Below are 139006 nucleotides of genomic sequence, written 5' to 3'. Positions count from 1 at the left end.
CAAAGTGGCTAAGAGCACTGACTTTCTAGAGGTCCTGAGTTCAATTACCAAAAACCACATGGTAATTTAAAGCCATCTGTAATCGGGATCTAATTCTTGCTTCTGTTGTGTCTGAAGACAGCGGCCATGTACTTCTACATATAAAATGAATAATTGTTGAAGAAGAAGAAGAAGAAGAAGAAGAAGAAGAAGAAAAAGAAGAAGAAGGAGGAGGAGGAGGAGGAAGAGAAGGAGGAGGAGGAGGAGGAGGAGAAGAAGAAGAAGAAGAAGAAGAAGAAGAAGAAGAAGAAGAAGAAGAAGAAGAAGAAGAAGAAGAAGAAGAAGAAGAAGCAAGAGAACAAACCCCTGGGTATTCCTGACAAGAGAGGAATGAAAGTAATTTAGCTCCCTTGAGGGTTGCTGCAGTGGTTAAGAGCACCTGCCGCTCTTCTCCGGGTCTTCAGTTTGATTTTCTGCAGCAGTCCCAAGGCATGTGATTCACATACACATGTGTGCAATACATAGATTCCACATAAAGTAAACATTATAAAGACCAAAACCAACACCCAGAACAGCATATCTCAGAATAAATTCCCACCCAATTTCACACCATCCTCATAGTATAATGAATGTTCTTGGTTGTCAACTCAACTGTATCTGGCATTGATTAAAATTTAACTGGTTGTGTACACCTGTGAGGGATTTTTTTTCTTAAATAATTGAAATACTAAGACTCACTCTTATATAGAACTTTGAGGCAGGAAAATACACCTTAAATCTGAGACATTTCATTCCTTATTGACATTAGATTTTACTTCTTCAGTATTCTGGTGCACACTGAAGACCAGTGGGGACATCCAGCCTTGTGATCTGACTGACTACTCTATTCTTGGACTCCCCATTGGTAGACAGCCATTGTTAGCTTAGCTGAACTGCAGACTGGAAGCCATTCCAATAAATCCCTTTTCTATATAGAGAGAGTCATTGTATCATTTCTGTTCCTCTAGAGAACTCTGACTCCTATAAAGGGCTGGTGGGAACATTCCCCATTCAAGTAAATCTGGAAAAGGCCAATGCGATCCGCTCACACTGAAAATCCCTGACTCACCTGAGGTGAGGAGCTGAGGAGTCGGCCACAGAAGGAAACTGCTTCACCCTTCTGTGATACAGTGCTTCCCTGTGTTAGTGACCACAAAATCCTGTCCTCCTGTCCCTCATCCCTAGGGAGTGCTGACTTCTCCCCATTCCACAGAATGGTGGCTGGAAAGTGGCCTTGCCTCATTATCAACAAGCACCTGAGGAAAGGGCACAGAGCCTGGGGAGCTGGGCTTCACACTCCTCCTAAGACAGAGATGGAGACAAGACTAAGTGGTAGAGGCCTGCTTGCTACTGGGTAGGGTGTGTACCAGAGAGAGATTCAAGGAAGTGTGACAGCTTTGTATCGGGTGCTGTGTGTGTGTGTTTGTGTGTGTTTGTGTGTGTGTGTGTGTGTTTGTCTGTGTGTGTGTATGTGTGTCTGTGACTGTGTGGTGTGTAGCACTAGCCATCCTGGATCTTGCTCTGTATGCTGAACCTTCCTGTCATCATGTACTTTCATCATGTAACTACAGTGGTTACATACATTTCCAGATGTGACCCCGGTATGGTGGTGCATTCATTGATTCCAGCACTTAGGAAGGGAAACAAGTAGATCTCTGTGAGTTCCAGGCCAACCTAGTTGGCATGGTCTATACAGTAGGTTCCGGGACAGCCAGGGTTACACAGTGAGACCTTTCCTCAAACAAAGGAACAAACAAACACAACTCACAGAAATACAAAAAAAAGAAAGGATGTGTGTAGGGGGAAATATATGACATAAAATACAATAGAATTATAGTTTTTACCCAAGTCGTTTCCTGATGTTGGTATTTTACACAACATGTAACCATCAGCCACCACAAGAGAATGTAACCTGTGGGAGAAGCTTGGTAAATGGAGCTTGGCACTATGTGTGTACATGTGAATATATGTATGTATCTATGTGTTGTATGTGTGTTATATATAAGTGTTGTATATGGGTGTATATGTTGTATGTGTGTGTGTTGTGTATATAATTTTTTGCTAGTTTTGCCAACTTTATCCAGCCTAGAATCACAGGAAGAGCCTCGACGAGGACTGTTTCCATCAGACTAGCCTGTGGGCAGGACCATGGCAGTTCTCTTGTATTGACTGGAGGGGGAAGGCCCGCCCTAAACGTGAGTGGCACCTCTGGTAGCAGCTCAGATAAAGGGAGCTGAGAGAAGCAAGCTTTGCCTTCTACCTCCTTGCCCTTCATACTCGCTGGTCAGTTCATCTACTCTGGTGCTGCCTCTGCTGCTTCCTCAAGTGACATTAGAATTGGCTCCTGTGTCCCCCAAGGTGCTTTTTGTCAGGATGATTGTCACAGTGGTGAAGCTGGGACTGTGCACACGTGTATTCTGCATTGGGTGCCCTCTCTCTGTTACGTGTGGAGGTTGGAGGACTGCTGAGACGCCTGCTTCTCTTCCATCTACTACATGTATGTATATGGAGTCTCTGGGATCCACCCACCAGCACTGTGTTAACAATTAATTTATGTGACCATGATCTGCTTGTTACCTGGGTGCTGGGAATTCAAACTCAGGTCCCCACAGTTGTGCAGGAAGCACTTCCCCTCAGCAATCTCTGCCAGGCTCTAATTACTCCAGGCCCAGGTGCTTGACTGTGAATTTTGTCTTTTTTTATTTTGGTTTTTTTGAGACAAGATTTCTCTGTGTAGCCCTGGCTCTACTGGAACTGACTCTGTAGATTAGGCCGTCCTAGAACTCAGAAATCTGCCTGCCTCTGCCTTTGCCTCCCAAGTGCTGGAATTAAAGCATCCACCACCCAGGCCTGACTTTGACTGTGACTTCTCAATGCTGCCCCGTCAGACTGCATAGTGGAATTACAGGCATGTGAACAGTTTGTCCTGTCACCTGCTGCCTTGTTGTACAGTTTATCACTTATTGCACTACACTGAATGAAACATTAATTGATTTTTAAAATGCTCTGTTACCATTATAATAATTATTATTCCTGTGTATGGGTGTTTTAACTGCTCATATGTCTGTGCACCAAGTGCCTGGTGGCCGGGGAGGTCAGAAGACCTGGATCCCCTGGAACTAGAGTTATAGATAGTCAGGAATTGTCAAGTCACTGCTGGGAATTGAACCCTGGTCCTCTGCAGAAGCATCCAGTGCTCTTAACTCCTGAGCCATCTCTCCAAACCCTGAAAGTTTATTTTAATAACTCAGTTTTCAGCCGCTGGGCTCTAGAGCTTTTCATGGTGGCCAAAGCCATTTGAGTGGATGCAGATCTTGTTCCTCCTGGCCAGGAAGGAGCTTTATTTAAACTGTAGGAATTTCAGTGTCACAGCAAGAATTAGCTGATCTTTCACTGCAGAGATGAATGAAAGATAATGGAGTTATACTCACCCTCAGGGATGGGCATGTGACTCCCGCTCACACCAGAGAAGATTGTACGAAGGAACAGGTCAACTTCTGAGATGGTGGCACTGCACCAGTGTGGGACTGGAACACACACACACACACACACACACACACACACACACACAGAGAGAGAGAGAGAGAGAGAGGGAGAGGGAGAGAGAGAGAGAGAGAGAGAGAGAGAGAGAGAGAGAGAGAGAGAGAGAAAGAGAGAGAAAGAGAAAGAGAGAGAAAGAGACAGGGAGAGGGAGAGGGAGATGGATCTCAGATCTCAGGGCTCTGTCCCAGTCTCACCTCCTACCACGTGTGGAGCGGTCATTTCCAGTCATCCTCCCACACAGGTTACTGTCCTCCCTCTTCTAATTTGACCTTAGCTGGGGTAGGAACACATAATGGACAGCACTGTACAGAAAGTTGTGAGCCACCATGTGCTGGGAATTGAACTCAGGACTTCAGTAGCTGCTGAGTTCTACTGCTTCTGGGGATGGAACATAGCCCTCCTTCTTCTATTACCATCTCTCTGTTTCCCAGCTGTCTCTCTCTGCCTAAACTTGGCTTTCATGGAACTTGCCTGGTAGATTGACCTTGAACTCAGAGACCTGCATGCCTCTGTCTCCTGGAATGCTGGGATTAAAGGTGTGTACCCACATGCCTGAATTTAAGCTTTTCTTTACCTAAAACCTGCTTTCTCCTGGGCAGGCTTTGAACTCATAGATCTGTTTGGCTTTGTCTCCTGGGATTAAAGGTGTGTACTCTATACCTGGATCTAAATGAAGCTGGGCAGGATCTTGCTCCCAAATCCCTTAATCTGCTCTCTCCAAGAGCATAGGATTCAGCTCCATTTCACTTCCTAGGGCCCCAATAATACTTGAACCATATATTTTATATTTTTCCTTTCTTAGCATGAATACTTAACCAGAAAACAAAGTTTCTGCTGGGCTTTTTTGAGACTTCCTTTGTCAATGCAATTAATCTAAGCCTTGTCATCTTAGCCTTAGGCCAACTCTTTAGACCAGGGCAAAAAGTCACTACATTCTTCACCAATATATAACAAAAATAGTTTCTAAACCACATACTGAAAATTTTCATTGAAATGTCTTGGTCCAGGTCCTCACAATTCAAATCCTTCTCACTAACAAAGTCTTCTGCATTCCTCCTAGACTGGCCCATTAAGCCCTGCTTAAAGCATTCTTTTGCTTTCCAAATCCAAAGTCCCCAAATCCACTTTCTTTCAAACAAAAGCATGGTCAGGCCTACCACAGCAATAACCCACTCCTGGTACCCACTTCTGTCTTAGTTAGGGTTTTACTGCTATGAACAAATACCATGACCAAGGCAACATCATCGCTTGTCTTGAATTTTAAATTTTTATTTTAAAGGGTTTTTTAAAATATATATATATATATATATTGGATGGTGGAGGCAAAAACTTTTAATCCCAGACTCTGGATGCAGATGGAGGTGGATCTCTTGAGTTGAGGGCCAGTCTGGTCTACAAAGTGAGTTTCAGGACAACCAGGGCTTACACAGAGAAGCCCTGTATTGAAAAACATAAAACGGGGTTGGCCAGTGTGAGCAGAGGTCCTGAATTCAAATTCCCAGCAATTACTTGATGGCTCACAACCATCAGTACAGCTACAGTGTATTCATATACATAAAATAAATAAAAAAATGAAAATCTGAAATGATAACCAAAGATATTTTAATTATATTCATTTATTCTCTCTCTGTCTCTCTGTCTCCCCCCCCCCCAAGTCCCCATGTGTGTGTGTGTGTGTGTGTGTGTGTGTGTGTATGTGTATCAGTCAAGTGTATGGACTTTACTTTCTCCTTCTACTACATGGGTCCCAGAGATCAAATTAAGGTTTTCAAAGCTGGATGTGATGGCATAGGCCTTTAATAACTGAATTCAGGAGGCAGAGGCAGGGGGATTTCTGTGATCTGGAGGATAGCCTCATCTACAGAGTCAGTGCCAGGACAGCCAGGCTCTGTACAGAGACCCTGTGTCAGAAAACAATTCCAATAACGCAAACAAAGCAAAATTCAGGTTTTGGGCTTGGTGGTAAGCACATTCACCGAGCGACTCACCTGGCCACCCTTACTGGTTTGTTTTGTTTGAAACGTATTTGTTTCCTTTTTAAGTGTCTGAGTATTTATGGCATAGATGTATGTGCACCATATGCATGCCTGGTGTCCTCAGAGTTCTGAAGCTGGCAGCATCTAGAACTGGAGTTTCAGGTGCCTGTGAGCCACCGTGTATACAGATGCTGGAAACAGAATCCAGGTCCAAGGGACATCTGCTCTCCAACTCTGAGTCATCTTTCCAGACCTGTTCCCCCTCCCAAATCACACAGGGATTCTCTGTGTAGTCTTGGCTGACCTGAAACTTGCTCTGTAGACCAGGCTAGCCTCAGTAACCTACCTGTAACTTGTCTCTGGAATGCTGGGATTTAAAGGCTTGTGCTAACACCACCTGGCTTTTTTTTTTTTTTTTTTAAATTTAATCCTGGCTGGCCAGGATCTCACTAATTATATCCCACTAGCTTTGAACTCACAGAGATTTGCCTTCTTATCCTTGGTGGGATTAAAGGTTGGGCAACCACGCCCTGTTCTAACCGCTATTTAAGCACAGCACAGCAGAGGGACATCCACAGCGCTTTGCTCCATCCAACTTACAAAGTTGGCAAATCAATCTCTTCTAAACTCCCAATTCCTAATTCCTCAAACTCAAGCAAGGCCAGGTCTTCTCTACTTCCCTTTTCTGAGCTCTAGGTCAGCTTAAAGCCCTGGTCCTGCCCAAGACTGGTGTGGTAACTGAGCCCCTATTTTGAGGCTAGGCCCCATAGGTGGAGGGAAGTTGGGAAGGTCTTGCCCTGTCCTTATACACAGAAGCTCAGCAGCCCCCTTGCAGGGATGAAGGACGCCTGTGCTGTGGGCACACTCACCTTGATCTTTGGCCTGATTTCTACTCTCCAAGGAGTAAGCACCAATGAGGTAAGCCAGTCTTCTGTGACTTTGGGAGGACCCTATGGGCAGAGGCTTATCCCTGGACATGGCAGTTGGAGGGAGGCAGATTCTGAGACCCACTGTCTGGAACAATGTCTGAGCAGAGACTAGCCTACAGTTCGTTGTGAGACAGAGATTCCTGTTCCCAATCTGGCCTCAAACTGTCTCTGTAGCCTTGAATAGCTCTGTGTTCTCTTGAGTTCTGTCATGCTGGACAAGCACCACTGGTTTACACACACCTACCTGATTTATCTCCATGTTGGAGAAGCATTCTCACACCTTAGACCCAACTCCCAGGCTTTGAGTACTGACCTTGTCTTTTTTTCTTCCACAGGATGTAAACACATGTGACAGCTTGTAAGTATGGGACTTTGTCTAGAATTGTCAGTAAAAGGAAGGCGTGGTGGGCGTGGGGGAACTGCCTGTGCTCAGATTCTGCCCTGGATAAGGGGACAGACACCTAATTCCTATCACTTTTGCTGACACCATAGCCCCTCTCAGCTTCCCCAACCTCAGGATCTGCTGCTAATCCCAAAACTTTCACAGCTGGGGGAGGGGGAGTCACATGGGCAATGTCCCACTGCTGCCTCCCATGGAAGATCAGCACCATGACCATTCTGTTTGAACAACAATGGCATCCTGCCCTGATGAACTCTGAACTCAGGCCTTGAGGCCAGACCCCGATTCCTCCCAGTGAAACCAGGATGGAACTGTACTCCACACCCACTAGGGGTGGCTCTCAATCTGAGGGTCTAAGAGTCCAAGGAAACAGGGACCCTTTTGTTGGACCCTCTGATGCCATCAGTATCTTCCCATGTCTCTTTGTCCTGACTAGAAGCTGCCCCAAAGGATTCACATGCTGTGACAATGAATGCTGCCCAGAAAGAAAGGCCTGGGATCCTGCAAATGACCCCTTCAGGTAAGCTGGAGGTCACCACCTCTGGGCATCATTCACTGAGAGCTGAGTCCACCAGAGACAAGGTGGGGGTGGGTGATGGAAGGGGTTTGGCAAGGGAGCATGGCCTAGGAACTCATGACAATACCCTCCCCCTCCCTAGGTTCCTGTTCATCATCTTATTGATCATGGTTGCCCTCTTGTTCATCTATGGGCTACTACTGGAGTGCTTCTGTCCCAATTGTAGAAGAGATCAGGATGACATCAGAACAGGGGGTCATCTGAAAACCACAGAACCACCCTTCACTGCTCCCCTAGAGAGCATTTATGTCAGCTCCTTGGATCCCCCACCATGCTACAGTCAGGTGCATCTTTCTGTCCCAATACCTAATATGTTTCATGGCCAGCTGTTGAACATGTTGTCATAATAGGTTGGGGAAGGGGGATAATGGATAGGCAGTGGCTCTGCCAACCCTATTTGCCATTCTTTGCCTCCAGACTCTAAATAAAACAAGTATCCCTTTTCTCCTGCAGGTTGTTCTGAATCCAACTCCCACAGAACCATCTCCTCCCTACAGCCTCAGGCCTGAGGGCCTTGCTGGTCAGATGAGAGGGAATGCCTATGCAACCCTGTGACCTCCCTCACACACACAGACCTCTTGCATCAAGCCCAGGACCCTGGAATGACTGCTGATCCCATCATGTCTCTTGTACTTTGATTTAATTTAATTTAATTTTTTTTATACACCACGGCCCCCTCCCGTTCTGTCTTGAGATCTAAGCTGGGTCCAGAATCTCTGTCCCACATTCAAGGTTGTTGACAGCTTTAAGAATTGGCAATGGCTGTAGTGGTTGCAGAGAGATCATTGCTAGTGGACTGCCAACCTTGACTGGACAGCACACCCCGCCATCCTACAGAAGCACTTCCGTGCCTGGAAGAGATTGAAGACTGAACAGCACAGACTGAGCCATCTTCCAACCACACCTGGGCAGAGAGGGCCTCACTGTCCCTCTATAGCAATGTGAGAACCCAGGCACTGAGTGTCAGAAGCTGGCTGCAGAGTGGGGATAGAGAAAAGATCAGAGGCTGAGGAAACACTTCTGACTTCTTCATTGGTGACTGACTGCACTGACACCTGCTGGGAGGACTGAGCATCCAAGGTGTGATGAAGGCTTAGACCTTCAGCTTCCTGGGATTTGGGAGCAATAAAAAATGGACTGGAAACCTCCCAAGATATCCTAATCCAGTCCTGGGAGACCAGAACTCAACTAAGTATGGAACTCTCAGGGAGATACAAGTGAGAAACAGGCTTCTAGGAGAAGGTAGGGTGGGGAGAAAGCCTGGAGAAGCAGGCATGGTTAGACTCCTGTCCAGTGAGGCCAAGGAGCACTTCCTTCCACATTCCTCTCCTGGAATCCCCTGGAGGGAGAGGGGAGGCAGACCCCATCTTGCTCTTCCTCCTGCTGAGCCTGGGTTCCAGGCACTAGAACTCAGACTCCTAAAGAGAAGGTTTTGTCCTGTGGCTGAGAGACTGAGGACAGCCTGGAGTGTGAACTGTATTGAGGGGTCGATGAGTAAAGACAGTTTTGGTGCCCATGCTTTTGCACCTTACCCCTGTCTTTACTGTGTGTACTGCAGAGGGCTGAAGGCCCACGTTTCTCTTCAGACAGACCACACTACCAATGCTCACAGCTTAGGTATGCCGGCAAGTCAGGTGTGTCTCTCTTGGACTCTCAGTAAACCAGGCTGGCTTCAAATTCAGGATCCCCAATATTACTCATCTCTGAGCCACCACAGAAAATGGCAGGAAGGGGGTTCCAGCTAGATTCAGGCTCTGAGAACTGGGCTTTTCAGTGTAGGAGGAGGTCACCTCAGCCTCCTTGTTACCTATGTGATACTGAAGATGGTATATAGGATATTGAAGATGGTATAGGGTATATTGAAGATGGTATACAGGGTATTGAAGATGGTATATGGCTTTCCATTCGGTGGTATGGCCTGGAGAGAGTTGCTTCCTGCAGTTCAGTGGCTGAAAAGTTTTATTATCTTTAAAATGTGTGTCAGTGTTTTGTTAGGGTGTCAGATCCCCTGGAACTGGTGTTCTAGATGACTATGTCCTGGCTTGTGGGTATTGGGTATTGAACCCCAGTTCTGCAGAGATGCCTGTATTCTAACCATTGAGACATCTCTCCTGGCCCCTGAATGTATCTATTCCCACTCATTATAGTCCCTACTGTGGGTGAGAGTGAAGAGATGTTAGGTTTTCAGAGGTGACCTAGCACTGTCTATTCCAACAATATTTGTAAAGCCACTACTCTACTGTTCCTGTCCTGGATGTCCAGGATGAGACCAGGTGCGATGCCACTTCTAAGGATAAATCTGCAGAGAGGCCTACACCAAAGCTCACAAAGATGCAGATGCACACCTTCTGGTGCACTGGACCGGTGGGGTGTGAAACACTGGTGACATCCATGGACCTGTGGGAGCTAGTTCTGTTAGACATGCATCCACGCTGAACCCTAACCCTAACCCTAACCCTAACCCTAACCCTAACACTATTACCAAGGCAGCGCTTAATAAGACATTTAATTGGGGCTGGCTTCTAGGTTCAGAGGTTCAGTCCAGTATCATCAAGGCAGGAACATGGCTGCAACTAAGCAGGCATGATGCAGGAGAAGTTGGGAGTTCTAATCCTCATCTGAAAACCATTGGGAGAATACTGGCTTCCAGGCACCTACAATGAGGGTCTCAAAGCCCACAACCACAGTGACACTCCTACTCCAACAAGGCCACACCTTACAATAGTGGCACTCCCTGATCCAAGCACAGGCAAATCATCACATTCCACTCCCTGGCCCCCATTGGTTTACTCAAACATGGGACTCTATGGGTCCATATATAGCCATAACATAATAAAATGTATATTCAGTATAACTTCCAAAGACTCCATACTTGATAGCAGTATCAATAATGTTAAAAGTCTAAGTTCAAAGTCTCTTCTTTGATCTATCCAATCACTTACCTGTAATTCTGGAATCAAGAAAGGAAACCAGCTGGGCAGACTTCAAACTCTGCAACTCCATGTGTTTCTGATGTCAAAAGAGTCTTCAGATTCCCATTTCTTCTCTCATCTTTGTCGACTGTAACAAGCTTCTTTTCCTAGGTTGGTTCCATTCCCTGTTAAGCAGCTTTTTCTCAGTGGATATCCCATGGTTCTGATATCTCCAAAATCTTGGGGTCTCCAAGGCAGTTTCAATGTTACAGCTTCTCCTTTTAATGTCTGGAATGCACACATGATCTTCTGGGCTCCACCAAAGGACTGTTATCACTTCTCCAGCTCTGCCCTCTGTAGCATTCTAAGCTTAGGTTGATCCACTCCACTGATGCTGCTATTCTTGGTCATTATTCCATGGTACTGGCATCTCTAATATGCTGGCTCTTCTGCTGCAACTAGGTTTCCCCAAGAGACTCTCATAGGCTCTCTTCATGGTGCCAAGCTTCAATTCTATGTATGACCCCTGGGTCACCAAGTACAACTGAGGCTGCACAGTCACCAATGGCCTCCCAGGGCCTCTCACAGTGGCAAGTGTCTACTGCTCTTCATGACTCCTTCGAGACATCAAAACAACTACTACCTGGGTGACTCTTGCATATTATCAAGTATACCTGCAGCATGAGGTACAACCTTGGCTATCTGTGGAACACATGTTCTCTGTGCTCTCAGGAAACACTTTCCCTCTCCTTAGTGAGGCAGCTCTCTTCTCTTTTTTTTTTTCCAGGAGGTTTGTAGTTGTTGTTGTTGTTGCTTTTTATTGTTTTGTTTTGTTTTTGAGACAGGGTTTCTCTCTGTAGCCCTGGCTGTCTTCATTCTGTAGACCAGGTTGGCCTCAAACTCAGAAATTTGCCTGTCTCTGCCTCCCAAATGCAGGGATTAAGGACGTGTGCTACCACTGCCCGGCTTTCTCTTTTTTCTTTTCAATTTTTTTTTCAAAATAAAATTTTCAATATCTATTTATTTCACTTTCTCTGTCTTCAGACACACCAGAAGAGGGCATAAGATCCCCATTATAGATGGTGGTGAGCCACCATGTGGTTGCTGGGAATTGAACTCAGGACCTCTGGAAGAGCAGTTAGTGCTCTTCAAAGCTGAGCCATCTCTCCAGCCCAGATTTATTTTTATTTTATGTCTGTGAGTATACTGTCCATGTCTTCATACACACCAGGAGACCACATGGGAATATTTTACAGAACGTTGTGAGCCACCATGTGGGTGCTGGAAATTGCACTCAGGACCTCAGTAGCTGCCCAGTTCTACTGCTTCTGGAGATGGGACACGGCCTTCCTTATTCTATTAACAGCTCTTTGTTTCCCAACTTTCTGCCTAAACTTGGCTTTCCTGGAACTTGCTCTGCAGATTGACCTTGAACTCAGAGACCTGCATGCCTTTGTCTCCTGGAATGCTGGGATTAAAGGCATGTACCAGCATGCCTGAATTTAAGCTTTTCTTCACCTAGAACCTGCTTTATCCCAGGCAGGCCTTGAACTCTTAGATCTGTTTGGCTTTGTCTCCTGGGATTAAAGGTGTGTACTCCATACCTGGACCTAAATGAAGCTGGGCAGGATCTTGCTCCCAAATCCCTTAATCTGCTCTCTCCAAGAGCATAGGATTCAGCTCCATTTTACTTCCTGGTGCCCTGCTAATACTGGAACCATATATTTTCTATTTTTCCTTTCTTAGCATGGAGACTTATCCAGAGAACAAAGTTTCTGCTGGGCTTTTCGAGGCTTCCTTTGTCAATGCAACTAATTTAAATCTCTTCAACTTTGCCTTAGGCAGACTCTTCAGACAAGAGCAAAAGCTAGCCACATTCTGCCGCAAAAGTATACAAAAATAGTTTCTAAACTACATACTGAAAATTTTCACTTGGTCCAGGTCCTCATAATTGAAATCATTCTCACTAACAAAGTCTTCCACATTCCTATTAGGCTGGTTCATTTACCCCTACTTAAAGCATTCTTCTGGTTTTCAAATCCAAAGTCCCAAAAACTACTTTCTTACAAAGAAAAGCATGGTCAGGCCTATCACAGCAATACCCCACTTCTGGTATAAAATTCTGTCTTAGTTAGAGTTTTGCTGCTGTGAAAAGACACCATGGCCAAGGCAACATTATTGCTTGTGTTGAATTTTTAATTTTTATTTTAAAGGTTTTGTTTGTTTTGTTTTTTATAATATCTGATGGTGCAGGCATACACTTTTAATTCCAGATTCTGGATGCAGATGGAGGTAGATCTCTTGAGTTGAGGGTCAGTCTGGTCTACAGAGTGAGTTTAACGACAACCAGAGTTACACAGAGAAACCTTATCTTGAAAATATAAAACGGGCCTGACCAGAATGAGCAGAGGTGCTGAATTAAAATTCCCAGCAACTACATGAACTACATGATGGCTTACAACCATCAGTACAGCTACAGTGTATTCATATACATAAAATAAATAAAAAATTGAAATAATAAAATAATATCAAAGCATATTTTAAGTACATTCATTCATTTACTCTCTCCCTCCCCCCTCCCGTGTGTGTGTGTGTGTGTGTGTGTGTGTTTGTGTTTGTGTGTTTGCAGTCAAGTACATTTAGTTGACTTTCTCCTTTTACTACATGGGTCCCAGAGATCAAATTAAGGTTTTCAAAGCTGGATGTGATGGCACAGGCCTTTAATCACTGAATTCAGTAGGCAGAGGCACAGGGATCTCTGTGAGACAGAGGATAGCCTGGTCTACGGAATGAGTGCCAGGCCAGCCAGGGTCTGTACAGAGACCCTGTATCAGAAAACAATTCCAACAAAGAAAACAAAGCAAAGTCTGGCAGTGTTGGCACCCGCCTTTAATCCCAGCACTTGGGAGGCAGAGGCAGGCAGATTTCTGAGTTCGAAGCCAGCCTGGTCTACAGAGTGAGTTCCAGGACAGCCAGGGCTACACAGAGAAACCCTGTCTCGAAAAAAAACAAAAACAAACAAACAAATAAAGAAAATAGACCAAAATTCAGGTTTTCAGGCTTGGTGGTAAGCACATTCACCCAGCAAATCACCTGGCTGGCTTTACCAGTTTGTTTTGTTTGAAATCTTTTGCTTCCTTTTTATGGGTCTGAATATTTATTGCATAGTATGCCTGGTGCCATCAGAGTTCAGAAGCCGGCATCATCTAAAACTGGAGTTTCAGGTGCTTATGAGCCATCTTGATTACAGATGCTAGAAACAGAATCCAGGTCCAAGGACATCTGCTCTCCAACTCTGAGTCATCTTTCCCAACTGTTCCCCCTCCTAATCCACACAGAGTTTCTCTGTGTAGTCTTGGCTGACTTAGAACTTGCTCTGTAGACCAGGCTAGCCTCAGTAACCCACCTGTCTCTTGTCTCTGGAAAGCTGGGATTTAAAGACTTGTGCTACCAACACCTGGCTTTTTTTTTTTTTTAATTCAATCCTAGCTGTTGCAGATCTCACTATTTAAATCATACTAGCTTTGAACTCACAGAGATTTGCCTTCTTATCCTTGGTGGGATTAAAGGTTGGGTAACCACGCCCTGTTCTAAGCACTATTTAAGCACAGCACAGCAGAGGGACATCCAGAACGCTCTGCTCCATCCAACTTACAAAGTTGGCAAATCAATCTCTTCTAAACTCCCAATTCCTAATTCCTCAAACTCAAGCAAGGCCAGGTTTTCTCTACTTCCCTTTTCTGAGCTCTAGGTCAGCTTAAAGCCCTGGTCCTGCCCAGGTCTGGTGTGGTAACTGAGTCCCTATTTTGAGGCTGGGCCCCATAGGTGGAGGGAAGTTGGGAAGGTCTTGCCCTGTCACTCTGTCCTTACACACAGAAGCTCAGCGGCCCCCTTGCAGGGATGAAGGACGCCTGTGCTGTGGGCACACTCACCTTGATCTTTGGCCTGATTTCTACTTTCCAAGGAGTAAGCACCAATGAGGTAAGCCAGTCTTCTGTGACTTTGGGAGGACCCTATGGGCAGAGGCTTATCCCTGGACATGGCAGTTGGAAGGAGGGAGAGCCTGAGACCCACTGTCTGGAACAATTTCTGAGCAGAGACTAGCCTACAGTTCTTTGTGAGACAGAGATTCCTGTTCCCAATCTGGCCTCAAACTGTCTCTGTAGCCTTGAATAGCTCTGTGTTCTCCTGAGTTCTCTCATGCTGGACAAGCACCACTGGTTTACACACACCTACCTGATTTATCTCCATGTTGGAGAAGCATTCTCATACCTTAGACCCAACTCCCAGGCTTTGAGTACTGACCTTTTCCTTTTTTCCTCCACAGGGTGTAAACACATGTGACAGCTTGTAAGTATGGGATTTTGTCTAGAATTGTCAGTAAAAGGAAAGCAAGGTAGGGGTGGGGGAACCTGCCTGTGCTGATTCGGCCCTGGATAAGGGGACAGACACCTAATTTCTATCACTTTTGCTGAAACCATAGCTCCTCTCACCTTACCCAACCTCAGGATCTGCTGCTAATCCCCAACCTTTCACATCTGGGGGAGGGGGAGTCACATGGGCAATGTCCCACTGCTGCCTCCCATGGAAGATCAGCACCATGACCATTCTGCCTGAGGAACAATGGCATCCTGCCCTGATGAACTCTGACCTCAGGCCTCAAGTCCAGACCCTGATTCCTCCCAGTGAACCCAGGATGGAACTGTACCCCCAAACCCACTAAGAATGGCTTTCAACCTGAGTTTCTAAGAGTCTAGGGAATCAGGGACCTTTTATTTGACACTCTGATGCCATCAGTATCTCCCCATGTCTGTTTGTCCTGACTAGAAGCTGCCCCAAAGGATCCACATGCTGTGACAATGAATGCTGCCCAGAAAGAAAGGTCGGGGATCCTGCAAATGACCCCTTCATGTAATCCGGAGAGGGGGGTGTGGGGCAGTGGGGGAGTGGGGGGTGTAGCGGGATGGGGGGATGGGGAGTTTTCACCACTTCTGGTCATCATTCACTGAGGGCTGGTTCCACCAGGGACAAGGTGGGGGTGGGTGATGGAGGGGGTTTGCAAGGGAGCATGGCCTAGGTACTCATGACAACACCATCCCCTCCCTAGAGTCCTGTACACCATCTTATTGGTCTCGGTCGCCATATATGGCATCTGTGGTCTAGTGGAGTACTTCTGTTCCAATTGTAGAAGAGACCAGGATGATATCGGAACAGCGGATCAACAGACTACCCGAGAACCACCCTCCTTTGCTCTCCTAGAGAGCATTTGGGTCATCTCCTTGGATCCCCTACCTCGCTACAGTCAGGTGCGTCTTTTTGTCCCAATACCTACCATGTTTCATAGCCAGCTGTTGAACATGTTGTCATAATGGGTTGGGGAAGGGGGATAATGGATAGGCAGTGGCTCTGCCAACCCTATTTGCCATTCTTTGCCCAGACTCTAAATAAAATAAGTATCCCTTTTCTCCTGCAGGTTGTTCTGAATGCAACTCCCACAGAACCACCTCCTCCCTACAGCCTCAGGCCTGAGGGCCCTGCTGGTCATGTGAGAGGGAAAGCCTATGCCACCCTGTGAGCTCCCTCACACACAGACCTCTTAGATCAGGTGAGGACCCTGGAATGACTGCTGATCCCATCATGTCTCTTGTGCTTTGATTTAATTTATTGTTTTTGTACACTGCTGCCCCCTCCCCTCTGTCTTGAGATCTAAGCTGTGTCCAGAATCTCTGTCCCACACTCAAGGTTGTTGACAGCTTTAAGAATTGGCAGTGGCTGTAGTGGATGCAGAGAGATCACTGCTAATGGACTGCCAATCTTGACTGGACAGCTCCCTCTGCCATCCTACAGAAGCACTTCTGTGCCAGGAAGAGATTGAAGACTGAAGAGCACAGACTCTGAGCCATCTTCCAACCATACCTGGGCAGAGAGGGCCTTGCTGTCCCTCTATAGCAATGTGAGAACCCAGGTACTGAGTGTCAATGGCTGACTGCAGTGTAGGGATGGAGACAAGGTCAGAGGCTAAGGAAACACTTCCAGCTTCTCCCAGTGGTGACTGACTGCACTGACACCTGCTGGGAGGACTGAGCATCCAAGGTGTGATGAAGGCTTAGACCTTCAGCTTCCTGGGACTTGTGGGCACTAAAGAAATGAAGAGGAAAGCTCCCACAATTCGATTCCAGTCCTGTGACCTGCTTTCCTGGGAGACCAGAACTTGACTAATCATGGGACTCTTAGGGCGATACAAGCCAGAAAACAGCCTCTTAGGGGAAGGTAGGGTGGGAGGAAAGCCTGGAGAAGCAGGCATGGTTAGACTCCTGTGGAGCGAGGCACACAACGATGCAGATGAGCATCTTCTGGTGCTCTGGACCAGAAAGGCTGTGAAACCCTGGTCCACATCCGTTGAGCCATGCGAACTTGTTCTGTAAGACAGGCACACATCCCCTAATGATGAAGGATCTGTCATGCCAACCTACATTGTGTCTTTCTTATTGGGAAAAAAGAAAATTATATAGCAGTTTTGTAAAATACATGCAATTGTTACATTTTTATAAATGTGTGTTTGTGTGTTTCTTTGCATGCCTATTAAGATCTGGAAGACCCATGTGCAGTGGTGTAGTTCCAAGGTATTCAGAAATCCGAGGCAGGAGGATTACAGCTCTGAATCTAGCCAGAGTTACAATGAGTTAAGCCATAGTGAGAGGTTGTCTGACAACAGAGCTCAGTGGTAGAGAATTTGCCTAGCATGTGCAAGATCTGGAGGTAAGTCCCCAGATGCTGCTCCAACAACTCTAGCACTGTATGACAGCACTGGGAGCAGTGAGCAGGTGGCTAGCTTGGGAGGACTCTAAAGAAAAAAAAAAGACTCTCCTTCAGGGCAGTGGTAGCACATGCCTTTAAACCTAGCACTCAGGAGGCAGAGGCAAGCAGATCTCTGAGTTCAAAGCCAGCCTGGTCTACAGATTGAGTTCCAAGACAGCCAGGAATATACAGACAAACCCTTTCTTGAAAAACCAAAAAACATGCCAGACAGTGGAGGCTTATGCCTTTAATCCCAGCACTTGGGAGGCAGAGGCAGGCGAATTTCTGAGTTTGAGGCCAGCCTGGTCTACAGAGTGAGTTCCAGGGCAGCCAGGGTTACACAGAGAAACCCTGTCTTGAAAACCCCTAAAAAGAATAGCCCCTTACAAGTCACTAATGGATAGATTATACCTTCCTCCCTCCTATGCTTGTTCTGTGTGATTCTGTCTTTTACTTTTTTCTTTCTTTCATTTTTGTTTTTCTTTTTTTCTTTTTTACCCCCAAAGTTTTATTTATTTACACTGTAGCTCTCTCCTCAGACACTCCAGAATAGGGCGCCAGATCTCATTACAGAAGGTTGTGAGCTACCATGTGGTTTTGGGATTTGAACTCAGGAACTTCGGAAGAGCAGTCAGTGCTCTTAACCACTGAGCCATCTCTGCGGGCCCCCCTTTTTGTTTTCGGTTTTGTTTTTGGTTTAGTTTTCTGAGACAGGGTTTCTCTGTGTAGCCCTGGATGTCCTGGCACTCACTCTATAGACCAGGCTGGCCTCGAACTCAGAAATCTGTCTGCCTCTGCCTCCCAAGTGCTGGGATTAAAGGCTTGGGCCACCACTGCCCGGCTCCATTTTGTTTTTCAAGACAAGGTTTTCTGTATAGCCCTAACTATCCTGGTACTCTCTGTAGACCAGGATATGCTAGAATTCAGAACTCAGAGATCACTTGCTTCTGCTTCTTAAGCACAGGGATTAAAGGTGTGTCCCACCAGGCCCAGCTTGGACATACATTGCTGATTCCATTTTGAGAGCGGCTGGGGGTGATGATGTAGCAAAGTGCTTAAGCCCTGCAGCTTTTTTGCGTGCAAAACTTGACACAATCTAGAATCTTTGGAAAGAGTCTCAGGTGAGAAAATACCTCTGTAACATCTGGCTGTAGGCAAGCATACAGGCTTTAAAAAAAAATAGGTCCTGGCCATTGTGAGGGGATCCCTGGGCTGGTGGTCCTGGGTTCTATAAGAAAGCAATTTGAGCCTGGCATGCTGGCACAGGCCTTTAGTATCAGGTCGAGGGACAGAGGGAGGCTAGGGAGGCTGAGTTCAAGGCCAGCCTCAAACAAATCTACTCTACTCTATATGATCCTACTAGATTCCTTTGTACCTTTATCCTCTTGGTCACTGAACTGCATCATCCTCCTGACCTGTCCTGGTGCTCCGCCCCCCTGTCTGTCACCAACCCAATGGCTCAGAGTCACGTAGACTCTGGACTTTTCCAGATATTCCAGTCTCTGCCTATTCTCTACCATTTGTCTACAATGAACTTCCTCCTCCATCATACCTAGCAGAGGTCATGTCCTTTCTCTTTTATTTGTTTAATGGAGAGAGAGAGAGAGAGAGAGAGAGAGAGAGAGAGAGAGAGAGAGAGCAATCTGAGAAAGCCATGAGGAGCAAGCCAGTATGCTACACCCCTCATGGCCTCTGCATCAACTCCTGCCTCCACACCCTGTTCACACCCTGTCTTGAGTTCCTTTCCTGACTTCCTTCTGTTATAGATTATAGAGTGGAGGAGATGTAAATCAATAAAACCTTTTTTTCTCAACTAGCCTTGGTCATGGTGTTTGGTCATAGCAATAGTAACCCTAACTAGGACATCATCCTAGCATCCCACCTCCCATTGTAAGCACCATCTGCTGCTCTGGTCCAGGTGTGTCAGCCTCTATACAGGTTGTTCTCCAAGCACTCCCCACCCTTACTTTCATGCCTTCAGACCCAGCTTCCTGACTTCAGTGTAACTCCAACCTTCTCACATCAAATGTCTACCTGACTCTCCCTCCATCCTGCTCATCAAGGAAGAAGCCAAACCAAGGGGGAATTGGGTTTTTTTCCCCAAGAATCATCACACCTGTGTGAGTGGTCTCACTTTCATACATACCAGAAGAGGGCATCAGATCCCATGACAGATGGTTGTGAGCCACCTTGTGGTTGTTGGGAATTGAACTCGGGACCTCTGGAAGAGCAGTCAGGGCTCTTATGGGCTGAACCATCTCTACAGCCTGGCATTTCTAATTAATGTTTAGGTAAATAATGCTTGTGAAGATTTGAGCATCTTAAAACACTAGGCAAGTGTATATCTTCCTACAATTTCATTTATTTATTTATTTCAACACCAAACAAAGTTTGGTAAGCAAGCACAAGCTAAAGGACAGATGGATTTGTAAGGCTTACCCTACAGAGTTTATCTGAAGCTTAAAGGACTGAGTGCCCTGCATGGTCTTGAGAATATATAGGTGGTTCCCCTTCTTCTTAACCTTGATAGTACAGCTATGACAGAATTTTACAACCCCTAGCTAGCTGGGAGTGATTGGATATCCAGATCCCAACTCCTCCAAAACACTCCAGAGTCTCTCAAGGCAACTCATGCAGACCTGCCTTCTTAGGCCTCTCAAATCACACCCTCAACTTCCTTTGAGGAACAAGACAGAAGCCATCATAGCATGATTGCACATTGAAGGCATGATTCCCACTCCTTTAGTCCCAGCAGTTAGGAGGCAGGGGTAAGCCGTTCTGTGATTTTGACGCCAGCCTGTTTTAAGTATTGAGTGCAAGGCCACACAGGGCTTTATATAGAGGAGAACCCACCCTGTCTCAAACCAAACCAAACCAAACCAGAGATGAAGGACCTATGTGGAGTGCTGGGATTAAAGGCATGCATCACCACCGCCCGGCAAAAGTTTGTTTTTAATAACTCAGTTTTCAGCTGCTGGGCTCTTTCCCAGTCTCACCTCCTGCGTGAGGGAGGGGTCATTAGGCCCTTACAGCCAGACCCTATGAGGAACCACAGACGATCAACTCCTTCTTCAGCAAAGAGACTGGATATCAAGAATGCGTGGGGACTTTGTCGGTGTTGGAAACCCAGGCTGAAATTTGGTGTGGAATCCAGAGTGCCACAAAGACTTCAGAAGTTCTCTGGGTCTTCCTGCCTCTGCTTCCCAGCATGCAAGAGGATATCCATGCGTGCACGCACATGCCACCCTCTCAGGGCTAGCTCACTGGGTACCGTGGGGGATGCAGTCCTAGAGTGGGCCCCTTGTGTCTCTGAACAACAGCAGATCCTCTGCCAGGCACTGGTGGCACACACCTTTGATCCCAACACCCAGGAGGCAAAGGCAGGTGGATCTCTGATTGCAAGGCCAACCTGGCCTCAAAGCCAGTTCTAGGACAGCCCAGGCTAGAAGGGGGAAAGAACAGCCCTCCCACGGAGCTCCACACCTGACTCCCCTGCAGCTCTGCTGAGCCTCTGTCTTGATGGATGCTGGCAAGGGCCTTGGGCTCTTGTTCTATGCAGGAATCTTCAGCTTCCAGTCTTATCCCCACCCTGTGTGCAGATAGGGACACAGAGGGACAATCTGGTATCATGGAAAAAAACCTAGGAGCTCAGAGGCAACCTCTAGGGACCCTTTGGACTCTGAGGAGTCACATGTAGAGCCCACACTTTCTTCTCTTAGAAATTGTACAACAAAGGATGGAGCAGCTGTTGTCCAGTGCCCATTCCAGTGACGTTTTAAATGTGAGCAGAGCCAAGTACACCAAGGAGATCCTGAGACACTTTGAATTTCACTTAACATATTTTAGTGTTTATTTATTGTGTTGGTTTTATTTAGTGGCGAGGTAATTCTAGTATTCAGGAAACAGAGGCAGGCAGAGTTTAAGGCCAGCCTGGTCTACTGAGTGAGTTCCAGGATGCCAGAGCTACACAGAGAAACCCAGTCTCAAAAGAAAGGTGATTTTGAATTTCAATAAAGAGTTGTCTTAGGGGCTGGATATATGGCTCAGTGGATAAACAGCACTGACTGCTCTTCTGAAGATCCTGAGTTCAAATTCCAGCAACTACATGGTAGCTCACAACTAACTGTAATGAGATCTGACACCTTCTTCTGGAGTGTGTGAACACAGCAACAGTAGACCCACATATAATAAATAAATAAATACATACATACATACATACATACATAAATCTTTTTTTAAAAAATTGTCTTAGGGTTTTACTGCTGTAAATAGACACTATTACCAAGGCAGCTCTTTTTTTTTTTTTAATTGAGTATCTTCTTCATTTACATTGCCAATTGTAAAACCTTTCCCAATTTCCCCCTTTCAAAAGCCCCCCTCCCCAACAATTCCCTAACCTCCTCCCTCCCCCTGCCTCCATGTATGTGCCCCTCTACCCAACACAGTCCCACCTTCCCCCCACCTTCCCCCCACATCTGTTTCCCTTTGTTGTGGCCTCTATTGAGCCTTTACCTGACCAAAGACCACTCCTCCCACTGATGCCCAAAAAGGCATTCCTCAAGGCAGCTCTTATAAAGACATTTAATTGCAGCTGGCTTCTAGGTTCAGAGGTTCAGTCCAGTATCATCAAGGCAGGAACATGGGAGCATCTAGGCAGGCATGATGCAGGAGAAGCTGAGTGCTCTAATATTCGTCTGATGAACACTAGGAGAATACTGGCTTCCAGGCAGCTACAATGAGGGTCTCAAAGCCCACATCCACAGTGACACTCCTACTCCAACAAAGCCACACCTTACAATAGTGTTACTCCCTGATCCAAGCAGAGACAAATCATCACATTCCACTCCCTGGCCCCCATTGGCTTACTCAATCATGTGACTCTATGGGTCCATATATAGCCTTAACATAATAAAATGTATATTCAGTATAACTTCCAAAGACTCCATACTTTATAGCCGTATCAACAATGTTAAAAGTCCTAAGTTCAAAGTCTCTTCTGAGATCCATCCAATCACTTACCTGTAATTCTGGAATCAAGACAGGAAACCAGCTGGGCAGACTTCAAACTCTGCAACTCCATGTGTGTCTGATGTAGACGTGGTCTTCAGATCTCTAACTCTTCTCTCATCTTTGTTGACTGTAACAAGCTTCTTTTCCTAGGCTGGTTCCATTCCCTGTTAGCAGCTTTTTCTCCGTGGATATCCCATGGTTCTGATATCTTGAAAATTTCGGGGTTTCCAAGGCAGCTTCAATGTTACAGCTTTTCCTTTTAATGTCTGGAATCCACATATGATCTTCTGGGCTCCACCAAAGGACTGTCATCACTTCTCCAGCTCTGTCCTCTGTAGCATTCTAAACTTGGGTTGATCCACTCCACTGATGCTGCTGTTCTTGGTCATTATTCCATGGTACTGGCATCTCTTATATGCTGGATCTTCTGCTGCAACTAGGTTTCCCCAACAGATTCTTACAGGCTTTCTTCAAGGTGCCCAGCCTCAATACATTGTATGATCCCTGGACCATCAACTATATCTCAGACTACACCGTCACCAATGGCCTCCCATGGCCTCTCACAGTGCCAAGCATCAGCTGCTCTTCATGACCCCTTCCTGCCTTCGAAACAAGTACTACCTGGGTGACTCTTGCACATTATCAAGTACAGCTGCATCATGAGGTACAATCTTAGCTATCTGTGGAACACATGTTCTCTGTGCTCTCAGTAAACACTTTCCCTCACCTTAGTGAGGCAGCTCTCTTCTCTCTTTTTTTTTTTTTTCAAGGAAGTTTTTTTGTTGTTGTTGCTTCTTTTTATTGTTCTGTTTTGTTTTGTTTTGTTTTTTGACACAGGGTTTCTCTGTGTAGCCCTGGCTGTCTTTACTCTGTAGACCAGGCTGGACTCAAATGTAGAAATCTGCCTGCCTATGCCTCCCAATTGTTGGGATTAAGGGCGTGTGCCACCACTGCCTGGCTTTCTCCTTTTTTTTTAAAAAAATTTTTCCAAAATACGTTCTTTAATATCTATTTATTTCACTCTCTCTCTTGAGACACACCAGAAGAGGGCATAAGATCCCCATTATAGATGGTGGTGAGCCACCATGTCGTTGCTGGGAATTGAACTAAGGACTTCTGGAAGAGCAGTCAGTGCTCTTCACAGCTGAGCCATCTCTCCAGCCCAAAGATTTATTTTTATTTTATGTCTGGGAGTACACTGTCCATGTCTTCATACACACCAGAAGAGGGCATGGGACACAGGGTCTCTGTACATAGCCTGGCTGTCCTGGTACTCATTCCATAGACCAGGCTATCCTCCTACTCACAGATATCCCCATGCCTCTGCCTCCTAAATTCTGTGATTAAAGGCCTGTGCCACCACATCCAGCTTTGAAAACCTTAATTTGATCTCTGGGACCCATGTAGTAGAAGGCAAAAGTCAACTAAATTCACTTGAGTGCAAACACACACATATACACAGGTGGAGGGAGGGAGGGAGGGAGGAAGGGAGGGAGGGAGGAAAAGAGAGAAAGAGATAGAGATAGAGAGAGAGAGAGAGAGAAAGAGAGAGAGAGACAGACAGAGAGAGACAGAGAGAGAGAGAGAGAATGAATGTACAGAAGGTTGTGAGCCACCATGTGGTGCTGGGAATTGAAATCAGGACCTCAGTAGCTGCTGAGTTCTATTGCTTCTGGAGATGGGACACGGCCTTCCTTGTTCTTTGTTTTCTAACTTTTTGCCTAAATTTGGCTTTCCTGGAACTTGCTCTGCAGATTGACCTTGAACTCAGAGACCTGCATGCCTCTGTCTCCTGGAATGCTGGGATTAAAGGCATGTACCAGCATGCCTGAATTTAAGTTTTTCTTCACCTAGAACCTGCTTTGTCCCAGGCAGGCCTTGAACTCATAGATCTGTGTGGCTTTGTCTCCTGGGATTAAAGGTGTGTACTCTATACCTGGACCTAAATGAAGCTGGGCAGGATCTCGCTCCCAACTCCCTTAATCTGCTCTCTCTCCAAGAGCATAGGATTCAGCTCCATTTTACTTCCTGGTGCCCTGCCAATCCTGGAACCATATATTTTCTATTTTTCCTTTCTTAGCATGGAGACTTAACCAGAGAACAAAGTTTCTGCTGGGCTTTTTGAGACTTCCTTTGTCAATGCAATTCATCTAAGTCTTGTCACCTTAGCCTTAGACCAACTCTTTAGACCAGAGCAAAAAGTCACTACATTCTTCACCAAAATATAACAAAAATAGTTTCTAGACCACATACTGAAAATTTTCATTGAAATGTCTTAGTCCAGGTCCTCACAATTCAAATCCTTCTCACTAACAAAGTCTTCTGCATTCCTTCTAGACTGGCCCATTAAGCCCTACTTAAAGCATGCTTTTGCTTTCCAAATCCAAAGTCCCCAAATCCACTTTCTTTCAAACAAAAGCATGGTCAGGCCTACCACAGCAATAATCCACTCCTGGTACCAACTTCTGTCTTAATTAGGGTTTTACTGCTGTTAACAGATACCATGACCAAGGCAACATCATCCCTTGTCTTGAATTTTAAATTTTTATTTTAAAGTTGTTTTTTTTTTTTAATATATATATTGGGTAAAGGCAAAAACTTTTAATCCCAGACTCTGGATGCACATGGGGTGGATCTCTTGAGTTGAGGGCCAGTCTGGTCTACACATTGAGTTTCAGGACAACCAGAGTTACATGAGAAACCCTGTATTGTAAAAAATAAAACGGGGTTGACCAGAGTGAGCAGAGGTCCTGAATTCAAATTCCCAGCAATTACTTGATGGCTCACAACCATCAGTACAGCTACAGTGTATTCATATACATAAAACAAATAAAATAATGAAAATCTAAAATGATAACAAAAGATATTTTATTTACATTTATTCATTTACTCTCTCTCGGTCTATCTCTCTCTCCCAACCCAAACGCTCTCCCCCCCTCCGTGTGTGTGTGTGTGTGTGTGTGTGTGTGTTTGTGTGTGTGTGTGTGTGTGTGTGTGTGTGTTTTCAGTCAAGAGTATGGACTTTACTTTCTCCTTCTACTACATGGGTAGTAGATGGAAATCAAATTAAGGTTTTCAAAGCTGGATGTGATGGCACAGGCCTTTAATAACTGAATTCAGGAGGCAGAGGCAGGGTGATCTCTGTGATCTGGAGGATAGCCTCATCTACAAAGTGAGTGCTAGGACAGCCAGGCTCTATACAGAGACCCTGTGTCAGAAAACAATTCCAACAAAGAAAACAAAGCAAAATTCAGGTTTTCGGGCTTGGTGGTAAGCACAGTCACCTAGCAACTCACCTGGCTGGCATTACTGGTTGGTTTTGTTTGAAATTTATTTCATTTTTATGTGTCTGAGTATTTACTGCATAGATGTATGTGCACCTTATGCATGCCTGGTGCCCTCAGAGTTCAGAAGCCAGCATCATCTAGAACTGGAGTTTCAGGTGCCTTTGAGCCACTTTGTATACAGATGCTGGAAACAGAATCCAGGTCCAAGGACATCTGCTCTCCAACTCTGAGTCATCTTTCCAGACTGTTCTCCCTCCCAACTCACACAGGGTTTCTCTGTGTAGTCTTGGCTGACCTGGAACTTGCTCTGTAGACCAGGCTAGCCTCAGTAACCCACCTGGCTCTTGTCTCTGGAATGCTGGGATTTAAAGGCTTGTGTTGCTAACACCACCTGGCTTTTTTTCTTCTTTTAATTCAATCCTAGCTGCAACCAGATCTCATTAATTAAATCATACTAGCGTTGAACTCACCGAAATTTGCCTTTTTATCCTTGGTGGGATTAAAGGTTGGGCAACCACGCCCTGTTCTAACCACTATTTAAGCACAGCACAGCAGAGGGACAGCCATAGCGCTCTGCTCCATCCAACTTACAAGTTAGCAAATCAATCTCTTCTAAACTCCCAATTCCTAATTCCTCAAATTCAAGCAAGGCTAGGACTTCTCCACTTCCCTTTTCTGAGCTCTAGGTCAGCTTAAAGCCTGGTTGAGCCAAACTCTGGTGTGGTAACTGAGCCCCTATTTTGAGGCTAGGCCCCATAGCTGGAGGGAAGATGGGAAGGTCTTGCCCTGTTACTCTGTCCTTACACACAGAACCTCAGTGTCCCCCTTGTAAAGATGAAGGACTCCTGTGTTGTTGGCACACTCACCTTGATATTTGGCCTGCTTTCTACTTTCCAAGGAGTAAGCACCAATGAGGTAAGCCAGTCTTCTGTGAATTTGGGAGGACCCTATGGGCAGAGGCTTATCCCTGGACATGGCTGTTGGAGGGAGGGAGAGTCTGAGACCCACTGTCTGGAACAATGTCTGAGCAGAGACTAGCCTACAGTTCTTTGTGAGACAGAGAGTCCTGTTCCCAATCAGGCCTCAAACTGTCTCTGTAGCCTTGAACAGTTCTGCTCTCTCTTGAGTTCTGTCATGCTGGACAGGCACCACTGGTTTATACACACCTACCTGATTTATCACCTTGTTGGAGAAGCATTCCCATACCTGAGGCCCAACTCCCAGGCTATGAGCACTGACCTCTGTCTTTTTTCTTCCACAGGATGTAAACACATGTGACAGTTTGTAAGTATGGGACTTTGTCTATAATTATCAGTAAAAGGAAGGCAGGGTGGGGGAACCTGCCTGTGCTCAGATTCTGCCCTGGATAAGGGGACAGACACCTAATTCTTATCATTTTTGCTGACACCATAGCCCCTCTCAGCTTACCCAACCTCAGGATCTGCTGCTAATCCCCAACCTTTCACAGCTGGGGGAGGGGGAGTCACATGGGCAATGTCCCACTGCTGCCTCCCATGGAAGATCAGCACCATGACCATTCTGCCTGAGAAACAATGGCATCCTGCCCTGATGAACTCTGAACTCAGGCCTCAAGTCCAGACCCTGATTCCTCCCAGTGAACCCAGGATGGAACTGTACCCCAAAACCACTAAGAGTGGCTTGCAATCTTAGGGTCTAAGAGTCCAAGGAAACAAGGAACCTTTGGTTGGAACCCTCTGATGCCAACAGTATCTCCCCATGTCTGTTTGTCCTGACTAGAAGCTGCCCCAAAGGATTCACATGCTCTGACAATGAATGCTGCCCAGAAAGAAAGGTCAGGGATTCTGCAAACAACCGCTTCAGGTAAGCCGGGGGTCACCACCTCTGGGCATCATTTTCTGAGGGCTGGGTCCACCAGAGACGAGGTGGGGGTGGGTGATGGAGGGGGTTTGGCAAGGGAGCATAGTCTACGTACTCATGACATCACCATCCCCCTCCCTAGGGTCCTGTTCGTCATCTTATTGGTCATCATCGAGCTCTTGTACATCTGTGTACCAGTGGAGTGCTTCTGTCTCCACTATAGAAGAGAGCAGCATGATGTCAGAACAGGGGATCCACAGACTACCCGAGAACCGCCCTCCATTGCTCCCCTAGAGAGCATTTGTGTCAGCTCCTTGGATCCCCCACCACCCTACAGTCAGGTGTGTTTTTCTGTCCCAATGCCTAATGTGTTTCATAGTCATTCTTTGCCCAGACTCTAAATAAAACAAGTACCCCTTTTCTCCTGCAGGTTGTTCTGAATTCAACTCCCACAGAACCACATCATCCCTACAGCCTCAAGCCTGAGGGCCATGCTGGTCAGATGAGAGGGAATGCCTATGCAACCCTGTGAGCTCCCTCACACAGAGACCTCTTGGAACAAGCCCAGGACCCTGGAATGACTGCTGATCCCATCATGTCTCTTGTACTTTGATTTAATTTATAGTTTTTATACAATGCTGCCCCCTCCCCTTCTGTCATGAGAGCTAAGCTGGGTGCAGAATCTCTGTCCCATTCTCCAGGTTGTTGACAGTTGTCAGAATTGGCAGTACATGCAGAGAGATCATTGCTAGTGGACTGCCAACCTTGACCAGACAGCTCCATCTGCCATCCTACAGAAGCACTTCTGTGCCTGGATGAGATTGAAGACTGAACAGCACAGACTCTGAGCCATCTTCCAACCATACCTGGGCAGAGAGGGCCTCGCTGTCCCTCTATAGCAATGTGAGAACCCAGGGACTGAGTGTCAATGGCTGACTGCAGTGTAGTGATGGAGACAAGGTCAGAAGAGGAGGAAACACTTCTGACATCTTCCATTGGTGACTGACTGCACTGACACCTGCTGGGAGGACTGAGCATCCAAGATGTGATGAAGGCTTAGACTTTTAATTTCCTGGGATCTTGTGGGCACTAAAAAAATGAACAGGAAAGTTCCCACAATTCTATTCCAGTCCTGTGACCTGCTTTCCTGGGAGACCAGGCACACATCCCGAATGATGAAGGATCTGTCATGCCAACCTATATAGTGTCTGTCTTATTGGGAGAAAAGAAAATTACTTAGCAGGTTTGTAAAATACATGTAATTGCTACATTTTCATTAATGTGTGTTTGTCTGTTTCTTTGCATGCTTATTAAGATCTGGAAGAGCCAGGTGCTATGGTGTAGTTCCAAGTTAGTCAGAAATCTGAGGCAGGACGATTACAGCTCTGAGTCTAGTCAGAGTTACAATGAGTTAAGCCCTGGTAGGAGGTTGTCTGAGAACATAGCTCAGTGAAAGAGAATTTGCCTAGCATGCGCAAGATCTGGAGGTAAGTCCCCAGCTGCTTGTCCAATAACTCTAGTACTGTATGACAGCTACTAGGAGCAGTGAGCAGGTGGCTAGCTTGGAAGGACACTTAAAAAATTAAATAAAAAATAAAATTACTCTCCTGCTGGGCAGTGGTTGAGCACCCCTTTAATCCCAGCACTTGGGAGTCAGAGGAAGGTGGATTTCTGAGTTCCAGGACATCCAGGTCTACACAGAAATCCTGTCTTGAAAAACCAAAAAAAGATTAGCCATTTACAGTCACTAATGGATAGATTATACCTCCCTCCCCTCCTCGGCTTGCGGTATCTGTGTGATTCTCTCTTTTACTTTTTTCTTTCTTTTTCTTTCTTTCCTTTTTGTTTTTTAATTTTGTTCTCCCAAAGATTTATTTATTTATACTGTAGTTGTCTTCAGACACTCCAGAAGAGTGCAAGAGATCTCATTACAGATGGTTGTGAGCCACAATGTGGTTGCTGGGATTTGAACTCAGGACCTTCAGAAGAGCAGTCAGTGCTCTTAACCACTGAGCCATCTCTTAAGTGCCCCTTTTTGTTTTTCAAGACAAGGTTCTCTGTATAGCCCTAACTATCCTGGCACTCTCTGTAGACCAGGATAGCCTAGAATTCAAAACTCAGAGATCACTTGCTTCTCCTTCTTAAGCACAGTGATTAAAGGTGTGTCCCACCAGGCCCAGCTTGGACATACTTTGCTGATTCCATTTTGAGAAGAGCTGGGAGGGAGGATGTAGCAATCTGCTTAAGCCCTGCAGCCTTTCGTGTACAAAACTTGACACAATCTAGAATCTTTGGAAAGAATCTCAGTTGAGAAAATGCCTCTGTAACATCTGGCTGTAGGCAAGCCTATAAGGCATTAAAAATAAAAAAAGAGGGCCTGGCCATTGTGAGGCCATCCCTGAGCTGGTGGTCCTTGGTTTGATAAGAAAACAATTTGAGCCTAGCATGCTAGCACATGCCTTTAATATCAGGTTGGGGAAGCTGGGCGTGGTATCACACACCTGTAATCCCAGCACTTGGGAAGGAGAGGCAGATGGATTTCTGAGTTCTAGGCCAGCCTGGTCTACAGAGTGAGTTCTAGGACAGCCAGGTCTACACAGAGAAACCCTGTCTCTAAAAACCAATATATATATATATATATGTATATGTATATATATACATATACATATACATATACATATACATATATATATATATATATGTATATCAGGTTGGGGGACAGAGGGAACCTGTGAATCTGTGAGTTCAAGGCCAGCCTCAAACAAATCAAGTACTCTAGGAAAGTCAGAGGAAACCCAGTTTGGAGGGGAAGGGGGTTGAGAAAGTGTTAAGTTTCACACCTGGGACGGAGGGCTGAGGGGCCTATTTTATATTAAAGTGGAGCTGAGCTGCAGGCTCTCCCAGCATCCCTCAGTCCCTGTCTGTCACAGGGCATAGCTGGTACCCAGCCCTCTGCCCTGAACTCTGCAGCACCGAACTGGGCCTCCCTTCCTCCAGATGCTCTTCTGTATATGATCCTACTAGATTCTTTTGTACCTTTTATCCTCTTGGTCACTGAACTGCATCATACTCTTGACCTCTCCTGGTGCTCTCCCCCCCTGTCTGTCACCAACCCCAATGGCTTAGGGTCACGTAGACTCTGGACTTTCACAGATATTCCATTCTCTGCCTTTTGTCTACAATGAACTTCCTTCTCCATCATACCTAGCAGAAGTCATGTCTTTTCCTTTCTATTTGTTTAATGCAGAGAGAGAGAGAGAGAGAGACGGAGAAACAGTCCCTTAAATCCTCTGCATCAGCTCCTGCCTCCACATTCACTTCCTGTCTGATTTCCTGTCCTGATATCTTCTGTTTTAGATTTTAACTTATAGGAGATGTAAATTAAAAAAAATGTTTTTCCTCAGCTTGCCTTGGTCATGGTGTTTTGTCATAGCAATAGTAACCCTAACTAGGACATCCTCCTTGTCTCCCATTCCCATTGTCAGCACCATCTGCTGCTCTGGTCCAGATGTGTCAACCTCCAATCTGGCCGTTCTCCCAACTTTCCTAACGCCCACATTCATGCCTTCAGACCCATCTTCCTGACTTCAGTGTAACTCCAATCTTCTCACATCAAATGTCTACCTGACTCTCCCTCCATCCTGCTCCTCAAGGAAGAATCCAGACTCAGGGTGAATTGGGTTTTTTCCTAAGAACCAGCACTGTGTGAGTGGTCTCACTTTCAGACACCAGAAGAGGGCATCAGATCCCATGACAGATGGTTGTGAGCCACCGTGTGGTTTTGGGGAATTGAACTCAGGACCTCTGGAAGAGCAGTCAGGGCTCTTATGGGCTGAACCATCTCTATAGCCTGGCATTTCTAATTAATGTTCAGGTAAATAAACCTTGTGAAGATTTGAGCATCTTAAAACACTAGGCAAGTGTATCTCCTCCTCCAATTTCATTTATTTATTTATTTATTTATTTATTTATTTATTTATTTATTTATTTCAACACCAAACAAAGTTTGGGTCTTAAGGAAGTAAGCAAGCACAAGCTACAGGACAGATGGATTTGTAAGGCTTACCCTACAGAGTTTACCTGAGGCTTGAAGGACTGAGTGCCCTGCATGGTCTTGAGAATGTATAGGTGGTTCCCCTTCTTCTTAACCTTGATAGGACAACTGTGACCGAATTGTACAACCCCTAGCTATCTGGGAGTGATTGGATATCCAGACCCCAACTCCTCCAAAACACTCCAGAGTCTCTCAAGGCAACTAATGCCGACCTGCCTTCTCAGGCCTCTCAAATCCCATTGTCTTAGTCAGGGTTTCTATTCCTGCACAAACATCATGACCAAGAAGCAAGTTGGGGAGGAAAGGGTTTATTGAGCTTACACTTCCATGTTGCAGTTCATCACTAAAGGAAGTCAGGACTGGAACTCAAGCAGGTCAGGAAGCAGGAGCTGATGCAGAGTCCATGGAGGGATGTTTTTTACTGGCTTGCTTCCCCTGGCTTGCTCAGCCTGCTCTCTTATAGAACCCAAGAGCACCAGCCCAAAGGTGGTACCACCCACAAGGGGCCCTCCCCCTTGATCACTAATTGAGAAAATGCCCCACAGCTGGATCTCATGGAGGCACTTCCCCAACTAAAGCTCCTTTCTCTGTGATAACTCCAGCCTGTGTCAAGTTGACACACAAAACTAGCCAGTACACACATCTTCAACTTCCTTTGAGGAAAAAGACAGAAGTCATCATGGCATGATTGCACATTGAAGGCATGATGGCCCACTCCTTTAGTCCTAGCAGTTAGGAGGCAGGGGTAAGCTGTTCTGTGAGTTTGAAGCCAGCCTGTTCTAAGTATTGAGTGCAAGGCCAGACAGGGGTTTATAGAGAGGAAACCCCACCCTGTCTCAAACCAAACCAAAACAAACCAAACCAAAGGTAACTATCTCAGGAAGTCCACCTAATTTCTGCCCCACCTGCACAGTTATCATGCACAGAATTACCATCCCAGAACTCCCCTGGTCCCTGTGTGGAGGTTTGGTCATTTTATAAGCTGCCCTGACACCAACCTCTCTGAAAAACTCAGTTCCCTGTCCTGCTGACCAATCTCCCTTCTCCATCTTTTCTCCCCTCTATTCCCACTCTTCTAGGATATCAATTCCATCGGGGTCATTTGACCTCAGTTCTGCTGCAGCAATGTCTGTTTCCTGATCTCACCTCTCATTAGCATCTGACCCACATGGCCAGTGTTCTAGCTCCAAGGACTTCCCCAAACCTGTCTGCTTCCTCTCTGCCTAGCTTTCCTCTGCAGCACTGACTGCATCTTCCACCTCCTCTGTCACCTCTGAGTGACAGAGGACCTGAGGCTCTATCTTTGTCCTAATCTGTGCTCACTCCCACAGTGCCTGTCATACCTCCTGTGACTTTGTTACAGGACCAATACACCTTCCCAGTGAGAAATCACTCAGAGTGCTTAGAGATAATGAGAGATAATAAAGGAAAACTGTTGTACCAGGTGACTACTTCTGCTAATACTCAAAGGGAAGCCAGCTCTGAACAGAAATTTTTGGGTAATAGGCTCTGGTTATGAAGAATTGAGTCAGACTATACCAGGTAATAGACCCTAGCTATACAAAATTCTCTAACCTCAGCCTGGGGTATGAAAAATAACCTACACTGTTCCCAGTCAAACCATAAAACCATAGCTGTGTCTTCCTAGTAGCTGCCAATGTATATATACATGTCCCCTCCCACAGCTCCTCTAGATAAGGTTTCTCTCTTTGTGTAGCCCTGGCTGTCCTGGATGACCAGGCTGGCCTCAAACTCACGGGATCCACCTGCCTCTGCTTCCTGAGTGCTGGGATTAAGCATGTGCACCCTCACTGCCTGGCTCTCCCTCCTTCCCCGGCACCTAAGTACTCATCCTTCATCCCAAGGAAAGGTTGGAGCCCTGCCTGTTGAGATGCAGTCTATCAGCTTCTCTGCCTCCCTTTTCTCTCTGAAATGGCCATTGGCTTATAGTTTCACTCAAGACTGAACTTCCTATGTTAGACACACACATTCCTTGTCCCTGTGCTTTATAAGGACCTGGTAACTATACAGCCCATCTGCGTGCTCCTGAGTCAAATTCTACTTCTATTTCCCTGCAAGTTGAGTAGATCTAACATCGGCTTATACCTCTCAGTTCCTCCTCCATCAGCAACACAGACTGTGTTTCATTTGTTGAATCAACCAAAATCTGGGATCTTTCTCTGTTGCCAAGACCTCCCTTTTGAACTCTAGACATTCTTAACCACACTGCTCTGTCCCTTGGAGTTTCTAGCTCTCTTAGGCCATTCCCCTTTCACTGCATGTGCCTGCACACCTTCTCCTCCTTTCTTCCTCCTTCCTTTCTTCAGTCAGTTTTCAGTGAGCCCCTACAAATATACCAGACACTGTAGGGGAGCCATGGTGGTGGAGAATAGGAGGTACCTCAAGTAGATACCATTCCTATCACTGTGAAAGACACACACAACCCAACAAGGGAGTCTGTTTCTAGTGCATGCTGAGGGCTGGGACAAAAACCCCCCAAACAGGTGACTCTAGAGAGCTCTGTCCCAAGAGGGGGTGAGACTGAGACTGCTCAAATAAGGAGGCCAGGCCTGTTCTCTTAGAGGAAGGCACACTGAGCTACTTGTAGAAGAGGAGAAGTAGAATGTGGCATGCAAAGAGCAGGGGTCAAGGGTCATGGTTTGCAGAGATCTGGAGGAGACCGGCCTCAGAACCCCAGAATCCTTATCAAAGGACATGCTTTCTCAGTTCTGAGCACCAGAGGTGTGACATGAAGGTATTGGCCAGGCTGCCCTTTTCAGAGATTCTGGGAGTGCTGGCCAGCAGTCCTTAGCATCCCTGAGCTGGGAACTGTCCTCAAATCACTACCTTTGGCTTTGCAAAATCTGTCTTCATGGACCAATGACTCAACCCTAACCAGATCCTCCTATTAATTAGTTAAAACAAGGACAGTGATGTGTGGCAATTTCTGTTAAGGTAAACTTCTGTTTTGGAAGCTCCTTAAGATAGAGAAATTTCTATGCAGGGAAGTAAACAACTCAAAGGCTTCAGGAAGTACCTGAAACTGACAAGATTCACTGCTCTCTTCCTCCTTAAGCATACATAAGCAGTAAGGACAGCTGAAAGTTGCTTTCTGACTAGCAAAGCTACCTCAAGAGGCTCAGTCCAGCAGCTGAACTCCCTGACAGAGACACTCTCCAACCTGTTGAGCTGCATACATGATGTGCCCTGGGCTACAGGTTTACAGCCTTTGTGAGCTGTTCCAGTGTTGGAGTGAACTTTTGGTAATATACCTATCTTTGATCCATTTCTGCTCCTATAAATCATCCCTCACCCATTCTTCTGTAAGTAACCACAATAAAACTTACTGCCTCACCAGTTTGACCTTTGGTGGTCTCCTTACTTTGATTTTCTATCTCAGAAAAGACCATGTTTGTTCATGGATTCCCAAGAGCAGTGTCACATAACATAACTTATCACAACTAAGATCTCATCCTAGAGATGGCAAAGTGGCTAAGAGCACTGACCTCGAGGTCCTGAGTTCAATTACCAAAAACCACATGGTAATTTAAAGCCATCTGTAATTGGGATCCAATTCTTGCTTCTACTGTGTCTGAAGACAGTGGCCATGTACTCCTATACATAAAATGAATAATTGTTGAAGAAGAAGAAGAAGAAGAAGAAGAAGAAGAAGAAGAAGAAGAAGAAGAAGAAGAAGGAGGAGGAGGAGGAGGAGGAGGAGGAGGAGGAGGAGGAGGAGGAAGAGGAGGAAGAGGAGGAAGAGGAGGAAGAGGAAGAAGAGGAAGAAAGAAGAGGAACAAGAACAAGAAGAACAAGAGCAAGAAGAAGAAGAAGAAGAAGAAGAAGAAGAAGAAGAAGAAGAAGAAGAAGAAGAAGAAGAAGAAAACAAGAACAAGAACAAGAACAAGAAACAGCGAAAGAACAAACCAAACCCCTGGATATTCCTGACAAGAGAGGAATGAAACCAATTTAGCTCCCTTGAGGGATGCTGCAGTGGTTAAGAGCACCTGCTGCTCTTCTCTGGGTCTTCAGTTTGATCCTCTGCACCAGTCCCAAGGCATGTGATGCACATACACATTTGGGCAAAACATAGATTCCACACAAAGTTAACATTATACGGACCAAAGCCAACCCCCAGAACAGCTTATCTCAAAATAAATTCCCACCCCACCTCACACCACCCCCACAGTCTGATGGTTATTCTTGGTTGTCAACTCAACTGCATCTGGCATTGATTAAATTCCAAATGACTGGGTTCACCTATGAGGGATTTTTTTCTTAAACAATTGATGCAGTAAGACCCACCCTTAACAGAGATCTTTTGAGGCAGGAAGATATAACTTAAATCTGAAAAAAATCCATTCCTTATTAATTCTAATTATTGTCATTAGATTTTAGATTTTACTTCTTCAGGGTTTTGGTGCACACTGAAGACCAGTGGAGTCATCCAGCCTTGTGATCTGACTGACTACTCAATTCTTGGACTCCCCATTGGTAGACAGCCATTGATAGCTTAGCTGAAATCCAGCCTGGAAGCCATTCCAATAAATCCCTTTTCTATATAGAGAGTCATTGTATCATTTCTGTTCCTCTAGAGAACTCTGACTCCTATAAAGGGCTGGTGGAAACATTCCCCATTCAAGTAAATCTGGAAAAGGCCAATGTGATCCGCTCACACTGAAAATCCCTGACTCACCTGAGGTGAGGAGCTGAGGAGTTGGCCACAGAAGGAAACTGCTTCACCCTTCTGTGATACAGTGCTTCCCTGTGTTAGTGACCACAAAATCCTGTCCTCCTGTCCCTCATCCCTAGGGAGTGCTGACTTCTCCCCATTCCACAGAATGGTGGCTGGAAAGTGGCCTTGCCTCATTATCAACAAGCACCTGAGGAAAGGGCACAGAGCCTGGGGAGCTGGGCTTCACACTCCTCCTAAGACAGAGATGGAGACAAGACTAAGAGGTGGAGGCCTGCTTGCTACTGGGTAGGGTGTGTACCAGAGAGAGATTCAAGGAAGTGTGACTGCTTTGTATTGGGTGCAGTGTGTGTGTGTGTGTGTGTGTGTCTGTGACTGTGTGGTGTGTAGCACTGGCCATCCTGGAACTTGCTCTGTATGCTGAACCTTCCTGTTATCATGCATTTTAATTGCTGCAGTGGTTACATACGTTTCCACATGTGACCCTGGCATGGTGGTGCATGCATTGATTCTAGCACTTATTAAGGGGAGGCAGGTGGATCTCTGTGAGTTCCAGGCCAACCTGGTTGGCACGGTCTACACGTTAGGTTCCAGGACAGCCAGGGTTACACAGTGAGACCCTTCCTCAAACAAAGGAACAAGCAAACACAACTCACACAAATACAAAAAGGGAAAGGATGTGTGTAGGGGAAAATATATGACATAAAATAAGGTGAATTATACATAGTTTGTACCCAGATTGTTTCAGAGGCAACCTCTAGGGACTCTTTGGACTCTGAGGAGTTGATTGTAGGTACCACACTTTCTTCTTTCAACAGTTATAGAGCAAAGGATGGAGTTGCTGTTGTCCAGTGTCCATTCTTGTGACATTTTTAAAAGATGTATTTATTTATTTTATGTATATGAATACACTATAGCTGTACAGATGATTGTGAGCCATTAAGTGGTTGATGGGAATTGAACTCAGGACCTTTGGAAGAGCAGTATGTGCTCTTAATTGCTGAGCCATATCTTCAGCCCCTCCTGTGAAATATTAAATGTGAGCAGAGCCAAGCACACCAAGGGAATCCTGAGACACTTTGAATTTCACTTAACATGTTTTAGCATTTGTTATGTTGGTTTTATTTAGTGGCAAGTTAGTGGCCTTTAATCCTAGTATTCAGGAGACAGAAGCAGGCAGATCTACGAGTTCAAGGCCAGCCTGGTATTCTGAGTGAGTTCCAGGGTGCCAGGGCTATACAGAGAAACCCTGTCTCAAAATAAAAAAAAAAGAGAGATGATTTTGAATTTACATAAAAAGTTGTCTTAGGAGCTGGAGAGATTGTTCAGCAGTTAAGAGCACTGACTGCTCTTCTGAAGATCCTAAGTTCAAATCTCAGTAACCACATGGTGGACTTTCTAAAGACAACTACAGTGTACTCACATATAATAAATAAATAAATAAATAAATAAATAAATAAATACATGAATAAATGAATAAATAAATAAATCAATTTTTTAAAAAAGTTATCGTCGTTAGGGTTTTACTGCTATGAATAGTCACTATTACCAAGGCAGCCCTTTCTTTTCTTTTCTTTTCTTTTTTTTTTTTGGATTTTTTTTTTTTTTGAGACAGGGTTTCTCTGTATAGGCCTGGCTGTACTGGAATTCACTCTGTAGACCAAGTTGGCCTACAACTCAGAAATCTGCCTGCCTATGCCTCCCAGTTTTCTGGGATTATAGGCGTATACAACCACCACCCGGCTCAAAGCAGCTCTTATAAAGACATTTCATTTGGGTTGGCTTCAAGGTTCAGAGGTTCTGTCCAGTATCATCAAGGCAGGAACATGGGAGCATCTAGGCAGGCATGGTGAAAGAGAAGTTGAGAGTTCTAATCCTCATCTGAATACCACTAGGAGAATACTGGCTTCCAGGCAGCTACAATGAGGGTCTCAAAGCCAACAAGCAAAGTGACACTCCTACTCCAACGAGGCCACACCTTACACTAGTGCCACTCCCTGACCCAAGCACAGACAAATCATCACATTCCACTCCCTGGCCCCCATTGGCTTACTCAAACATGTGACTCTATGGGTCCATATATAGCCATAACATAAGAAAAATGTGTATTCAATATAACTTCCAAAGACTCCATACTTTATACTAGAATCAACAATATTAAAAGTCCTAAGTTGAAAGTCTCTTCTGTGATCCATCCAATCACTTACCTGTAATTCTGGAATCAAGAAAGGAAATCAGCTGGGCAAACTTCAAATGCTGCCACTCCATGTGTGTCTGATGTTTAAGTGGTCTTCAGATCTCCAACTCCTTTTTCATCTTTCTTGACTGTAACAAGTTTCTTTTCCTGGGCTGGTTCCACTTCCTATTAGCAGCTTTTTCTCAGTAGATATCCCATGGTCCTGGCATCTCAAAAATCTTGGGGTCTCCAAGGCAGATTCAGCGTTACAGCTTCTCATTCCAAAGTCTGGGACCCACACATGATCTTGTGTGCTCCACCAAAGGTCTGCCATCACTTCTCCAAACCTCAATTCCTTGTCTGATCCCTGGGTCATCATGTACAACTGAGGCTGCACTGTCACCAATGGCCTTCAATGGCCTCTCACAGTGCCACGGCTCAGCTGCTCTTCATGACCCCTTCATGCCTTCAAAACTAGTACCACCTGGGTGACTCTTGTACATTATCAAGTACAGCTGCAGCATGAGGTACAACCTTGGCTATCTGTGGAACACAGCTTCTTTGTGCTCTCAGATAACACTTTCCCTCACCTTAGTGAGGCAGGTCTGTTTATTTTTTTTTAAGGATTTTTATTTTGTTTTTATTGTATTCTTTTGGTTCTTTTTCCAAGAGAAGATTGTTCAGTGTAGCCCAGTTTGTCTTCACTCTGTAGACCAAACTGGCCTCGAACTCAGAAATGTGCCCGACACTGCCTCCCAAGTGTTGGAATTAAGGGTGTACACCACTACTGCCTGGCTTTTTCTTTTTTCTTTTCAATTTTTAAAAATTTTTTAAAAATATTCATTTATTTCATTGTTGCTGTCTTCAGACACACCAGAAGAGGGCATAAGATCCTCATTAGAGATGGTTGTGAGCTACCATATGGTTTCTGGGAATTGAACTCAGGACCTCTTGAAGAGCTCGGTGCTTTTAACAGCTGAGCCATCTCTCCAGCCCAAAGATATTTTTTTTATTTTATGTCTGTGAGTACACTGTCACTGTCTTCATACACACCAGAAGAGGGCATGGGATCTCTGTACAGAAAGTTGTGAGCCACCATGTGGGTACAGGGAATTGAACTCAGGACCTCAGTAGCTGCTGAGTTCTACTGCTTCTGGAGATGGAACATGGCCCTCCTTATTCTATTTCCAACTCCCTGTTTCCCAACTTTCTGCCTAAACTTGGCTATCCAGGAACTTGCTCTGTAGATTGACCTTGAACTCAGAGACCTGCATGCCTCTGTCTCCCGGAATGCTGGGATTAAAGGCATGTACCAGCATGCCTGAATTTAAGCTTTTCTTTACCTAAAACCTGCTTTCTCCCAGGCAGGCCTTGAACTCTATAGATCTGTTTGACTTTGTCTCCTGGGATTAAAGGTGTGTACTCTATACCTGGACCTAAATTAAGTTGGGCAGGATCTCACTCCCAAATCCCTTAATCTGCTCTCTCCAAGAGCATAGGATTCAGCTCCATTTCAATGCCTGGTGCCCCGTTAACACTTGATCCATATATTTTATATTTTTCTTTTCTTAGCATGGAGACTTAACCTGAGAACAAAGTTTCTGCTGGGCTTTTTGAGACTTCTTTGTTAATGCAATTAAGTCTCTTCACCTTAGCCTTAGGCAGACTCTTCAGACCATAGTCTTGGCTGACCTGGAACTTGCTCTGTAGACCAGGCTAGCCTCAGTAACCCACCTGTCTCTTGTCTCTGGAATGCTGGGATTTAAAGGCTTGTGCTAACAACACCTGGCTTTTTTTTTTTAATTCAATCCTAGCTGCTCCAGATCTCATACTTAAATCATACTAACTTTGAACTCACAGAGATTTGCCTTCTTATCCTTGGTAGGATTAAAGGTTGGGCAACCACACCCTGTTCTAACCACTATTTAAGCACAGCACAGCAGAGGGACATCCACAGCACTCTGCTCCATCCAACTCACAAAGTTGGCATATCAAATTCTTCTAAACTCCCAATTCCCAATTCCTCAAACTCAAGCAAGGCCAGGTCTTCTCTACTTCCCTTTTCTGAGCTCTAGGTCAAGTTAAAGCCCTGGTCCTGCCCAGGTCTGGTGTGGTAACTGAGCCCCTATTTTGAGGCTGGGAGCCATAGGTGAAGGGAAGTTGAGAAGGTCTTGCCCTGTCACTCTGTCCTTACACAAAGAAGCTCAGTGGCCCCCTTGCAGGGATGAAGGACTCCTGTGTTCTGGGCACACTCACCTTGATCTTTGGCCTGCTTTCCAGTCTCCAAGGAGTAAGCACCAATGAGGTAAACCAGTCTTCTGTGACTTTGGGAGGACCCTATGAGCAGAGGCTGATACCTGGACATGGTTGTTGGAGGGAGGGAGAGTCTGAGACCCACAGTCTGGAACAATTTCTGAGCAGAGACTAGCCTACAGTTCTTTGTGAGACAGAATTTCTTGTTCCCAATCTGGCCTCAAACTAGCTATGTAGCCTCAAATTGCTCTGTGTTCTTTTTAATTCTGTCATGATGGACAAACACCACTGGTTTACACACACTTAACTGATTTATCTCCATGTTGGAGAAGCATTCTCAGTCCTGAGACCCATCTCCCAGGCTTTGAACACTGACCTCTGTCTTTTTTTTTCTTCCACAGGGGGCAAACACATGTGACAGCTTGTAAGTATGGGACTTTGTCTAGAATTGTCAATAAAAGGAGGGCCGGGTGAGATTGGGGGAACCTGCCTGTGCTCAGATTCGGCCCTGGATAAGGGGACAGACACCTAATTCCTATCACTTTTGCTGAAACCATAGCCCCTCTCAGTTTACCCAACCTCAGGATCTGCAGTCTGGAACTGCTGCTAATCCCCAACCTTTCACAGCTGGGGGAGGGGAGTCACATGGGCAATGTCCCACTGCTGCCTCCCATGGAAGATCAGCACCATGACCATTCTGCCTGAGGAACAATGGCATCCTGCCCTGATGAACTCTGACCTCAGGCCTCAAGTCCAGACCCCAATTCCTCCCAGTGAACCCAGGATGGAACTGTACCACAAAACCACTAAGAGTAGCTTACAACCTGAGGGTCTAAGAGTCTAAGGAAACAGGGACCCTTTGGTTGGACACTCTGATGCCATCAGCATCTCCCCATGCCTCTTTGTCCTGACTAGAAGCTGCCCCAAAGGATTCACATGCTGTGACAATGAATGCTGCCCAGAAAGAAAGGCCTGGGATCCTGCAAATGACCCCTTCAGGTAAGCTGGGGCTCACTACCTCTGGGCATCATTTTCTGAGGGCTGGGTCCACCAGAGACAAGGTGGGGGTGGGTGATGAAAGGGGTTTGGCAAGGGAGCATAGTCTAGGTACTCATGACATCACCATCCCCCTCCCTAGGGTCCTGTTCTTCGTCTTATTGGTCATGGTCGAGCTCTTATACATCTGCGTACCAGTGGAGTGCTTCTGTCTCCACTATCGAGGAGAGCAGCATGATGTCAGAACAGGGGATCAACAGACTACCCGAGAACCGCCCTCCATTGCTCCCCTAGAGAGCATTTGTGTCAGCTCCTTGGATCCCCCACCACCCTACAGTCAGGTGTGTTTTTCTGTCCCAATACCTAATGTGTTTCATAGTCATTCTTTGCCCAGACTCTAAGTAAAACAAGTACCCCTTTTCTCCAGCAGGTTGTTCTGAATTCAACTCCCACAGAGCCATATCCTCCCTATAGCCTCAGGCCTGAGGGCCATGCTGGTCAGATGAGAGGGAATGCCTATGCAACCCTGTGAGCTCCCTGACACACGGACCTCTTGGATCAAGCCCAGGACCTTGGAATGACTGCTGATCCCATCATGTCTCTTGTACTTTGATTTAATTTATAATTTTTATACAATGCTGCCCTCTCCCTTTCTGTCATGAGATCTAAGCTGGGTGCAGAATCTCTGTCCCACACTCAAGGTTGTTGACAGTTGTCAGAATTGGCAGTACCTGTAATAGATGCAGAGAGATCATTGCTAGTGGACTGCCAACCTTGACCGGACAGCTCCGTCTGCCATCCTACAGAAGCACTTCTGTGCCTGGAAGAGATTGAAGACTGAACAGCACAGACTCTGAGCCATCTTCCAACCATACCTGGGCAGAGAGGGCCTCGCTGTCCCTCTATAGCAATGTGAGAACCCAGGGACTGAGTGTCAGAAGCTGGCTGCAGAGTGGGGATAGAGAAAAGATCAGAGGCTGAGGAAACACTTCCAGCTTCTTCCATTGGTGACTGACTGCACTGACACCTGCTGGGAGGACTGAGCATCCAAGGTGTGATGAAGGCTTAGACCTTCAGCTTCCTGGGATTTGGGAGCAATAAAGAAATGAACTGGAAAACTCCCAAGATTTCCTAATCCAGTCCTGTAACGTGCTTTCCTGGGAGACCAGAACGCAACTAAGTATGGAATTCTCAGGGAGATACAAGTGAGAAAAAGTCTTCTGGGAGAAGGTAGGGTGGGGAGAAAGCCTGGAGAAGCAGGCATGGTTAGACTCCTGTCCAGTGAGGCCAAGGAACACTTCCTTCCACATTCCTCACCTGGAATCCCCTGGAGGGAGAGGGGAGGCAGACCCCACCTTGCTCCTCCTCCTGCTGAGCCTGGGTTCCAGGCACTAGAACTCAGACTCCTAAAGAGAAGGTTTTGTCCTGTAGCTGAGAGACTGAGGACAGCCTGGTGTTTTGACTGTATTGAGCGGTTGATGAGTAAAGACAGTTTTGGTGCCCATGCTTTTGCACCTTACCCCTGTCTTTACTGTGTGTACTGCAGAGGGCCGAAGGCCCCTGTTTCTCTTCAGACAGACCACACTACCAAAGCTCACAGCTTAGGCATGCAGGCAAGTCAGGTGTGTCTGTCTGGGACTCTCAGTAATCCAGGCTGGCTTCAAATTCAGGATCCTCAATATTACTCATCCCTGAGCCACCACAGAAAATGGCAGGACGGGGGGTTCCAGCTACTTTCAGGCTCTGAGAACTGGGCTTTTCCCTGTAGGAAGAGGTCACCTCAGCCTGCTTGTTACCTACGAGATATTGAAGATGGTATATGGGATATTGAAGATGGTATACAGCTTTTAATTCAGTGGTATGGCCTGGAGAGAGTTGCTTTCTGCAGTTCAGTGGCTGAAAAGTTTTATTATCTTTAAAATGTGTGTCAGTGTTTTGTTAGGGTGTCAGATCCCCTGGAACTGGTGTTCTAGATGATTATGACCTGGCATGTGGGTATTTGGTATTGAACCCCAGTTCTGCAGAGCTGCCTGTATTCTAACCATTGAGACATCTCTTCAGGCCCCTGAATGCATCTATTCCCACTCATTATAGTCTCTACCGTGGGTGAGAGTGAAGAGATGTTAGGTTTTCAGAGGTGACCTAGCACTGTCCATTCCACCAATATTTGCAAAGTCACTACTCTACTGTTCCTGTCCTGGATGTCCAGGATGAGACCAGGTGCAATGCCACTTCTAAGGATAAATCTGCAGAGAGGCCCACACCAAAGCTCACAAAGATGCAGATGCACACCTTCTGGTGCACTGGACCGGGTGGGGTGTGAAGCACTGTTGACATCCATGGACCTGTGGGAGCTAGTTCTGTTAGACATGCATCCATGGTGAACCCCCATGCCCTCAGGATGAAGGATCTGTCATGCCAACCTGCACTGTGTCTGTCTTATTGGGTGAAATGATAAGTTCATAGAAGCTTTGTAAAATAAACTCAAATATTTCATTTTTATAAATGTATGTTTGTGTGTTTCTCTGCACCTGTATTAAGATCTAGAAGAACCAGGTGCTGTGGTGAAGTTCCAGGTTAGTCAGGATTTTAAAGCAGGCGGTTACAGACCCTATTGGACTCTGATGGGTCAAGTGTAGGTACCACATTTCTTTCTCTCAGAAGTTATAGAGCAAAGGATGGAGTTGCTGTTGTCCAGTGTCATTGCTGCGACGTTTAAAATGTGAGCAGAGCCAAATGCACCAAGTAAATCCTGAGACACTTTGAATTTCACTTAACGTATTTTAGCATTTATATGTGATGTTGGTTTTATTTAGTAGCAAGGTAGTGGCCTTTAATTCTAGTATTAAGGCGGCAGAGGCAAGCAAATCTCTGAGTTTAAGGCCAGCCAAGTTTACTGAGTGAGTTCCAGGATGCCAGGAGTACACAGAGAAACCCTGTCTCAAAAGTAAGGTGATTTTGAATTTCACATAAAAAGTTCTCTTAGGGGCTGGAGTTAAATGCTCAGTAGTTAAGAGCACTGACTGCTCTTATGAACATCCTGAGTTCAAATCTGAGCAACCACATGGTGGCTCACAATCAACTGTAAGGAGATCTGACATCTTCTTCTGGAGTGTCTGAATAAAGCAACAGTAGATTCACATATAATAAATAAATCTTTTTTAAAAAAAGTATCTTAGTTAGAGTTTTACTGCTATGAATAGACACTATTACCAAGGCAGCTCTTAATAAGACATTTAATTGGGGCTAGCTTATAGGTTCAGAGGTTCAGTCCAGTATCATCAAGGCAGGAACATGGCTGCAACTAAGCAGGCATGATGCAGGAGAAGTTGAGAGTTCTAATCCTCATCTGAAGACCACTAGGAGAATACTGGCTTCCAGGCAGCTACAATGAGGGTCTCAAAGCCAACAACCAAAGTGACACTCCTACTCCAACGAGGCCACACCTTACAATAGTGCCACTCCCTGATCCAAGCACAGACAAATCATCACATTCCACTCCCTGGCCCCCATTGGCTTACTCAATCATGTGACTCTATGGGTCCATATATAGCCATAACATAATAAAACGTATATTCAGTATAACTTCCAAAGACTCCATACTTTATAGGAGTATCAACAATGTTACAAGTCTTAAGTTCAAAGTCTCTTCTGTGATCTATCCAATCGCTTACCTGTAATTCTGGAATCAAGAAAGGAAACCAGTGGGAAACTTGAAACTCTGAAACTCTGAAACTCCATGTGTGTCAGGGAATGAGGGATGCTGGGAGAGCCTGCAGGTCAGCTCCACTTTAATATAAAATAGGCCCCTCAGGCCTCTGTCCCAGGTGTGAAACTTAACACTTCCTCTACCCCCTTCCTCTCCAGACTGGGTTTGTTTGGCTATCCTAGAACACTGAATTTGTTTGAGGCTGGCCTTGAACTCACAGAGTCGCTAGCCTGCCTCTGTCCCCCGGCCTGATATTAAAGACACGTGCCAGCATGCCAGGCTCAAATTGCTTTCTTATCGAACCCAGGACCACCGGGGATGGCCTCACAATGGCCAGGCCCTCATTCTTTTTTTTTTTTTTTTAAATGCCTTGTAGGCTTGCCTACAGCCAGATGTTAGAGGTATTTTCTCAACTGAGATTCTTTCCAATGATTCTAGGTTGTGTCAAGTTTTGCACATGAAAAGCTGCAGGGCTTAAGAAGATAGCTACATCCTCCCTCCCAGCTCTTCTCAAAATGGAATCAGCAATGTATGTCCAAGCTGGGCCTGGTGGGACACACCTTTAATCCCTGATCTTAAGGAGCAGAAGCAAGTGATCTCTGAGTTCTGAATTCTAGGCTATCCTGGTCTACAGAGAGAGTGCCAGGATAGTTAGGGCTATACAGAGAACCTTGTCTTGAAAAACAAAAGGGGGGGGGGGAGCTGGAGAGATGGCTCAGCGGTTAAGAGCACAGACTGTTCTTCCGATGGTCCGGAGTTCAAATCCCAGCAACTATGTGGTGGCTCACAACCATCTGTAATGAGATCTGACACCCTCATCTGGAGTGTCTGAAGACAGCTACAGTGTAAATAAATAAATCTTTGGCAAAAAGAAAAAAACAAAAAAAAAAAAGGAAAGAAATAAAAAGAAAGAAAAAAGTAAAAGAGAATCACAGATAGAACAAGCAGAGGAGGGAGGGAGATATTCTATCCATTAGTGACTTGTAAAGGGCTAATCTCTTTTTGGTTTTTCAAGACAGGGTTTCTCTGTGTAGACCTGGCTCTCTTGGAACTCACTTTGTAGACCAGGCTGGCCTCAAACTCAGAAATCCTCCTGTGTCAGTCTTCCAAGTGCTGGGATTAAAGGTGTGTGCCACCACTGCCCGGCATGTTTTTCTGTTTGTCAAGACAGGGTTTGTCTGTATAGTCTTGGCTGTCTTGGAACTCAATCTGTAGACCAGGCTGGCCTTGAACTCAGATATATGCCTGCCTCTGCCTCCTAAGTGCTGTGATTAAAGGCATGTACCACCACTGCCTTCAGGAGTTTTTTTTTTTTTCTTTTTTTTCTTTTTTTTTTTTTAAGAGTCCTCCCAAGCTAGCCACCTGCTCACTGCTCCTAGTAGCTGTCATACAGTGCTAGAGTTATTGGACAAGCAGCTGGGGACTTACCTCCAGATCTTGCACATGCTAGGCAAATTCTCTACCACTGAGCTATGTTCTCAGACACCCTCCCACCATGACTTAACTCATTAAATAACTCTGGCTAGATTCAGAGCTGTAATCCTCCTGCCTCAGATTTCTGACCAGCTTAGAACTACACCATAGCACCTGGCTCTTCCAGATCTTATCAAGCATGCAAAGAAACATACAAACACACATTTATAAAAAAATGTAACAATTACATGTATTTTACAAACCTGCTATGTAATTTTCTTTTCTCCCAATAAGACAGACACAATGTAGGTTGACATGACAAATCTTTCATCATTAGGGGATGTGTGCCTGTCTTACAGAACAAGTTCCCACGGGTCAATGGATGTGGACCAGTGTTTCACAGCCTTTTTGGTCCAGAGCACCAGAAGATGTGCCTGAATCGTTGTGTGTCTCAATCCACAGTAGTCTAACCATGCCAGCATCTCCAGGCTTTCTCCCCACCCTACCTTCTCCTAAGAGGCTGTTTTCTGGCTTGTATCGCCCTAAGAGTCCCATGATGTGTCAAGTTCTGGTCTCCCAGGAAAGCAGGTCACAGGACTGGAATAGAATTGTGGGAGCTTTCCTCTTCATTTCTTTAGTGCCCCCAAGTCCCAGGAAGCTGAAGGTCGAAGCCTTCATCACATCTTGGATGCTCAGTCCTCCCAGCAGGTGTCAGTGCAGTCAGTCACCACTGGGAGAAGCTGGAAGTGTTTCCTCAGCCTCTGACCTTGTCTCCATCCCTACACTGCAGTCAGCCATTGGCACTCAGTCCCTGGGTTCTCACATTGCTATAGAGGGACAGCAAGGCCCTCTCTGCCCAGGTGTGGTTGGAAGATGGCTCAGAGTCTGTGCTGTTCAGTCTTCAATCTCTTCCAGGCACAGAAGTGCTTCTGTAGGATGGCAGAGTGAGCTGTCTAGTCAAGGTTGGCAGTCCACTAGCAATGATCTCTCTGCAACCACTTCAGCCACTGCCAATTCTTAAAACTCTCAACAGCCTTGAGTGTGGGACAGAGATTCTGGACCCAACTTAGCTCTCAAGACAGAAGGGGAGGGGGCAGCGGTGTATAAAAACAATAAATTAAATCAAAGTACAAGAGACATGATGGGATCAGCAGTCATTCCAGGGTCCTGGGCTTGATCCAAGAGGTCTGTGTGTGAGGGAGCTCACAGGGTTGCATAGGCATTCCCTCTCATCTGACCAGCAGGGCCCTTAGGCCTGAGGCTGTAGGGAGAAGGTGGTTCTGTGGGAGTTGGATTCAGAACAACCTGCAGGAGAAAAGGGATACTTGTTTTATTTAGAGTCTGGGGGCAAAGAATGGCAAATAGGGTTGGCAGAGCCCCTGCCTATCCATTATCCCCCTTCCCCAATCCATTATGACAACATGTTCAACAGCCGGCTATGAAACATGTTAGGTATTGGGACAAAAAGACACACCTACCTGACTGTAGCGTGGTAGGGGATCCAAGGAGGTGACCCAAATGCTCTCTAGGAGAGCAATGGAGGGTGGTTCTTGGGTAGTCTGATGATCCCCTGTTCTGATATCATCCTGCTCTCTTCTACAATTGGGACAGAAGTACTCCACTAGCCCACAGATGCAAAATATGGCGACTGTGACCAATAAGATGATGAACAAGACTCTAGGGAGGGGGATGGTATTGTCATGAGTACCTAGGCCATGCTCCCTTGCCAAACCCCCTCCATCACCCACCCCCACCTTGTCTCTGGTGGACCCAGCCCTCAGTGAATGATGCCCAGAAGTGGTGAGCCCCGGCTTACAGGAAGGGGTTGTTTGCAGGATCCCAGGCCTTTCTTTCTGGGCAGCATTCATTGTCACAGCATGTGAATCCTTTGGGGCAGCTTCTAGTCAGGACAAACAGACATGGGGAGATACTGATGGCATCAGAGTGTCAAACCAAAGGGTCCTGTTTCCCTAGACTCTTAGACCCTCAGGTTGCAAGTCACCCTTAGTGGGTGTGAACTACAGATCCATCCTGGGTTCACTGGGAGGAATCAGTGTCTTTCCTCCAGGCCTGAGGTCAGAGTTCATCAGGGCAGGATGCCATTGTTCCTTAGGCAGAATGGTCATGGTGCTGATCTTCCATGGGAGGCAGCAGTGGGACATTGCCCATGTGACTCCCCCTCCCCCAGCTGTGAAAGGTTGGGGATTAGTAGCAGTTCCAGACTGCAGATCCTGAGGTTGGGTAAGGTGAGAGGGGCTATGTTTTCAACAAAAGTGATAGGAATTAGGCGTCTGTCCTCTTATTTAGGGCAGAATCTGAGCACAGGCAGGTTCCCCCACCCCCACCCCGCCTTCCTTTTACTGATAATTCTAGACAAAGTCCCATACTTACAAGCTGTCACATGTGTTTACACCCTGTGGAAGAAAAAAGACAGGTCAGTTCTCAAAGCCTGGGAGTTGGATTTCAGGAGTGAGAATGCTTCTCCAACATGGCGGTAAATCAGGGAGGTGTGTGTAAACCAGTGGTGCTTGTCCATCATGACAGAATGCAAGAGAAGCAGAACTATTCAAGGCTACAGAATGAGTTTGAGGCCAGATTGGGAACAAGAAACTCTGTCTTACAAAGAACTGTAGGCTAGTCTCTGCTCAGAAATTTTTCCAGACAGTGGGTCTCAGAATCTCCCTCCCTCCAACTGACATGTCCAGGGATAAGCCTCTGCCCATAGGGTCCTCCCAAAGTCACAGAAGACTGGCTTACCTCATTGGTGCTTACTCCTTGGAGACTGGAAAGCAGGCCAAAGATCAAGGTGAGTGTGCCCACAACACAGGCGTCCTTCATCTCTGCAAGGGGCCACTGAGCTTCTGTGTGTAAAGACAGAGTGACAGGGCAAGACCTTCCCAACTTCCCTCTACCTATGGGGCCCAGCCTCAGGATAGGGGCTCAGTTAACACACCGGAGTTATTCACAACCAGGGCCTTGAGCTGACCTAGAGCTCAGAAAAGGGAAGTAGAGAAGACCTGGCCTTGCTTGAGTTTGAGGAATTGGGAATTGGGAGTTTAGAAGAGATTGACTTACCAACTTTGTAAGTTGGATGGAGCAGAGCGCTGTGGATGTCCCTGTGCTCTGCTGTGCTTAAATAGTGGTTAGAACAGGGCGTGGTTACCCAACCTTTAATCCCACCAAGGATAAGAAGCCAAATTTCTGTGAGTTCACAGCTAGTGGGATTTAAGTAGTGAGATCTGGAGCAGCTAGGATTGAATTTAAAAAAAAAAAAAAGCCAGATGGTGGTAGCACAAGCCTTTAAATCCCAGCATTCCAGAGACAAGAGACAGGTGGGTTACTGAGGCTAGCCTGGTCTACAGAGCAAGTTCCAGGTCAGCCAAGACTACACAGAGAATCCCTGTATAGGATGGGAGGGGCAACATTTGGGAAAGATGACTAACTTTGAGAGCAGACATCTGTGGACCTGGATTCTGCTTCCAGCATCTGTATACAAGATGGCGCATAAGCACCTGAAACTCCAGTTCTAGATGATGCCGGCTTCTGAACTCTGAGAGCACCAGGCATGCATACAGTGCACATACATCTACGTAATAAATTCTCAGACACATAAAAATGAAACAAATTTCCAACAAAACAAGCCAGTAAAGCCAGCTAGGTGATTCCCTGAGTGTATGTGCTTACCACCAAGTCTGAAAACCTGAATTTTGCTTTGTTTTCTTTTGTTTTTTATTTATTTATTTGTTTGTTTGTTTTTTGTTTTTGTCTCCCCCCCCCCCCCCAAACAGACAGGGTTTCTCTGTGTAGCCCTGGCTGTCCTGGAACTTACTCTACAGACCAGGCTGGCCTTGAACTCAGAAATCTGCCTGCCTCTGCCTCCCAAGTGCTGGGATTAAAGGCATGCTCCACCACTGCTGGCTTTGCTTTGTATTCTTTGTTGGAATTGTTTTCTGATAAAGGGTCTCTGTACAGAGCCTGGCTTTCCTGGCACTCATTCTGTAGACCAGGCTATCCTCCTGCTCACAGAGATCCCAGTGCCTCTGCCTCCTGAATTCAGTGATGAAAGGCCTCTGCCACCACATCCAGCTTTGAAAACCTTAATTTGATCTCTGGGACCCATGTGGTAGAAGGAGAAAGTCAACTAAATGCACTTTACTTCACACACACACACACACACACACACACACACACACACACAAGGGGGGAGAGATAGAGAGTAATGAATGAATGTAATTAAAATATCTTTCGATATTATTTTAGTTTTTCAATTTTTTATTTATTTTATGTATATGAATACACTGTAGCTGTACTGATGGTTGTGAGCCATCATGTAGTTGCTGGGAATTTGAATTCAGGACCTCTGCTCATTCTGGCCAGCACCATTTTATTTTTTCAAGATAGGGTTTCTCTGTGTAACTCTGGTTGTCCTGAAACTCACTCTGTAGACCAGACTGGCCCTCAACTCAAGAGATCCACCTCCATCTGCATCCAGAGTCTGGGATTAAAAGTATGTGCCTGCACCATCAGATATCAGAAAAAAAAAAAACAACTTTAAAATAAAAATTTAAAAGCAGTAATGTTCCCTTGGCCATGGTGTCTTTTCACAGCAGTAAAACCCTAACTAAGACAGAATTTTGTACGAGAAATGGGGTATTGCTGTGTTAGGCCTGACCATGCTTTTGTTTGTTAGAAAGTAGTTTTTGGGACTTTGGATTTGGAAAGTAGAAGAATGCTTTAAGTAGGGCTAAATGGGCCAGCCTAATAGGAATGTGGAAGACTTTGCTAGTGAGAATGATTTCAATTATGAGGACCTGGACCAAGCCATTTCAGTGAAAAATTTCAGTATGTTGTTTAGAAACTATTTTTGTATTATTTTGCTGCAGAATGTGGTGATTTTTTGCCCTGGTCTGAAGAGTCTGCCTAAGGCTAATGTAAAAAGACTTAGATTAATTGCATTGACAAAGGAAGTCTCAAAAAGCCCAGCAGAAACTTTGTTCTCTGGTTAAGTACTCATGCTAAGAAAGGAAAAATATAAAATATGTGGTTCAAGTATTAGCAGGGCCCCAGGAAGTGAAATGGATCTAAATCCTATGCTCTTGGAGAGAGCAGATTAAGGGAGTTGGGAGCGAGATCCTGCCCAGCTTCATTTAGGTCCAGGTATAGAGTACACACCTTTAATCCCAGGAGACAAAGCCAAACAGATCTATGAGTTCAAAGCCTGCCTGGGAAAAAGTAGGTTCTAGGTGAGGAAAAGCCTAAATTCAGGCATGCTGGTACATGCCTTTAATCCCAGCATTCTAGGAGACAGAGGCAAACAGGTCTCTGAGTTCAAGGTCAATCTGCAGAGCAAGTTCCAGGAAAGCCAAGTTTAGGCAGAAAGTTGGGAAACAAAGAACTGGTAATAGAATAAGGAGGGCCATGTTCCATCTCCAGAAGCAGTAGAACTCGGCAGCTACTGAGGTCCTGAGTTCAATTCCCAGCACCCACACGGTGGCTCACAACTTTCTGTACAGTGATCCCATGCCCTCTTCCGGTGTGTATGAAGACAGTGACAGTGTACTCACAGACGTAAAATAAAAATATATCTTTGGGCTGGAGAGATGGCCCAGCTGTTAAGAGCCCTGAGTGCTCTTCCAGAGGTCCTGAGTTCAATTCCCAGCAACCACATGGTGGCTCACCACCAACTATAATGGGGATCTTATGCCCTCTTCTGGTGTATCTGAAGAGAGAAACAATGAAATAAAGAAATATTTAAAAAAATATTTTTAAAAAAATTGAAAAAAGAAAATGCTGGGCAGTAGTTGTGCATGCCCTTAATTTCAACACTTGGGAGGCAGTGGCAGGCACATTTCTGAGTTCAAGGCCAGTTTGGTCTACAGAGTGAAGACAAACAGGGCTACACTGAGGAAAAAAACAAAACAAAAGAATACAATAAAAACAAAATAAAAATTCTTAAATAAACAGACCTGCCTCACTAAGGTGAGGCAAAGTGTTATCTGAGAGCACAAAGAAGCTGTGTTCCACAGATAGCCAAGGTTGTACCTCATGCTGCAGCTGTACTTGATAATGTGCAAGATTCATCCAGGTGGTACTAGTTTTCAAGGCATGAAGGGGTCATGAATAGCAGCTGAGCCGTGGCACTGTGAGAGGCCATGGAAGGCCATTGGTGACAGTGCAGACTCAGTTGTACCTGATGACCCAGGGATCAGACAAGGAATTGAGGCTTGGAGAAGTGATAGCAGACCTTTGGTGGAGCACACAAGATCATGTGTGGATCCCAGACATTGGAATGTGAAGCTGCAACATTGAATCTGCCTTGGAGACCCCAAGATTTTTGAGATGCCAGAACCATGGGATATCTGCTGAGAAAAAGCTGCTAATAGGAAGTGGAACCAGCCCAGGAAAAGAAACTTGTCAGTCAACAAAGATGAAAAAGGAATTGGAGATCTGAAGACCACTTAAACATCAGACAGACATGGATTTGCAGAGTTTGAATTTTACCCAGCTGGTTTCCTGTCTTGATTCCAGAATTACAGGTAAGTGATTGGATGGATCTCAGAAGAGACTTTGTACTTAGGACTTTTAACGTTGTTGATACTGGTATAAAGTATGGAGTCTTTGGACGTTATACTGAATATACATTTTTATTATATTATGGTCATATGTGGCCCCCATAGAGTCACATGTTTGAGTAAGCCAACGGGGGCCAGGGAGTGGAATGTGATGATTTGTCTGTGCTTGGATCAGGGAGTGGCACTAGTGTAAGGTGCTGCCCTGTTGGAGTAGGAGTGTCACTGTGGTTTGAGACCCTCATTGTAGCTGCCTGGAAGCCAGTATTCTCCTAGTGGTCTCCAGATGAGGATTAGAACTCAACTTCTCTTTCACCATGCCTGTCTAGATGCTACCATGTTCCTGCCTTGATGATACGGGACCGACCGTCTGAACCTTGAAGCCAACCCCAATTAAATGTCTTTATAAGAGCTGCCTTGAGAAGGGCGGTGGTGACACATGTCTATAATCCCAGCACTCTGGGAGGCAGAGGCAGGCAGATTTCTGAATTCTAGGCCAGCCTGGTCTACAGAATGAGTACCAGGACAGCCAGGGCTATACAGAGAAATCATGTCTTGAAAAAACCAAATCCAAAAAAAAGGCCTGCCTTGGTAAAGTGTCTATTCATAGCAGTAAAATCCTAACCAAGATAACTTATTTAAAAAAAGATTTATTTATGGCACCAACAGCACAGGGCTGTGGCCTCTTCCAAGGAGGGTGAACACTTGGCTGTAGCGGGGTTCCGCCTACAGGGGCAGTACTGAGTCATTTCAGCAGCTATGCCACTTCTGGCTGGCTGGCTGTGTGACCATAAGCCATGCAGGCCTCTAACTGTCTCTGAATTCATTTGTAAAAGGAGGACGGATGAGTCAGGAACAAATGAAATGACACACACAGACTCTGAAGGGATGACGTGAATTGCTTCGTGATACAAAACCGAGAACCTTTCTCTCCTTCCTCCCCAGGGTCAGCTGTGCAGTTCTCATCCCCATTCCCAGTTACCCAGCGTCCGGCATACAGCAATAGCAAATAAACACGAGCTGGTTTTGTTTGTGGCAGAATGAAGTAGCCAGGAATGAAGGGTCTTGCCTCTTTCCAAAGCAGCTATCACTCTGTCCCTCTATATAAATGCAGCAGACATGCTGGAGAGATGGCCCCAGTCCTTAAGAGCACTGATTGTTCTATCAAAAGTCCTGAGTTCAATTCCCTGCAACCACATGGTATGCACAACCATTTGTAATGAGATCTGATGCCCTCTTCTGGTGTATCTGAAGACAGCTACGGTGTATATTAAATAAATGATACAGTTAGGTTTTTTGTTTTTATTGTTGTTTGTTTGTTTGTTTGTTTGTTTAAACTTTTGGGCAGTGGTGCAGCATACGTTTAATCTCAGAACTTGGGAAGCAGAGACAGGCAGATTTCTCAGTTCGAGGTTAGCCTGGTCTACAGAGTAAGTTTCATGACAGCCAGGGCTACACAGAGAAACCCTGTCTCAGCAAAAAGAAAGAAAGAAAGAAAGAAAGAAAGAAAGAAAGAAAGAAAGAAAGAAAGAAAGAAAGAAAGAAAGAAGAAAGAAAGAAAGAAAGAAGAAGGAAGGAAGGAAAGAAAGAAAGAAAGAAAGAAAGAAAGAAAGAAAGAAAGAAAGAAAGAAAAACTCAGCAGACAAGCACTTTTGCCCCTGAATGGCTCCGCAGCCCCCTCTGCTGTCCATTAAGTGTTCCTCACCCCAGCTAAGGTCAAATTAGAAGAGGGAGGACAGTCACCTGCTTGGGAGGATGACTGGAAATGACCCTTCCACATGGCAGGAGGGGAGACTGAGAAAGAGCCCTGAGATACATATATCTCCCCGCATCTCTCTTTCTCTCTCTCTGTCTCTCTCTCATAAACACACACATATACAGAGAGAGAGAGAGAGAGAGAGAGAGAGAGAGAGAGAGGAGAGAGAACTGGGTATAGTGGCAAATCCCTGTGATCTCAGCCATCAGGAGGCTAAGACAAGAGGGCAATGAGTTTAAGGGTGGCTTGTGCTACATAGTGGAATATGTTTGTGTGTGTGTGTGTGTATGTATGTTCCAGCCCCACACTGGTGCAGTGCCACCACCTCAGAAGTTGACCTGTTCCTTCCTACAATCTTCTCTGGTGTGAGCGGGAGTCATATGCCCATCCCTGAGGGTGAGTATAACTCCAGTATCTTTCATTCATCTCTGCAGTGAAAGATCAGCTAATTCTTGCTGTGACACTGAAATTCCTACAGTTTAAATAAAGCTCCTTCCTGGCCAGGAGGAACAAGATCTGCATCCACTCAAATGGCTTTGACCAGCATGAAAAGCTCTAGAGCCCAGGGGCTGAAAACTGAGTTATTAAAATAAACTTTCAGGGTTTGGAGAGACGGCTCAGGAGTTAAGAGCACTGGATGCTCCTGCAGAGGACCAGGGTTCAATTCCCGGCAGTGACTTGACAATTCCTGACTATCTATAACTCCAGTTCCAGGGATCCAGATCTTCTGGCCTCCCTGGCCATCAGGCACTTGGTGCACAGATATATGAGCAGTCAAAACACCCATACACAGAAATAATAAATACTATAATGGTAACAGAGCACTTTAAAAATCTATCAATGTTTCATTCAGTATAGTGCAATAAGTCATAAACTGTACAACAAGCCAGCAGGTGACAGGACACACTGTTCACATGCCTGTAATTCCACTATGCAGTCTGACAGGGCAGGATGGAGAATTCTCGGTCAAGTACCTGGGCCTGGAGTAATCACAGCCTGGCAGGGATGGCTGAGGGGAAGTGATTCCTGCACAACTATGGGAACCTGAGTTTGGATTCCCAGTACACAGGCAACAAGCTGATCACGGTAACATAAATTTCTTATTAACCCAGTGCTGGTGGGTGGATGCCAGAGATTCTCTGTCCAGCCAGCTTCCCTGAAATGGTAAATTCTGGGTTCAATAAGAGACAGAGGCCTTGTCTCAAAATACATACATACATACATACATACATACATACATACCTTTCTTCATACATACATACATACATACATACATACATGTAGCAAATGGAAGAGAAGCGGGTGACTCAGCAGCCCTCCAACCTCCACATGTAACCATGAGAGGGTGCGCACATGCAGAACACACGTGCCCATGGTCCCAGCTTCACTGCAGTGACAATCATGCTGACTAAAAGCACCTTGGGGGACACAGGAGTTGATACTGCTCACAGCCCCAGCTGACAGCTCACTCTGCAGGGAGGTTACAGTAGCTGGAGCTTTGAATCAGCCGCTCCCATCCCAGCCAAGAGCACAGAGAAAAGACTGCAGGTTAGGTAGGGAACAGAACTTTCACAGGCTTGCTAGCTCAGTCTGTGGGGCTGGGTGTCTGAGCATCCCCATCCTGGGCCTGGAGCAATCCTGGACAGCTGCTGGCCTTCAGTCAACCTGTGAAGCCAGAAGAAGCCGGTTCTGCTGTCACTGGAGGAAGCAGCAGAGGCAGCACCAGGGTAGATGAACTGACCAGCGAGAGTGAAGGGCAAGGAGGTAGAAGGCAAAGCTTGCTTCTCTCAGCTCCCTTTATCTGAGCTGCTACCAGAGGTGCCACTCACGTTTAGGGCGGGCCTTCACCCTCCAGTCAATACAAGAGAACTGCCATGGTCCTGCCCACAGGCTAGTCTGATGGAAACAGTCCTCATCGAGGCTCTTCCCTGTGATTCTAGGCTTGATAAAGTTGACAAAACTAACAAAAAATTATATATACAATGCCCACACATATAACATACACACACATATACAACACATATATAACACACATACATCCCATAAATATATACATACATACATACACACACACACACACACATATATATATACAGGGTACATACAAATACATATGAAATACACAAATATACAAACATTGTCCCAAGCTTAATTTGCCCAGCTTCTCCCACAGGTTACATTCTCTTGTGTTCACTGATGGTTACATGTTGTGAAAAATACCAAGATCAGGAAATGACTTGGGTACAAACTATAATTCTACCATATTTTATGTCATATATTTTCCCCTACACACATCCTTTCTCTTTTTGTATTTGTGTGAGTTGTATTTGTTTGTTCCTTTGTTTGAGGAAGGGTCTCACTGTGTAACCCTGGCTGTCCTGGAACCTAACGTGTAGACCATGCCAACCAGGTTGGCCTGGAACTCACAGAGATCCACTTGCTTCCCCTTCCTAAGTGCTAGAATCAATGCATGCATCACCATGCCAGGGTCACTTGTGGAAACGTATGTAACCACTGCAGCAATTAAAATGCATGATAACAGGAAGGTTCAGCATACAGAGCGAGTTCCAGAATGGCCAGTGCTACACATGATACACACAACACGCACGCGCGTGTGCGCACACACACACACACACACACACTGCACCCAATACAAAGCAGTCACACTTCCTTGAATCTCTCTCTGGTACACACCCTACCCAGTAGCAAGCAGGCCTCCACCTCTTAGTCTTGTCTCCATCTCTGTCTTAGGAGGAGTGTGAAGCCCAGCTCCCCAGGCTCTGTGCCCTTTCCTCAGGTGCTTGTTGATAATGAGGCAAGGCCACTTTCCAGCCACCATTCTGTGGAATGGGGAGAAGTCAGCACTCCCTAGGGATGAGGGACAGGAGGACAGGATTTTGTGGTCACTAACACAGGGAAGCACTGTATCAGAGAAGGGTGAAGCAGTTTCCTTCTGTGGCCGACTCCTCAGCTCCTCACCTCAGGTGAGTCAGGGATTTTCAGTGTGAGCGGATCACATTGGCCTTTTCCAGATTTACTTGAGTGGGGAATGTTCCCACCAGCCCTTTATAGGAGTCAGAGTTCTCTAGAGGAACCGAAATGATACAATGACTCTCTCTATAGAAAAGGGATTTATTGGAATGGCTTCCAGGCTGGAGTTCAGCTAAGCTTACAATGGCTGTCTACCAATGGGGAGTCCAAGAATAGAGTACTCAGTCAGATCACAAGGACGGATGTCTCCACTGGTCTTCAGTGTGCACCAAAACCCTGAAGAAGTAAAATCTAATGACAATAAGGAATGGATTTTCTCAGATTCAAGGTGTATCTTCCTGCCTCAAAAGATCTCTGTTAATGGTGGGTCTTACTGCATCAATTGTTTATGAAAAAAAATCCCTCATAGGTGAACCCAGTCAGTTGGATTTTAATCAATGCCAGATGCATTGAGTTGACAACCAAGAGTAAGCATCATATTATGGGAATGGGGTGGGGTGGGGTGGGAATGTATTTTGAAATATGCTGTTTGGGGTATTGACTTTGGTCCTTATAATGTTTACTTTATGTTGAATCTATGTTTTGCACACATGTGTATGTGTATCACATGCCTTGGGACTGGTGCAGAGAATCAAACTGAAGACCCGGAGAAGAGCAGCAGGTGCTCTTAACCACTTCAGCATCCCTCAAGGGAGCTAAATTACTTTCATTCTTTTCTTGTCAGGATTATTCCAGAGGTTTGTTCTCTGGTGCTCTCCCTCTCTCTCTCCCTCTCCCTCCCCATTTCTCTCCCCCTCCCTCCCCCTCTCCTCCTCCCTCTACTACTTCCCTTTTCTGAGCACTAGGTCAGCTCAAAGCCCTGGTCCTACCCAACTCTGGTGTGTTAACTGAGCCCCTATTTTGAGGCTGGGCCCCATAGGTGGAGGGAAGTTGGGAAGGTCTTGCCCTGTCACTCTGTCCTTACACACAGAAGCTCAGTGGCCCCTTGCAGGGATGAAGGACACCTGTGTTGTGGGCACACTCACCTTGAACTTTGGCCTATTACTCTCCAAGGAGTAAGCGCCAATGAGGTAAGCCAGTCTTCTGTGACTGTGGGAGGACCCTATGGGCAGAGGCTTATCCCTGGACATGGTGGTTGGAGGGAGGGAGATTCTGAGACCCACTGTCTAGAACAATTTCTGAGCAGAGACAAGCCTACAGTTCTTTGTGAGACAGAGATTCCTGTTCCCAATCTGGCCTCAAACTGGCTCTGTAGCCTTCAATATTTCTGGCCTCTCTTGAGTTCTGTCATGCTGGATAAGCACCACTGGTTTACACACACCTACCTGATTTATGGCCATGTTGGAGAAGCATTCTCATACCTGAGACCCAACTCCCAGGCTTTGAGCCCTGACCTCTGACCTCTGTCTTTTTTCTTCCACAGGGTGTAAACACATTCGACAGTTTGTAAGTATGGGACTTTGTCAACAATTGTCAATAAGGCAGGGGAATGGGTATGAGCTCAGATTCTGCCCTGGATAAGGGGACAGACACCTAATTCCTATCACTTTTGTTGAAAACATAGCCCCTCTCACCTTACCTAACCTCAGGATCTGCAGTCTGGAACTGCTGCTAATCCCCAACCTTTCACAGCTGGGGGAGGGGAGTCACATGGGCAATGTCCCACTGCTGCCTCCCATGGAAGATCAGCACCATGACCATTCTGCCTGAGGAACCATGGCATCCTGCCCTGATGAACTCTGACCTCAGGCCTCAAGTCCAGACCCAGATTCTTCCCAGTGAACCCAGAATGGAACTGTACCCCAAAACCACTAAGAGTGGCTTGCAACCTGAGGGTCTAAGAGTCTAAGGAAGCAAGGACCCTTTGGTTGGACCCTCTGATGCCAACAGTATCTTCCCATGTCTCTTCATCCTGACTAGAAGCTGCCCCAAAGAATTCACATGCTGTGACAATGAATGCTGCCCAGAAAGAAACTTCTGGGATCCTGCAAATGACCTCTTCAGGTAACCTGGGAGTCACCACCTCTGGGCATCATTTTCTGAAGGCTGGGTCCACCAGAGACAAGGTGGGAGTGGGTGATGGAGGGAGTTTGGCAAGGGAACATGTCCTAGTTACTCATGACAACCCCCTCCCCCTCCCTAGTGTCCTGTTCATCATCCTATTGGTCACGGTTGAGCTCTTGTTCATCTGTGGGGTAGTGGAGTGCTTCTGTCCCAATTGTGGAATAGAGCAGCATGACGACAGAACAGGGGATCAACAGACTACCTGAGAATCTCCATCCATTGCTCCCCTAGAGAGCATTTGGGTTACCTCCTTGGATCCCCCACCACGCTACAGTCAGGTGCATCTTTCTGTCCCAATACCTAATGTGCTTCATAGCCAGCTGTTGAACATGTTGTCATAATGGGTTGGGGAAGGGGGATAATGGATAGGCAGTGACTCTGCCAACCCTATTTGCCATTCTTTGGCTCCAGATTCTAAATAAAACAAGTATCCCTTTACCCCTGCAGGTTGTTCTGAATCCAGTTCCCACAGAACCACCTCCTCCGTACTGCCTCAGGCCTGAGGGCCCTGCTGGTCAGATGAGAAGGAATGCCTATGCAACCCTGTGAGCTCCCTCATACACAGACCTCTTAGAGCAAGTGAGGACCCTGGAATGACTGCTGATCCCATCATGTCTCTTGTGCTTTCGTTTATTGTTACTATACACCCCTGGCCCAACCCCTTCCATCATGAGAGCTAATCTGGGTCCAGAATCTCTGTCCCACACTCAAGGTGTTGACAATTGTCAGAATTGGCAGCACATGTAGGGGATGCAGAGAGATCATTGCTAGTGGACTGCCAACCTTGACTGGAGAGCTCCCTCCACCATCATACAGAATCACTTCTATGCCTGGAAGAGATTGAAGACTGAACAGCACAGACTCCGAGCCATCTTCCAACCATACCTGGGCAGAGAGGGCCTTGCTGTCCCTCTATAGCAATGTGAGAACCCAGGGACTGAGTGTCAGCAGCTGACTGCAGTGTAGGGATGGAGACAAGGTCAGAGGCTGAAGAAACACTTCCAGCTTCTTCCATTGGTGACTGACTGCACTGACACCTGCTGCGGGGACTGAGCATCCAAGATGTGATGAAGGCTTCGACCTTCAGCTTCCTGGGACTTGGGGGCACTAAAGAAATGAACAGGAAAGCTCCCACAATTCTATTCCAGTCCTGTGACCTGCTTTCCTGGGAGACCAGAACTTGACTAACCATGGGACTCTTAGGGAAATACAAGCCAGAAAACAGCCTCTTACGAGAAGGTAGGGGAGGGAGAAAGCCTGGATAAGCAGGCATGGTTAGACTCCTGTGGAGTGAGGCACACAACGATGCAGATGAGCATCTTCTGGTGCTCTGGACCAGAAAGGCTGTGAAACCCTGGTCCACATCCATTGACTTTGGGAACTTGTTCTGTAAGACAGGCACACATCCCCTAATGATGAAGAATCTGTCATGCCAACGTACATTGTGTCTGTCTTATTGGGAGAAAAAAAATTACATAGCAGGTTTGTAAAGTACATGCAATTGTTACATTTTTATAAATGTGTCTTTGTATGTTTCTTTGCCTGTCTATTAAGATCTGGAAGAGCCAGGTGCTGTGGTGTAGTTCCAAGTTAGTCAGAAATCTGAGGCAGGAGGATTACAGGTCTGAATCTAGCCAGAGTTACAATGAGTTAAGCCATAGTGAGAGGGTGTCTGAGAACATAGCTCAGTGGTAGAGAATTTGCCTAGCATGTGCAAGATCTGGAAGTAAGTCCCCAGCTGCTGCTCCAACAACTCTAGTACTGTATGACAGCTACTGGGAGCAGTGAGCCGGTGGCTAGCTTGAGAGGACTCTAAAGAAAAAAAAAAACTCTCCTGCAGGGCAGTGGTGGCTCACACCTGTAATCCCAGCACTCTGGGAGGCAGAGACAGGTGGATTTCTGAGTTCAAGGCCAGCCTGGTTTATAGAGTAAGTTCCAGGACAGCCAGGGCTACAGAGAGAAACCCTGTCTGGAAAAAACCAAATCCAAAAAAACCAAAAAAAAAAAAAAAAAAATTCTCCTACCTGGAGGTAGTGGCATATGCCTTTAATTCCCAGCACTCAGGAGCAGAGGCAGGCAGATCTCTGAGTTCAAGGCCATCCTGGTCTACAGATTGAGTTCCAAGACGGCCAGGGCTATACAGAAACCCTGTCCTGAAAAACAGAAAATCATGCCAGGCAGTGGTGGGACATGCCTTTAATCCCAGCATTTGGGAGGCAGACGCAGGAGGATTTATGAGTTTTAGGCCAGCCTGATCTACAAAGTGAGTTCCAAGACAGCCAGGTCTACACAGAGAAACCCTGTCTTGAAAAACAAACAAACAAAAAAAGATTAGACCTTTACAAGCCAAGAATGTATAGACTATCCCCTCCTCTGCTTGTTCTGTGTGATTTTCTTTTACTTTTTTCTTTTTCTTTCTTTCCTTTTTGTTTTTGTTATTTTCTTTTTTCAGAAGATTTATTTATTTACACTCTAGCTGTCTTCAGACACTCCAGATGAGGTCCTCAGATCTCATTATAGATGGTTGTGAGCCACCATGTGGTTGCTGGGATTGAACCCCTGACCATCAGGAGAGCAGTCAGTGCTCTTAACCACTGAGCCATCTCTCCAGGCCCCCATTTTGTTTTTCAAGACAAGGTTCTCTGTATGGCCCGAACTATCCTGGCACTCGACTCTGTAGACCAGGATCACTTGCTTCTGCTTCTTAATTGCAGTGATTAAGGGTGTGTCCCACCAGGCCCAGCTTGGACATACATTGCTGATTCCATTTTGAGAAGAGCTGGGAGGGAGGATGTAGCAATCTGCTTAAGCCCTGCAGCTTTTTGTGTGCAAAACTTGACAAAGCCTCAGTAACATCTGTAGGCAAGCCTACAAGGCATTAAAAAAAAAAAAGGTTGGTTGAGGGCCTGGCCATTGTGAGTGAGGCCATCCCTGGGCTGGTGGTCCTGGGTTCTATAAGAGAGCAATTTGAGCCTGGCATACTGGCACATGCCTTTAATATCAGGTCTGGGACAGAGGGAGGCTGGTGACTGTGTGAGTTTAAGGCCAGCCTCAAACAAATGGAATGTTCTAGGACAGCCAGAGAAACCCCCTCAGAAGACAAAGGGGGTAGAGAAAGTGTTAAGTTTCTCTGCCCCCCTGTCTGTCACCAACCCCAATGGCTCAGGGTCAGGTAGACTCTGGACTTTCACAGATATTCCAGTCTCTGCCTGTGAACTACAGTGAACTTGTGTCTACAGTGAACTTCCCCCTTCATCATACCTAGCAGAGGTCATGTGCTTTCTCTTTTATTTGTTTAATGCAGAGAGAGAGAGAGAGAGAGAGAGAGAGAGAGAGAGAGAGAGAGAGAGAGAGAGAATGAACAGTCCCTCATGACCTCTGCATCAGATGCTGCATCCACTTCACAACCTGTCTGATTTCCTGTCCTGATTCCTTCTGTTATAGATTATAACGTGGAGGAGATGTAAATCAAATAAACCTTTTTTGCTCCACTTGCCTTGGTCATGGTGTTTTGTCCTAGCAATAGTAATCCTAACCAGGACATCCTCCTAGCCTCCCACCTCCCATTGTGAGCACCATCTGCTGCTCTGGTCCAGGTGTGTCAGCCTCCATACTGGCCGTTCTCTAAGCCTTCCCGACCCCCGACATTCATGCCTTCAGACCCAACTTCCTGACTTCAGTGTAACTCCAACCTTCTCACATCAAATGTCTACCTGACTCTCCCTCCATCCTGCTCATCAAGGAAGAATCCAGACTCAGGGTGATTTGGGTTTTTCCCCAAGAACCAGCACTGTGTGAGTGGTCTCACTTTCAGACACACCAGAAGAGGGCATCAGATCCCATGACAGATGGTTGTGAGCCACCGTGTGGTTGTTGGGAATTAAACTCAGGACCTCTAAAGAGCAGTCAGGGCTCTTATGGGCTGAACCATTTCTACAGCCTGGCATTTCTAATTAATGTTTAGGTAAATAAAGCGTGTGAAGATTTGAGCATCTTAAAACCCTAGCCAAGTGTATCTCCTCCTATTTCATTTATTTATTTGTTTATTTATTTATTTATTTATTTGTTTATTTATTTATTTATTTATTTATTTCAACACCAAACAACGTTTGGGTCTTAAGGAAGTAAGCAAGCACAAGCTACAGGACAGATGGATTTGTAAGGCTTACCCTACAGAGTTTACCTAAGGCTTAAAGGAGTGAGTGTCCTGGATGGTCTTGAGAATATATATATATATATATATATATATATATATATATATATAAATACCAGGTATTATATATATATGAAAGTCTACCTGGTATTTATGGATGCTGATGTCACATACCTGTATAGGTGTTTTCCCTTTTTCTTAACCTTTATAGCACAACATGACAGAATTCCATACTCCCTAACTAGCTGGGAGTGATTTAGTGCCTTAGTGAGGCAGGTCTGTTTTGTAGCCCTGTTTGTCTTCACTCTGTACACCAGGCTGACGGTGAGCTCAGAAATCTGCCTGCCTCTGCCTCCCAAGTGTTGGGACTAAGGGAGTGCACCACCAACTGCCTGGCTTTTTCCTTTTTCTTTTCAATGTTTTTTAAAAAAAATATTTAAAATATTTATTTATTTCATTGCTGCTGTCTTCAGATACACCAGAAGAGGGTATAAGATCACCATTAGAGATGGTGGTGAGGTACCATGTGGTTGCTGGGAATTGAACTCAGGACCTTTAGAAGAGCAGTCAGTGCTCTTCACAGCTGAGCCATCTCTCCAGCCCAAAGATATATTTTTATTTTATGTCTGTGAGTACACTGTCAGTGTCTTCATACACACCGGAAGAGGGCATGGGATCACTGTACAGAAAGTTGTGAGCCACCATGTGGTGCTGGGAATTGAACTCAGGACCTCAGTAGCTGCTGAGTTCTACTGCTTCTGGAGATGGAACATGGCCTTCCTTATTCTATTTACAGCTCTTTGTTTCCCAACTTTCTGCCTAAACTTGGCTGTCCTGGAACTTGCTCTGCAGATCAACCCTGAACTCAGAGACCTGCATGCCTCTGTCTCCTGTAATTAAAGGCGTGTACCAGCATGCCTGAAATTAAGCTTTTCTTCACTTAGAACCTGCTTTGCTCAGGCAGGCCTTGAACTCATAGATCTGTGTGGCTTTGTCTCCTGGGATTAAAGGTGTGTACTCTATACCTGGACCTAAATTAAGCTGGGCAGGATCTCGCTCCCAAATCCCTTAATCTGCTCTCTCCAAGAGCATAGGATTCAGCTCCATTTCACTTCCTGATGCCCTGCTAATACTGGAACCATATATTTTATATTTTTCCTTTCTTAGCATGAATACTTAACCAGAGAACAAAGTTTCTGCTGGGCTTTTTGAGACTTCCTTTGTCAATGCAACTAATTTAAATCTCATCACCTTCACCTTAGGCAGACTCTTCAGACCAGGGCAAAAAGTCACCACATTCTTCACCACAATAATACAAAAGTAGTTTCTAAACTACATACTGAAATTTTTCACTGAAATGGCTTGGTCTAGTTTCTCACAATTGAAATCATTCTCACTAACAAAGTCTTCCACATTCCTACTAGGCTGGCCCATTAAGCGCTACATAAAACATTCTTTTGCTTTCCAAATCCAAAGTCCCAAAATCTACTTTCTTTCAAACAAAACCATGGTCAGGCCTATCACAGCAATACCCCAATTCTAGTACAAGTTTTTGTCTTAGTTAGGGTTTTACTGCTGCTAGCAGACACCATGTCCAAGACAACATCATTGCTTGTGTTGAATCAATTGTCACCATATTTTCAATTTTTATCTTAAAGGGTTTTTTTTTGTTTTTTGTTTTATATTTTTTTGTTTTTTTATATTGGGTGGTGCAGGCACACACCTTTAATCCCAGACTTTGGATGCAGATGGAGGTGGATCTCTTAAATTGAAGGTCACAGACTGACTTTCAGGACAACCAGAGTTACACTGAGAAACCCTGACTTGAAAAAATAAAACTGACCAGAGTGAGCAGAGATCCTGAATTCAAACTCCCAGAAACCAAATGAAGTCTCACAACCATCAGTTCAACTACAGTATTTTCATTTACATAAAATAAATAAAAAAAGAAAATCTAAAATGATAACAAAAGATATTTTAATTATATTTATTCATTTATTCTCTCTCTGTCTCTCTCTTCCTCCTCCCCCCATGTGTGTGTATGTGTGTGTGTGTGTGTGTGTGTGTGTGTGTGTGTGTGTGTTTGCAGGCAAGTGCATGGAGTTGACTTTCTCCTTCTACTACATGGGTCCCAGAGATCAAATTAAGGTTTTCATAGCTGTATGTGGTGGCACAGGCCTTTTATCACTGAATTCAGGATGCAGAGGTAGGGGGATCTCTGTGAGCGGGTGGATAATCTGGTCTACAGAATGAGTGCCAGGAAAGCCAGGCTATATACAGAGACCATGTGTCAGAAAACAATTCCAACAAAGAAAACAAAGCAAAATTCTGGTTTTCATGATTGTTGGTAAGCACATTCACACAGCCAATCACCTGGCTGGCCTACTGGTTTGTTTTGTTTGAAATGTATTTGTTTCCTTTTTATGTGTCTGAGTATTTATGGAATAGATGTATGTGCACCCTATGCATGCCTTGTGTCTTCAGAGTTCAGAAGCCGGCAGCATCTAGAACTGGAGTTTCAGGTGCCTTTGATCCACCTTGTATACAGATGCTGGAAACAGAATCCAGGGCCAAGGACATCTGCTCTCCAACTCTGAGTCATCTTTCCAGACTGTTCCCCCTCCCAACTCACACAGGGTTTCTTTGTGTAGTCTTGGCTGAACTTGCTCTGTAGACCAGGCTAGCCTCAGTAAACCACCTGGCTCTTGTCTCTGGAATGCTGGGATTTAAAGGCTTGTGCTACCAACAGCTGGATTTTTTTTTTTTAATTCAATCCTGGCTGGCCAGGATCTTGCTAATTATATCCTACTAACTTTGAACTCACAGAGATTTGCCTTCTTATCCTTGGTGGGATTAAAGGTTGGGCAACCACACCCTACTCTAACCATTATTTAAGCACAGCACAGCAGAGGGACATATAGAGAGTTCTGCTCCATCCAACCTACAACGTTGGCAAATCAATCTCTTCTAAACTCCCAATTCCCAATTCCTCAAACTCAAGCAAGGCCAGATTTTCTCCACTTCCCTTTTCTGAGCTCTAGGTCAGCTCAAAGCCCTGGTCCTGCCCAGCTCTGGTGTGTTAACTCAGTCCCCATCTTGAGGCTGGGCCCCTTAGGTGAAGGGAAGTTGGGAAGGTCTTGCCCTGTCACTCTGTCCTTCCACACAGAAGCTCAGTGGCCCCCTTGCAGGGATGAAGGTCTCCTGTGTTGTGGGCACACTCACCTTGATCTTTGGCCTACTTTCTACTCTCCAAGGAGTAAGTACCAATGAGGTAAGCCAGTCTTCTGTGACTTTGGGAGGACCCTATGGGGTAGTGGCTTCCCTGGACATGGTGGTTCAAGGTAGGGAAAGTTTGAGACCCACTGTCTGGAACAATTTCTGAGCAGAGACTAGCCTACAGTTCTTTGTGAGACAGAATTTCTTGCTCCCAATCTGGCCTCAAACTGTCTCTGTAGCCTTGAATAGCTCTGTGTTCTGTTGAGTTCTGTCATGATGGACAAGCACCACTAGTTTACACACACCTACATGATTTATCTCTATGTTGGAGAAGCATTCTTATACCTGAGACCCAACTCCCAGACTTTGAGCACTGACCTCTGCCTTTTTTTTTCCTTCCACAGCATGTAAACACATGTGACAGCTTGTAAGTATGGGACTTTGTCTAGAATTGTCAGTAAAAGGAAAGCAGGGTGGGGGTGGGGGAACCTGCCTGTGCTCAGATTCGGCCCTGGATAAGGGGTCTGACACCTAATTCCTATCACTTTTGCTGAAACCATAGCCTCTTTCAGCTTACCCAACCTCAGGATCTGCAGTCTGGAACTGCTGCTAATCCCCAACCTTTCACATCTGGGGGAGGGGGAGTCACATGGGCAATGTCCCACTGCTGCCTCCCATGGAAGATCAGCACCATGACCATTCTGCCTGAGGAACAATGGCATCCTGCCCTGATGAACTCTGACCTCAGGCCTCAATCCAGACCCCAATTCCTCCCAGTGAACCCAGGCTGAAACTGTACTCCCATTAAGGGTGGTTTGCAACCTGAGGGTCTAAGAGTCTAAGGAAGCAAGGACCCTTTGGTTGGACCCTCTGATGCCAACAGTATCTTCCCATGTCTCTTCATCCTGACTAGAAGCTGCCCCAAAGGATTCACATGCTGTGACAACGAATGCTGCCCAGAAAGAAATGTCTGGGATCCTGTCAATTACCCCTTCAGGTAAGCCGGGCGTCATCACTTCTGGGCATCATTCACTGAGGGCTGGGTCCACCAGAGACAAGGTGGAAGTGGGTGATGGAGGGGGTTTGGCAAGGGAGTATGGCCTAGGTACTCATGACAATACCTTCTCCCTCCCTAGGTTCATGTTCATCATCTTATTGATTATGGTTGCCCTCTTGTGCATCTGTGGGCTACTACTGGAGTGCTTCTGTCCCAATTGTAGAATAGAACAGCATGACATCAGAACAGGGGATCATCAGGCCACCACAGAACCACCCTTCACTGCTCCCCTAGAAAGCATTTGTGTCAGCTCCTTGGATCGCCCCCCAGGCTACAGTCAGGTGCGTCTTTCTGTCCTAATACCTAATGTGTTTCATGGCCAGCTGTTGACCATGTTGTCATACTGGGTTGGGGAAGGGGGATAATGAATAGGCAGTAGCTCTGCCAACCCTATTTGCCATTCTTTGCCTCCAGACTCTAAATAAAACAAGTGTCCCTTTTCTCCTGCAGGTTGTTCTGAATCCAACTCCCACAGAACCACCTCCTCCCTACAGCCTCAGGCCTGAGAGCCCTGCTGGTCAGATGAGAGGGAATGCCTATGCAACCCTGTGAGCTCTCTCACACACAGACCTCTTGGATCAAGCCCAGGGATCTTGGAATGACTGCTGGGCCCCATCATGTGTCTTGTACTTTGATTTAATTTATTGTTTTTATACACCGCTGCCCACTCCCCTTTTGTCTTGAGAGCTAAGCTGGGTCTAGAATCTCTGTCCCACACTCAAAAGGTTGTTGACAGCTTTAAGAATTGGAAGTGCCTGTAGTGGATGCAGAGAGATCATTGCTAGTGGACTGCCAACCTTGACCTGACAGCTCACCCCGCCATCCTACAGAAGCACTTCTGTGCCTGGAAGAGATTGAAGACTGAACAGCACAGACTCTGAGCCATCTTCCAACCACACCTGGGCAGAGAGGGCCTCGCTTTCCCTCCCCCTCCCTAGGTTCCTGTTCATCATATTATTTATCATGTTTGCCCTCTTGTTCATCTATGGGCTACTACTGGAGTGCTTCTGTCCCAATTGTAGAAGAGATCAGCATGACATCAGAACAGGGGATCATCAGAAAACCACAGAACCACCCTTCACTGCTCCCCTAGAGAGCATTTGTGTCAGCTCCTTGGATCCTCCACCACGCTACAGTCAGGTGCATCTTTCTGTCCCAATACCTAATATGTTTCATGGCCAGCTGTTGACCATGTTGTCATACTGGGTTGGGGAAGGGGGATAATGAATAGGCAGTGGTTCTGCCAACCCTATTTGCTATTCTTTGCCTCTAGACTCTAAATAAAACAAGTATCCCTTTTCTCCTGCAGGTTGTTCTGAATCCAACTCCCATAGAACCACCTCCTCCCTACAACCTCATGCCTGAGGGCCCTGCTGGTCAGATGAGAGGGAATGCCTATGCAAGCCTGTGAGCTCCCTCACACAGAGACCTCTTGGATCAAGCCCAGGACCCTGGAATGACTGCTGATCCCATCATGTCTCTTGTACTTTGATTTAATTTAATTTATTATTTTTTTTATACACCACGGCCCCCTCCCCTTCTGTATTGAGATCTAAGCTGGGCCCAGAATCTCTGTCCCACATTCAAGGTTGTTGACAGCTTTAAGAATTGGCAGTGGCTGTAGTTGTTGCAGAGAGATCATTGCTAGTAGACTGCCAACCTTGACTGGACAGCTCACCCTGCCATCCTACAGAAGCACTTCCGTGCCTGGAAGAGATTGAAGACTGAACAGCACAGACTCTGAGCCATCTTCCAACCATACCTGGGCAGAGAGGGCCTCGCTGTCCCTCTATAGCAATGTGAGAACCCAGGGACTGAGTGTCAGAAGCTGGCTGCAGAGTGGGGATACAGAAAAGTTCAGAGGCTAAGGAAACACTTCTGACTTCTTCCATTGGTGACTGACTGCACTGACACCTGCTGGGAGGACTGAGCATCCAAGGTGTGATGAAGGCTTAGACCTTCAGCTTCTTGGGACTTGGGGCACTAAAGAAATGAACTGGAAAACTCCCAAGATTTCCTATTCCAGTCCTGGGACCTGCTTTCCTGGGAGATCAGAACTCGACTAAGTATGGAACTCTCAGGGAGATACAAGTGAGAAACAGGCTTCTGGGAGAAGGTAGGGTGGGGAGAAAGCCTGGAGAAGCAGGCATGGTTAGACTCCTATGCAGTGAGGCCAAGGAACACTTCCTTCCACTCCTCTCCTGGAATCCCCTGGAGGAAGAGGGGAGGCAGACCCCACCTTGCTCCTCCTCCTGCTGAGCCTGGGTTCCAGGTACTAGAGCTCAGACTCCTGAAGAGAAGATTTTGTCCTGTGGCTGAGGGACTGAGGACAGCCTGGAGTTTGCACTGTCTTGCGGGGTCGATGAGTAAAGGCAGTTTTGGTGCCCATGCTTTTGCACCTTACCCCTGTCTTTACTGTGTGTGCTGCAGAGGGCTGAAGGCTGAGGTCCCCGTTTCTTTTCAGACAGACCACACTACCAAAGCTTATGGCTTAGGTATGCAGGCAGGGCAGGTGTGTCTGTCTTGGACTCTCTCAGTAAACCAGGCTGGCTTCAAATTCAGGATCCCCAATAATATTCATCCCTGAGCCACCACAGAAGATAGCAGGGTGGGGGTTCCAGCTATATTCGGGCTCTAAGAACTGGGCTTTTCCCTGTAGGATGAGGTCACCTCAGCCTGTTTGTTACCTGTGTGATAATAAAAATGATATACAGGATATTGAAGATGGTATACGGTTTTCCATTCAGTAGTATGGCCTGGAGAGAGTTGCTTTCTGCAGTTCAGTGGCTGAAACGTTTTATTTTCTTTAAAATGTATGTCATTGTTTTGTTAGGGTGTCAGATTCCCTGGAACTGGTGTTCTAGATGACTATGACCTGGCATGTGGGTATTTGGTATTGAACCCCAGTTCTGCAGAGCTGCCTGTATTCTAACCATTGAGACATCTCTCCAGGCCCCTGAATGCATCTATTCCCACTCATTATAGTTCCTACTGTGGGTGAGAGTGAAGAGATGTTAGGTTTTCAGAGGTGGCCTAGCACTGTCCATTCCACCAATATTTGCAAAGCCACTACTCTACTGTTCTGTCCTGGATGTCCAGGATGATACCAGGTGCAATGCCACTTCTAAGGATAAATCTGCAGAGAGGCCCACACCAAAGCTCACAAAGATGCAGATGCACACCTCTGGCACACTGGACTGGGGGTGTGTGAAACACTGGTCCACATCCATTGACTTGTGGGAGCTAGTTCTGTTAGACATGCATCCACGCTGAACCCCCATGCCCTCAGGATGAAGGATCTATCATGCCAACATGCACTGTGTCTGTCTTATTGGGAGAAAAGATAAGTTCATAGAAGCTTTGTAAAATAAACTTAATCATTACATTTTTATAACTGGGTGTTTGTGTGTTTCTCTCCATGTGTATTAAGATCTAGAAGAGCCAGGTGCTATGGTGAAGTTCCAGGTTAGTCAGGAATTTGAGGCAGGGGGATTACAGATCTGAGTCTAGCCTGAGTTACAATGAGTTGAAATCATGGTTGTGAGGGTGACTGAGAATTTAGCTCAGTGGGAGAGAATTTGCCTAGCATGTGCAAGACCTGGAGTTAATTCCCCAGCTGCTGCTCCCACAACTCTAGTACTGTATGAGATCCTCTGGGAGCAGTAAGGAGGGGATGGACTGAGAGGATTTAAAAAAAAAGCAAAACTCTCCTCAAGACAGGGCTTCTCTATGTAGCCCTGGCTGTCCCTGACTCTGTAGTCCAGGATGGTTTCAAACACAGTGATCCACCTGCCTGTGACTCCCAATTGCTGAGATTAAAGGTGTGCACCACCACTGCCCAGTTTAAGATTTTATTTTTACTCTATATTAGTGTTTTGCCTGCATGTGTATCTGGGTACCAATGTGCATGCAGGACCCTAGGAGGCTGGAGTGGGCTTCAGATCCACGGGAACTTGGACTCCAGACAGTTAAGAGCCACTTTGTGGGTGCTGAGAGTTGATCCTGGGTCCTGTGAAAGAGTGGCCAATGTTCTAGATGCTAAACCTGTTGGTATTCTGTCTAAGCTCCACCCCACACCTACTTGGCAGTTGCCAGGTATGCCCCGCCCCATAGATCTGGCTCACTATAAAAGGGGCTACTTGCCCCTCCTCTCCCTCTTTGCTCTCTCTCTGCTCTCCCACACACTCTCACCTCTCTGCCCCTTAGGCTCTCCTCCCCCCTCTCTCCACGTGGTCATGGCCGGCCTCCACTCCACTTCTCTACTCTCTACTCTCTACCTTTCTCTACCACTAACTCCCATCCTCTACCCTGAAAAACTCTATTCTATACCATGCCTGTGTGTGTGTGGTCCCTCAGGGAGAAGAATTCCCTGGACAAGGGCCTGCCTGGGCACCCCCTTCCCCCATACCGCTGTGCCATACTCCCTTAACCCCCAATCCTCTCTTTTTAAGCCCCTTTATGCAGATGTGGTTTTATGAAGGGCTGGGGATGAAGCTCAGTGCTAGGGTGTCTGACATGTTCAAGGCTCCGGCTTCAAACATTAGCACTGGAAAAAACGTACTGAGTGAAATTTGATCAATGAGGACTGGTACACTTTTCAGCCCTGTTATGAGGATAGACAAGTGAGACTGACGGGTGGCACATGTGGCATGGGTACCATCCTGAGAAAAGCAGTGTTGACGGAAAGGCCTGGGTATCTATGGACATAGGAGCAAGACTTTTGCCTCCTGAGACTCCTGATGAGTGTGTGTGTAGAGCCCATGAGAAGCGGAGCTGCAGCCTGCTAAGCTGGGCTGGATGAGCTGTTGGCCTCTGACTGAGAAGTCATCCTTTGTGGAGAGTGAGCGACTCACACTCAGGAGTGAAAGATGAAAGACAGTGGGGGAAGGAAGGAAGGAAGGAAGGAAGGAAGGAGGAAGTGAGGGGAGGGGAGTGGTGCTGAATGAGATCTGACTCCAGGGTTTGTGCAGACACTCGCAGCTTGGTCGGCACCTAGGAGCAGCTCTTTGAGCTGGGACCTGGATCTTCTTAATAAGAGTTCCCCAAGGATGTCGGGGAGACATGGAAGGAGAGCTAAGGGAGCACAGGGACAGAGGGAGGAGGAGCAGCAGAAGCTGGATGAGGGGTGTCTTAGTCAGGGTTTCTATTCCTGTACAAACATCATGACCAAGAAGCAAGTTGGGGAAGAAAGGGTTTATTCAGACACACCAGAAGGGGGCATCAGATCTTGTTACAGATGGTTGTAAGCCACCATGTGGTTGCTGGGATTTGAACTCAGGACCTTAGGAAGAGCAGTCCGTGCTCTTAACCGCTGAGCCATCTCCAGCCCCCACCAAGGCAGCTCTTAATAAGACATTTAATTGGGGGCTGGCTTATAGGTTCAGAGGTTCAGTCCAGTGTCATCAAGACAGGAACATGGTAGTATCTAAGCAGGCATGATACAGGAGAAGCTGAGAGCTCTAATCCTCATCTGAAGACCACTAGGAGAATACTGGCTTTCAGGCAGCTACAATGACGGTCTCAAAGCCCATATCCACAGTGTCTAACTTCCAAAGACTCCATATTTTATAGCAGTATCAACAATGTTAAAAGTCTTAAGTACAAAGTCTCTTCTGAGATCCATCCAATCACTTACCTGTAATTCTGGAATCAAGACAGGAAACCAGCTGGGCCAACTTGAAACTCTGCAACTCCATGTGTGTCTGATGTAGAAGAAATCTTCAGATCTCCATCTCCTTTTTCATCTTTGTTAACTGTAACAAGTTTTTTTTCCTGGGCTGGTTCCACTTCCTATTAGCAGCTTTTTCTCAGCAGATATCCCATGGTTCTGGCATCTCGAAAATCTTGGGGTCTCCAAGGCAGATTCAGCATTACAGCTTCTCATTCCAATGTCTGGGATCCACACATGATCTTGTGTGCTCCACCAAAGGTCTGCTATCACTTCTCTAAGCCCCAATACTTTTTATGATCCCTGGGTCATCAAGTACAACTGAGGCTGCACCATCACAAATGGCCTTCCAAGGCCTTCCACAGTGCCAAGCCTCAACTGCACTTCACGACCCCTTCATTTCTTCAAAACCAGCATCACCTGGATGAAACTTGCACATTATCAAGTACAGCTGCAACATGAGGTACAACTTTGGCTATCTCTGAAACACAGCTTGTGTTCTCAGATAACACTTTGCCTCACCTTAGTGAGGCAGGTCTGTTTATTTAGTTTTTTTTAAGGATTTTTATTTTGTTTTTATTGTATTCTTTTGTTTTGTTTTTTTTTTTTCCAAGACAGGATTGTTCAGTGTAGCCCTGTTTGACTTCACTCTGTAGTAGACCAAACTGGCTTCGAAATCAGAAATGTGTCTGACACTGCCTCCCAAGTGTTGGGATTAAGGTTGTATACCACTACTGCCTGGCTTTTTCTTTTTTCTTTTCAATTTTTAAAATTTTTTGAAAAATATTTATTTATTTCATTGTTGCTGTGTTCAGACACACCAGAAGAGGGCATAAGATCCCCATTAGAGATGGTTGTGAGCCACCATGTGGTTGCTGGGAATTGAACTCAGGACCTCTGGAAGAGCTCAGTGCTCTGAACAGCTGAGCCATCTCTCCAGCCCAAAGATATATTTTTATTTTATGTCTGTAAATACACTGTCAGTGTCTTCATACACACCGGAAGAGGGCCTGGGATCACTGTACAGAAAGTTGTGAGCCACTATGTGGGTGCTGGGAATTGAACTCAGGACCTCAGTAGCTGCTGAGTTCTATTGCTTCTGGAGATGGAACATGGCCCTCCTTATTCTATTTCCAACTCCCTGTTTCCCAACTTTCTGCCTAAACTTGGCTATCCAGGAACTTGCTCTGTAGATTGACCTTGAACTCAGAGACCTGCATGCCTTTGTCTTCTGTAATGCTGGGATTAAAGGCGTGTACCAGCATGCCTGGATTTAAGCTTTTCTTCACCTAGAACCTGCTTTGTCCCAGGCAGGCCTTGAACTCATAGATCTGTTTGGCTTTGTCTCCTGGGATTGAAGGTGTGTATCGCTATACCTGGACCTAAATTAAGCTGGGTAGGATCTCATTCCCAAATCCCTTAATCTGCTTTCTCCAAGAGCATAGGATTCAGCTCCATTTCAATGCCTGGTGCCCTGTTAACACTTGATCCATATATTTTCTATTTTTCCTTTCTTAGTATGGAGACTTAACCAGAGAACAAAGTTTCTGCTGGGCTTTTTGAGACTTCCTTTGTCAATGCAATTAATCTAAGTCTCTTCACCTTAACCTTAGGCAGACTCTTCAGATCTTAGTCTTGGCTGACCTGGAACTTGCTCTGTAGACCAGGCTAGCCTCAGTAACCCACCTGTCTCTTGTCTCTGGAATGCTGGGATGTAAAGGCTTGTGCTACCAACACCTGGCTTTTTTTTTTTTTTTTAATTCAATCCTAGCTGCTCCAGATCTCACTATTTAAATCATATTAGCTTTGAACTCACAGAGATTTGCCTTCTTATCCTTGGTGGGATTAAAGGTTGGGCAACCACGCCCTGTTCTAAGCACTATTTAAGCACAGCACAGCAGAGGGACATCCACAGCGCTCTGCTCCATCCAACTTACAAAGTTGGCAAATCAATCTCTTCTAAACTCCCAGTTCCTAATTCCTCAAACTCAAGCAAGGCCAGGTCTTCTCTACTTCCCTTTTCTGAGCTCTAGATCAGTTCAATACCCTGGTCCTGCCCAGCTCTGTTGTGTTAACTGAGTCCCTATTTTGAGGCTGGGTCCCATAGGTGGAGGGAAGTTGGGAAAGTCTTGCCCTGTCACTCTGTCCTTACACACAGAAGCTCAGCAGCCCCCTTGCAGGGATGAAGGACTCCTGTGTTCTGGGCACACTCACCTTGATCTTTGGCCTGCTTTCCAGTCTCCAAGGAGCAACCACCAATGAGGTAAGCCAGTCTTCTGTGACTTTGGGAGGACCCTATGGGGCAGAGGCTTATCCCTGGACATGGCTGTTGGAGGGAGGGAGAGTCTGAGACCCACTGTCTGGAACAATTTCTGAGCAGAGACTAGCCTACAGTTCTTTGTGAGACAGAGATTCCTGTTCCCAATCTGGCCTCAAACTCTCTCTGTAGCCTTGAATAGTTCTGTATTCTCTTGAGTTCTGTCATGCTGGATAAGCACCACTGGTTTACATACACCTACCTGATTTATCTCCATGTTGGAAAAGCATTCTTACAACTGAGACCCAACACCCAGGCTTTGAGCACTGACCTCTGTCTTTTTTCTTCCACAGGGTGTAAACACATGTGACAGCTTGTAAGTATGGGACTTTGTCTATAATTATCAGTAAAAGGAAGGTGGGGTGGCAGTGAGGGAACCTGTGTGTGCTCAGATTCTGCCCTGGATAAGGGGACAGACACCTAATTCCTATCACTTTTGCTGAAACCATAGCCCCTCTCAGCTTACCCAACCTCAGGATCTGCAATCTGGAACTGCTGCTAATCCCCAACCTTTCACAGCTGGGGGAGGGGGAGTCGCATGGGCAATGTCCCACTGCTGCCTCCCATGGAATATCAGCACCATGACCATTCTGCCTGAGGCACAATGGCATCCTGCCCTGATGAACTCTGAACTCAGGCCTCAAGTCCAGACCCTGATTCCTCTCAGTGAACCCAGGATGGAACTGTACCCCAAAACCACTAAGAGTGGCTTACAACATAAGGGTCTAAGAGTCTAAGGAAACAAGGATCCTTTGGTTGGACCCTCTGATGCCATCAGTATCTCCCCATGCCTCTTTGTTCTGACTAGAAGCTGCCCCAAAGGATTCACATGCTGTGACAATGAATGCTGCCCAGAAAGAAAGGTCGGGGATCCTGCAAATAACCCCTTCAGGTAAGCTGGGGCTCACTACCTCTGGGCATCATTTTCTGAGGGCTGGGTCCACCAGAGACGAGGTGGGGGTGGTTGATGGAGGGGGTTTGGCAAGGGAGCATAGTCTACGTACTCATGACATCACCATCCCCCTCCCTAGGGTCCTGTTCATCGTCTTATTGGTCATCATCGAGCTCTTGTACATCTGTGTGCTAGTGGAGTGCTTCTGTCTCCACTATAGAAGCGAGCAGCATGATGTCAGAACAGGGGATCCACAGACTACCCGAGAACCGCCCTCCATTGCTCCCCTAGAGAGCATTTGTGTCAGCTCCTTGGATCCCCCATCACCTTACAGTCAGGTGTGTTTTTCTGTCCCAATGCCTAATGTGTGTCATAGTCATTGTTTGCCCAGACTCTAAATAAAACAAGTATCCCTTTTCTTCAGCAGGTTGTTCTAAATCCAAGTCCCACAGAACCACATCCTCTCTACAGCCTCATGCCTGAGGGCCCTGCTGTCAGATGAGAGGGAATGCCTATGCAACCCTGTGAGCTCCCTCACACAGAGACCTCTTGGAACAAGCCCAGGACCTTGGAATGACTGCTGATCCCATCATGTCTCTTGTACTTTGATTTATTTTATGTTTTTTATACAATGCTGCCCCCTCCCCTTCTGTCATGAGAGCTAATCTGGGTGCAGAATCTCTGTCCCACACTCAAGGTTGTTGACAGTTGTCAGAATTGGCAGTACATGTAGTGGATGCAGAGAGATCATTGCTAGTGGACTGCCAGCCTTGACTGGACAGCTCTGTCTGCCATCCTAGAGAAGCACTTCTGTGCCTGGAAGAGATTGAAGACTGAACAGCACAGTCTCTGAGCCATCTTCCAACCATACCTGGGCAGAGAGGGCCATGCTGTACCTCTATAGCAATATGAAAACCTAGGGACTGAGTGTCAGAAGCTGGCTGCAGTGTAGTGATGGAGACAAGGTCAGAGGCTGAGGAAACACTTCCAGCTTCTTCCATTGGTGACTGACTGCACTGACACCTGCTGGGAGGACTGAGCATCCAAGGTGTGATGAAGGCTTAGACCTTCAGCTTCCTGGGATTTGGGAGCAATAAAAAATGGACTGGAAAAGTCCCAAGATTTCCTAATCCAGTCCTGGGACCTGCTTTCCTGGGAGACAACTAAGTATGGAACTCTCAGGGAGATACAAGTGAGAACCAGGCTTCTGGGAGAAGGTAGGGTGGGGAGAAAGCCTGGAGAAGCAGGCATGGTTAGACTCCTGTCCAGTGAGGCCAAGGAGCACTTCCTTCCACATTCCTCTCCTGGAATCCCCTGGAGGGAGAGGGGAGGCAGACCCCACCTTGCTCCTCCTGCTGAGCCTGGGTTCCAGGCACTAGAGCTCAGACTCCTAAAGAGAAGGTTTTGTCCTGTGGCTGAGAGACTGAGGACAGCCTGGAGTGTGGACTGTATTGAGGGGTCGATGAGTAAAGACAGTTTTGGTGCCCATGCTTTTGCACCTTACCCCTGTCTTTACTGTGTGTACTGCAGAGGGCTGAAGGCCCATGTTTCTCTTCAGACAGATCACACTATCATAGCTCACAGCTTAGGTGTGCAGGCAAGTCAGGTGTGTCTCTCTTGGACACTCAGTAAACCAGGCTGGCTTCAAATTCAGGATCCCCAATATTACTTATCTCTGAGCCACCACAGAAAATGGCAGGAAGGGGGTTCCAGCTAGATTCAGGCTCTGAGAACTGGGCTTTTCAGTGTAGGAGGAGGTCACCTCAGTCTCCTTATTACCTATGTGATATTGAAGATGGTATACCGGATATTGAAGATGGTATACCGGATATTGAAGATGATATACAGGATATTGAAGATGGTATATGGCTTTCCATTCGGTGGTATGGCCTGGAGAGAGTTGCTTTCTGCAGTTCAGTGGCTGTAAAATTTTATTATCTTTAAATTGTGTCTCACTGTTTTGTTAGGGTGTCAGATCCCCTGGAACTGGTGTTCTAGATGACTATGTCCTGGCTTGTGGGTATTGGGTATTGAACCCCCATTTCTGCAGAGCTGCCTGTATTCTAACCATTGAGACATCTCTTCAGGCCCCTGAATGCATCTATTCCCACTCATTATAGTCTCTACTGTGGGTGAGAGTGAAGAGATGTTAGGTTTTCAGAGGTGACCTAGCACTGTCCATTCCACCAATATTTGCAAAGCCACTGCCCTAGTGTTCCTGTCCTGGATGTCCAGGATGAGACCAGGTGCGATGCCACTTCTAAGGATAAATCTGCAGAGAGGCCCACACCAAAGCTCACAAAGATGCAGATGCGCACCTTCTGGTGCTCTGGACCGGGTGGGGTGTGAAACATTGGTGACATCCATGGACCTGTGGGAGCTAGTTCTGTTAGACATGCATCCACGCTGAACCCCCATGCCCTCAGGATGAAGGATCTGTCATGCCAACCTGTACTGTGTCTGTCTTAGTGGGAGAAAAGATAAGTTCATAGAAGCTTTGTAAAATAAACTTAAATATTTCATTTTTATAAGTGTGTGTTTGTGTGTTTCTCTGCACCTGTATTAATATCTAGAAGAACCAGGTACTGTGGTGAAGGTCAGGTTAGTCAGGATTTTGAGTCAGGGGATTCCAGACCCTTTTGGACTCTGAGGAGTCCAGTGTAGGTACCACACTTTCTTCTCTCAGGATGGAGCAGCTGTTGTCCAGTGTCATTGCTGTGACGTTTAAAATGTGAGCAGAGCCAAATGCACCAAGTAAATCCTGAGACACTTTGAATTTCACTTAACGTATTTTAGCATTTATATGTGATGTTGGTTTTATTTAGTAGCAAGGTAGTGGCCTTTAATTCTAGTATTAAGGAGGCAGAGGCAAGCAGATCTCTGAGTTTAATGCCAGCCAAGTCTACTGAGTGAGTTCCAGGATGCCAGGAGTACACAGAGAAACCCTGTCTCAAAAGTAAGGTGATTTTGAATTTCACATAAAAAGTTCTCTTAGGGGCTGGAGAAATGGCTCAGTTGTTAAGAGCCCTGACTGCTCTTCTGAAGATCCTGAGTTCAAATCTGGGCAACCACATGGTGGCTCACAATCAACTGTAAGGAGATCTGACATCTTCTTCTGGAGTGTCTGAATAAAGCAACAGTAGATTCACATATAATAAATGAATAAATCTTGTTTTAAAGAAGTATCTTAGTTAGAGTTTTACTGCTATGAATAGACACTATTACCAAGGCAGCGCTTAATAAGACATTTAATTGGGGCTAGCTTATAGGTTCAGAGTTTCAGTCCAGTATCATCAAGGCAGGAACATACTAGCATCTAGGCAGGCATGATGCAGGAGAAGTTGAGAGTTCTAATCCTCATCTGAAGACCACTAGGAGAATACTGGCTTCCAGGCAGCTACAATGAAGCTTTCAAAGCCCACATCCACAGTGACACTCCTACTCCAACAAGGCCACACCTTACAATAGTGCCACTCCCTGATCCAAGCACAGACAAATCATCACATTCCACTCCCTGGCCCCCATTGGTTTACTCTATGGGTCCATATATAGCCATAACATAATAAAACGTATATTCAGTATAACTTCCAAAGACTCCATACTTGATAGCAGTATCAACAATGTTACAAGTCTTAAGTTCAAAATCTCTTCTGAGATCCATCCAATCGCTTACCTGTAATTCTGGAATCAAGAAAGGAAACCAGCTGGGAAACTGGAAACTCTGCAACTCTATGTGTGTCTGATGTAGAAGTGGTCTTCAGAACTCCAACTCCTTTCTAATCTTTGTTGACTGTAACAAGCTTCTTTTCCTAGGTTGGTTCCATTCCCTGTTAGCAGCTTTTTCTCAGTGGATATCCCATGGTTCTGACATATCGAAAATCTTGGGGTCTCCAAGGCAGCTTCAATGTTACAGCTTCTCCTTTTAATGTCTGGAATGCACACATGATCTTCTGGGCTCCACCAAAGGACTGTCATCACTTCTCCAGCTCTGCCCTCTGTAGCATTCTAAGCTTAGGTTGATCCACTCCACTGATGCTGCTGTTGTTGGTCATGATTCCATGGTACTGGCATCTTGAACATGCTGGATCTTCTGCTGCAACTAGGTTTCCCCAACAGACTCTCATAGGCTCTCTTCAAGGTGCCAAGGTTCAATTCTATGTATGACCCCTGGGTCACCAAGTACAACTGAGGCTGCACAGTCACCAATAACCTCCCATGGCCTCTCACAGTGGCAAGTGTCTACTGTTCTTCATGACCCCTTCGAGACATCAAAACAAGTACTACCTGGGTGACTCTTGCAAATTATCAAGTACAGCTGCAGCATGAGGTACAACCTTGGCTATCTGTGGAACACATGTTCTCTGTGCTCTCAGGAAACACTTTCCCTCTCCTTAGTGAGGCAGCTCTCTTCTTTCTTTATTTTTCAGGAGGTTTGTTGTTGTTGTTGTTGTTGTTACTTTTTATTGTTTTGTTTTGTTTTTGAGACAGGGTTTCTCTCTGTAGCCCTGGCTGTCTTCACAATGTAGACCAGGCTGGCCTCAAACTCAGAAATTTGCCTGCCTCTGCCTCCCAAATGCTGGGATTAAGGGCGTGTGCTACCACTGCCCGACTTTCTCTTTTTTCTTTTCAATTTCTTTCAAAATAAAAATTTCAATATATATTTATTTCACTCTCTCTGTCTTCAGACACACCAGAAGAGGGCATAAGATCCCCATTATAGATGGTGGTGAGCCACCATGTGGGTGCTGGGAATTGAACTCAGGACATCTGGAAGAGCAGTTAGTGCTCTTCACAGCTGAGCCATCTCTCCAGCCCAAAGATTTATTTTTATTTTATGTCTGTGAGTACACTGTCCATGCCTTCATACACACCAGGAGACCACATGGGAATATTTTACAGAAAGTTGTGAGCCACCATATGGTTGCTTGGAATTGCATTCAGGACCTCAGTAGCTGCCGAATTCTACTGCTTCTGGAGATGGGACCTGGCCTTCCTTATTCTATTTCCAGTTCTCTGTTTCCCAACTTTCTGCCTAAACTTGGCTATCCTGGAACTTGCTCTGCAGATTGACCCTGAACACAGAGACCTGCATGCCTCTGTCTTGTGTAATGATGGGATTAAAGGCATGTACCAGCATGCCTGAATTTAAGCTTTTCTTCACCTAGAACCTGCTTTGTCCCAGGCAGGCCTTGAACTCTTAGATCTGTTTGGCTTTGTCTCCTGGGATTAAAGGTGTGTACTCCATACCTGGACCTAAATGAAGCTGGGCAGGATCTCGCTCCCAAATCCCTTAATCTGCTCTCTCCAAGAGCATAGGATTCAGCTCCATTTCACTTCCTGGTGCCCCGCTAATACTGGAACCATACATTTTATATTTTTCCTTTCTTAGCATGAGTACTTAACCAGAGAGCAAATTTTCTGCTGGGTTTTTTGAGACTTCCTTTGTAAATGCAATTAATCTAAATCTCTTCACCCTCGCCTTAGGCAGACTCTTCAGACAAGAGCAAAAACAAGCCACATTCTGCCGCAAAATAATACAAAAGTAGTTTCTAAACTACATACTGAAATTTTTCACTGAAATGGCTTGGTCCAGGTCCTCATAATTGAAATCATTCTCACTAACAAAATCTTCCACATTCCTACTAGGCTGGTTCATTTAGCCCTACTTAAAGCATTCTTCTGCTTTCCAAATCCAAAGTCCCAAAAACTACTTTCTTACAAAGAAAAGCATGGTCAGGCCTATCACAGCAATACCCCATTTCTCGTACAAAATTCTGTCTTAGTTAGGGTTTTACTGCTGTGAAAAGACACCATGGCCAAGGCAACATTATTGCTTGTCTTGAATTTAAAATTTTTATTTTAAAGGTTTTGTTTTGTTTTGTTTTTTATAATATCTGATGGGGCAGGCACACACTTTTCATCCCAGACTGGATACAGATGGAGGTGGAATCACTTGAGTTGAAGGCCAGTCTGGTCTACAGAGTGAGTTTCAGGACAACCAGAGTTACACAGAGAAGCCCTCTCTTGAAAATATAAAACAGGGCTGACCAGAATGAGCAGAGGTCCTGAATTCAAATTCCCAGCAACTACATGATGGCTCACAACCATCAGTACAGCTACAGTGTATTCATATTCATAAAATAAATAAAAAATTGAAATACTAAAATGATATTGAAAGATATTTTAATTACATCCATTCATTTGCTCTCTCTCTCTTTATCTCTCCCCCCTTGTGTTTATGTTTGTTTGTGTGTGTGTTTGCAGTCAAGTACATTTAGTTGACTTTCTCCTTCTACTACATGGGTCCCAGAGATCAAATTAAGGTTTTCAAAGCTGGATGTGATGGTACAGGCCTTTAATCACTGAATTCAGTAGGCAGAGGCACGGGGATCTCTGTGAGACAGAGGATAGCCTGGTCTAGGGAATGGGTGCCAGGACAGCCAAGCTCTGTACAGAGATCCTGTATCAGAAAACAATTCCAATAAAGAAAACAAAGCAAAGTCTGGCAGTGGTGGCACATGCCTTTAATCCCAGAACTTGGGAGGCAGAGGCAGGCAGATTTCTGAGTTCAAGGCCAGCCTAGTCTACAGAGTGAGTTCCAGGACAGCCAGGGCTACACAGAGAAACCCTGTCTTGGGAAAAAAAAACAAAACCCAAAACAAACAAACAAACAAACAAAAAAAAGCAAAGAAACCAAAATTCAGGTTTTTATGCTTGTTGGTAAGCACATTCACCCAGCAAATCACCCAGCTGGCCTTACTAGTTTGTTTTGTTTTAAATTTTTTTGTTTCCTTTTTATGTGTCTGAATATTTATTGCATAGATGTTTATGCCCCATATGTATGCCTGGTGCCCTCAGAGTTCAGAAGCCGGCATCATCTAGAACTGGAGTTTCAGGTGCTTATGAGCCATCTTGATTACAGATTCTGGAAACAGAATCCAGGTCCAAGGACATCTGCTCTCTAACTCTGAGTCATATTTCCAGACTGTTCTCCCTCCCAACCCACAAAGGGTTACTCTGTGTAGTCTTGGCTGACCTGGAACTTGCTCTGTAGACCAGGCTAGCTTCAGTAACCCACCTGTCTCTTGTCTCTGGAATGCTGGGATTTAAAGGCTTGTGCTACCAACACCTGGCTTTTTTTTTTTTTTTTTTTAAATTCAATCCTAGCTGCTCCAGATCTCACTATTTAAATCATATTAGCTTTGAACTCACAGAGATTTGCTTTCTTATCCTTGGTGGGATTAAAGGTTGGGCAACCACGCCCTGCTCTAACCACTATTTAAGCACAACACAGCAGAGGGACATCCACAGCGCTCTGCTCCATCCAACTTTCAAAGTTGGCAAATCAATCTCTTCTAAACTCCCAGTTCCTAATTCCTCAAACTCAAGCAAGGCCAGGTCTTCTCTACTTCCCTTTTCTGAGCTCTAGGTCAGCTCAAGGCCCTGGCTGTACCCAACTCTGGTGTGGTAACTGAGCCCCTATCCTGAGGCTGGGCCCCATAGGTGGAGGGAAGTTGGGAAGGTCTTGCCCTGTCACTCTGTCCTTACACACAGAAGCTCAGTGGCCCCCTTGCAGGGATGAAGGACTCCTGTGTTCTGGGCACACTCACCTTGATCTTTGGCCTGCTTTCCAGACTCCAAGGAGTAAGCACCAATGAGGTAAGCCAGTCTTCTGTGACTTTGGGAGGACTCTATGGGGCAGAGCCTTATCCCTGGACATGGCTGTTGGAGGGAGGGAGAGTCTGAGACCCACTGTCTGGAACAATTTCTGAGCAGAGACTAGCCTACAGTTCTTTGTGAGACAGAGATTCCTGTTCCCAATCTGGCCTCAAACTGTCTCTGTAGCCTTGAATAGCTCTGTGTTCTCTTGAGTTCTGTCATGCTGGATAAGCACCACTGGTTTACACACACCTACCTGATTTATCTCCATGTTGGAAAAGCATTCTTACAACTGAGACCCAACACCCAGGCTTTGAGCACTGACCTCTGTCTTTTTTCTTCCACAGGGGGCAAACACATGTGACAGCTTGTAAGTATGGGACTTTGTCTAGAATTATCAGTAAAAGGAAGGTGGGGTGGGGGTGGGGGAACCTGCATGTGCCCCGATTCTGCCCTGCATAAGGGGTCAGACTCCTAATTCCTATCACATTTGCTGAATCCATAGTCCATCTCACCTTACCCAACCTCAGGATCTGCAGTCTGGAACTGCTGCTAATCCCCAACCTTTCACAGCTGGGGGAGGGGGGGGCACATGGGCAATGTCCCACTGCTGCCTCCCATGGAAGATCAACACCATGACCATTCTGCCTGAGGAACAGTGGCATCCTGCCCTGATGAACTCTGAACTCAGGCCTTGAGGCCAGACCCTGATTCTTCCCAGTGAACCCAGGATGGAACTGTACCCCAAAACCACTAACTGTGGCTTGCAACCTGAGGCTCTAAGAGTCTAGGGAATCAGGGACCTTTTAATTGACACTCTGATGCCATCAGTATCTCCACATGTCTGTTTGTCCTGACTAGAAGCTGCCCCAAAGGATTCACATGCTGTGACAATGAATGCTGCCCAGAAAGAAAGGCCTGGGATCCTGCAAATGACCCCTTCCTGTAAGTCGGGGTCACCACTTCTGGTCATCATTCACTGAGAGCTGGGTCCACCAGAGACAAGGTGGGGGTGGGTGATGGAGGGGGTTTGGCAAGGGAGAATGGCCTAGGTACTCATGACAGTTGTCTCCCCCACCCTAGGGTCTTGTTCATCATTTTGTTGGTCACGGTCACCATCTTTTGCATCTGTGGGCTAGTGGACTACTTCTGTCCCAATTGTAGAAGAGAGGAGCAAGATGACAGAACTGGGAATCATCAGAATTCCCGTGAACCGACCTCCATTGCTCCCCTAGAGAGCATTTGGATCACCTCCTTGGATCCCCCACAGTCGGGTGCATCTTTTTGTCCAAATACCTAATGTTTCATAGCCAACTGTTAAACATGTTGCCAGAATGGATTGGGGAAGGGGGATAATGGATAGGCAATGGCTATGCGAACCCTAATTGTCATTCTTTGCCCCCAGACTCTAAATAAAACAAGTATCTCTTTTCTCCTGCAGGTTGTTCTGAATCCAAGTCCCACAGAACCACTTCCTCCCTACAGCCTCATGCCTGAGGGCCCTGCTGGTCAGATGAGAGGGAATGCCTATGCCACCCTGTGAGCTCCCTCACACACAGACCTCTTGGATCAAGCCCAGGACCCTGGAATGAATGCTGAACACATCATGTCTCTTGTTCTTTGATTTAATTTATTGTTTTTATACAATGCTTAACCCTCCACTTCTGTCTTGAGCTAAGTTGGGTCCAGAATCTTTGTCCCACACTCAAGTGTGTTGAGAGTTTTAAGAATTGGCAGTGGCTGTAGTGGTTGCAGAGAGATCATTGCTAGTGGACTGCCAACCTTGACTGGACAGCTCACCCTGCCATCCTACAGAAGCACTTCTGTGCCTGGCAGAGATTGAAGACTGAACAGCACAGACTCTGAGCCATCTTCCAACCATACCTGGGCAGAGAGGGCCTCGCTTTCCCTCTACAGCAATGTGAGAACCCAGGGACTGAGTGTCAATGGCTGGCTGCAGTGTAGGGATGGAGACAAGGTCAGAGGCTGAGGAAACACTTCCAGCTTCTTCCATTGGTGACTGACTGCACTGACACCTGCTGGGAGGACTGAGCAGCCAAGGTGTGATGAAGGCTTAGACCTTCAGCTTCCTGGGACTTGGGGGCACTAAAGAATGAACAGGAAAGCTTTCCCAATTCTATTCCAGTCCTGTGACCTGCTTTCCTGGGAGACCAGAACTTAACTAACCATGGGACTCTTAGGGAAATACAAGCCAGAAAACAGCCTCTTAGGAGAAGGTAGGGTGGGGAGAAACCCTGGAGAAGCAGGCATGGTTAGACTCCTGTGGAGCGAGGCACACAACGATGCAGATGAGCATCTTCTGGTGCTCTGGACCAGAAAGGCTGTGAAACCCTGGTCCACATCCATTGACCTGTGGGAACTTGTTCTGTAAGACAGGCACACATCCCCTAATGATGAAGGATCTGTCATGCAAACCTACATTGTGTCTGTCTTATTGGGAAAAAAGGAAATTACATAGCAGGTTTGTAAAATACATGTAATGGTTACATTTTTATAAATGTGTGTTTGTATGTTTCTTTGCGTGTCTATTAATATCTGGAAGACACAGGTGCTGTGGTGTAGTTCCAAGTTGGTCAGAAATCTGAGGCAGGAGGATTACCCCTCTGAATCTAGCCAGAGTTACAATGAGTTAAGCCATGGTGGGGGGGTTACTGACAACATAGTTCAGTAGTAAAGAATTTGCCTAGTATGTGCAAGATCTGGAGTTAAGTCCCCAGCTGCTGCTCCAACAATCTTGTACTATATTACAGCTACTGGGAGCAGTGAGCAGGTGGCTAGCTTGGGAGAGCTCTAAAGAAAAAAACTCTCCTGCTGGGCAGTGGTGGTACATGGCTTTGATCAGAGAACTAGGGAGGCAGAGGCAGGTAGATTTCTGAGTTCCTCAGCATGAGTTCCAGGACAGCCATGGAACAGTTTCGAAAATCATAAACGTAAACATAAACAAAGAAACAAAACTCTTCTCAAGACTGTTTATCTGTGTAGCCTTGGCTGTCCCTGACTCATTCTGTAGTGCAGGCTGCCTTCAAACACAGTGATCTACCTGCCTCTCTCTCCCAATTGCTGAGATTAAAGGTGTGCACCACCGCTGCCCAATTTAAGATTTTTTTTGTCTATATTAGTGTTTTGCCTGCATGTGTATTTGTGTACCAATGTGCATTCAAGACCGTAGGAGGCTGGAGTGGGCTTCAGATCCCCTGGAACTTGGATTCCACACTGTTAAGAGCCAAAGTGTGGGTGCTGGGAGTTGATCAAGGTATAAGAAAGGACGTTAGCTGGCTGGAAAAATGACCCAGTGGTAAAGAGCATCTGTGGAACAGCCAAGGCTACACAGGGAAAGAACAGCCCTCCCAGGGAGCTCCACACCTGACTGCCCTGCAGCACTGCTGAGCCTCTGTCTTGCCGGATTCTGGCAAGGGCCTTGGGCTCTTGTTCTATGCAGGAATCTTCAGCTTCCAGTCTTATCCCCACCCTGTGTGCAGATAGGGACACAGAGGGACAATTTGGTATCATGGAAAAACCCTGGGAGCTCAGAGTCAACCTCTAGGGACCCTTTGGACTCTGAGGAGTCAAGTGTAGGTACCACACTTCCTTCTCTCAAAAGTTATAGAGCAAAGGATGGAGCAGCTGTTGTCCAGTGTCGTTCCTGTGACGTTTTAAATGTGAGCAGAGCCAAGCACACCAAGTAAATCCTGAGACACTTTGAATTTCACTTAACCTATCGGTAACACTTATTTGTTATGTTGGTTATATTTAGTGGCAAGGTAGTGGCCTTTGATCCTAGTATTCAGGAGGCAGAGACAGGCAGATCTCTGTGTTCAAGGCCAGCCTGGTCTACTGAGTGAGTTCCAGGATGCCAGGAGTACACAGAGAAACCCTGTCTCAAAATTAAGGTGATTTTGAATTTCACAGAAAAAGTTGTCTTAGGAGCTGGAGAGATGGCTCAGTGGTTAAGAGCACTGTCTGCTCTTCTGATGATCCTGAGTTCAAATCCCAGCAACCACATGGTGGCTTACTACCAACTGTTAGGTGATCTGACAACTTCTTCTGGAGTGTCTGAACACAGTAAACTCACATATAATAAATAAATAAATAAATAAATACATACATACATACATACATACATACATAGTTTTTTAAAAAATTGTCTTAGTTAAGGTTTTACTGCTGTGAAAAGACACTAGTAGCAAGGCAGCTATTATAAAGACATTTAATTGAGGCTGGCTTCTAGGTTCAGAGGTTCAGTCCAGTATCAAGGCAGGAACATGGTAGCATCTAGGCAGGCATGGTGCAGGAGAAGCTGAGAGCTCTAATCCTCATCTGGAGACCACTAGGAGAATACTGGCTTCCAGGGACCAACTGTTCAAACTTGAAACTCTGCAACTCCATGTGTGTGTGATGTAGAAGCGGTCTTCAGATATCCTACTCCTTTTTCATCTTTGTTGACTGCAACAAGTTTCTTTTCCTGGGCTGGTTCCACTTCCTATTAGCAGCTTATTCTCAGCAGTTATCCCATGGTTCTGGCATCTCGAAAATCTTGGGGTCTCCAAGGCAGATTCAGTGTTGCAGCTTCTCATTCCAATGTCTGGGATCCACACATGATCTTGTGTGCTCCACCAAAGGTCTGCCATCGCTTCTCCAAGCCTCAATTCCTTGTATGATCCCTGGGTCATCAAGTACAACTGAGGCTGCACTGTCACCAATGTCCTTCCATGGCCTCTCACAGTGCCAAGGCTCAGCTGCTCTTCATGACCCCTTCATGCCTTCAAAACCAGCACCACCTGGATGAAACTTGCAAGGTACAACCTTTGCTATCTGTGGAACACAGCTTCTTTGTGCTCTCAGATAACACTTTGCTTCACGTTAAATGAGATAGGTTTTTTTTTTTAAAGGAGTTTTTATTATTGTTTTGTTTGTTTTGTTTTGTTTTGTTTGAGATAGGGCTTCTCTGTGTAGCCCTGTTTGTCTTCACTCTGTACACCAAACTGGTCTCAAACTCAGAAATGTGCCTGCCACTGCCTCCCAAGTGTTGAGATTAAGGGCGTGCACAACTACTGCCCGGCTTTTTCTTTTTCCTTTTCATTTTTTTTTTTAAAATCTGTTAAATAATTCTTTATTTCATAGTTGCTGTATTCAGATACACCAGAAGAGGGCACAAGATCCCCATTAGAGATGGTTGTGAGCCACCATGTGGGTGCTGGGAATTGAACTCAGGACCTCTGGAAGAGCAGTCAGTGCTCTTAACAGCTGGGCCATCTCTCCAGCCCAAAGATATATTTTTATTTTATGTCTGTGAGTACACTGTCAGTGTCTTCATACACACCAGAAGAGGGCATGGGATCTCTGTACAGAAAGTTGTGAGCCACCATGTGGTGCTGGGAATTGAACTCAGGACCTCAGTAGCTGCTGAGTTCTACTGCTTCTGGAGATGGAACATGGCCTTCCTTATTCTATTACCAGTTCTTTGTTCCCCTACTTTCTGCCTAAACTTGGCTGTCCTGGAACTTGCTCTGCAGAGTGACCTTGAACTCAGAGACCTGCATGCCTCTGTGTCCTGTAATGCTGGAATTAAAGGCATGTACCAGCATGCCTGGATTTAAGCTTTTCTTCACCTAGAACCTGCTTTGTCCCAGGCAGGCCTTGAACTCACAGATCTGTTTGGCTTTGTCTTCTGGGTTTAAAGGTGTGTACTCTATACCTGAACCTAAATGAAGCTGGGCAGGATCTCATTCCCAAATCCCTTAATCTGCTCTCTCCAAGAGCATAGGATTCAGCTCCATTTCACTTCCTGCCCCCCCCCCCCCCCCCCCCCCCGCTAATACTTGATTCATATATTTTCTATTTTTCCTTTCTTAGCATTGAGACTTAACCAGAGAACAAAGTTTCTGCTGGGCTTTTTGAGACTTCCTTTGTCAATGCAATTAATCTAAGTCTCTTTACCTTAGCCTTAGGCAGACTCATCAGACAAGAGCAAATCTAGCCACATTCTGCTGCAAAATAATACAAAAATAGATTCTAAATCACATACTGAAATTTTTCACTGAAATGTCTTGGTCAAGGTCCTCACAATTCAAATCCTTCTAACTATCGCCATCTTCAACATTCCTACTAGGCTGGCCTATTAAGCCCTACATAAAGCATTCTTTTGCTTTCCAAAGTCAAAGTCCCAAAATCCATTTTCTTTCAAACAAAACCATGGTCAAGCCTATCACAGCAATACCCCAATTCTGGTACAAATTTCTGTCTTATTTAGGGTTTTACTGCTATGAAAAGACACCATGACCAAGGCAACATCATCACTTGTCTTGGATCGATTGTCACCATATTTTCAATTTTTATTTTAAAGGGTTTTTTTTTGTTGTTGTTGTTTTTTGCTTTTTATTTTTTTATTTATTTTTATTATTATTTTTTTATATTGGATGGTGCAGGCACACACCTTTAATCCAAGACTCTGGATGCAGATGGAGGTAGATCTCTTGAGTTTAAGGGCAGCCTGGTCTACAGAGTGAGTTTCAGGACAACCAGAGTTAAACTGAGAAACCCTGTCTTAAAAATATAAAACAGGAGTGAGCAGAGTTCCTGAATTCAAATTCCTAGAAACCACATGATGGCTCACAACCACCAGTACAGCTACAGTGTATTCATATACATAAAATAAATAAAAAAGAAAATCTAAAATGATAACAAATGATATTTTAATTACATTTATTCATTTACTCTCTGTCTCTCTCCCCCCACCATGCCTCCACCCCGTTTGTGTGTGTTTGTGTGTGTCTGTGTATATTTGCAGTAAAGTGCATGGAGTTGACTTTCTCCTTCTACTACATGGGTCCCAGAGATCAAATTAAGGTTTTCAAAGCTGGATGTGGTGGCACAGGCCTTTAATCACCGAATTCAGGAGGCAGAAGCTGAGGCAGAGGCAGAGGGATCTCTGTGAGCTGGAGGATAGCCACATCTACGGAGTGAGTGCAAGGACAGCCTGGCTCTGTACAGAGATCCTTTCATAAAACAATTCCAACCAAGTAAACAAAGCAAATTCAGGTTTTCAGGATTGTTGGTAAGCACATTCACACAGCCAATCACCTGGCCGGTCTTACTGGTTTGTTTTGTTTGAAATTGATTTGTTTCATTTTTATGTGTCTGAATATTTATTGCATAGATTTATGAGTACCGTATGCATGCCTGGTGCTCTCAGAGTTCAGAAGCCAGCATCATCTAGAACTGGAGTTTCTAGGTGCTTATGAAGCCGTCTTGTATACAGATGCTGGAAACAGAATCCAGGTCCAAGGACATCTGCTCTCCAACTCTCAGTCATCTGCCCAGACTGTTCCCACTCCCAACTCACACAGGGTTTCTCTGTGTAGTCTTGGCTGACCTGGAACTTGCTCTGTAGACCAGGCTAACCTCAGTAACCCACCTGTCTCTTGTCTCTGGAAAGCTGGGATTTAAAGGCTTGTGCTACCAACATCTGGCTTTTTTTTTTTTTAATTCAATCCTGGCTATCTAGGCTCTCACTAATTATATCCTACTAACTTTGAACTCACAGAGATTTGCCTTCTTATCCTTGGTGGGATTAAAGGTTGGGCAACCACGCCCTGTTCTAACCACTATTTAAGCACAGCACAGCAGAGGGACAGCCAGAGCGCTCTGCTCCATCCAACTTACAGAGTTGGCAAATCAATCTCTTCTAAACTCCCAATTCCCAATTCCTCAAACTCAAGCAAGGCCAGTTCTTTTCTGCTTCGCTTTTCTAAGCTCTAGGTCAGCTCAAAGCCCTGGTTGTGCCCAGGTCTGGTGTGTTAACTGAGCCCATACCTTGCAGCTGGGCCCCATAGGTGGAGGGAAGTTGGGAAGATCTTACCCAGTCACTCTGTCCTTACACACAGAAGCTCAGCGGACCCCTTGCAGGGATGAAGGACGCCTATGCTGTGGGCACACTCATCTTGATCTTTGGCCTACTTTCTACTCTCCAAGGAGTAAGCACCAATGAGGTAAGCCAGTCTTCTGTGACTTTGGGAGGACCCTATGGGCAGAGGCTTATCCCTGGACATGGCAGTTGGAGGGAGGGAGAGTCTGAGACCCACTGTCTGGAACAATTTCTGAGCAGAGACTAGACTACAGTTCTTTGTGACACAGAGTTTCTTGTTCCCAATCTGGCCTCAAACTGGCTTTGTAGCCTTGAATAGTTCTGTGTTCTCCTGAGTTCTGTCATGCTGGACAAGCACCACTGGTTTACATACACCTACCTGATTTACTGCCATGTTGGAGAAGCATTCTCACACCTGAGACCCAACTTCCAGGCTTTGAGCACTGACCTTGTCTTTTTTTCTTCCACAGGATGTAAACACATGTGACAGCTTGTAAGTATGGGACTTTGTCTAGAATTGTCAGTAAAAGGAAGGCATGGTAGGGTGGGGGAACCTGCCTGTGCTCAGATTCTGCCCTGGATAAGGGGACAGACACCTAATTCCTATCACTTTTGCTGAAACCATAGCCCCTCTCACCTTACCCAACCTCAGGATCTGCAGTCTGGAACTGCTGCTAATCCCCAACCTTTCACAGCTGGGGGAGGGGGGGTCACATGGGCAATGTCCCACTGCTGCCTCCCATGGGAGATCAGCACCATGACCATTCTGCCTGAGGCACAATGGCATCCTGCCCTGATGAACTCTGACCTCAGGCCTAAAGTCCAGACCCTGATTCCTCTCAGTGAACCCAGGATGGAACTGTACCCCAAAACCACTAAGAGTGGCTTGCAATCTTAGGGTCTAAGAGTCTAAGGAAACAAGGACCCTTTGGTTGGACCCTCTGATGCCAACAGTATCTCCCCATGTCTGTTTGTCCTGACTAGAAGCTGCCCCAAAGGATTCACATGCTGTGACAATGAATGCTGCCCAGAAAGAAAGGTCGGGGATCCTGCAAATAACCCCTTCAGGTAAACCTGGGCTCACCACCTCTGGGCATCATTTTCTGAGGGCTGGGGCCACCAGAGACGAGGTGGGGGTGGGTGATGGAAGGGGTTTGGCAAGGGAGCATGGCCTAGGTACTCATGACATCACCATCCCCCTCCCTAGGGTCCTGTTCATCGTCTTATTGGTCATCATCGAGCTCTTGTACATCTGTGTGCTAGTGGAGTGCTTCTGTCTCCACTATCGAAGAGAGCAGCATGATGTCAGAACAGGGGATCCACAGACTACCCGAGAACCGCCCTCCATTGCTCCCCTAGAGAGCATTTGTGTCAGCTCCTTGGATCCCCCACCACGCTATAGTCAGGTGTGTTTTTCTGTCCCAATACCTAATGTGTTTCATAGTCATTGTTTGCTCAAACTCTAAATAAAACAAGTACCCCTTTTCTCCAGCAGGTTGTTCTGAATCCAACTCCCACAGAACCACATCCTCCCTACAGCCTCAGGCCTGAGGGCCCTGCTGTCAGATGAGAGGGAATGCCTATGCAACCCTGTGAGCTCCCTCACACAGAGACCTCTTGGATCAAGCCCAGGACCTTGGAATGACTGCTGATCCCATCAAGTCTCTTGTACTTTCATTTAATTTATTGTTACTATATACCCCTGCCCCCCCTTTTGTGATGAGAGCTAAGCTGTGTCCAGAATCTCTTTCCCACACTCAAGGTTGTTGACAGTTGTTAGAATTGGCAGTACCTGAAGTGGATGCAGAGAGATCATTGCTAGTGGACTGCCAACCTTGACCAGACAGCTCCCTCTGCCACCCTACAGAAGCATCTCTGTGCCTGGAAGAGATTGAAGACTGAACAGCACAGTCTCTGAGCCATCTTCCAACCATACCTGGGCAGAGAGGGCCTCGATGTCCCTCTATAGCAATGTGAGAACCCAGGGACTGAGTGTTAACGGCTGACTTCAGTGTAGTGATGGAGACAAGGTTAGAGGAGGAGGAAACACTTCTGACATCTTCCATTGGTGACTGACTGCACTGACACCTGCTGGGAGGACTGAGCATCCAAGATGTGATGAAGGCTTAGACTTCCAGTTTCCTGGGGTCTTGTGGGCACTAAAAAATGAACAGGAAAGCTCCAACAATTCTATTCCAGTCCCGTGACCTGCTTTCCTTGGAGACCAGGCACACATCCCCGAATGATGAAGGATCTGTCATGCCAACCTATATAGTGTCTGTCTTGTTGGGAGAAAAGAAAATTACATAGCAGGTTTGTAAAATACATGTAATTGCTACATTTTTATAAATGTGTGTTTGTCTGTTTCTTTGCATGTCTATTAAGATGTGGAAAAGCCAGGTGCTATGGTATAGTTCCAAGTTAGTCAGAAACTTGAGGCAGGAGGATTATAGCTCTGAGTCTAGCCAGAGTTACAATGAGTTAAGTCCTGGTGGGAGGGTGTCTGAGAACATAGCTCAGTGGTAGAGTATTTGCCTAGCACGTGCAAGATCTGGAGGTAAGTCCCCAGCTGCTGCTCCAACAACTCTAGTACTGTATGACAGCTACTGGGAGCAGTGAGCAGGTGGCTAGCTTGGAAGGACTCTTAAAAAAATAAAATAAAAAATAAAAAAAACCTCTCCTGCTGGGCAGTGGTTGAGCACCCCTTTAATCCCAGCACTTGGGAGGCAGAGGCAGGTGGATTTCTGAGTTCCAAGGCCAGCCTGGTCTACAGAGTGAGTTCCAGGACAGTCAGGTCTACACAGAGAAACCCTGTCTTGGAAAACCAACAGAAGATTAGCCATTTACAAGTCACTAATGGATAGATTATACCTCCCTACCCTCCTCTGCTTGTTTTGTGTGATTCTCTTTTACTTTTTTCTTTCTTTTTCTTTCTTTCCTTTTTGTTTTTTTCCTTTGTTCTCCCAAAGATTTATTTCTTTATACTGTAGCTGTCTTCAGACATTCCAGAAAAGTGCAAGAGATCTCATTATAGATGGCTGTGGGCCACAATGTGGTTGCTGGGATTTGAACTCAGGACCTTCAGAAGAGCAGTCAGTACTCTTTAACTGCTGAGCCATGTCTTAAACGCCCCTTTTTGTTTTTCAAGACAAGGTTCTCTCTATAGTCCTAACTATCCTGGCCCTCTCTCTGTAGACCAGGATAGCCTAGAATTCAAAACTCAGAGATCACTTGCTTCTCCTTCTTAAGCACAGTGATTAAAGGTGTGTCCCACCAGGCCCAGCTTGGACATACATTGCTGATTCCATTTTGAGAAGAGCTGGGAGAGAGGATGTAGCAATCTGCTTAAGCCCTGCAGCCTTTCGTGTACAAAACTTGACACAATCTAGAATCATTGGAAAGAATCTCAGTTGGGAAAATGCCTCTGTAACATCTGGCTGTAGGCAAGCCTACAAGGCATTAAAAATAAAAAAGAGGGCCTGGCCATTGTGAGGCCATCCCTGGGCTGGTGGTCCTGGGTTTGATAAGAAAGCAATTTGAGCCCAGCATGCTAGCACATGCCTTTAATATCATGTTGGGGAAGCTTGACATGGTGGCACACACCTGTAATCCCAGTACTTGGGAAGCACAGGCAGGTGGATTTCTGAGTTCAAGGCCAGCCTGGTCTACAGAGTGAGTTCTAGGACAGCCAGGTCTACACAGAGAAACCCTGTCTCCAAAAACCAATATATGTATGTATGTATGTATGTATGTATGTATGTATGTATGTATATCAGGTTGGGGGACAGAGGGAATCTGCAAATCTGTGAGTTCAAAGCCAGCCTCAAACAAATCAAGTGTTCTAGGAAAGCCAGAGGAAACCCAGTCTGGAGAGGAAGGGTTGTGAGCCACCATGTAGTTTTTGGGAATTGAACTCAGGACCTCTGGAAGAGCAGTCAGGGCTCTTATGGGCTGAACCATCTCTATAGCCTGGCATTTCTAATTAATGCTCAGGTAAATAAAGTTTGTGAAAATTTGATCCTCTTAAAACACTACGCAAGTGTATCTCCTCCTCCAATTTCATTTATTTATTTATTTATTTATTTATTTATTTATTTCAACACCAAACAAAGTTTGGGTCTTAAGGAAGTAAGCAAGCACAAGCTACAGGACAGATGGATTTGTATGGCTTACCCTACAGAGTTTACCTGAGGCTTGAAGGACTGAGTGCCCTGCATGGTCTTGAGAATGTATAGGTGGTTCCCCTTCTTCTTAACCTTGATAGTACAACTGTGACAGAATTGCACAAACCCTAGCTAGCTGGGAGTGATTGGATATCCAGATCCCAACTCCTCCAAAATACTCCAGAGTCTCTCAAGGCAACTCATGCAGACCTGCCTTCTCAGACCTCTCAAATCACATCCTCAACTTCCTTTGAGGAAAAAGACAGAAGTCATCATGGCATGATTGCACATTGAAGGCATGATGGCCCACTCCTTTAGTCCCAGCAATCAGGAGGCAGGGGTAAGCCCTTCTGTGAGTTTGAATGCACCATGGTCTAAGTATTGAGTCCAAGGCCAGACAGGGCTTTATATATACAGGAAAACCCACCCTGTCTCAAACCAAACCAAACCAAACCAAAGGTAACTATCTCAGGAAGTCTATCTAATTTCTGCCCCACCTGCAGAGATATCATGCACAGAATTACCATCCCAGAACTCCCCTGGTCCCTGCGTGGCCCCTCCCATTCCCAACTCCCTCCCAGGAGTCACTCCAGAGATTTCATTGCCACTTTGGAGGTTTGGTCTTTTTATAACCTGCCCTGCTACCAACCTCTCTGAAAAATTCAGTTCCCCATCCTGCCGATCAAATTCCCTTCTTCATAATTTCTCCCCTCTATTCCCACTCTTCTAGGATATCAATTACATCCCGGTCATTTGATCTAAGTTCTGCTGCAGCCAATGTCTGTTTCCTGATCTCACCTCTCATTAGCATCTGACCCACATGGCCAGTGTTCTTGCTCCAACAATTTCCCCATACCTGTCTGCATCCTCTCTGCCTAGCTTTCCTCTCCAGCACTGGCTGCATCTTCCACCCCCTCTGTCACCACTGAGTGACAGGGGTCCTGAGGCTCTATCTTTGTCCTAATCTGTGCTCACTCCCACAGTGCCTGTCATACCTCCTGTGACTTTGTTACAGGACCAATACACCTTCCCAGTGAGAAATCACTCAGAGTGCTTAGAGATAATGAGAGATGATAAAGGAAAACTGTTGTACCAGGTGACTACTTCTGCTAATACTCAAAGGGAAGCCAGCTCTGAACAGAAATTGTTGGGTAATAGGCTCTGGTCATGAGGAATTGAGTCAGGCTATACCAGGTAATAGACCCTAGCTATACAAAATTCTTTGGCCTCAGCCTGGGTTATGGAAAATAACCCACCCTGATCCCAGTCAAACCATAAAAAAAATCTGTGTCTTCCTAGTAGCTGCCTATGTATACATACATGTCCCCTCCCACAGCTCCTGTAGATAGGGTTTGGCTCTTTGTGTAGCTCTGGCTGTCCTGGATGACCAGGCTGCCTCAGACTCAAGAGACCCACCTGCCTCTGCTTCCTGAGTGCTGGGATTAAGGGCGTGAACCACAACTGTCTGGCTCTGCCTCCTTTCCTGGCACCTAAATTCTCATCCTTCATCCCAAGGAAAGGTTGGAGCCCTGCCTGTTGAGATGCAGTCTATCAGCTTCTCTGCCTCCCTTTTCTCTCTGCAATCGCCATTGGCTTATAGTTTCACTCAGAGACTGAACTTCCTATGTTAGACACACACATTCCTTGTCCATGTGCTTTCTAAGGACCTGGTAACTGTAGTAAGCCACCCTTTGTTCATCTCTATTACAAGGTGGTGCTGGCCTCATGTAGCTCCCTGGTAGTAAATTACTTTAGTACATGCGCAGTGTGCTGTATTCCTTACCACATTTACATGCTAATGAAGAACTCACTTAGTTCACCAATGAGGAAAAGGCTGGCTATCTCCCTTGGCAGATGGGGCTGAGTAGGCTATATAAGGTCAGGCTAGGAGAGAGCCTGGCACCGCCAAAAGAAGAAATAAGCTTAATTCAAGGTTTCCTGAATAAACCATAATAAGGAAGAAACTCCCTGGTGTTGCGTCCTCTTTGCTGGTGAGGGTGGACGTGACAGTCCCTCCGTGTGCTCCTGAGTCAAATTCTACTTCTATTTCCTTGAAAGTTGAGTAGATCTAACATCAGTTTATATCTCTCAGTTCCTCCTCCATCAGCTTCACAGACTGTGTTTCATTTGTTGAACCAACCAAAATCTGGGATCTTTATCTGTGGCCAAGACCTCCCTGTTGAACTCTAGACATTCTTCACCACACTGCTCTGTCCCTTGGAGCCTGTGGAGGACCTCAAGGCCAAAAGCGAGCTCTGGCTTCTTCTTCTTGCCCTTCCTCAGTGGGTCCTTCCTGGTGTTCACTCACAGGCAGGTGACCACCAAAAACATAGCTATTATGGTTAAAAACAAACAAAACCAGAGGTGTTTTCTGGTTTCTCTTTCCTTGCTCTCCTGCCCTGCTTAGTGGCACCCAAAACAGACCCACATCTACCTCTCCCTATTTCGGGGTCACAGTCCAGAGCAGGCCACTCCAGGCTGTGCAGAGGACTGTTCCTAGGCTGTGCTTAGGACTCTGCAGACTTCTGCCTCTGCTGTAATCTCCATCCTGCCCCCTGCAGGTCATGCTGTGCAGTACACTGCTGGTGGTCTTCCCTTTCTAAAAAATTGAGACAGGATCTCAACACTGTTAGCACACACACACTGGCCTAGACCTCACTGAATAGCCCAGGATAGCACTGAACTCATAGAGACTCTCCTGCCTCAGCTTACTGAGTTTTGCAATTACAAGTATGACCCAACAAGCATGGTTAGCACTCCCCATCTGACCACCCCCCCACCCCCACACACACCCACTCCTGGGGCCTCTGACCTCACATGTGCTAGGCAAGCACACCTGAGCTGATTGCTTGCCCCCCCTGGCTATAGCAATCCTTCTGTAGCATAGATACAGTGCTTATTCCATTGGTGCGCCCCACTCCCAACATGGGGACACAGGACACACCTCTGCCACTGGCCAGCAGGACTGAAGATGAGATCTCTCCTTTCCAGCCTCAGTCTTGCATCTTTCTCAACCTTAAGTGTCCCTGGTCAGAGCCTGCCTCAGGGGATTTAATCTTTCTAGGAAACTTAAACTCACTTCCTATCACCAATGGGCCTACCCATAGGGCTTTTCTCCACCATCCAGGCTCCAGTTTCTCCCTGCCTGAGAGACCTCTCTGATAGTGCAGAGAGAGGAGCCCCATCCTGTCTTTAAAGTCCCTTGCTTTGTGTTGTCATGTGTGTTCATGGACTGTGTCGGCCCTGCACCTAAGCTCCCTCAAGGAAGGACAGGCCACTGTCACAAAACAGTCCAGAGTTGTTACTAGGTAGGCCCAGTACACAGTGGGTATCACATCCTGGTGATTGACTTCCTGTGGACCACAACAGGTATGGGCAGCTCAAAAGAAAAGCAAGAAATGTCCTGTGGGGGAAATGGCTCTGGAGACACCTGGTACCCACTGTAACCTTGGTCCCCAGGGGAGAGGAGGGGATTGATGGAAGCAGCATGGTAATAAAAGAAAGGGGGTGGACCCCGTCCTTTATTAGGAGCATATGGTCATTGATCAGAACATGAAGGGCAGCAGCTTCCCTCCAGGAGGGGAGACTCAGTGCAGAGGCACAAGGGGCTTGAAGGTTTCACAAGGCAGAAAAGAAAGAAACTTTGGGATAGAAAAAAGGCATCTGCAGATCAGTTTCCTGCAGTTTCTGGGTCCTAAAATACGAGTGAAGGTCTTTATCAAGTGTGGACTTTTTTTCTCAGGGCTCCCCCAAGCCCTCTCCCCCGACCCAGTGCCTCAGGTCTTATCTCTTTGTTGCTATTCTTGTCAGACTGGTGTTCAGATCCTTCCTACTGAGTGAGGAGTTTCTAGCAAGCCTGGGTCTCTCTTAGGCCATTCCCCTTTCACTGCAGGTGCCTGAGCACTTCCTCCTCCTCCTCCTCCTCCTCCTCCTCCTCCTCCTCCTCCTCCACCTCCTCCTCCTCTTCCTCTTCCTCCTTGTTCTTCTTCCATCTTCCTTCCTTCTTCAGTCAGTTCTCAGCCCCTCAAAAAATACCTGATACTGTAGGGGAGCCGTGGTGGTTGGAGGGTAGGAAGTACCTCACCAGACACCATTCCTGTCCCTGTGAAAGACACACACAGTCCAACAAGGGAGTCTGTTCTACTGCATGCTGAGTGCTGGGACAAAAACCCCAAACAGGGGACTTTAGAGAGTTCTGTCCCAGGAGGGTGTGGGCTGAGTCTTCTCACATAAGGAGGCCAGGCCTGTTCTCTTTAAGGAAGGCACACTGAGCTAATTGTGGAAGAGGAGAAGTAGAATGTGGCAGGCAAAGGGTCAAGATTTTGGTCAAGGGTCAGGGTTTGCAAGGTCCTGGAGGAGACTGGCCTCAGAACCACAGAATCCTTATCAAAGGGCATGGTTTCTCAGTTCTGAGCACCAGAGGTATGACATGAAGGTATTGGCCAGATTGCTCCTTTCAGAGACTCTGGGAGTGGGGGCCAGCAGTTCTTAGCATCCCTGAGCTGAGATCTATCCTCAAATCACTACCTGTGACTTTGCAAAATCTGTCTGATATGGACATTCTTCAACACCAAAGACTCAACCCCAAACAGATCCTCATGTTAATTACTTAAAACAAGGACATTGATGTGTGGAAATTTCCGTCAAGGTAAACCTTTGTTTTGGAAGCTCCTTAAGATAGAGAAATTTCTATGCAGGGAAGTAAACAACTCAAAGACTTCAGGAAGTACCTGAAACTGACAAGATTCACTGCTCTCTTCCTCCTTAAGCATACATAAGCAGTAAGGACAGCTGAAAGTTGCTTTCTGATCAGCAAAGCTACCTCAAGAAGCTCAGTCCAGCAGCTGAGCTCCCTGACAGAGACACTCTCCAACCTGTTGAGCTGCACACATGCTGTCTACTAGGCTACAGGTTTCCAGCCTTGTGAGCCGTTACAATGTTGGGGTAGACTTTTGGTAATACACCTATCTTTGATCCATTTCTGCTCCTATAAATCATCCCTCACCCATTCTTTTGTAAGTAACCACAATAAAACTTACTGCCTCACCAGTTTGGCCTTTGGTGGTCTCCTTACTTTGATTTTCTATCTCAGAAAAGACCATGTTTGTTCATGGATTTCCAAGAGCAGTGTCACACAACAGACCTTATCACAAATAAGGCCTCTTCCTGAGCTTCCAGGGAACAATTTAGGGAGCTAAAGAAGTAAGAAAATGAGGCTGGAGAGATGGCAAAGTGGCTAAGAGCACTGACTTTCTAGAGGTCCTGAGTTCAATTACCAAAAACCACATGGTAATTTAAAGCCATCTGTAATCGGGATCTAATTCTTGCTTCTGTTGTGTCTGAAGACAGCGGCCATGTACTTCTACATATAAAATGAATAATTGTTGAAGAAGAAGAAGAAGAAGAAGAAGAAAAAGAAGAAGAAGGAGGAGGAGGAGGAGGAAGAGAAGGAGGAGGAGGAGGAGGAGAAGAAGAAGAAGAAGAAGAAGAAGAAGAAGAAGAAGAAGAAGAAGAAGAAGAAGAAGAAGAAGAAGAAGAAGAAGAAGAAGAAGAAGCAAGAGAACAAACCCCTGGGTATTCCTGACAAGAGAGGAATGAAAGTAATTTAGCTCCCTTGAGGGTTGCTGCAGTGGTTAAGAGCACCTGCCGCTCTTCTCCGGGTCTTCAGTTTGATTTTCTGCAGCAGTCCCAAGGCATGTGATTCACATACACATGTGTGCAATACATAGATTCCACATAAAGTAAACATTATAAAGACCAAAACCAACACCCAGAACAGCATATCTCAGAATAAATTCCCACCCAATTTCACACCATCCTCATAGTATAATGAATGTTCTTGGTTGTCAACTCAACTGTATCTGGCATTGATTAAAATTTAACTGGTTGTGTACACCTGTGAGGGATTTTTTTTCTTAAATAATTGAAATACTAAGACTCACTCTTATATAGAACTTTGAGGCAGGAAAATACACCTTAAATCTGAGACATTTCATTCCTTATTGACATTAGATTTTACTTCTTCAGTATTCTGGTGCACACTGAAGACCAGTGGGGACATCCAGCCTTGTGATCTGACTGACTACTCTATTCTTGGACTCCCCATTGGTAGACAGCCATTGTTAGCTTAGCTGAACTGCAGACTGGAAGCCATTCCAATAAATCCCTTTTCTATATAGAGAGAGTCATTGTATCATTTCTGTTCCTCTAGAGAACTCTGACTCCTATAAAGGGCTGGTGGGAACATTCCCCATTCAAGTAAATCTGGAAAAGGCCAATGCGATCCGCTCACACTGAAAATCCCTGACTCACCTGAGGTGAGGAGCTGAGGAGTCGGCCACAGAAGGAAACTGCTTCACCCTTCTGTGATACAGTGCTTCCCTGTGTTAGTGACCACAAAATCCTGTCCTCCTGTCCCTCATCCCTAGGGAGTGCTGACTTCTCCCCATTCCACAGAATGGTGGCTGGAAAGTGGCCTTGCCTCATTATCAACAAGCACCTGAGGAAAGGGCACAGAGCCTGGGGAGCTGGGCTTCACACTCCTCCTAAGACAGAGATGGAGACAAGACTAAGTGGTAGAGGCCTGCTTGCTACTGGGTAGGGTGTGTACCAGAGAGAGATTCAAGGAAGTGTGACAGCTTTGTATCGGGTGCTGTGTGTGTGTGTTTGTGTGTGTTTGTGTGTGTGTGTGTGTGTTTGTCTGTGTGTGTGTATGTGTGTCTGTGACTGTGTGGTGTGTAGCACTAGCCATCCTGGATCTTGCTCTGTATGCTGAACCTTCCTGTCATCATGTACTTTCATCATGTAACTACAGTGGTTACATACATTTCCAGATGTGACCCCGGTATGGTGGTGCATTCATTGATTCCAGCACTTAGGAAGGGAAACAAGTAGATCTCTGTGAGTTCCAGGCCAACCTAGTTGGCATGGTCTATACAGTAGGTTCCGGGACAGCCAGGGTTACACAGTGAGACCTTTCCTCAAACAAAGGAACAAACAAACACAACTCACAGAAATACAAAAAAAAGAAAGGATGTGTGTAGGGGGAAATATATGACATAAAATACAATAGAATTATAGTTTTTACCCAAGTCGTTTCCTGATGTTGGTATTTTACACAACATGTAACCATCAGCCACCACAAGAGAATGTAACCTGTGGGAGAAGCTTGGTAAATGGAGCTTGGCACTATGTGTGTACATGTGAATATATGTATGTATCTATGTGTTGTATGTGTGTTATATATAAGTGTTGTATATGGGTGTATATGTTGTATGTGTGTGTGTTGTGTATATAATTTTTTGCTAGTTTTGCCAACTTTATCCAGCCTAGAATCACAGGAAGAGCCTCGACGAGGACTGTTTCCATCAGACTAGCCTGTGGGCAGGACCATGGCAGTTCTCTTGTATTGACTGGAGGGGGAAGGCCCGCCCTAAACGTGAGTGGCACCTCTGGTAGCAGCTCAGATAAAGGGAGCTGAGAGAAGCAAGCTTTGCCTTCTACCTCCTTGCCCTTCATACTCGCTGGTCAGTTCATCTACTCTGGTGCTGCCTCTGCTGCTTCCTCAAGTGACATTAGAATTGGCTCCTGTGTCCCCCAAGGTGCTTTTTGTCAGGATGATTGTCACAGTGGTGAAGCTGGGACTGTGCACACGTGTATTCTGCATTGGGTGCCCTCTCTCTGTTACGTGTGGAGGTTGGAGGACTGCTGAGACGCCTGCTTCTCTTCCATCTACTACATGTATGTATATGGAGTCTCTGGGATCCACCCACCAGCACTGTGTTAACAATTAATTTATGTGACCATGATCTGCTTGTTACCTGGGTGCTGGGAATTCAAACTCAGGTCCCCACAGTTGTGCAGGAAGCACTTCCCCTCAGCAATCTCTGCCAGGCTCTAATTACTCCAGGCCCAGGTGCTTGACTGTGAATTTTGTCTTTTTTTATTTTGGTTTTTTTGAGACAAGATTTCTCTGTGTAGCCCTGGCTCTACTGGAACTGACTCTGTAGATTAGGCCGTCCTAGAACTCAGAAATCTGCCTGCCTCTGCCTTTGCCTCCCAAGTGCTGAATTAAAGCATCCACCACCCAGGCCTGACTTTGACTGTGACTTCTCAATGCTGCCCCGTCAGACTGCATAGTGGAATTACAGGCATGTGAACAGTTTGTCCTGTCACCTGCTGCCTTGTTGTACAGTTTATCACTTATTGCACTACACTGAATGAAACATTAATTGATTTTTAAAATGCTCTGTTACCATTATAATAATTATTATTCCTGTGTATGGGTGTTTTAACTGCTCATATGTCTGTGCACCAAGTGCCTGGTGGCCGGGGAGGTCAGAAGACCTGGATCCCCTGGAACTAGAGTTATAGATAGTCAGGAATTGTCAAGTCACTGCTGGGAATTGAACCCTGGTCCTCTGCAGAAGCATCCAGTGCTCTTAACTCCTGAGCCATCTCTCCAAACCCTGAAAGTTTATTTTAATAACTCAGTTTTCAGCCGCTGGGCTCTAGAGCTTTTCATGGTGGCCAAAGCCATTTGAGTGGATGCAGATCTTGTTCCTCCTGGCCAGGAAGGAGCTTTATTTAAACTGTAGGAATTTCAGTGTCACAGCAAGAATTAGCTGATCTTTCACTGCAGAGATGAATGAAAGATAATGGAGTTATACTCACCCTCAGGGATGGGCATGTGACTCCCGCTCACACCAGAGAAGATTGTACGAAGGAACAGGTCAACTTCTGAGATGGTGGCACTGCACCAGTGTGGGACTGGAACACACACACACACACACACACACACACACACACACACACACAGAGAGAGAGAGAGAGAGAGGGAGAGGGAGAGAGAGAGAGAGAGAGAGAGAGAGAGAGAGAGAGAGAGAGAGAGAGAGAGAGAAAGAGAGAGAAAGAGAAAGAGAGAGAAAGAGACAGGGAGAGGGAGAGGGAGATGGATCTCAGATCTCAGGGCTCTGTCCCAGTCTCACCTCCTACCACGTGTGGAGCGGTCATTTCCAGTCATCCTCCCACACAGGTTACTGTCCTCCCTCTTCTAATTTGACCTTAGCTGGGGTAGGAACACATAATGGACAGCACTGTACAGAAAGTTGTGAGCCACCATGTGCTGGGAATTGAACTCAGGACTTCAGTAGCTGCTGAGTTCTACTGCTTCTGGGGATGGAACATAGCCCTCCTTCTTCTATTACCATCTCTCTGTTTCCCAGCTGTCTCTCTCTGCCTAAACTTGGCTTTCATGGAACTTGCCTGGTAGATTGACCTTGAACTCAGAGACCTGCATGCCTCTGTCTCCTGGAATGCTGGGATTAAAGGTGTGTACCCACATGCCTGAATTTAAGCTTTTCTTTACCTAAAACCTGCTTTCTCCTGGGCAGGCTTTGAACTCATAGATCTGTTTGGCTTTGTCTCCTGGGATTAAAGGTGTGTACTCTATACCTGGATCTAAATGAAGCTGGGCAGGATCTTGCTCCCAAATCCCTTAATCTGCTCTCTCCAAGAGCATAGGATTCAGCTCCATTTCACTTCCTAGGGCCCCAATAATACTTGAACCATATATTTTATATTTTTCCTTTCTTAGCATGAATACTTAACCAGAAAACAAAGTTTCTGCTGGGCTTTTTTGAGACTTCCTTTGTCAATGCAATTAATCTAAGCCTTGTCATCTTAGCCTTAGGCCAACTCTTTAGACCAGGGCAAAAAGTCACTACATTCTTCACCAATATATAACAAAAATAGTTTCTAAACCACATACTGAAAATTTTCATTGAAATGTCTTGGTCCAGGTCCTCACAATTCAAATCCTTCTCACTAACAAAGTCTTCTGCATTCCTCCTAGACTGGCCCATTAAGCCCTGCTTAAAGCATTCTTTTGCTTTCCAAATCCAAAGTCCCCAAATCCACTTTCTTTCAAACAAAAGCATGGTCAGGCCTACCACAGCAATAACCCACTCCTGGTACCCACTTCTGTCTTAGTTAGGGTTTTACTGCTATGAACAAATACCATGACCAAGGCAACATCATCGCTTGTCTTGAATTTTAAATTTTTATTTTAAAGGGTTTTTTAAAATATATATATATATATATATTGGATGGTGGAGGCAAAAACTTTTAATCCCAGACTCTGGATGCAGATGGAGGTGGATCTCTTGAGTTGAGGGCCAGTCTGGTCTACAAAGTGAGTTTCAGGACAACCAGGGCTTACACAGAGAAGCCCTGTATTGAAAAACATAAAACGGGGTTGGCCAGTGTGAGCAGAGGTCCTGAATTCAAATTCCCAGCAATTACTTGATGGCTCACAACCATCAGTACAGCTACAGTGTATTCATATACATAAAATAAATAAAAAAATGAAAATCTGAAATGATAACCAAAGATATTTTAATTATATTCATTTATTCTCTCTCTGTCTCTCTGTCTCCCCCCCCCCAAGTCCCCATGTGTGTGTGTGTGTGTGTGTGTGTGTGTGTGTGTATGTGTATCAGTCAAGTGTATGGACTTTACTTTCTCCTTCTACTACATGGGTCCCAGAGATCAAATTAAGGTTTTCAAAGCTGGATGTGATGGCATAGGCCTTTAATAACTGAATTCAGGAGGCAGAGGCAGGGGGATTTCTGTGATCTGGAGGATAGCCTCATCTACAGAGTCAGTGCCAGGACAGCCAGGCTCTGTACAGAGACCCTGTGTCAGAAAACAATTCCAATAACGCAAACAAAGCAAAATTCAGGTTTTGGGCTTGGTGGTAAGCACATTCACCGAGCGACTCACCTGGCCACCCTTACTGGTTTGTTTTGTTTGAAACGTATTTGTTTCCTTTTTAAGTGTCTGAGTATTTATGGCATAGATGTATGTGCACCATATGCATGCCTGGTGTCCTCAGAGTTCTGAAGCTGGCAGCATCTAGAACTGGAGTTTCAGGTGCCTGTGAGCCACCGTGTATACAGATGCTGGAAACAGAATCCAGGTCCAAGGGACATCTGCTCTCCAACTCTGAGTCATCTTTCCAGACCTGTTCCCCCTCCCAAATCACACAGGGATTCTCTGTGTAGTCTTGGCTGACCTGAAACTTGCTCTGTAGACCAGGCTAGCCTCAGTAACCTACCTGTAACTTGTCTCTGGAATGCTGGGATTTAAAGGCTTGTGCTAACACCACCTGGCTTTTTTTTTTTTTTTTAAATTTAATCCTGGCTGGCCAGGATCTCACTAATTATATCCCACTAGCTTTGAACTCACAGAGATTTGCCTTCTTATCCTTGGTGGGATTAAAGGTTGGGCAACCACGCCCTGTTCTAACCGCTATTTAAGCACAGCACAGCAGAGGGACATCCACAGCGCTTTGCTCCATCCAACTTACAAAGTTGGCAAATCAATCTCTTCTAAACTCCCAATTCCTAATTCCTCAAACTCAAGCAAGGCCAGGTCTTCTCTACTTCCCTTTTCTGAGCTCTAGGTCAGCTTAAAGCCCTGGTCCTGCCCAAGACTGGTGTGGTAACTGAGCCCCTATTTTGAGGCTAGGCCCCATAGGTGGAGGGAAGTTGGGAAGGTCTTGCCCTGTCCTTATACACAGAAGCTCAGCAGCCCCCTTGCAGGGATGAAGGACGCCTGTGCTGTGGGCACACTCACCTTGATCTTTGGCCTGATTTCTACTCTCCAAGGAGTAAGCACCAATGAGGTAAGCCAGTCTTCTGTGACTTTGGGAGGACCCTATGGGCAGAGGCTTATCCCTGGACATGGCAGTTGGAGGGAGGCAGATTCTGAGACCCACTGTCTGGAACAATGTCTGAGCAGAGACTAGCCTACAGTTCGTTGTGAGACAGAGATTCCTGTTCCCAATCTGGCCTCAAACTGTCTCTGTAGCCTTGAATAGCTCTGTGTTCTCTTGAGTTCTGTCATGCTGGACAAGCACCACTGGTTTACACACACCTACCTGATTTATCTCCATGTTGGAGAAGCATTCTCACACCTTAGACCCAACTCCCAGGCTTTGAGTACTGACCTTGTCTTTTTTTCTTCCACAGGATGTAAACACATGTGACAGCTTGTAAGTATGGGACTTTGTCTAGAATTGTCAGTAAAAGGAAGGCGTGGTGGGCGTGGGGGAACTGCCTGTGCTCAGATTCTGCCCTGGATAAGGGGACAGACACCTAATTCCTATCACTTTTGCTGACACCATAGCCCCTCTCAGCTTCCCCAACCTCAGGATCTGCTGCTAATCCCAAAACTTTCACAGCTGGGGGAGGGGGAGTCACATGGGCAATGTCCCACTGCTGCCTCCCATGGAAGATCAGCACCATGACCATTCTGTTTGAACAACAATGGCATCCTGCCCTGATGAACTCTGAACTCAGGCCTTGAGGCCAGACCCCGATTCCTCCCAGTGAAACCAGGATGGAACTGTACTCCACACCCACTAGGGGTGGCTCTCAATCTGAGGGTCTAAGAGTCCAAGGAAACAGGGACCCTTTTGTTGGACCCTCTGATGCCATCAGTATCTTCCCATGTCTCTTTGTCCTGACTAGAAGCTGCCCCAAAGGATTCACATGCTGTGACAATGAATGCTGCCCAGAAAGAAAGGCCTGGGATCCTGCAAATGACCCCTTCAGGTAAGCTGGAGGTCACCACCTCTGGGCATCATTCACTGAGGGCTGAGTCCACCAGAGACAAGGTGGGGGTGGGTGATGGAAGGGGTTTGGCAAGGGAGCATGGCCTAGGCACTCATGACAATACCCTCCCCCTCCCTAGGTTCCTGTTCATCATCTTATTGATCATGGTTGCCCTCTTGTTCATCTATGGGCTACTACTGGAGTGCTTCTGTCCCAATTGTAGAAGAGATGAGTATGACATCAGAACAGGGGATCATCTGAAAACCACAGAACCACCCTTCACTGCTCCCCTAGAGAGCATTTATGTCAGATCCTTGGATTCCCCACCACCCTACAGTCAGGTGCGTCTTTCTGTCCCAATACCTAATGTGTTTCATAGCCAGCTGTTGAACATGTTGTCAGAATGGATTGGGGAAGGGGGATAATGGATAGGCAGTGGCTCTGCCAACCCTATTTGCCATTCTTTGCCTCCAGACTCTAAATAAAACAAGTATCCCTTTTCTCCTTCAGATTGTTCTGAATCCAACTCCCACAGAACTATCTCCTCCCTACAGCCTCAGGCCTGAGGGCCTTGCTGGTCAGATGAGAGGGAATGCCTATGCAACCCTGTGAGTTGCCTCACACACAGACCTCTTGGATCAAGCCCAGGACCCTGGAATGACTGCTGATCCCATCATGTCTCTTGTACTTTGATTTAATTTAATTTAATTTTTTTTATACACCACGGCCCCCTCCCGTTCTGTCTTGAGATCTAAGCTGGGTCCAGAATCTCTGTCCCACATTCAAGGTTGTTGACAGCTTTAAGAATTGGCAGTGGCTGTAGTGGTTGCAGAGAGATCATTGCTAGTGACTGCCAACCTTGACTGGACAGCTCACCCCGCCATCTACAGAAGCACTTCCGTGCCTGGAAGAGATTGAAGACTGAACAGCACAGACTCTGAGCCATCTTCCAACCATACCTGGGCAGAGAGGGCCTCGCTGTCCCTCTATAGCAATGTGAGAACCCAGGCACTGAGTGTCAGAAGCTGGCTGCAGAGTGGGGATACAGAAAAGATCAGAGGCTGAGGAAACACTTCTGACTTCTTCCATTGGTGACTGACTGCACTGACACCTGCTGGGAGGACTGAGCATCCAAGGTGTGATGAAGGCTTAGACCTTCAGCTTCCCGAGATTTGGGAGCAATAAAGAAATGAACTGGAAACCTCCGAAGATATCCTAATCCAGTCCTGGGAGACCAGAACTCAACTAAGTATGGAACTCTCAGGGAGATACAAGTGAGAAACAGGCTTCTGGGAGAAGGTAGGGTGGGGAGAAAGCTTGGAGAAGCAGGCATGGTTAGACTCCTGTCCAGTGAGGCCAAGGAGCACTTCCTTCCACATTCCTCTCCTGGAATCCCCTGGAGGGAGAGGGGAGGCAGACCCCACCTTGCTCCTCCTGCTGCTGAGCCTGGGTTCCAGGCACCAGAACTCAGACTCCTAAAGAGAAGGTTTTGTCCTGTAGCTGAGAGACTGAGGACAGCCTGGAGTGTGGACTGTATTGAGGGGTCGATGAGTAAAGACAGTTTTGGTGCCCATGCTTTTGCACCTTACCCCTGTCTTTACTGTGTGTACTGCAGAGGGCTGAAGGCCCCTGTTTCTCTTCAGACAGACCACACTACCAAAGCTCACAGCTTAGGTGTGCAGGCAAATCAGGTGTGTCTCTCTTGGACTCTCAGTAAACCAGGCCGGCTATTGAAGATGGTATAGGGCTTTCCATTCAGTGGTATGGCCTGGAGAGAGTTGCTTTCTGCAGTTTAGTGGCTGAAAAGTTTTATCATCTTTAAAATGTGTGTCAGTGTTTTGTTAGGGTGTCAGATCCCCTGGAATTGGTGTTCTAGATGACTATGTCCTGGCTTGTGGGTATTGGGTATTGAACCCCAGTTCTGCAGAGCTGCCTGTATTCTAACCATGGAGACATCTCTCCAGGCCCCTGAATGCATCTATTCCCACTCATTATAGTCCCTACTGTGGGTGAGAGTCAAGAGATGTTAGGTTTTCAGAGGTGACCTAGCACTGTCCATTCCACCAATATTTGTAAAGCCTCTGCTCTACTGTTCGTATTCTCGATGTCCAGGATGAGACCAGGTGCGATGCCACTTCTCAGGATAAATCTGCAGAGAGGCCCACACCAAAGCTCACAAAGATGCAGATGTGCACATTCTGGTGCACTGGACTGGGGGTGTGTGAAACACTGGTCCACATCCATTGACCTGTGGGAGCTAGTTCTGTTAGACATGCATCCACTATGAACCCCCATGCCCTCAGGATGAAGGATCTGTCATGCCAACCTGCACTGTGTCTGTCTTATTGGGAGAAATGATAAGTTCATAGAAGCTTTGTAAAATAAACTCAAATATTTTATTTTTATAAATGTGTGTTTATGTGTTTCTCTGCACCTGTATTAAGATCTAGAAGAACCAGGTGCTGTGGTGAAGTTCCAGGTTAGTCAGGATTTTGAAGCAGGGAATTACAGACCCTTTTGGACTCTGATGGGTCAAGTGTAGGTAACACACTTCCTTCTTTCAGAAGTTATAGAGCAAAGGATGGAGTTGCTATTGTCCAGTGTCATTGCTGTGACGTTTACAATGTGAACAGAGCCAAATGCGCCAAGTAAATCCTGAGACACTTTGAATTTCACTTAACGTATTTTAGCATTTATATGTGATGTTGGTTTTATTTAGTAGCAAGGTAGTGGCCTTTAATTCTAGTATTAAGGAGGCAGAGGCAAGCAGATCTCTGAGTTTAATGCCAGCCAAGTCTACTGAGTGAGTTCCAGGATGCCAGGAGTACACAGAGAAACCCTGTCTCAAAAGTAAGGTGACTTTGAATTTCACATAAAAAGTTGTCTTAGGGGCTGGAGAAATGGCTCAGTAGTTAAGAGCACTGACTGCTCTTCTGAAGATCCTGAGTTCAAATCTGAGCAACCACATTGTGGCTCACAATCAACTGTAAGGAGATCTGACATCTTCTTCTGGAGTGTCTGCATAAACCAACAGTAGATTCACATATAATAAATAAATAAATCTTTTTTTAAAAAAGTAACTTAGTTAGAGTTTTACTGCTATGAATAGACACTATTACCAAGGCAGCTCTTATAAGACATTTAATTGGGGCTAGCTTATAGGTTCAGAGTTTCAGTCCAGTATCATCAAGGCAGGAACATACTAGCATCTAAGCAGGCATGATGCAGGAGAAGTTGAGAGTTCTAATCCTCATCTGAAGACCACTAGGAGAATACTGGCTTCCAGGCAGCTACAATGAGGGTCTCAAAGCCCACATCCACAGTGACACTCCTACTCCAACAAGGCCACACCTTACAATAGTGCCACTCCCTGATCCAAGCACAGACAAATCATCACAATCCACTCCCTGACCCCCCCATTGGCTTACTCAATCATGTGACTCTATGGGTCCATATATAGCCGTAACATAATAAAACGTATATTCAGTATAACTTCCAAAGACTCCATACTTGATAGCAGTATCAACAATGTTACAAGTCTTAACTTCAAAGTCTCTTCTGAGATCCATCCAATTGCTTACCTGTAATTCTGGAATCAAGAAAGGAAAGCATCTGGGAAACTTGAAACTCTGAAACTCCATGTGTGTAGGATGTAGAAGTGGTCTTCAGAACTCCAACTCATTTCTAATCTTTGTTGACTGTAACAAGCTTCTTTTCCTAGGTTGGTTCCATTCCCTGTTAGCAGCTTTTTCTCAGTGGATATCCCATGGTTCTGATATTTCGAAAATCTTGGGGTCTCCAAGGCAGCTTCAATGTTACAGCTTCTCCTTTTAGTGTCTGGAATCCACACATGATTTTCTGGGCTCCACCAAATCACTTCTCCAGCTCTGTCCTCTGTAGCATTCTAAGCTTAGGTTGATCCACTCCACTGATGCTGCTGTTGTTGGTCATTATTCCATGGTACTGGCATCTGGAACATGCTGGCTCTTCTGCTGCAACTAGGTTTCCCCAACAGACTCTCATAGGCTCTCTTCAAGGTGCCCAGCTTCAATTCTATGTTTGACCCCTGGGTCATCAAGTACAACTGAGGCTGCACAATCACCAATGGCCTCCCATGGCCTCTCACAGTGGCAAGTGTCTACTGCTCTTCATGACACCTTCGAGACATCAAAACAAGTACTACCTGGGTGACTCTTGCACATTATCAAGTACAACTGCAGCATGAGGTACAACCTTGGCTATCTGTGGAACACATGTTCTCTGTGCTCTCAGGAAACACTTTCCCTCACCTTAATGAGGCAGCTCTCTTCTCTCTTTTTTTTTCCAGGAGGTTTGTAGTTGTTGTTGTTGTTGCTTTTTATTGTTTTGTTTGTTTTTGTTTTGTTTTTGAGACAGGAGTTCTCTCTGTAGCCCTGGCTGTCTTCATTCTGTAGACCAGGCTGACCTCAAACTCAGAAATTTGCCTGCCTCTGCCTCCCAACTGTTGGGATTAAGGGCGTGTGCTACCACTGCCCTGCTTTCTCTTTTTTCTTTTCAATTTCTTTCAAAATAAAACTTTCAATATCTATTTATTTCACTCTCTCTGTCTTCAGAAACCCCAGAAGAAGGCATAAGATCCCCATTATAGATCGTGGTGAGCCACCATGTGGTTTCTGGGAATTGAACTCAGGACTTCTAAAAGAGCAGTTAGTGCTCTTCACAGCTGAGCCATCTCTCCAGCCCAAAGATTTATTTTTATTTTTATTTTTTTCTGAGTACACTGACAGTGTCTTTATACACACCAGAAGAGGGCATGGGAGCACTGTACAGAAAGTTGTGAGCCACCATGTGGTGCTGGGAATTGAACTCAGGACCTCAGTAGCTGCTGAGTTCTACTGCTTCTGGAGATGGGACATGGTACTCCTTCTTCTATTTCCAACTCTCTGTTTCCCAACTTTCTGCCTAAACTTGACTATCCTGGAACTTGCTCTGCAGATTGACCTTGAACACAGAGACCTGCATTTCTCTGTCTTCTGGAATGCTGGGAATAAAGGCATGTACCAGCATGCCTGAATTTAAGCTTTTCTTCACCTAGAACCTGCTATGTCCCAGGCAGGCCTTGAACTCTTAGATCTGTGTGGCTTTGTCTCCTGGGATTAAAGGTGTGTACTCCATACCTGGAACTAAATGAAGCTGGGCAGGATCTTGCTCCCAAATCCCTTGATCTGCTCTCTCCAAGAGCATAGGATTCAGCTCCATTTCACTTCCTGGTGCCCCGGTAATACTGGAACCATATATTTTATATTTTTCCTTTCTTAGCATGAGTACTTAACCAGAGAACAAATTTTCTGCTGGGTTTTTTAAGACTTCCTTTGTCAATGCAATTAATCTAAATCTCTTCTCCCTCGCCTTAGGCAGACTCTTCAGACAAGAGCAAAAACTAGCTACATTCTGCCGCAAAATAATACATAAGTAGTTTCTAAACTACATACTGAAATTTTTCACTGAAATGGCTTGGTCCAGGTCTTCATAATTGAAATCATTCTCACTAACTTAGTCTTCCACATTCCTACTAGGCTGGTTCATTTAGCCCTACTTAAAGCATTCTTCTGCTTTCCAAATCCAAAGTCCCAAAAACTACTTTCTTACAAACAAAAGCATGTTCAGGCCTATCACAGCAATACCCCACTTCTGGTACAAAATTCTGTCTTAGGGTTTTACTGCTGTGAAAAGACACCATGGCCAAGACAACATTATTGCTTGTGTTGAATTTAAAATTTTTATTTTAAAGGTTTTGTTTTGTTTTTATAATATCTGATGGTGCAGGCACACACTTTTCATCGCAGACTGGATACAGATGGAGGTGGAATCACTTGAGTTGAAGGCCAGTCTGGTCTACAGAGTGAGTTTCAGGACAACCAGAGTTACACAGAGAAGCCCTCTCTTGAAAATATAAAACAGGGCTGACCAGAATGAGCAGAGGTCCTGAATTCAAATTCCCAGCAACTACATGATGGCTCACAACCATCAGTACAGCTACAGTGTATTCATATACATAAAATAAATAAAAAATTGAAATACTAAAATGATATTGAAAGATATTTTAATTACATCCATTCATTTGCTCTCTCTCTCTATCTTCCCCCCTTGTGTTTATGTGTGTTTGTGTGTGTGTGTGTGTGTTTGCAGTCAAGTACATTTAGTTGACTTTCTCCTTGTACTACATGTGTCCCAGAGATCAAATTAAGGTTTTCAAAGGTGGATGTGATAGTACAGGCCTTTAATCACTGAATTCAGTAGGCAGAGGCACAGGGATCTCTGTGAGACAGAGGATAGCCTGGTCAACGGAATGGGTGCCAGGACAGCCAAGCTCTGTACAGAGATCCTGTATCAGAAAACAATTCCAATAAAGAAAAGAAAGCAAAGTCTGGCAGTGGTGGCACACGCCTTTAATCCCAGAACTTGGGAGGCACAGGCAGGCATATTTCTGAGTTCAAGGCCAGCCTGGTCTACAGAGTGAGTTCCAGGACAGCCAGGGCTACACAGAGAAACCCTGTCTGGGAAAAAAAAAAACCAAACCAAACAAACAAACAAAAAAAAAAGCAAAGAAACCAAAATTCAGGTTTTCAGGCTTGTTGGTAAGCACATTCACCCAGCAAATCACCTGGCTGGCCTTACAGGTTTGTTTTGTTTTAAATTTTTTTGTTTCCTTTTTATGGGTCTGAGTATTTATTGCATAGATGTTTATGCCCCATATGCATGCCTGGTGCCCTCAGAGTTCAGAAGCCGGCAGCATCTAGAACTGGAGTTTCAGGTGCTTATGAGCCATCTTGATTACAGATTCTGGAAACAGAATCCAGGTCCAAGGACATCTGCTCTCCAACTCTGAGTCATCTTTCCAGACTGTTCTCCCTCCCAACCCACACAGGGTTACTCTGTGTAGTCTTGGCTGACCTGGAACTTGCTCTGTAGACCAGGCTAGCTTCAGTAACCCACCTGTCTCTTGTCTCTGGAATGCTGGGATTTAAAGGCTTTTGCTACCAACACCTGGCTTTTTTTTTTTAATTCAATCCTAGCTGCTCCAGATCTCACTATTTAAATCATAATACCTTTGAACTCACAGAGATTTGCCTTCTTATCCGTGGGATTAAAGGTTGGGCAACCACGCCCTGCTCTAACCACTATTTAAGCACAGCACAGCAGAGGGACATCCACAGCGCTCTGTTCCATCCGACTTTCAAAGTTGGCAAATCAATCTCTTCTAAACTCCCAATTCCTAATTGCTCAAACTCAAGCAAGGCCAGGTCTTCTCTACTTCCCTTTTCTGAGCTCTAGGTCAGCTCAGTGCCCTGGTTGTGCCCAACTCTGGTGTGTTAACTGAGCCCCTATCCTGAGGCTGGGCCCCATAGGTAGAAGGAAGTTGGGAAAGTCTTGCCCTGTCACTCTGTCCTTACACACAGAAGCTCAGTGGCCCCCTTGCAGGGATGAAGGACTCCTGTGTTCTGGGCATACTCACCTTGACCTTTGGCCTGCTTTCCAGACTCCAAGGAGTAAGCACCAATGAGGTAAGCCATTCTTCTGTGAATTTGGGAGGACTCTATGGGGCAGAGCCTTATCCCTGGACATGGCTGTTGGAGGGAGGGAGAGTCTGAGACCCACTGTCTGGAACAATCTCTGAGCAGAGACTAGCCTACAGTTCTTTGTGAGACAGAGAGTCCTGTTCCCAGTCCGGCCTCAAACTGTCTCTGTAGCCTTGAATAGCGATGTGTTCTCTTGAGTTCTGTCATAATGGATAAGTACCACTGGTTTACACACACCTACCTGATTTATCTCCATGTTGGAAAAGCATTCCCATACCTGAGACCCAACTCCCAGGCTTTGAGCATTGACCTCTGTCTTTTTTCTTCCACAGGGGGCAAACACATGTGACAGCTTGTAAGTATGGGACTTTGTCTAGAATTATCAGTAAAAGAAAGGTGGGGTGGGGGAACCTGCATGTGCCCAGATTCTGCCCTGCATAAGGGGACAGACTCCTAATTCCTATCACTTTTGCTGAATCCATAGCCCATCTCACCTTACCCAACCTCAGAATCTGCAGTCTGGAACTGCTGCTAATCCCCAACCTTTCACAGCTGGGTGAGGGGAAGTCACATGGGCAATGTCCCACTGCTGCCTCCCATGGAAGATCAGCACCGTGACCATTCTGCCTGAGGAACAATGGCATCCTGCCCTGATGAACTCTGACCTCAGGCCTCAAGTCCAGACCCTGAATCCTCCCAGTGAACCCAGGATGGAACTGTACCCCAAACCCACTAAGAGTGGCTTGCAACCTGAGCTTCACAGAGTCTAGGGAATCAGGGACCTTTTATTTGACACTCTGATGCCATCAGTATCTCCCCATGTCTGTTTGTCCTGATTAGAAGCTGCCCCAAAGGATTCACCTGCTGTGACAATGAATGCTGCCCAGAAAGAAAGGCCTGGGATCCTGCAAATGACCCCTTCCTGTAAGCCTGGGTCACCACTTCTGGTCATCATTCACTGAGGGCTGGGTCCACCAGAGACAAGGTGGGGGTGGGTGATGGAGGGGGTTTGGCAACGGAGCATGGCCTAGGTACTCATGACAACACTATCCACCACCCTAGGGTCTTATTCATCATCTTGTTGGTCACGGTCACCATCTTTTGCATCTGTGGGCTAGTGGACTACTTCTGTCCCAATTGTGGAAGAGAGGAGCAAGATGACAGAACAGGGGATCATCAGAATTCCCAAAAACCGACCTCCATTGCTCCCCTAGAGAGCATTTGGATCACCTCCTTGGATCCCCCACCTCGCTACAGTCGGGTGCGTCTTTTTGTCCAAATACCTAATGTTTTATAGCCAGCTGTTGAACATGTTGTTAGAATGGATTGGGGAGAGGAATAATGGATAGGCAGTGGCTCTGCCAACCCTAATTGTCATTCTTTGCCCCCAGACTCTAAATAAAACAAGTATCTCTTTTCTCTTGCAGGTTGTTCTGAATCCAACTCCCACAGAACCACTTCCTTTCTCCAGCCTCATGCCTGAGGGCCCTGCTGGTCAGATGAGAGGGAATGCCTATGCAACCCTGTGAGCTCCCTTACACATAGACCTCTTGGATTAAGCCCAGGACCCTGGAATGAATGCTGAACACATCATGTCTCTTGTACTTTGATTTAATTTATTGTTTTTATACAATGCTGAACCCTCCCCTTCTGTCTTGAGAGCTAAGTTGGGTTCAGAATCTCTGTCCCACACTCAAGTGTGTTGAGAGTTTTAAGAATTGGCAGTAGCTGTAGTGGTTGCAGAGAGATCATTGTTAGCGGACTGCCAACCTTTACTGAACAGCTCTCTCCGCCATCCTACAGAAGCACTTCTGTGCCTGGAAGAGATTGAAGACTGAACAGCACAGACTCTCAGCCATCTTCCTACCATACCTGGTCAGAGAAGGCCTTGCTGTCCCTCTATAGCAATGTGAGAACCCAGGGACTAAGTGCCATTGGCTGAATGCAGTGTAGGGATGGAGACAAGGTCAGAGGCTGAGGAAACACTTCCAGCTTCTTCCATTGGTGACTGAGTGCACTGACACCTGCTGGGAGGACTGAGCATCCAAGGTGTGATGAAGGCTTAGACCTTCAGCTTCCTGGGATTTGGAAGCAATAAAGAAATGAACTTGGAAACTCCCAAGATATCCGAATCCAGTCCTGGGAGACCAGAACTCAATTAAGTATGGAACTCTAAAGGAGATACAAGTGAGAAACAGGCTTCTGGGACAAGGTTGGGTGGGGAGAAAGCCTGGAGAAGCAGGCATGGTTAGACTCCTGTGCAGTGAGGCCTATGGGACACTTCCTTCCACATTCCTCTCCTGGAATCCCCTGGAGGGAGAGGGGAGGCAGACCCCATCTTGCTCTTCCTCCTGCTGAGCCTGGGTTCCAGGCACCAGAACTCAGACTCCTAAAGAGAAGGTTTTGTCCAGTGGCTGAGAGACTGAGGACAGCCTGGTGTTTGGACTGTATTGAGGGGTCGATGAGTAAAGACAGTTTTGTTGCCCATGCTTTTGCACCTTACCTCTGTCTTTACTGTGTGTACTGCAGAGGGCTGAAGGCCCCTGTTTCTCTTCAGACAGACCACACTACCAATGCTCACAGCTTAGGTATGCAGGCAAGTCAGGTGTGTCTGTCTTGGACTCTCAGTAAACCAGGCTGGCTTCAAATTCAGGAACCCCAATATTACTCATCTCTGAGCCACCACAGAAAATGGCAGGACGGGGGTTCCAGGTAGATTCAGGCTCTGAGAACTGGGATTTTCAGTGTAGGAGGAGGTCCCCTCAGCCTGCTTGTTACGTATGTGATATTGAAGATGGTATACCGGATATTGAAGATGGTATATTGGATATTGAAGATGGTATATGGCTTTCGATTCAGTGGTATGGCCTGGAGAGATTTGCTTTCTGCAGTTCAGTGGCTGAAAAATTTTATTATCTTTAAAATGTATGTCAGTGTTTTCTTAGGGTGTCAGATCCCCTGAACTGGTATTCTAGATGACTATGTCCTGGCTTGTGGGTATTGGGTATTGAACCCCAGTTCTGCAGAGCTGACTGTATTCTAACCATTGAGATATCTCTCCAGGCCCCTGAATGCATCTATTCCCACTCATTATAATTCCTACTGTGGGTGAGAGTGAAGAGATGTTATGTTTTCAGAGGTGACCTAGCACTGTCCATTCCACCAATATTTGCAAAGCCACTGCCCTAGTGTTCCTGTCCTGGATGTCCAGGATGAGACCAGGTGCAATGCCACTTCTAAGGATAAATCTGCAGAGAGGCCTACACCAAAGCTCACAAAGATGCAGATGCGCACCTTCTGGTGCACTGGACCGGGTGGGGTGTGAAACATTGGTGACATCCATGGACCTGTGGGAGCTAGTTCTGTTAGACATGCATCCACGCTGAACCCCCATGCCCTCAGGATGAAGGATCTGTCATGCCAACCTGTACTGTGTCTGTCTTAGTGGGAGAAAAGAGAAGTTCATAGAAGCTTTGTAAAATAAACTTAAATATTTCATGTTTATAAATGTGTGTTTGTGTGTTTCTCTGCATCTGTATTAAGATCTAGAAGAACCAGGTGCTGTGGTGAAGGTCCAGGTTAGTCAGGATTTTGAGGCAGGGGATTACAGACCCTTTTGGACTCTGAGGAGTCCAGTGTAGGTACCACACTTTCTTCTCTCAGAAGTTATAGAGCAAAGGATGGAGCAGCTGCTCTTCATGACCCCTTGGAGACATCAAAACAAGTACTACCTTGGTGACTCTTGCACATTATCAAGTACAGCTGCAGCATGAGGTACAACCTTGGCTATCTATGGAACACATGTTCTCTGTGCTCTCAGGAAGCACTTTCCCTCACCTTAGTGAGGCAGCTCTCTTCTCTCTCTTTTTTTTTCAAGGAAGTTTTTTTTGTTGTTGTTGCTTCTTTTTATTGTTTTGTTTTGTTTTGTTTTTTGACACAGGGTTTCTTTGTGTAGCTCTGGCTGTCTTTACTCTGTAGACCAGGCTGGACTCAAATGCAGAAATCTGCCTGCCTATGCCTCCCAATTGTTGGGATTAAGGGCCTGTGCCACCACTACCCGGCTTTCTCCTTTTTTTTTTTTTTCAATTTTTTTCAAAATAAGTTTTTTAATATTTATTTCACTCTCTCTCTTGAGACACACCAGAAGAGGGCATAAGATCCCCATTATAGATGGTGGTGAGCCACCATGTGGTTGCTGGGAATTGAACTCAGGACCTCTGGAAGCATAGTCAGTGCTCTTCACAGCTGAGCCATCTCTCCAGCCCAAAGATTTATTTTTATTTTATGTCTGTGAGTACACTGTCCATGTCTTCATACACACCAGAAGAGGGCATGGGACACAGGGTTTCTGTACATAGCCTGGCTGTCCTGGCACTCATTCCATAGACCCGGCTATCCTCCCACTCACAGATATCCCCATGCCTCTGCCTCCTAAATTCTGTGATTAAAGGCCTGTGCCACCACATCCAGCTTTGAAAACCTTAATTTGATCTCTGGGACCCATGTAGTAGAAGGCAAAAGTCAACTAAATTCACTTGAGTGCAAACACACACACATACACAGGTGGAGGTAGGGAGGGAGGGAGAATGGGAGGGAGGGGGAGAGATAGAGAGAGAGAGAGAGAATGAATGTACAGAAGGTTGTGAGCCACCATGTGGTGCTGGGAATTGAACTCAGAACCTCAGTAGCTGCTGAGTTCTACTGCTTCTGGAGACACGGCCTTCCTTGTTCTTTGTTTCCCAACTTTTTGCCTAAACTTGGCTATCCTGGAACTTGCTCTGCAGATTGACCTTGAACTTAGAGACCTGCATGCCTCTGTCTCCTGGAATGCTGGGATTAAAGGCAGGTACCAGCATGCCTGAATATAAGTTTTTCTTCACCTAGAACCTGCTTTGTCCCAGGCAGGCCTTGAACTCATAGATCTGTTTGGCTTTGTCTCCTGGGATTAAAGGTATGTACTCTATACCTGGACCTAAATGAAGCTGGGCAGGATCTTGCTCCCAAATCCCTTAATCTGCTCTCTCCAAGAGCATAGGATTCAGATCCATTTCACTTCCTGGTGCCCCGCTAATACTGGAACCATATATTTTATATTTTTCCTTTCTTAGCATGGAGACTTAACCAGAGAACAGTTTCTGCTGGGCTTTTTGAGACTTCCTTTGTCAATGCAATTCATTTAAGTCTTGTCATCTTAGCCTTAGGCCAACTCTTTAGACCAGGGCAAAAAGTCACTACATTCTTCACCAAAATATAACAAAAATACTTTCTAAACCACATACTGAAATTTTTTATTGAAATGTCTTATTCCAGGTCCTCACAATTCAAATCCTTCTCACTAACAAAGTCTTCTGCATTCCTCCTAGACTGGCCAATTAAGCCCTACTTAAAGCATTCTTTTGCTTTCCAAATCCAAAGTCCCCAAATCCACTTTCTTTCAAACAAAAGCATGGTCAGGCCTAACACAGCAATAACCCACCCCTGGTACCAACTTCTGTCTTAGTTAGGGTTTTACTGCTATGAACAGATACCATGACCAAGGCAACATCATCGCTTTTCTTGAATTTAAAATTTTTATTTTAAAATTTTTTTTATATATATATATTGGATGGTGGAGGCAAAACTTTTAATCCCAGACTCTGGGATGGGGTGGATCTCTTGAGTTGAGGGCCAGTCTGGTCTACAGAGTGAGTTTCAGGACAACCAGAGTTACATGAGAAACCCTGTATTGTAAAAAATAAAACAGGGTTGACCAGAGTGAGCAGAGGTCCTGAGTTCAAATTCCCAGCAATTACTTGATGCCTCACAACCATCAGTACAGCTACAGTGTATTCATATACATAAAACAAATAAAAAATGAAATCTAAAATGATAACCAAAGATATTTTATTTACATTTATTCATTTACTCTCTCTCGGTCTCTCTCTCTCCCACCCCAAACGCTCTCCCCTCTCCGTGTGTGTGTGTGTGTGTGTGTGTGTGTGTGTGTGTGTATGTGAGAGAGAGTGTGTGTGTGTTTTCAGTCAAGTTTACTTTCTCCTTCTACTACATGGGTAGTAGATGGAGATCAAATTAAGGTTTTCAAAGCTGGATGTGATGGCACAGGCCTTTAATTACTGAATTCAGGAGGCAGAGGCAGGGGGATCTCTGTGATCTGGAGGATAGCCTCATCTACAAAGTGAGTGCCAGGACAGCCAGGCTCTGTACAGAGACCCTGGGTCAGAAAACAATTCCAACAAAGAAAACAAAGCAAAATTCAGGTTTTCGGGCTTGGTGGTAAGCACATTCACCGAGCGACTCACCTGGCCAGCCTTACTGGTTTGTTTTGTTTGAAATTTATTTCATTTTTATGTGTCTGAGTATTTATGGCATAGATGTATGTGCACCGTATGCATGCCTGGTGCCCTCAGAGTTCAGAAGCCGGCATCATCTAGAACTGGAGTTTCAGGCGCCTTTGAGCCACTTTGTATACAGATGCTGGAAACAGAATCCAGGTCCAAGGACATCTGCTCTCCAACTCTGAGTCATCTTTCCAGACTGTTCCCCCTCCCAACTCACACAGGGATTCTCTGTGTTGTCTTGGCTGACCTAGAACTTGCTCTGTAGACCAGGCTAGCTTCAGTAACCCACCTAGCTCTTGTCTATGGAATGCTGGGATTTAAAGGCTTGTGCTAACAACACCTGGCTTTTTTTTTTAATTCAGTCCTAGCTGCTCCAGATCTCACTAATTAAATCATACTAGCTTTGAACTCACAGAAATTTGCCTTTTATCCTTGGTGGGATTAAAGGTTGGGCAACCACGCCCTGTTCTAACCACTATTTAAGCACAGCACAGCAGAGGGACATCCACAGCGCTCTGCTCCATCCAACTTACAAAGTTGGCAAATCAATCTCTTCTAAACTCCGAATTCCAAATTCCTCAAACTCAAGCAAGGCCAGGTCTTCTCTACTTCCCTTTTGTGAGCTCTAGGTCAGCTTAAAGCCCTGGTCCTGCCTGGTCTGGTATGCTAACTGAGTCCCTATTTTGAGGCTAGGCCTCATAGGTGGAGGGAAGTTGGGAAGGTCTTGACCTGTTACTCTGTCCTTACACACAGAACCTCAGTGTCCCCCTTGCAGAGATGAAGGACTCCTGAGTTATGGGCACACTCACCTTGATATTTGTCCTGCTTTCTACTTTTCAAGGAGTAAGCACCAATAAGGTAAGCCAGTCTTCTGTGACTTTGGGAGGACCCTATGGGGCAGAGGCTATCCCTGGACATGGTGGTTGGAGGGATAGAGATTCTGAGACCCACTGTCAGAATTGTCTGACAATTTCTGAGCAGAGACTAGCCTACAGTTCTTTGTGAGACAGAGATTCCTGTTCCCAACCTGGCCTCAAACTGTCTCTGTAGCCTTGAACAGTTCTGCTTCTCTTGAGTTCTGTCATGCTGGACAAGCACCACTGGTTTACATACACCTACCTGATTTACTGCCATGTTGGAGAAGCATTCTCACATCTGAGACCCAACTCCCAGGCTTTGAGCACTGACCTTGTCTTTTTTCTTCCACAGGATGTAAACACATGTGACAGCTTGTAAGTATGGGACTTTGTCTATAATTATCATTAAAAGGAAGGTGGGGTGTGGGAACCTGCCTGTGCTCAGATTCTGCCCTGGATAAGGGGACAGACACTTAATTCTTATCATCTTTGCTGAAACCATAGCCCCTCTCAGCTTACCCAACCTCAGGATCTGCTGCTAATCCCCAACCTTTCACAGCTGGGGAAGGGGAGTCACATGGGCAATGTCCCACTGCTGCCTCCCATGGAAGATCAGCACCATGACCATTCTGCCTGAGGAACAATGGCATCCTGCCCTGATGAACTCTGAACTCAGGCCTCAAGTCCATACCCTGATTCCTCCCAGTGAACCCAGGATGGAACTGTACCCCAAAACCACTAAGAGTGGCTTACAACCTGAGGGTCTAAGAGTCTAGGGAAACAGGGATCCTTTGGTTGGACCCTCTGATGCCATCAGTATCTTCCCATGTCTGTTTGTCCTGACTAGAAGCTGCCCCAAAGGATTCACATGCTGTGACAATGAATGCTGCCCAGAAAGAAAGGCCTGGGATCCTGCAAATGACCCCTTCCTGTAAGCCGGGGGTCACCACTTCAGGGCATCATTCACTGAGGGCTGGGTCCACCAGAGACAAGGTGGGGGTTGGTGATGGAGGGGGCTTGGCAAGGGACCTTGTCCTAGGCACTCATGACAACACTATCCCCCCCCTATGTTCCTATTCATCTTCTCATTGGTCATGGTTGCTCTCTTCTGCATCTGTGGGCTAGTGAGGCACGTCTGTTCCAACTGTAGAAGACAACAGCATGATATCAGAACAGGGAATCATCTGACTCCTCTAGAACCACCCTCCATTGCTCCCCTAGAGAGCATTTGGGTCACCTCCTTGGATCCCCAACCACGCTACAGTCAGGTGTGTCTTTTTGTCCCAATACCTAATGTGTTTCATAGCCAGCTGTTGAACATGTTGTCATAATGGGTTGGGGAAGGGGGATAATGGATAGGCAGTGGCTCTGCCAACCCTATTTGCCATTCTTTGCCTCCAGACTCTAAATAAAACAAGTATCCCTTTTCTCCTGCAGGTTGTTCTGAATCCAACTCCCACAGAACCACATCCTCCCTACAGCCTCAGGCCTGAGGGCCCTGCTGGTCAGATGAGAGGGAATGCCTATGCAACCCTGTGAGCTCCCTCACACAGAGACCTCTTGGAACAATCCCAGGACCCTGGAATGACTGCTGATCCCATCATGTCTCTTGTACTATTATTTAATTTATTTTTATTTTGTACATGCTCCTCCCTCCCCTTCTATCTTGAGAGCCAAGCTGGGTCCTGAATCTTTGTCCCACACTCAAAGTTCTTGACACCTTTAAGAATTGGCAGTGGCTGAAGTGGTTGCAGAGAGATCATTGCTATTGGAGTGCCAACCTTGACTAGACAGCTCACTCTGCCATCCTACAGAAGCACTTCTGTGCCTGGAAGAGATTGAAGACTGAACAGCACACACTCTGAGCCATCTTCCAACCATACCTGAGCGGAGAGGGCCTTGCTGTCCCTCTATAGCAATGTGAGAACCCAGGGACTGAGTGCCATTGGCTGACTGCAGTGTAGGGATGGAGACAAGGTCAGAGGCTAAGGAAACACTTCCAGCTAATGGAAACTTCTTCCAGCTAATGGAAACTTCTTCCATTGGTGACTGACTGCACTGACACCTGCTGGGAGGACTGAGCATCCAAGATGTGATGAAGGCTTCGACCTTCAGCTTCCTGGGACTTGGGGGCACTAAAGAAATGAACAGGAAAGCTCCCACAATTCTCTTCCAGCCCTGTGACCTGCTTTCCTGGGAGACCAGAACATGACTAATCATGGGACTCTTAGGGCAATAAAAGGCAGAAAACAGCCTCTTAGGAGAAGGTAGTGTGGGGAGAAAGCCTGGAGAAGCAGGCATGGTTAGACTACTGTGGAGCGAGGCACACAACAATGCAGATGTGTGTCTCCTGATGCACTGCACCAGAAAGGCTGTGAAACCCTGGTCCACATCCATTGACCTGTGGGAACTTGTTCTGTAAGACAGGCACACATCCCCTAATGATGAAGAATCTGTCATGCAAACATACATTGTGTCTGTCTTATTGGGAAAAAAGAAAATTACATAGCAGGTTTGAAAAATACATGTAATTGTTACATTTTTATAAATGTGTGTTTGTATGTTTCTTTGCCTGTCTATTAAGATCTGGAAGACCCAGGTGCAGTGGTGTACTTCCAAGTTAGTCAGAAATCTGAGGCAGGAGGATTAAAGCTCTGAATCTAGCCAGAGTTACAATGAGTTAAGCCCTGGTGGGAGGTTGTCTGAGAACATAGCTCAGTGGTAGAGAATTTGCCTAGCATGCGAGGTAAGTCCCCAGCTTGTTTCAACAACTCTAGTACTGTATGACAGCTACTGGGAGCAGTGAGCAGGTGGCTAGCTTGGGAGGACTCTTAAAAAATAAATAAATAAAATAAAATAAAATAAAATAAAATAAAATAAAATAAAATAAACTGTCCTGCTGGCCAGTGGTCGAGAATGCCTTTAATCCCAGCACTTGGGAGGCTTATGCACGTGGATTTCTGAGTTCCGAGGCTAGCCTGCTCTGCAGAGTGAGTCCCAGGACATCCAGGTCTACACAGAGAAATACTGTTTTGAAAAACCAAAAAAAGATTAGCCCTTTACAAGTCACTAATGGATAGATTATACCTCCCTACCCTCCTCTGCTTGTGCTATCTGTGTGATTCTCTCTTTTGATTTTTTCTTTTTTTTCTTTCCTTTTTGTTTTTCTTTTTTCTTTTTCCCCCAAAGATTTATTTATTTATACTGTAGTTGTCTTCATACACTCCAGAAGAGTGCAAGAGATCTCATTACAGATGGTTGTAAGCCACAATGTGGTTGCTGGGATTTGAACTCAGGACCTTTGGAAGAGCAGTCAGTGCTCTTAACTGCTGAGCCATCTTTGAAGTGCCCCTTTTTTGTTTTTCAAGACAAGGTTCTCTGTATAGCCCTAACTATCCTGGCATTCTCTGTAGACCAGGATAGCCTAGAATTCAGAACTCAGAGATCACTTGTTTCTCCTTCTTAAGCGCAGGGATTAAAGGTGTGTCCCACCAGGCCCAGCTTGGACATACTTTGCTGATTCCACAGAACTATCTCCTCCCTACAGCCTCAGGCCTGAGGGCCTTGCTGGTCAGATGAGAGGGAATGCCTATGCAACCCTGTGAGCTGCCTCACACACACAGACCTCTTGGATCAAGCCCAGGACCCTGGAATGACTGCTGATCCCATCATGTCTCTTGTACTTTGATTTAATTTAATTTAATTTTTTTTATACACCACGGCCCCCTCCCCTTCTGTCTTGAGATCTAAGCTGGGTCCAGAATCTCTGTCCCACATTCAAGGTTGTCGACAACTTTAAGAATTGGCAGTGGCTGTAGTGGTTGCAGAGAGATCATTGCTAGTGGACTGCCAACCTTGACTGGATAGCTCACCCCGCCATCCTACAGAAGCACTTCTGTGCCTGGAAGAGATTGAAGACTGAACAGCACAGACTCTGAGCCATCTTCCAACCATACCTGAGCAGATAGGGCCTCGCTGTCCCTCTATAGCAATGTGAGAACCCAGGGACTGAGTGTCAGAAGCTGGCTGCAGAGTGGGGATACAGAAAAGATCAGAGGCTAAGGAAACACTTCTGACTTCTTCATTGGTGACTGACTGCACTGACACCTGCTGGGAGGACTGAGCATCCAAGGTGTGATGAAGGCTTAGACCTTCAGCTTCCTGGGATTTGGAAGCAATAAAGAAATGAACTTGGAAACTCCCAAGATATCCGAATCCAGTCCTGGGAGACCAGAACTCAATTAAGTATGGAACTCTCAGGGAGATACAAGTGAGAAACAGGCTTCTGGGAGAAGGTAGGGTGGGGAGAAAGCCTGGAGAAGCAGGCATGGGTAGACTCCTATGCAGTGAGGCCAATGGGACACTTCCTTCCACATTCCTCTCCTGGAATCCCCTGGAGGGAGAGGGGAGGCAGACCCCACCTTGCTCCTCCTCCTGCTGAGCCTGGGTTCCAGGCACTAGAACTCAGACTCCTAAAGAGAAGGTTTTGTCCTGTAGCTGAGAGACTGAGGACAGCCTGGAGTGTGGACTGTATTGAGGGGTTGATGAGTAAAGACAGTTTTGGTGCCCATGCTTTTGCACCTTACCCCTGTCTTTACTGTGTGTACTGCAGAGGGCTAAAGGCCCCTGTTTCTCTTCAGACAGACCACACTACCAATGCTCACAGCTTAGGTGTGCAGGCAAATCAGGTGTGTCTATCTTGGACTCTCAGTAAACCAGGCTGGCTATTGAAGATGGTATAGGGCTTTCCATTCAGTGGTATGGCCTGGAGAGAGTTGCTTTCTGCAGTTTAGTGGCTGAAAAGTTTTATCATCTTTAAAATGTGTGTCAGTGTTTTGTTAGGGTATCAGATCCCCTGGAACTGGTGTTCTAGAGGACTATGTCCTGGCTTGTGGGTATTGGGTATTGAACCCCAGTTCTGCAGAGCTGCCTGTATTCTAACCATTGAGACATCTCTCCAAGCCCCTGAATGCATCTATTCCCACTCATTATAGTCCCTACTGTGGGTGAGAGTGAAGAGATGTTAGGTTTTCAGATGTGACCTAGCACTGTCCATTCCACCAATATTTGTAAAGCCACTGCCTGACTGTTCCTGTCCTGGATGTCCAGGATGAGACCAGGTGTGATGCCACTTCTAAGGATAAATCTGCAGAGAGGCCCACACCAAAGCTCACAAAGATGCAGATGCGCACCTTCTGGTGCACGGGACTGGGGGTGTGTGAAACACTGGTCCACATCCATTGACCTGTGGGAGCTAGTTCTGTTAGACATGCATCCACGCTGAACCCCCATTCCCTCAGGATGAAGGATCTGTCATGCCAACCTGCACTGTGTCTGTCTTATTGGGAGAAATGATAAGTTCATAGAAGCTTTGTAAAATAAACTCAAATATTTTATTTTTATAAATGTGTGTTTATGTGTTTCTCTGCACCTGTATTAAGATCTAGAAGAACCAGGTGCTGTGGTGAAGTTCCAGGTTAGTCAGGATTTTGAAGCAGGGAATTACAGACCCTTTTGGACTCTGATGGGTCAAGTGTAGGTAACACACTTCCTTCTCTCAGAAGTTATAGAGCAAAGGATGGAGTTGCTCTTGTCTAGTGTCATTGCTGTGACGTTTAAAATGTGAACAGAGCCAAATGCACCAAGTAAATCCTGAGACACTTTGAATTTCACTTAACATGTTTTAGCATTTATATGTGATGTTGGTTTTATTTAGTAGCAAGGTAGTGGCCTTTAATTCTAGTGTTAAGGAGGCAGAGGCAAGCAGATCTCTGAGTTTAATGCCAGCCAAGTCTACTGAGTGAGTTCCAGGATGCCAGGGGTACACAGAGAAACCCTGTCTCAAAAGTAAGGTGATTTTGAATTTCACATAAAAAGTTGTCTTAGGGGCTGGAGAAATGGCTCAGTTGTTAAGAGCACTGACTGCTCTTCTGAAGATCCTGATTTTAAATCTGAGCAACCACATTGTGGCTCACAATCAACTGTAAGGAGATCTGACATCTTCTTCTGGAGTGTCTGAATAAAGCAACAGTAGATTCACATATAATAAATAAATAAATCTTTTTTTAAAAAGTAACTTAGTTAGAGTTTTACTGCTATGAATAGACACTCTTACCAAGGCAGCGCTTAATAAGACAGCGCTCAAACAAATCAAGTGTTCTAGGAAAGCCAGAGGAAACCCAGTTTGGAGAGGAAGGGGGTTGAGAAAGTGTTAAGTTTCACACCTGGGACGGAGGGCTGAGGGGCCTATTTTATATTAAAGTGGAGCTGACCTACAGGCTCTCCCAGCATCCCTCAGTCCCTGTCTGTTACAGGGCATGGCTGGTACCCAGCCCTCTGCCCTGAACTCTGCAGCACAGAACTGGACCTTCCTTCCTCCAGATGCTCTTCTCTATATGATCCTACTAGATTTTTTTGAACCTTTTATCCTCTTGGTCACTGAACTGCATCATCCTCTTGACCTCTCCTGGTGCTCTGCCCCCGTCTGTCACCAACCCCAATGGCTTTGGGTCACATAGACTCTGGACTTTCCCAGATATTCCAGTCTCTGCATTTTGTCTACAATGAACTTCCTTCTCCATCATACCTAGCAGAGGTCATGTCTTTTCCTTTTTATTCGTTTAATGCAGAGAGAAAGAAAGAGACAGAGAGAGACAGAGAGAGAGACAGAGGCAGAGACAGAGAGACAGAAACACACACAGAGAGACAGAAAGACAGACAGACAGAGAGAGAGAGAGACAGAGAGAGAGAGAGAGAGAGAGAGAGAGAGACAGAGAGAGACAGAGAGAGACAGAGAGAGAAATAGTCCCTTATATCCCCTGCATCAGCTCCTGCCTCCACAGTCACACCCTGTGTGATTTCCTGTCCTGATATCTTCTGTTATAGATTATAACTTGGAGGAGATGTAAATAAAAAAAACAAAAACCTTTTTTGCTCAACTTGCTTTGGTCATGGTGTTTTGTCATAGCAATAGTAACCCTAACTAGGACATCCTCCTTGCCTCCCACTCCCATTGTCAGCACCATCTGCTGCTCTGGTCCAGATGTGTCAACCTCCAATCTGGCCGTTCTCCCAGCCTTCCCGACCCCCACATTCATGCCTTCAGACCCATCTTCCTGACTTCAGTGTAACTGCAACCTTCTCACATCAGATGTCTACCTGACTATCCCTCCATCCTGCTCATCAAGGAAGAATCCAGACTCAGGGTAAATTGGTTTTTTTTTCCTAAGAACCAGCACAGCATAAGTGGTCTCACTTTCAGACACCAGAAGAGGGCATCAGATCCCATGACAGATGGTTGTGAGCCACCATGTGGTTGTTGGGAATTGAACTCAGGACCTCTGGAAGAGCAGTCAGGGCTCTTACGGGCTGAACCATCTCTATAGCCTGGCATTTCTGATTAATGTTCAGGTAAATAAAGCTTGTGAAGATTTGAGCCTCTTAAAACACTAGGAAAGTGTATTTCCTCCTCCAATTTCATTTATTTATTTATTTATTTATTTATTTATTTATTTATTTATTTATTATTTCATCACCAAACAAAGTTTGGGTCTTAAGGAAGTAAGCAAGCACAAGCTACAGGACAGATGGATTTGTAAGACTTACCCTACAGAGTTTACCTGAGGCTTAAACGACAGAGTGCCCTGCATAGTCTTGAGAATGTATAGGTGGTTCCCCTTCTTCTTAACCTTGATAGTACAACTATGACAGAATTGTACAACCCCTAGCTAGCTGGGAATGATTGGATATCCAGATCCCAACTCCTCCAAAACACTCCAGAGTCTCTCAAGGCTACTAATTCAGACCTGCCTTCTCAGGCCTCTCAAATCCCATTGTCTTAGTCAGGGTTTCTATTCCTGCACAAACATCATGACCAAGAAGCAAGTTGGGGAGGAAAGGGTTTATTGAGCTTACACTTCCATGTTGCAGTTCATCACTAAAGGAAGTCAGAACTGCAACTCGAGCAGGTCAGGAAGCAGGAGCTGATGCAGAAGCCCTGAAGGGATGTTTCTTACTGGCTTGCTTCCCCTGGCTTGTTCAGTCTGCTCTCTTATAGAACCCAAGAGCACCAGGCCAAAGGTGGTACCACCCACAAGGGGCGCTCCCCCTTGATCACTAATTGAGAAAATGCCCCACAGCTGGATCTCATGGAGGCACTTCCCCAACTAAAGCTCCTTTCTCTGTGATAACTCCAGCCTGTGTCAAGTTGACACACAAAACTAGCCAGTACAATTGACCCCTTGTCAACTTGACACACAAACATCACTATTAAGCCTCAACCCTTACTTTCATCCCCAAGATCTAAATTATTTTAAAGTCCCACAGTCTTTACACATTAAAAGTTCAATCACCTTAAGATGTCCAATATCTTTCAAATTTAAAGTCTTTTAAAAATTCAAAGTCTTTTAACTGTGGGCTCCACTAAAATACTTTTTTGCTTCAAGAGGGAAACCTATCAGGGCACAGTCACAACCAAAAGCAAAACTTAAACTCCAATGGTTCAATGTCTGGGATCCAACTCACAATCTTCCAGGCTCCTTCAAGGGCTTGGGTCACTTCTTCAGTCCTGCCCTTTGTAGCACACAGCTTGTATTCTAGGCTCCAGCTACCCGTACTCCACTGCTGGTGCTGTTCTTGGTGGTCATCTCATGGCACTGGCATCTCCAAAACACTGCTGACTTCTACTGTAATTAAGCTTCACCAATAGCCTCTCATAGGCTCTCATCAGGGTGACAAGCCTCTGCTCCTATGCATGACCCCTTCAAGTCCTGGGGCATCAATTGCAACTGAGGCTGCACCTTCACCAATGGCCTTCCGTGGCCTCTCACTGTGCCAAGAGCCTCAGCTGCTCTTCATGACCCCTTCATGCCTTCAAAACCAGTACCATCTGGGTGACTCTTACACAGTACCAAGTCCAGCCACAGCACAAAATACAACTGTGGCTATCTCTGGAACACACTCTCTGTGCTCTCAGAAAACACTTCCAAGAAGATTTTATCTCAGTGATGCTGGTCTCTTCTTAATCACCGCTAATTTCTTAGCTCCAGCTAACCAGCATCAATAGTCCCAGTAACACAAAGGTTTGCTTTAGTGGTTCTGGTATCTTGTTACTTACAGCTGATTCTTCAGCCCCAGCTAACCAAAACCACAGAATCTTCACAATCAAAACATGGCCACTTTAATGTCTTTAATCTTCCCTCTGAAATTTCACAAGCCAGGCCTCCATCTTCTGCACTGTTCGTAACATTCTCTTCCAAGCTCCTACAGAACTTTCTACAGATTTTCTAGCTCAAAGTTCCAAAGTCCTTCCACAATCCTCCCCAAAACATGGTCAGGTTTTCACAAGGAATACCCCACTACGCTGGAACCAATTTGTCTTAGTCAGGGTTTCTATTCCTGCACAAACATCATGACCAAGAAGCAAGTTGGGGAGGAAAGGGTTTATTGAGCTTATACTTCCACATTGCAGTTCATCACTAAAGGAAGTCAGGACTGCAACTCAAGCAGGTCAGGAAGCAGGAGCTGATGCAGCGGCCATGGAGGGATGTTTCTTACTGGCTTGCTTCCCCTGGCTTGCTCAGCCTACTCTCTTATAGAACCCAAGAGCACCAGCCCAAAGGTGGTACCACCCACAAGGGGCGCTCCCTCTTGATCACTAATTGAGAAAATGCCCTACAGCTGGATCTCATGGAGGCACTTCCCCATCTAAAGCTCCTTTCTCTGTGATAACTCCAGCCTGTGTCAAGTTGACACACAAAACTAACCAGTATACCCATCCTCAAGTTCCTTTGAGGAAAAAGACAGAAGTCATCATGGCATGATTGCACATTGAAGGCATGATGGCCCACTCCTTTAGTCCCAGCAGTTAGGAGGCAGGGGTAAGCCACTCTGTGAGTTTGAAACCAGCCTGTTCTAAGTATTAAGTGCAAGGTCAGACAGGGCTTTATAGAGGAGAACCCACCCTGTCTCAAACCAAACCAAACCAAAGGTAACTATCTCAGGAAGTCCAACTAATTTCTTCCCCACCTGCACAGATATCATGCACCGAATTACCATCCCAAAACTCTGCTGGTCCCTGTGTGGAGGGTTGGTCGTTTTATAACCTGCCCTGCCACCAACCTCTCTGAAAAACTCAGTTCACTATCCTGCTGACCAACCTCCCTTCTCCATCTTCTCAACCCTCTATTCCCACTCTTCTAGGATATCAATTCCATCCGGGTCATTTGACCTCAGTTATGCTGCAGCCAATGTCTGTTTCCTGATCTCACATCTCATTAGCGTCTGACCCACATGACCAGTGTTCTAGCTCCAAGGACTTCCCCATACCTGTCTGCTTCCACTCTGCCTAGCTTTCCTCTCCAGCACTGACTGCATCTTCCACCTCCTCCGTGACCTCTGAGTGACAGGGGTCCTGAGGCTCTATCTTTGTCCTCATCTGTGCTCACTCCCACAGTGCCTGTCATACCTCCTGTGACTTTGTTACAGGACCAATACACCTTCCCAGTGAGAAATCACTCAGGGTGCTTAGAGATAATGAGAGATAATAAAGGAAAACTGTTAATACTCAAAGGGAAGCCAGCTCTGAACAGAAATTGTTGGATAATAGGCTCTGGTTATGAGGAATTGAGTCAGACTATACAAGGTAACATACCCTAGAAAAGACCATGTTTATTCATGGATTCCCAAGAGCAGTGTCACATAACATAACTTATCACAACTAAGATCTCATCCTAGAGATGACAAAGTGGCTACAAGCACTGAGCTTCTTGAGGTCCTGAGTTCCAACAACCTCATGGTAATTTAAAGCCATTTGTAACTGGGATCCAATTCTTGCTTCTATTGTGTCTGAAGACAGTGGCCATGTACTCCTATACATGAAATGAATAATAGAAGAATAAGAATAAGAATAATAAGAATAAGAATAAGAAGAGGAGGAGGAGGATTAGAAGGACGAGGACGAGGACAAAGAGGAAGAGGAGGAAGAGGAGGAAGAGGAAGAAGAGGAAGAAAGAAGAGGAACAAGAACAAGAAGAACAAGAGCAAGAACAAGAAGAAGAAGAAGAAGAAGAAGAACAAGAACAAGAGCAAGAAGAAGAAGAAGAAGAAGAACAACAACAACAACAAGAACAATAACAATAACAAGAACAAGAACAAGAACAATAACAATAACAAGAACAAGAACAAGAACAAGAACAAGCAGCAGCGAGAGAACAAACCAAACCCCTGGATATTCCTGCCAAGAGAGGAATGAAAGTAATTTAGCTCCCTTGAGGGATGCTGCAGTGTTTAAGAGCACCTGCTGCTCTTCTCTGGGTCTTCAGTTTGATCCTCTGCACCAGTCCCAAGGCATGTGATGCGCATACACATGTGTGCAAAACATAGATTCCACACAGAGTTAACATTATAAGGACCAAAGCCAACACCCAGAACAGCTTATCTCAAAATAAATTCCCATCCCGCCTCACACCACCCCCACAGTCTGATGGTTATTCTTGGTTGTCAACTCAACTGCATCTGGCATTGATTAAAATCCAAATGACTGGGTTCACCTATGAGGGATTTTTTTTCTTAAACAATTGATGCAGTAAGACCCACCCTTAACAGAGATCTTTTGAGGCAGGAAGATATAACTTAAATCTGAAAAAAATCCATTCCTTATTAATTCTAATTATTGTCATTAGTTTTTAGATTTTACTTCTTCAGGGTTTTGGTGCACACTGAAGACCAGTGGAGACATCCAGCCTTGTGATCTGACTGACTACTCGATTCTTGGACTCCCCATTGGTAGACAGCCATTGTTAGCTTAGCTGAACTCCAGCCTGGAAGCCATTCCAATAAATCCCTTTTCTATATAGAGAGTCATTGTATCATTTCTCTTCCTCTAGAGAACTCTGACTCCTATAAAGGGCTGGTGGGAACATTCCCCACTCAAGTAAATCTGGAAAAGGCCAATGTGATCCGCTCACACTGAAAATCCCTGACTCACCTGAGGTGAGGAGCTGAGGAGTCGGCCACAGAAGGAAACTGCTTCACCCTTCTGTGATACAGTGCTTCCCCGTGTTAGTGACCACAAAATCCTGTCCTCCTGTCCCTCATCCCTAGGGAGTGCTGACTTCTCCCCATTCCACAGAACTGTGGCTGGAAAGTGGCCTTGCCTCATTATCAACAAACACCTGAGGAAAGGGCACAGAGCCTGGGGAGCTGGGCTTCACACTCCTCCTAAGACAGAGATGGAGACAAGACTAAGAGGTGGAGGCCTGCTTGCTACTGGGTAGGGTGTGTACCAGAGAGAGATTCAAGGAAGTGTGACAGCTTTGTATTGGGTGCAGTGTGTGTGTGTGTGTGTGTGTGTGTGTGTGTGTCTGTGACTGTGTGGTGTGTAGCACTGGCCATCCTGGAACTTGCTCTGTATGCTGAACCTTCCTGTTATCATGCATTTTAATTTCTGCAGTGGTTACATACATTTCCACATGTGACCCTGGCATGGTGGTGCATGCATTGATTCTAGCACTTATTAAGGGGAGGCAGGTGGATCTCTGTGAGTTCCAGGCCAACATGGTTGGCACGGTCTACACGTTAGGTTCCAGGACAGCCAGGGTTACACAGTGAGACCCCTCCTCAAACAAAGGAACAAGCAAACACAACTCACACAAATACAAAAAGGGAAAGGATGTGTGTAGGGGAAAATATATGACATAAAATAAGGTGAATTATACGTAGTTTGTACCCAGATTGTTTCAGAGGCAACCTCTAGGGACTCTTTGGACTCTGAGGAGTTGATTGTAGGTACCACACTTTCTTCTTTCAACAGTTATAGAGAAAAGGATGGAGTTGCTGTTGTCCAGTGTCCATTCTTGTGACATTTTTTAAAGATGTATTTATTTATTTTATGTATATGAATACACTATAGCTGTACAGATGATTGTGAGCCATTAAGTGGTTGATGGGAATTGAACTCAGGACCTTTGGAAGAGCAGTATGTGCTCTTAATTGCTGAGCCATATCTTCAGCCCCTCCTGTGACATATTAAATGTGAGCAGAGCCAAGCACACCAAGGGAATCCTTAGACACTTTGAATTTCACTTAACATGTTTTAGCATTTGTTATGTTGGTTTTATTTAGTGGCAAGGTAGTGGCCTTTAATCCTAGTATTCAGGAGACAGAAGCAGGCAGATCTCCCAGTTCAAGGCCAGCCTGGTATTCTGAGTGAGTTCCAGGATGCCAGGGCTATACAGAGAAACCATGTCTCAAAATAAAAAAAAAAAGAGATGATTTTGAATTTACATAAAAAGTTGTCTTAGGAGCTGGAGAGATTGTTCAGCAGTTAAGAGCACTGACTGCTCTTCTGAAGATCCTAAGTTCAAATCTCAGTAACCACATGGTGGACTTTCTAAAGACAACTACAGTGTACTCACATATAATAAATAAATAAATAAATAAATAAATGAATAAATGAATAAATAAATAAATCAATTTTTTAAAAAAGTTATCTTCGTTAGGGTTTTACTGCTATGAACAGTCACTATTACCAAGGCAGCCCTTTTTTTTCTTTTCTTTTTTTTTTTTTTGGATTTTTTTTTTTTTTTTTGAGACAGGGTTTCTCTGTATAGGCCTGGCTGTACTGGAATTCACTCTGTAGACCAAGTTGGCCTACAACTCAGAAATCTGCCTGCCTATGCCTCCCAGAGTTCTGGGATTACAGGCGTATACCACAACCACCCGGCTCAAAGCAGCTCTTATAAACACATTTCATTGGGGTTGGCTTCAAGGTTCAGAGGTTCTGTCCAGTATCATCAAGGCAGGAACATGGGAGCATCTAGGCAGGCATGGTGAAAGAGAAGTTGAGAGTTCTAATCCTCATCTGAATACCACTAGGAGAATACTGGCTTCCAGGCAGCTACAATGAGGGTCTCAAAGCCAACAAGCAAAGTGACACTCCTACTCCAACGAGGCCACACCTTACACTAGTGCCACTCCCTGATCCAAGCAGAGACAAATCATCACATTCCACTCCCTGGCCCCCATTGGCTTACTCAAACATGTGACTCTATGGGTCCATATATAGCCATAACATAAGAAAAATGTGTATTCAATATAACTTCCAAAGACTCCATACTTTATACTAGTATCAACAATATTAAAAGTCCTAAGTTGAAAGTCTCTTCTGTGATCCATCCAATCACTTACCTGTAATTCTGGAATCAAGAAAGGAAATCAGCTGGGCAAACTTCAAATGCTGCCACTCCATGTGTGTCTGATGTTTAAGTGGTCTTCAGATCTCCAACTCCTTTTTCATCTTTCTTGACTGTAACAAGTTTCTTTTCCTGGGCCGGTTCCACTTCTTATTAGAAGCTTTTTCTCAGTAGATATCCCATGGTCCTGGCATCTCAAAAATCTTGGGGTCTCCAAGGCAGATTCAGCGTTACAGCTTCTCATTCCAATGTCTGGGACCCACACATGATCTTGCGTGCTCCACCAAAGGTCTGCCATCACTTCTCCAAACCTCAATTCCTTGTCTGATCCCTGGGTCATCAAGTACAACTGAGGCTGCACTGTCACCAGTGGCCTACCATGGCCTCTCACAGTGCCACGGCTCAGCTGCTATTCATGACCCCTTCATGCCTTCAAAACTAGTACCACCTGGGTGACTCTTGTACATTAT

General features: G+C 45.8%; 11 protein-coding genes and 2 pseudogenes across 11 annotated transcripts; 12 read left to right on the top strand and 1 right to left on the bottom strand.

Annotated features, from left to right (window-relative positions):
• Window positions 1-6374: 6374 nt before the first annotated feature.
• Window positions 6375-7998, top strand: LOC127694359 (transmembrane protein 92-like). The gene is made up of 5 exons (XM_052195921.1): window positions 6375-6455; window positions 6802-6824; window positions 7303-7386; window positions 7526-7727; window positions 7897-7998. Exons 1-5 carry the CDS (start codon window positions 6375-6377, stop codon window positions 7996-7998), a joined length of 492 nt encoding a protein of 163 aa, XP_052051881.1.
• A 6257-nt stretch (window positions 7999-14255) lies between these two features.
• LOC127694358 (transmembrane protein 92-like) lies at window positions 14256-15930 on the top strand. Its single transcript, XM_052195920.1, has 5 exons — window positions 14256-14336; window positions 14683-14705; window positions 15183-15266; window positions 15463-15661; window positions 15829-15930. The coding sequence occupies exons 1-5, from the start codon at window positions 14256-14258 to the stop codon at window positions 15928-15930; spliced, it is 489 nt and encodes a 162-aa protein (XP_052051880.1).
• A 10354-nt stretch (window positions 15931-26284) lies between these two features.
• LOC127695597 (transmembrane protein 92-like) lies at window positions 26285-27821 on the top strand. Its single transcript, XM_052197901.1, has 5 exons — window positions 26285-26365; window positions 26712-26734; window positions 27209-27292; window positions 27432-27630; window positions 27720-27821. Exons 1-5 carry the CDS (start codon window positions 26285-26287, stop codon window positions 27819-27821), a joined length of 489 nt encoding a protein of 162 aa, XP_052053861.1.
• Window positions 27822-40436: 12615 nt separating this feature from the next.
• LOC127695467 (transmembrane protein 92-like) lies at window positions 40437-41993 on the top strand. The gene is made up of 5 exons (XM_052197654.1): window positions 40437-40517; window positions 40867-40889; window positions 41381-41464; window positions 41604-41802; window positions 41892-41993. Exons 1-5 carry the CDS (start codon window positions 40437-40439, stop codon window positions 41991-41993), a joined length of 489 nt encoding a protein of 162 aa, XP_052053614.1.
• A 5793-nt stretch (window positions 41994-47786) lies between these two features.
• On the bottom strand, window positions 47787-49421 carry LOC127695469 (transmembrane protein 92-like). Its single transcript, XM_052197655.1, has 5 exons — window positions 49341-49421; window positions 48975-48997; window positions 48400-48483; window positions 48062-48260; window positions 47787-47888 (listed from the first exon to the last, which is right to left on the bottom strand). The coding sequence occupies exons 1-5, from the start codon at window positions 49419-49421 to the stop codon at window positions 47787-47789; spliced, it is 489 nt and encodes a 162-aa protein (XP_052053615.1).
• Window positions 49422-58892: 9471 nt separating this feature from the next.
• On the top strand, window positions 58893-60512 carry LOC127694357 (transmembrane protein 92-like; annotated as a pseudogene).
• A 6794-nt stretch (window positions 60513-67306) lies between these two features.
• On the top strand, window positions 67307-68941 carry LOC127695564 (transmembrane protein 92-like). Its single transcript, XM_052197808.1, has 5 exons — window positions 67307-67387; window positions 67737-67759; window positions 68246-68329; window positions 68469-68670; window positions 68840-68941. Exons 1-5 carry the CDS (start codon window positions 67307-67309, stop codon window positions 68939-68941), a joined length of 492 nt encoding a protein of 163 aa, XP_052053768.1.
• A 7298-nt stretch (window positions 68942-76239) lies between these two features.
• Window positions 76240-79615, top strand: LOC127694356 (transmembrane protein 92-like). Its single transcript, XM_052195919.1, has 5 exons — window positions 76240-76320; window positions 76668-76690; window positions 77183-77266; window positions 77406-77631; window positions 79502-79615. Exons 1-5 carry the CDS (start codon window positions 76240-76242, stop codon window positions 79613-79615), a joined length of 528 nt encoding a protein of 175 aa, XP_052051879.1.
• A 5229-nt stretch (window positions 79616-84844) lies between these two features.
• On the top strand, window positions 84845-86468 carry LOC127695552 (transmembrane protein 92-like). The gene is made up of 5 exons (XM_052197786.1): window positions 84845-84925; window positions 85273-85295; window positions 85787-85870; window positions 86009-86193; window positions 86353-86468. Exons 1-5 carry the CDS (start codon window positions 84845-84847, stop codon window positions 86466-86468), a joined length of 489 nt encoding a protein of 162 aa, XP_052053746.1.
• Window positions 86469-92853: 6385 nt separating this feature from the next.
• On the top strand, window positions 92854-94380 carry LOC127693644 (transmembrane protein 92-like). The gene is made up of 5 exons (XM_052194647.1): window positions 92854-92934; window positions 93281-93303; window positions 93795-93878; window positions 94018-94216; window positions 94306-94380. Exons 1-5 carry the CDS (start codon window positions 92854-92856, stop codon window positions 94378-94380), a joined length of 462 nt encoding a protein of 153 aa, XP_052050607.1.
• A 14198-nt stretch (window positions 94381-108578) lies between these two features.
• Window positions 108579-110202, top strand: LOC127694355 (transmembrane protein 92-like). Its single transcript, XM_052195918.1, has 5 exons — window positions 108579-108659; window positions 109006-109028; window positions 109507-109590; window positions 109730-109931; window positions 110101-110202. Exons 1-5 carry the CDS (start codon window positions 108579-108581, stop codon window positions 110200-110202), a joined length of 492 nt encoding a protein of 163 aa, XP_052051878.1.
• A 6851-nt stretch (window positions 110203-117053) lies between these two features.
• On the top strand, window positions 117054-118678 carry LOC127695577 (transmembrane protein 92-like). The gene is made up of 5 exons (XM_052197834.1): window positions 117054-117134; window positions 117482-117504; window positions 117990-118073; window positions 118212-118410; window positions 118577-118678. Exons 1-5 carry the CDS (start codon window positions 117054-117056, stop codon window positions 118676-118678), a joined length of 489 nt encoding a protein of 162 aa, XP_052053794.1.
• Window positions 118679-124264: 5586 nt separating this feature from the next.
• Window positions 124265-125883, top strand: LOC127695471 (transmembrane protein 92-like; annotated as a pseudogene).
• Window positions 125884-139006: the final 13123 nt, after the last annotated feature.

The sequence above is a fragment of the Apodemus sylvaticus genome, chromosome 10 (assembly GCF_947179515.1).
Source record: "Apodemus sylvaticus chromosome 10, mApoSyl1.1, whole genome shotgun sequence".
Lineage (NCBI taxonomy): Eukaryota > Metazoa > Chordata > Mammalia > Rodentia > Muridae > Apodemus > Apodemus sylvaticus.
This window is presented reverse-complemented; position numbering and strand designations above follow the sequence as displayed.

What these genes read in the sequence shown, in the direction of transcription:
- LOC127694359 (XM_052195921.1), top strand. Translation starts at nt 6,375, where the DNA reads ATGAAGGACGCCTGTGCTGTGGGCACACTCACCTTGATCTTTGGCCTG. An exon ending in AAGGAGTAAGCACCAATGAG is followed by an intron (nt 6,456 to 6,801) that starts GTAAGCCAGTCT and finishes TTTCTTCCACAG; the next exon opens with GATGTAAACACATGTGACAG. An exon ending in CCTGCAAATGACCCCTTCAG is followed by an intron (nt 7,387 to 7,525) that starts GTAAGCTGGAGG and finishes CCCCCTCCCTAG; the next exon opens with GTTCCTGTTCATCATCTTAT.
- LOC127694358 (XM_052195920.1), top strand. Translation starts at nt 14,256, where the DNA reads ATGAAGGACGCCTGTGCTGTGGGCACACTCACCTTGATCTTTGGCCTG. An exon ending in AAGGAGTAAGCACCAATGAG is followed by an intron (nt 14,337 to 14,682) that starts GTAAGCCAGTCT and finishes TTTCCTCCACAG; the next exon opens with GGTGTAAACACATGTGACAG. An exon ending in GTAAACACATGTGACAGCTT is followed by an intron (nt 14,706 to 15,182) that starts GTAAGTATGGGA and finishes TGTCCTGACTAG; the next exon opens with AAGCTGCCCCAAAGGATCCA.
- LOC127695597 (XM_052197901.1), top strand. Translation starts at nt 26,285, where the DNA reads ATGAAGGACTCCTGTGTTGTTGGCACACTCACCTTGATATTTGGCCTG. An exon ending in AAGGAGTAAGCACCAATGAG is followed by an intron (nt 26,366 to 26,711) that starts GTAAGCCAGTCT and finishes TTTCTTCCACAG; the next exon opens with GATGTAAACACATGTGACAG. An exon ending in GTAAACACATGTGACAGTTT is followed by an intron (nt 26,735 to 27,208) that starts GTAAGTATGGGA and finishes TGTCCTGACTAG; the next exon opens with AAGCTGCCCCAAAGGATTCA.
- LOC127695467 (XM_052197654.1), top strand. Translation starts at nt 40,437, where the DNA reads ATGAAGGACTCCTGTGTTCTGGGCACACTCACCTTGATCTTTGGCCTG. An exon ending in GCAAACACATGTGACAGCTT is followed by an intron (nt 40,890 to 41,380) that starts GTAAGTATGGGA and finishes TGTCCTGACTAG; the next exon opens with AAGCTGCCCCAAAGGATTCA. An exon ending in CCTGCAAATGACCCCTTCAG is followed by an intron (nt 41,465 to 41,603) that starts GTAAGCTGGGGC and finishes CCCCCTCCCTAG; the next exon opens with GGTCCTGTTCTTCGTCTTAT.
- LOC127695469 (XM_052197655.1), bottom strand. Translation starts at nt 49,421, where the DNA reads ATGAAGGACGCCTGTGTTGTGGGCACACTCACCTTGATCTTTGGCCTG. An exon ending in GTAAACACATGTGACAGCTT is followed by an intron (nt 48,484 to 48,974) that starts GTAAGTATGGGA and finishes TGTCCTGACTAG; the next exon opens with AAGCTGCCCCAAAGGATTCA. An exon ending in CCCTACCACGCTACAGTCAG is followed by an intron (nt 47,889 to 48,061) that starts GTAGGTGTGTCT and finishes TTTCTCCTGCAG; the next exon opens with GTTGTTCTGAATCCAACTCC.
- LOC127695564 (XM_052197808.1), top strand. Translation starts at nt 67,307, where the DNA reads ATGAAGGTCTCCTGTGTTGTGGGCACACTCACCTTGATCTTTGGCCTA. An exon ending in AAGGAGTAAGTACCAATGAG is followed by an intron (nt 67,388 to 67,736) that starts GTAAGCCAGTCT and finishes TTCCTTCCACAG; the next exon opens with CATGTAAACACATGTGACAG. An exon ending in CCTGTCAATTACCCCTTCAG is followed by an intron (nt 68,330 to 68,468) that starts GTAAGCCGGGCG and finishes CTCCCTCCCTAG; the next exon opens with GTTCATGTTCATCATCTTAT.
- LOC127694356 (XM_052195919.1), top strand. Translation starts at nt 76,240, where the DNA reads ATGAAGGACTCCTGTGTTCTGGGCACACTCACCTTGATCTTTGGCCTG. An exon ending in GTAAACACATGTGACAGCTT is followed by an intron (nt 76,691 to 77,182) that starts GTAAGTATGGGA and finishes TGTTCTGACTAG; the next exon opens with AAGCTGCCCCAAAGGATTCA. An exon ending in CCTGCAAATAACCCCTTCAG is followed by an intron (nt 77,267 to 77,405) that starts GTAAGCTGGGGC and finishes CCCCCTCCCTAG; the next exon opens with GGTCCTGTTCATCGTCTTAT.
- LOC127695552 (XM_052197786.1), top strand. Translation starts at nt 84,845, where the DNA reads ATGAAGGACTCCTGTGTTCTGGGCACACTCACCTTGATCTTTGGCCTG. An exon ending in AAGGAGTAAGCACCAATGAG is followed by an intron (nt 84,926 to 85,272) that starts GTAAGCCAGTCT and finishes TTTCTTCCACAG; the next exon opens with GGGGCAAACACATGTGACAG. An exon ending in GCAAACACATGTGACAGCTT is followed by an intron (nt 85,296 to 85,786) that starts GTAAGTATGGGA and finishes TGTCCTGACTAG; the next exon opens with AAGCTGCCCCAAAGGATTCA.
- LOC127693644 (XM_052194647.1), top strand. Translation starts at nt 92,854, where the DNA reads ATGAAGGACGCCTATGCTGTGGGCACACTCATCTTGATCTTTGGCCTA. An exon ending in AAGGAGTAAGCACCAATGAG is followed by an intron (nt 92,935 to 93,280) that starts GTAAGCCAGTCT and finishes TTTCTTCCACAG; the next exon opens with GATGTAAACACATGTGACAG. An exon ending in GTAAACACATGTGACAGCTT is followed by an intron (nt 93,304 to 93,794) that starts GTAAGTATGGGA and finishes TGTCCTGACTAG; the next exon opens with AAGCTGCCCCAAAGGATTCA.
- LOC127694355 (XM_052195918.1), top strand. Translation starts at nt 108,579, where the DNA reads ATGAAGGACGCCTGTGCTGTGGGCACACTCACCTTGATCTTTGGCCTG. An exon ending in CCTGCAAATGACCCCTTCAG is followed by an intron (nt 109,591 to 109,729) that starts GTAAGCTGGAGG and finishes CCCCCTCCCTAG; the next exon opens with GTTCCTGTTCATCATCTTAT. An exon ending in CCCCACCACCCTACAGTCAG is followed by an intron (nt 109,932 to 110,100) that starts GTGCGTCTTTCT and finishes TTTCTCCTTCAG; the next exon opens with ATTGTTCTGAATCCAACTCC.
- LOC127695577 (XM_052197834.1), top strand. Translation starts at nt 117,054, where the DNA reads ATGAAGGACTCCTGTGTTCTGGGCATACTCACCTTGACCTTTGGCCTG. An exon ending in AAGGAGTAAGCACCAATGAG is followed by an intron (nt 117,135 to 117,481) that starts GTAAGCCATTCT and finishes TTTCTTCCACAG; the next exon opens with GGGGCAAACACATGTGACAG. An exon ending in GCAAACACATGTGACAGCTT is followed by an intron (nt 117,505 to 117,989) that starts GTAAGTATGGGA and finishes TGTCCTGATTAG; the next exon opens with AAGCTGCCCCAAAGGATTCA.